The sequence below is a fragment of the Lepidochelys olivacea genome, assembly GCF_965140295.1.
Source record: "Lepidochelys olivacea isolate rLepOli2 genome assembly, chromosome: 1".
Lineage (NCBI taxonomy): Eukaryota > Metazoa > Chordata > Testudines > Cheloniidae > Lepidochelys > Lepidochelys olivacea.
In genome coordinates, this window is record NC_140411.1 from 338,366,465 (window position 1) to 338,510,643 (window position 144,179).

General features: G+C 43.2%; 1 protein-coding gene across 3 annotated transcripts; it reads left to right on the top strand.

The window, feature by feature from the left end:
- Window positions 1-16,367: 16,367 nt before the first annotated feature.
- Window positions 16,368-101,634, top strand: FAM107B (family with sequence similarity 107 member B). 3 transcript variants are annotated; one of them, XM_084617270.1, is made up of 4 exons: window positions 16,368-16,568; window positions 90,219-90,402; window positions 98,079-98,232; window positions 101,129-101,634. In XM_084617270.1, the coding sequence occupies exons 2-4, from the start codon at window positions 90,275-90,277 to the stop codon at window positions 101,243-101,245; spliced, it is 399 nt and encodes a 132-aa protein (XP_084473396.1). In that variant the 5' UTR covers window positions 16,368-16,568; window positions 90,219-90,274; the 3' UTR covers window positions 101,246-101,634. The 3 variants fall into 3 exon arrangements, with proteins under 3 accessions (XP_084473396.1, XP_084473394.1, XP_084473395.1); XM_084617268.1 differs by lacking the exon at window positions 16,368-16,568 and adding an exon at window positions 73,954-74,065; XM_084617269.1 differs by lacking the exon at window positions 16,368-16,568 and adding an exon at window positions 88,415-88,558.
- Window positions 101,635-144,179: the final 42,545 nt, after the last annotated feature.

The window sequence follows — 144,179 nt, forward strand, 5'->3', positions numbered from 1 at the left end:
TTGTGGAGGGGAGCAAAGATGTGGAAATGCATTAAGAAGACTATTATTCTGCAAAACTGAGGAGCTAAATATTTCAACCATACCATTGTATTCGTGCTAGGATAATTTTTTGGTGTTTTATAACTATGTTGTATTTCCTTAGGACACTCCAGGAATGAATTATTTCACTGCTATTCCTCCAGGAAAAGCTAGCAGGAAGCTTTTGTTTCCTTTTTCTCTCTGTGATTACAGGGATTTATTTATTACAATTGAGAGGCAGAGCTCCCTGGTGAGAGTAGAAATGAGGGCCCCCGGGGCTCAATTTCTAGCTCTGCAACTGATTCAACATAATAAAAGAATACAAATGTAAAGATAACTGAATATATATGGTGGGCATGGTGGTGGTGTATGTAACCTAGGAAAAGACTTAGGGTTATATCCAAAAATAATACACATACAATACAATACCTTACTTTTCAGTCTACCTCTGTACTTGTTGTTAGCACAATAAAGAATAGCTGATTTAAAAGATGATATATATGTGAAGTAACTACAGTGAGACCGTCTGGCTTTACATCCAACATTGTAAAGGCCCAGAATTTAGCTAGATGGGAGGTGCACTCATGTCAATGAGGACAAAGCATTTTATTGAAGCTATTTGTTTCTGTAATTGCTCATAGCCAGGGCTGTCCTGATTCACTATTCATTAGCATTTGTCATTCCTTGAGATATCTGTATGAATAAGGTCCAGTTTCCAGGTGAAATGAATATCATGGTGCTTTCTTTTAGACTGAGAAAATATTACAAATCCAAAACAAAGGGGAGAGTAAACCTTGCTTTGAGTAGTCACATTAAGTTTTAGAGTCTCTCTATATATTCAGGATAATCTTATATGGCAGTGAAGAATATGGGCTTGATCCAAAGCCCATTGAAGTCAATGGAAAGGCTCCAGTTAACTTGGATGGGCTTTGTATTAAGCGTTATGGTTTAGCTCCTTCATCATTGAAGTCAACGAGGTTTTTCTTCCATGGCTGTAGGATCAAGATTTCCATGAGGAAATTTGTACTAAGTATTAGTATTTATTTATAAAAGCTCATTTCCTATCAGTAGTTGAAGATCATCTCCTCCTGTGGGAAAACCTGTAGAAGGAGATTATGAGGGAGGAAATCTCCAGGAGGATTTCCTTGTGATCCTGACCTCCCACTGTATCTCATTGGGAGGAAATGCGGGGCTGACAGGGGTATGCACAGGAATAAAAAATTGGCCGCTTTCTGTGGCCCTCACAGTCGGAGGAGCTGTCTTCCCCACTGGCCTGTGGCTGGAGGAGCTACCTTTCCCCGCCGTGGCCCTGGGGCCAGTGTAGCTGGCTCTCCCTCCATCCCCCAGTGGCCCCAGCAGCTGGAGGAGCTGGATCTCCCCTCACCACCCCAGGGCCGGAGTTGTCATCTCCCGCCCGGGCTGGGTCAGAGGAGCTCACTCTCACAGCCCTGGCCGCAGAGGAGCTCTGTGCCCCTGCTGATTTGGAGGCGGGGGGGGGGGGCGGGAGAGCTGTGGTCCTGCTTGTCCCCCATTGCGCATGCCCCTGGGGGCAGGTTTACTTCTTTGCAGTATAGGTGGCGGGGCTGAAGATGAAGTATCCATGGAGACCACAGCCATTGGGCACAGCGGGTCCTACACTATTTCTTTGTCCCCAGTACACTGCTCCACTCCCTAGTGGGGTGGGTCCATTACAACCATGCTATCAGGGTGTCTCTGGCCACAGCTTCCCCTAAGTGATCTGTGGGAAAGAAAATACTGCCTTAGGCTGTGTTTATTTTTTTCTCAGAATCTATGCAGGGTAGGTGGAATTTGGAAGGATGTCCCCTCCAAATCTCAGTCCTCTGATTTCTGACCCCAGCCTGTCCCGTCTCTGTCCCCTTCCTCAGTGCCAATCCGGACCTACTGAATACCCTGCACAAGGGATGGTGTCATGGAAGCAACTGTGTCTCTACTTCCCTGGGAGATGAAAGAGACCACTCCATATGTGCATCTGGGGGTAGGGGGGTATAATTCGATAGAAGAAGTTCTATGAAAATACATATGTATTTAGGATTGTAATTTATGGGTGGAGTAACTTATATCAATCACACATTGCATTAAACTCCTGTGGAACCCTGATTTGGAAGAGTTCAGTCATGATCTTCATTAATTTGATTGCCAGAAACAACTATCTCTAGTGTAGGATGCAAAAACAAAAAACACACCACCCACCCACCCACACAACCAGGCAAACCCAAAAGCCCTCCTTATAATCTACAATTCTAACTGTACAGATAAAAAAGTTTAATCATGCATAAAAAATACACCATGTACTAGTGCCAAAATATCCATGATTGGTTTGCAATAAAAGACAGCATAAAACTCCACACAGTCATAATTTTAAGGCTGTCTGAAAAAAGAGGTGAGTCTTAATAAAAGCTACAATACAAATGAAGAATCAGGGTTTTACAGTGCTGCTAATGAGTGTGGAAGGCAACGGAAATGAAAATGTTCCATCATATTGTTAGATTTTTTTCAGGGAGTTATAAACTGGACCAATGGATTCTCCTCAGTATTGATACAGTTTGATCTCTTCTTGGATCGGAATGTTCCCTATACATTGCAACGCCTGGGGTGCTATAATGTCAAAGACGCACTTTCTCTTTCCAGTTCCCTTCTGACATTCATTTGTCTCATAAATTAAATGCATTACTTGTAATTTGGACTGAACGTCAGGCTTCTCCCAAGGCTTTATCCTGCCTGTAGTAAAGCAAAGAAGAAACAGACTGACCTTTGGAAGAGAGCAGCCTATCTAGTATTTTTCCCTTGGGTTGCCACTAGGATATTGATTTGTCATACACATAATTCCTAGAAGTGGAAGTATTTGTTTGTGGGCAGCCCTATTGCTAGGCAGAAAGGCATCAAGTTTTTCACTCGCTTTTGTGGTGACGTAGCAGTCAACATGAATGGGACTGGTGATGTGTTATTTAACTGAAAGCTGCACATGACTGTTTGTGACGGAAGCTGGGTTGGAAGTGTTAAGCCATACTCCTGAGCATTTGTGTTTACCATACTTAGTAATTTATCTCACTTGTGCTCATTGGGAATGCCACTTCTGAAATTGCACAAAACATGCAGGATTTGATTAGGTTTTATTATGAGGGGAGAACAGCCATGGGGCAGATGCTTGTAGGCAGAGGATATATAATTTACCAGCAACCTCAGCTGTGATATGGTCAGTCAACAGTAAAGCCTCAAAGGACCTAAGAATGGCCACAATGTTGCTCAGCCTGCTGATTTCTTTATAGGGAATGTCAGCTGGTTACTAAAATGGTTGGGGGAGAGATAGAAACATGGCAAACTGGGTATAATGATGATTAATTCCAAGGGAAACCAGGAATACATATTTAAAAACTGTTTAAAAATTTAGAATTTCTCATAGCTTCTACTATTATGGTGGTGCAGAGATCAACTGAGATCAGGGCCCCGTTTTGCTAGGTACTGTGCAAACATAGGGTATGTCTACACTACGAAATTAGGTCGAATTTATAGAAGTCGGTTTTGTAGAAAGCGTTTTTATACAGTTGATTGTGTGTGTCCCCACACAAGTGCTCTAAGTGCATGTATCGGCGGAGTGTGTCCACAGTACCGAGGCAACCGTCGACTTCCGGAGCTTTTCACTGTGGGTGGTTATCCCACAGTTCCCGCAGTTTTCTCCACCGCCCATTTGAATTCTGGGTAGAAATCCCACTACCTGATGGGGCTAAAACATTGTCATGGGTGGTTCTGGGTACATATCGTCAGGCCCCCGTTCCCTCCCTCCCTCCGTGAAAGCAAGGGCAGACAATCGTTTTGCGCCTTTTTTCTTGAGTTAACTATGCAGACGCCATACCACGGCAAGCATGGAGCCCGCTCAGCTAACCGTCATCGTATGTCTCCTGGGTGCTGGCAGACGTGGTACTGCATTGCTACACAGCAGCAGTTAATTGCCTTTTGGCAGCAGACAGTGCAGTATGACTGGTAGCCAACATCGACGTAGTCCTGGGTGCTCTTTTAATCGGGTGCCTGGGCAAACATGGGAGTGACTCAGCCAGGTCATTTCCCTTGTTTTGTCTCGTGGCGATTCACTCCTACCGGCAGTGTGCTGTCTTTTAAGCTCCAGCCAGCAGAAGATGATGGCTAGTCGTCATGCTGCACCGTCTTCTGCCGAGCACCCAGAAGATGATGACGGCTAGCGGTCGTACTGCACAGTCTGCTGCCAGCAAGATGTATAAAGATAGATGAAGTGGCTCAAAACAAGAAATAGACCAGATTTGTTTTGTATTCATTTTCTCCTCCCTCCCTCCTTCCCTCTGTGAAATCAACGGCCTGCTAAACTCAGTTTTGAGTTCTATCCTTGAGGTTTCGAGTTCTATCCTTGAGGGAGCCATTCAGTTTCTCGCAAAGCCACCCCCTTTGTTGATTTTAATTCCCTGTAAGCCAACCCTGTAAGCCATGTCTTCAGTCGCCCCTCCCTCCGTCAGGGCAACAGCAGATAATCGTTCCGCGCCTTTTTTCTGTGCAGACGCCATACCATGGCAAGCATGGAGCCCGCTCAGATCACTTTGGCAATTAGGAGCACATTAAACACCACATGCATTATCCAGCAGTATATGCAGCACCAGAACCTGGCAAAGTGATACCGGGCGAGTAGGCGACGTCAGCGCGGTGACGTGAGTGATGAGGACATGGACACAGACTTCTCTCAAAGCAGAGGCCCTGGCAATGTGGGCATCATGGGCCTAATGGGGCAGGTTCATGTGGTGGAAGGCCGATTCTGGGCTTGGGAAACAAGCACAGACTGGTGGGACCGCATAGTGTGGCAGGTCTGGGACGATTCGCAGTGGTTGCGAAACTTTCGCGTGCGTAAGGGCACTTTCATGGAACTTTGTGATTTGCTTTCCCCTGCCATGAGGCGCAAGAATACCAAGATGAGAGCAGCCCTCACAGTTGAGAAGCGAGTGGCAATAGCCCTGTGGAAGCTTTCAATGCCAGACAGCTACTGGTGAGTCAGGAATCAATTTGGAGTGGGCAAATCTACTGTGGGGGCTGCTGTGATGCAAGTAGCTCACGCAATCAAAGATCTGCTGATATCAAGGGTAGTGACCCTAGGAAATGTGCAGGTCATAGTGGATGGCTTTGCTGCAATGGGATTCCCTAACTGTGGTGGGGCCATAGACGGAACCCATATTCCTATCTTGGCACCGGGCACCAAGCCGGCAAGTACATAAACCACAAGGGGTACTTTTCAATAGTGCTGCAAGCTCTGGTGGATCACAAGGGACATTTCACCAACATCAACGTGGGATGGCCGGGAAAGGTACATGACGCTCGCATCTTAAGGAACTCTGGTCTGTTTCAAAAGCTGCAGGAAGGGACTTTATTCCCACACCAGAAAATAACCATTGGGGACGTTGAAATGCCTATATGTATCCTTGGGGACCCAGCCTACCCCTTAATGCCATGGCTCATGAAGCCGTACACAGGCAGCCTGGACAGTAGTCAGGAGCTGTTCAACTACAGGCTGAGCAAGTGCAGAATGGTGGTAGAATGTGCATTTGGACATTTAAAAGCGCGCTGGCGCAGTTTACTGACTCGCTTAGACCTCAGCGAAACCAATATTCCCACTGTTATTACTGCTTGCTGTGCGCTCCACAATATCTGTGAGAGCAAGGGGGAGACGTTTATAGCAGGGTGGGAGGTTGAGGCAAATCGCCTGGCTGCTGGTTTCACACAGCCAGACACCAGGGCGGTTAGAAGAGCACAGGAGGGCGCGGTGGGCATCAGAGAAGCTTTGAAAACCAGTTTTATGACTGGACAGGCTACGGTGTGAAAGTTCTGTTTGTTTCTCCATGATGAAACCCACCGCCCCTTGGTTCACTCTACTTCCCTGTAAGCTAACCACCTCCTCCCTTCGATCACTGCCTGCAGAGGCAATAAAGTCATTGTTGCTTCACATTCATGCATTCTTTATTCATTCATCACACAAATAGGGGGATAACTACCAAGATAGCCCAGGAGGGGTAGTGGAGGAGAGAAGCACCAGGAGGGCTGGTGGAGGAGGGAAGGACAAGGCTACACAGCACTTTAAAAGTTTAAAACTTTAAAACTTATTGAATGCCAGCCTTCTGTTGCTTGGGCAATCCTCTGGGGTGGAGTGGCCGGGTGGCCGAAGGCCCCACCACCGCATTCTTGGGCGTCTGGGTGAGGAGGCTATGGAACTTGGGGAGGAGGGCGGTTGGTTACACAGGGGCTGTAGCAGCGGTCTGTGCTCCTGCAGCCTTTCCTGCAGCTCAACCATACGCTGGAGCATATTGGTTTGATCCTCCAGCAGCCTCAGCATTGAATCCTACCTCTTCTCATCACGCTGCCGCCACATTTGAGCTTCAGCCCTCTCTTCAGCCTGCCACTTACTCTCTTCAGCCCGCCACTTACTCTCTTCAGCCCGCCACCTCTCCTCCCGATCATATTGTGCTTTCCTGCTCTCTGACATTGTCTGCCTCCACGCATTCATCTGTGCTATGTCAGTGTGGGAGGACAGCATGAGCTCAGAGAACATTTCATCACGAGTGCATTTTTTTTGCCTTCTAATCTTCACTAGCCTCTGGGAAGGAGAAGATCCTGTGATTTTGAAACACATGCAGCTGGTGGGAAAAAAAAGGGACAGTGGTATTTAAAAAGACACATTTTCTAGAACAATGGCTACACTCTTTCACAGTAAACCTTGCTGTTAACATTACATAGACAGCACATGTGCTTTCGTTCCAAGGTTGCATTTTGCCTCCCCCCACCACGTGGCTAGCTCCTCCCCTCTTTCCCCCACCCCATGGCTAACAGCGGGGAACATTTCTGTTCAGCCACAGGCAAACAGCCCAGCAGGAACGGGCACCTCTGCATGTCCCCTTAAGAAAAGCACCCTATTTCAACCAGGTGACCATGAATGGCATCACTCTCCTGAGGATAACACAGAGAGATAAAGAACAGATGTTGTTTGAATGCCAGCAAACATACACTGCAATGAACTTTGTTCTACAGTGATTCCCAAGTACATGCTACTGGCCTGGTGTGGTAAAGTGTCCTACCATGGTGGGTGGAATAAGGCTGCCCTCCCCAGAAACCTTTTGCAAAGGCTTTGGGAGTACATCCAGGAGAGCAGCAAATGCCAGGGCAAATTAATCATTAAACATGCTTGCTTTTAAACCATGTATAGTATTTTAAAAGGTATACTCACCAGAGGTCCCTTCTCCGTCTGGCAGGTCCGGGAGGCAGCCTTGGGTGGGTTCGGGGGGACTGCCTCCAGGTCCTGGGTGAGAAACAGTTCCTGGCTGTCGGGAAAACCGGTTTCTCTGCTTGCTTCCTGTGAGCTATCTACAACTTCATCATCATCATCTTCCTCGTCCCCAAAACCTGCTTCTGTGTTGCCTCCATCTCCATTGAAGGAGTCAAACAACATGGCTGGGGTAGTGGTGGCTGAACCCCCTAAAATGGCATGCAGCTCATCATAGAAGCGGCATGTTTGGTGCTCTGACCCGGAGTGGCCGTTCGCCTCTCTGGTTTTCTGGTAGGCTTGTCTCAGCTCCTTAAGTTTCACACGGCACTGCTTCGGGTCCCTGTTATGGCCTCTGTCCTTCATGCCCTGGGAGATTTTTACAAATGTTTTGGCATTTCGAAAACTGGAACGGAGTTCTGATAGCACGGATTCCTCTCCCCATACAGCGATCAGATCCCGTACCTCCCATTCGGTCCATGCTGGAGCTCTTTTGCGATTCTGGGATTCCATCATGGTCACCTCTGCTGATGAGCTCTGGCCAGCGTGGCAAGCTGCAGGTGACCATGCAAACAGGAAATTGAAATTCAAAAGTTTGCGGGCCTTTCCTGTCTACCTGGCCAGTGCATCTGAGTTGAGAGTGCTGTCCAGAGCTGTTACAATAGAGCACTCTGGGATAGCTCCCGGAGGCCAATACCGTCTAATTGCGTCCACAGTACCCCAAATTCAACCCGGCAAGGCCGATTTAAGCGCTAATCCACTTGACAGAGGTGGATTAAGGAAATCAATTTTAAGAGCCCTTTAAGTTGAAAAAAAGGGCTTCATCGTGTGGACGGGAGCAGGTTTACATCGATTTAACGCTGCTAAATTCGACCTAAACTCCTAGTGTAGACCAGGGCATAGAGTATGAGACAGTCCATGCCAGAAGTATAGTTCATGGATGAAATTCCCACAGAGTTCAGTGGGGCCAGGATTTCATCCCACATGTTCAAGTATATTTCACTGAGAACTATGAGGAAAGAAAAATGAAAACACACTGTGAAATATTTGTACATATTATATGTGAGCATAAAGTGAGCGGGGTGTGTGTCTTGTAGTTAGACTATGGAAGGGGTTCTCGAACTGTGGGTCCGGACCCCAAAGTGGGTCGCGACCCCATTTTAATGGGGTTGCCAGGGCTGGTGTTAGACTTGCTGGGGTCTGGGGCTGAAACCTGAGCCCCACTGCCCAGGGCAGAAGCCGAAGCCTGAGCCCCACCATCGAAGGCCGAAGCTGAAGCCAGAGGGCTAAAGCCCTGGGCAGTGGGGGCTCAGGCTTTGGCTTTAACCCTGGGTATCGGGGCTCAGGTTACAGGCCCCCTGTCTAGGGCTGAAGCCCTTGGGCTTCCCCCCCAGAGCGGTGGGGCTTGGGCGGGTTCAGGCTTCAGTCCCCCATCCTGGGGTCATGTAATAGTTTTAGTTGTCAGAAGGGGGTCATAGTGCAATGAAGTCTGAGAACTGCTGGACTGTGGGACTGGGAGTCAGGAGTTCTGCGTTTTATTCTGAGCACTGTCACCAATTTACTGTAGGTAAACCACTTAGGGCCTAATTTCCACATGGACTGAGCTATACAGCTCCCACTGATTTCAAGTGGAGTTGAGTGTTCAGCCCTTCAAAAATCAGGCCCTTAACCTCAGTTTCCCCATCTGTTAAACTGTTGTTCAGATGCTGTGATGATGGGCACACTGGAAAGAAGTTAGATAGAAGTTATATATCTGCTTTGTATGAGTGCTGAGGTTTAACCAAGGTTTGTAAAGTATTTTGAGAGTGTTAGATGAAAGATGCTAAAGAGCCCTAATCCACCAAAGCACTGAAGTGAATGTTTAACTTTAAGCATGTGAATAATCCCATTGAAGTCATGGTAGTGTAATGGTTACACTGAGGAAAGGTGGGGGAAGAGGACTCAAACTGTTTGACAGATGTTGTTACATTTTTTAAAACCGTGTTTTTAGGAGCGTTGTGGAGGGGGATGTTTATTTTCCCCTCCCTGATGGACTGAGCTGTTGATTGTTTTAGTGGGAAATTATGTGAAATTGTCAATTTTAATTGCTGTAAAGGCACCCACAGCACAGACAGTTAATGAAGTAACATTTTTAATAAATAAAATAACCAAGAAAACTAACAAAACCCACACCCACCCACCCACCCACTCCGGCCTGCATTACAGCCCAGATGTGTAATGACTAGATGTACAGATTGGAACTTCTCAGAGGCTGTAGTGGAATATTAACATTTATTATTTAACATTTTATATTTTGATAGTACATAAAGGCCAATCAAATGAAAGCCCTATTGTGCTAGGCATTGTACAAACATTTAGTAAATTACAGCCTCAAATTGCAATGCATTGCAATTTACATATTACAGTTCTGGTTATAATGGGCACTCCCTTACCACATATTACAGTTGTTCTGTTGAAGAACTTGATTTCATGATTTTATGAGTGTTCCACAGGACCATATGCTGTACATTTATGGGATGTGCATTGTGTCTAGAGAGAGATCACTCATACATTCAGTACCAAACCCATATATAGTCTCAGAAATATAGACTTTCTTTATAGGAGTGTATCTCCCTCTGTTTGTCATGCACAGTGTTACAATTTATGGTGCTATAACAATTTTGAATAATGACAACAAGAGAAGGCAAACATTAAAATGATTGTGTTAACGGGCAGTAACTAGATATGTACAAGTAACAAATACAAGATAAGAAGGAAGGTGCAGAAAAAAATTCACAGCATAGATGGCATACAGGACCTAATCCTATGAATAATAATACCCATCTCTTATATTGCACTCTTCAGTATTAGATCTCAAACTGCTTTGCTCAAGAGGTCAGTATCATTATCCCCATTTTATCCCCCATCTAGTGGGGTCCTGCAGGTGTCTGTCCTGGGTCTATTATTAGTCAATATTTTCATTAATTACTTGGATAGTGGAGTGGAGAGTAAGCTTATAAAATTTACAAACGACACCAAGCTGGGAGGAGTGGCTAGCACTTTGGAGGACAGGATTATGGTTCAAAATGGCCTTGACAAATAGAGGAATTCGTCCAAAATCAACAAGATGAAATTCAATAAAGACAAGTGCAAAGTACTACATTTAGGAAGGAAAAATCAAATGCACAGATACAAAATGGGGAATAACTGTCTAGGCAGTGGTACTGCTGAAAAGGATCCGAGGGTTATAGTAGATCACAAACTGAATAAGTCAACAATGTGATGCAGTTGCCAAAAAGGCTAATCTTATTCTGGGGTGTATTAAGAGGAGTGTTACTTTTAAGATACAAGAGGTAATTATCTCACTCTACTTGGCACTTGTGAGGCCTCATATGAAGTGCTGTGTCCAGCTTTGAGGGCCACATTTTAAGAAAGATGTGAACAAATTGTAGAGAGTCCAAAATAGGGCAACAAAAATGATAATTTTTTTTAGAAAACTTGACTATGAGGAAAGGCAAAAGGTCTGGGCGTGTTTAAATCTTGAGAAAGGAAGACTGATAACAGTCTTCAAGTATGCTAAGGGCTGTTATAAAGATGATGGTGATCAAGTGTTCTCCACGTCCACTGAAGGTAGGACAAGAAGTAATTTGCTTAATCTGCAGCAAGAGAGCTTGAGGTTAGATATGAGGAAAAACTTTCTAACTATAAGGATAGTTATGAACTGGACTAGGCTTGCAAGGAAGGTTGTGGAATCCCCATTATTAGAGGTTTTTAATAACAGGTTAGACAAACAGGGATGATCTAGGTATAGTTGGTCCTGCCTCTGCATGGGGGATGACTAAATGACCTCTCGAGGTCCCTTCCAGTCCTACATTTCTATGATTCTGTGATTTTACAGATGGGGAAACTGAAGCACAGAAAGTGACTTGCCCAACATCACCCACCAGGCTAATAGCAGTGACAGGAACAGACCCCACGTCTTCTAAGTCCCAGTTGAAGGAGTACCGACCGAGTATCTGTTAAGGTTCTCAGCATAATAGAGCCCAACATGTAGGTAGTGGTCAGAATGATTTCTAAAGCAGTTATCAAATAAAATTCTGCTGTAAATAGAATCCCCCTTTGTCCTGCAGCCTGTGGAACAAACATATTTTGTATCCAGCTGTGTAGCATTAATCACAATATGGATTATTTGAGCTGTAGGTCAACCACAGGGTCCAACTATTAACATCTGGGATGTATCTATTATCCCTCCTACATAAAGATACAGTATAATAGATAATTAAGCTTCTGAATGACTGTATGTGTAGTATTCTGGTTTTTCCAGTTCTCTTTGTGATTTGATCCAGAATCATTTCCTTTCACTGAATGTTTAGAAAAAGAGGAAACCAAGGTGGCATCCCGATCTTAATTTCAAATACACAGGAAAACTCTGAGGAAATCCCTTTTATGCCCCAGGCTTTATGTAAAGAAAAAAGAGAAAACTAAAATTTCATGTTGTTCATATCCTGTATATATGTGTATAGCAGATGTTTGTTCAGATACAAAACTGATGTCTCTGCTAAGTTGTAGCACAGAAAAATGACCATAGAAACCTACAGTCATATTGTTTTAGTTTATGAAAAGTCTAGACAACCATTTTAAAAATAAACAAATTCGAACACAGAGGACTAGATCCTCATCTGATGTAAATCAGTGTTGCTCCTTTGAACTCAATGGAATGACACTGGTTGACACAAGCAGCGTCTGTTGCAAAAACATGGGGAAGATAAAATACATTATGATTATTTAATATCTTATTGCAGTAGCATGTAGACACCCCAACTGAAACCAGGACCCCATTTTTCTGGGCACTATGCAGACATCCATTAAGAAACAGTTCCCGCCCCAAAGAGCTTACAGTCTAAATAATGTAATATTGTTTTTTATTGTTTCTTTTTAACAAAATATAAACACAAACAGATAAGAAAAATCAAGATATGTAATAGAAACCATTTGATTTATATGGTAACAAGCATGCCAAGTGATCATGTCACATCATGTTTATAAAATGAAATGACCGTGTACTTTTGGCCATAAATGTTAATAAAAAAGAAGGCATATCTTGTTAAATATTTCCAGTGTATCTTTCAGTCTGAGAGATGCTCTGAAGTGCAGCCAGCTCATTCATGGCTGGGATTCCAATAAACTATTTTTGGTAAAAAATGATATCTTACGTTTGTATAGTGCCTTTTACCCAGAAGGGTCCCTAAGAATTTTGCCAGTGCTGTGTAGAGTTCACTACACCCATTACTTCAAGAGGAAGTGTAATTTACTGGAAAAGGCACCAGATGAGGAGTTAGGACAGTAGGGTTTCATTCCTGACTGCTGCTGATGTGCAACCTTGGGAAGTCATTTCACGCCCCGCGCCTCTCTCACCCTTTGTCTGTCTTGTCTATAGAGACAGTGAGAGCTTCATGGAAGGAACTGGCTCTCACTATGTGTTTGTGCAGGGCGTAGCACAATGCAGACTCAATCTTGGGCCTCTAAGTGCTACTGAATTACTAATAATTATATACGAAAATTATGTGAAAAGGATATTAAGGTTGCAAGTCAAGCACTCAAACGTTAGGAAATGCCACAGTTAGGGTTGCTTGTGCAGCCTTAATTTATTACCCTTGTGCATATGCATTACAAGAGTCTTTAATTACATGATCACATACTATTTTTCCACAGACATCTGCTTCATTCAGTGTGTGGTCCTACGCCAAGTTTACTGCATACTATCTAAACCCTGCACTCAATACAGAATTGTTCATTTCCTCCTAGACATTTCTATGGTGCTCTCTCTGTAGTGTATGAGTGCTCCAGAAACATTAATAAATTTATCTTCACAATGCATTGGTATTATCAGCCCCCTTTTACAGATGGGGGGCTGAGGCATTGAATGACTGAGGCTGAAATTGTCAGAATTGTCCATTAATTTTGGGTACCCAACCTGAGATGCCTGTGGGCAGATTTTTCAGAGGACATAGTATTTTATAGTACTTTGTTCACAGCACAGCTCCAGTGGACTTCAGTTGTAGTTGTGAGCATTCAGCACATCTGCAAATCTGATCTTTGGTGTCCTAAGTTCAGGGCACCCAGAAAATAAGGAACACACAATTTCATGGCCACCCACAAAAACTGTTGTTTTTGGTGGCTTGCCCAGCATCACAGCCTTTTCTCTGAGTGAAGACATGGCCTCACAGAAAGTGCCAAGCAATCCTTAATAACCACAAGTGGTCATGGCTTCAGCTTTACATCTTACCCTTGAAAAAACAGTACTGAGGTGGCATGGCTGAGTGCCATAAAGATATCCATAAGAACATAAGAACGGCCACACTGGGTCAGACCAAAGGTCCATCCAGCCCAGTATCCTGTCTACTGACAGTGGCCTATGCCAGGTGCCCCAGAGGGAGTGAACCTAACAGGTAACGATCAATCATCATTTGTATGATTCAAAATTCCGCTGTCATTGCAATCATCCTTCACTGCAATCCAAGTCATTTGCTAAAGAAAAGTTTCCTTGTAATAAATATATAGAGTGACTGGGTGAATCCAAATATGTAAAACATGCATTCCAATTAACACTTCATCCAAGAAGGCTCATTTATGATTTGTGCATTCTCAAAGTATCCATACCATTGTTCCAAATTGTCTTTCACTTCTCCTGCATGTCTTACTTGTACTGAAACAGATTTCCATCCGATCTTTTGCAGTTTCAGATACACTATAATGATCAGTTACACCCTCATGCTTCAGTTGGATCCACATGGACGTATAGGTCTGTCCGCAGGGATCCAATGGCAGGACTGGGGCCTCAACTCGCATGTAGTGATTGTCAGAAATATAAATGGGGGATGGGATGGAGTTGTTATGTTTTTGGATAAAGAAAAGAGAAGAAATAAATGGGTGGGGGAAGGGAAATTAAACCAAAAATACAGTTTGAGATTACCCTCTGACAAAGAAAGGAATGAGTCACTTTCTTGGATGAATGAGGTCACCCAAAGGATTTAATGCCTTGATAACTTTAGAAAATATCTACAATTAAAGCAAGCCATGTTTTCCCCCTGCTCTAAGGTTCAATCCACTACAGTTTGATCTGTTTCCTCTTTTAAGAGAGAAACAACCACAAAATTAAGGAGCCCTAAATCACAGCTCTTAACCGGTGAGTAAAACTGGAAAGCCTGGGAATTATACAATTGACATGAAACCCTTTCTTCCATAGCCGCCTCTTTTCCCACTCTCCTTCCTTACCCTTTTTGTTATGCATTATTTGTATTATGGTACTGCCTAAAGCAGTGGTCCCCAAAATTTTTACCTCATGCCCCCCCTTATCCCTGTCCATGCCCGCTCCCTGAGCTGAGGCCAGGAGTGGGGCTGCGGCTCCTGGAGGGCTGGGGTGGGGTGGGTGGGGGGGGGAGAAGACATGGGCAGGGGTAAGGGATCTGGGAGCCATGGCCAGCAGCCGTAGCCAGGAGCAGAGTTGGGTGATGCTCCCTCTCCGCCCCCCGAGGGGCTGGCCTGGGCCCAGCTGCGCCTCCCCAAACATTCATCCACGCCCCCCGTAGAAGGGCACGCCTCACAGTTTGGGGACCTAGAGACTTGGGCTCTATTGTGCTAGGGGATCATAAAAATACATATTAAGAAACAGCCCCTGCCCTGTCTAAATAGACAAGATAGACAAAGGATGGGAGGGAAAAAAATTAATCCCCATGTTACAGATAGAGAAACTGAAGCACAAAGAGATGAAGGGCATGTCTACACTGCCATGGCAGAGCTACAGCTTCAGCAGCATTGCTGTAGCATTGTAGTGGAGATGCTTCTTACGTTGATGGAAGGAGTTTTTCTGTCGCAGTAGTATGCTACGCCTGGCTCATGAGACAGCTCATGGAACACATCACAGGACATTGACAGTACCACGTCGAGTAACCGAGAACGCTGACCAGGGAAATAACCCATTTCCTTCCCTGACGAACCGAGGGACGCACCCCACCCATGTACTTATTCTCTACACCAATACTGACTCAGATTCTTAATACATTCCATGGGTGGCATACCCGAGCCCATTTATCCACTGATGCATTAAAAACTCCCACACCTCAATCTGGATCTATGCTGGTTATGTGATATGTATGTACCTCGTGAACCTTGTAACCGATACTTGCAATCCCCCATAACCCAAGCCAAACCCCAGATGTACAGTACCTTCCCTCTTAACTTGTGTAAATTTGATTTTAAACATTAACTTTAATAACATTTTTAAATCTGCCTCTCTTAGGGTGGGAGGTAGGTCGGCAGAAGAATTCTTCCGTCAAGCTAGCTAGCTGAGCCTGCAGGGGGGATAGGTCGACCTAACCATGTTGCACAAGGGTGTGACATTTTTCTAGGTCGATCTAATGCTGAGGCATGGCCCAGGCCTAAGTGATTTCCCCAAGGTCACCAGAGGGTCTGTGGCAGAACCATGCCACGATCCCATATCACCTGAGTCCCAGTCCAAAACTTTAACCATGCACAACAAAGCCCTGTCACCAACACAACACCTCTCCGACCCAGAGGGGCACTGTGGTGTGGGACAGAGGGGCACATAGGGTTTTTCTCTTAGAATCATAGAATATCAGGGTTGGAAGGGACCTCAGGAGGTCATCTAGTCCAACCCCCTGCTCAAAGTAGGACCAATCCCCAATTTGTGTCCCAAATGGCCCCCTCCAGGATTGAACTCACAACCCTGGGTTTAGCAAGCCCATGCTCAAACCACTGAGCTCTCCCTGTGGGGCTCGGGCTCTTCGTCACAACTCCCTCTCATTCGCCCTTCCTCCCAAACACAACCCTCTCTCACCCCCCACTAGCCCCCTTCTTCGGAAACTCACAGCAGCCAGTGAGCCGCCCCCCGACCCACCCCTCTCCCCCTCCTCCCGGGGACCGTGACAACAAAGGAGGCGCTGGCTGGCTGGCTAGGTGCAGAGCCGCGGCACAGCCAGCGGGGCGGGGAGCCGAGGAGGAGGAGGAGGAGGAGGAGCTGCTGTGACTCAGCAGCCAGCCCCGTGCAGCTCCCCCCCGCCCCCGTGCAGGCAGCAGCCGGGGCTTGCCTGTGTGTGCGGGCAGCGCAGCAGCGGCAGCGCGAGCCGGCGGGGCTGCGCGAGCGCGTGGGGCAGGAGCCGCGGCCAGCGCCGCGCGTGGAAGCCCCTCTCCCGGAGCGGCGGGGCGCAGCGCGGGAGGAAGGTGCCTTTTGTGGCAGCTCAGGGGCAGAGCCGCCCAGAGGGGCGAGGTAGGTGTCTGTGTCTGGGGCTCGCGCTCTCCTTTGCATTGCACACAAAGACGCGCTGCTGGGGGCTGGTTGGGGGGTGTGTGTGTGTGCATTGGCTGGGGGGGGGGGATTGGGGGGAAATAAAACCCAGGGGTTTTGTTTTCTAAAGGGAGGCTCAGGGCCGGGGGGGAGGGAAGCCCCCTCCCTTCTCCCAAATTGTCCTAACTTAATGAATAGCAAAGACAGATATTTACACCGCCCCCCCCCTCCGCCGCCGCCGCCTTGTGCTGGAAATCTGCTCGTGTGAGTCAGGGAAGCGGCAGCTCCAGGGCTTTCATTGAGGAAAAGTTCCCTCTGGCAGCCCCATGGGGGGTGCAAATGCCGTAGGGTGCGATCAAGGGAGCTGAGCTGGGGGTGGGGGGCAGAGTGAGTGCCCCTTCTCTGCTCCCAGAGAGAGAAAACGAAGAGGGTCTCTGTGCCTCGGTTGTAGGGTTTTTCGTAAGTGCGATAAAAAGGGAATTAAAAAACAAAAACCTCATGGAGAGTTAATTGTTCCTTTAAAAGGAAGGATGCATCGTGCTCAGTGAATCATGTGGTTCCCTGGACAGATACTGAGCTAAGTCTGGGTCTGAAATCAGGGTTCTTGGCCATGAGGCATTTTTAATCTGGAGCAGAACAGTTATGTGTGTTTCCAGATAATGGTAGGTTTCCCCTGCATTTGGCTACCACGCTTTTTTTGAGCTTGTGGGGTATCTTTGTTCGCCAGCATGTGTCTCCGAAGTAACTTCTTCTCGTGACTATTTCCTGAGTCTCTTTCCAGCGTCTCTTTTCTGTGTTAACAGTTCATTGCTGTGCCATACAGCTTCTGTCTGCTAAAGGAAGGTGTGTGCTGCTTGCATCCTCTTTCCATTATTCACAGACGTCTAACATGTCTAGGAATGTTTGTATGTGTCCTTGGATAGACAATCAGAGATACTGTAGGGTGGCAAGACCTATTAGATCATCCTAGCATTGCAGAATTATTCCCTATATTGTCTACCTTTTAAAATGTGAAAATAGTGTTCAGCCTTGAAATTCTGATGGGTAGGAGGATGGGCTGCGAATGTCCTGGGCCAGTCATACCAAACCTATGGTAAAAAATTGTGTAGCAAACCACAGAGATTTGTTCTTTCTTTTTCTCTCTCCTTGGTTCCAACTCTTACAGTTTATGATTTTGTCAAAATTTCCCCTAGTTGCCTTGAGGCTGTAATCTACTAGATTTTCATAGTGCTTTGGGTTAAAACCCTGTACAAAAAGTTAACAGCCCAGATATATTTTTGCTAATAAAATCTCTGTGTTCATTTGATTGAGAGTGTAGGGGGAAGGATGTTATATATATATATATATAACTTTACATATAAAGTTTTTACTTCTGTTACATCATTTGATATTGGGTCATCAGATATATGTAGTCTGACTAGTATACAGTACATGTGTGCTTGACTGGATTGTTAGGGTTTGTGGGACAAGGCACAGGATCTCAGTTCTGTGTAATGAATCTCATGCCTGAAAGTTTTAGTATACGTGCATGTATGTTTGTAGCAAACTCTCAGGAATGGGACAGGAACACATGAACATTTGGTTTCACTGAGACTTTGTATAGTAAAATTAAAACACAGTAAAGAGAGGGGTATTTCTGAATGACATAGCTAGGGCCCTACCAAATTTGTGGCCATGAAAAACACGTCACGGACCATGAAACCTAGTCTTTTGTGTGCTTTTACCCTATACTATACAGATTTCACGGGGGAGACCAGCGTTTCTCAAATTGGGAGTCCTGACCAAAAGGGAGTTGCAGGAGGGTTGCAAGGTTATTTTGGGGAAGGGGGGGGTGGGTGTTTCATGGTATTGCCACCCTTACTTCTGCACTGCCTTCAGAGCTGAGCAGTCGGAGAGCGGCAGATACTGGGTGGGCACCCAGCTCTGAAGGCAGTGTCCTGCCTGCAGCAGCGCAGAAGCAAGGGTGGCAATACCGTACCATGCCGCCCTTACTTCTGCACTGCTGCCTTCAGAACTGGGTGGCCGGAGAGTGGCGGCTGCTGACTGAAGGCCCAGCTCTGCAGGCAGCAGCGCAGAAGTAAGAATGAGAATACCATATTATCCTTACTTCTGTGCTGCTGCTGGCAGTGGCTCTGCCTTCAGATCTGGGCTCCTGGCCAGCAGCCACCGCTCTCCAGCCTCCCAGCTCTAAAGGCAGCACTGCCGCCAGCAGAAGTAAGGGTAGCAGTACCGCAACCCCCCTTACAATAACCTTGTGTTCTGCCCCCCCCCAACTCAGGTCATTTGGGGGGGGGTCATTTTTGGGTCATGACTCCTACAATTACAACACCATGAAATTTCAGATTTAAATAGTTGAAATCGCGAAATTTGCTATTTTAAAAACCCCGTAACTGTGAAATTGACCAAAATGGACTGTGATTTTGGTAGGGCACTAGATATAGCTGCTGTATATAGTCAAGGATTGTTCTTTGAGTCACTTTTGGCAGTAGTGCTATTATACTTTTGGGAGGGGGCGGGTATTTTTACAAGCTGATACATGTGATAGCAAAGTCTGTGTACATTTGCTAAGGTGGCAGATTTTTAAAATAAAATTGCCTAATGTAACAGCCAGGCTTAGAACAGTTTGGGTGAGTAAGTCAAAGGTGCAATTCAATGTATTTTTGTATAGCATGATGCATATAAGGTATCTGCTTCTCAGCGAGGTCAAGGAGCAGTATTGGTTTACAGAGTTGGGTACAGTGTTCTTCAGAAGAACAGAGGCAGAAAAGCGATATACAAAGATGGAGCAGAGGAAGAAACAGTCAACAGATATTTTTGTATGTTAGCTACAAGAAGGGGAAGATGGAAGGATGTAACAGTGTGGCTGAGAATCAGTCCTAAGCTAAATGAAAAAGGGCGGTGTAAAACTGAGTTCAAGCAAGCGTCTCTTCTTTAAGGAAGGCCATTCTAGATAGATGGGACGATTTAAGGGAAAGGGGGACTCTATCTTAGGTACTTTTTTGGCCTCCCCTTAGTGAAGTATGTGAGCAGCTCACAATCTTTTAATTTATTGATCCTCACAACATCCCCGTGGAATAGGAAAGTGCTATTTTTTCCCATGGGGAACTGAAAGGCAAAGAAACTAAATGACTTACCCAATGTCACAGAGGAAATTGGTGGCGGAGCAGGTCTCCCAATTCTTAGGCTGATGTCCTAACCACTGGGCCATCCTTTTCTCTCTCTGCAAACCATGAGGAGTGAAGCAAAGAGACATGGACAAGACTGACTGAGCAGAGGGGCATGAAAACCCCTTTTTCATTGGGATTTGGTGCCAGTTAATTGTGGTGTATGTAGTTGTTATCTAAGGTACAAATTTATGTGGGCCTTTGGTAGAGAGGCCATAAAACCAGGAGAGACCTGTAGAGTATGAAATGGGTGTCTAGATGGGACTCTTACCCTAATCTCAACACAGAAACCCAATTCTGTTCAAAATCTTAGGAAAAGAGCCGCTCCACTGCCTGGCACTGTGTGTAGTCACTACATGGGTATAAAACAGGACCATTCTCATTGGGTTTTGCACCTGCTTTGTGTCAGTGTTAACGAGCACGCATAGTGCGTGGTAGTGAAGAGCTGAGTCAGTGACTTCCTACATGAGGGAAATAGCATGAACTCATTAACTCAGCTTGACAGCAGAAAGTCCTGACATCTGTGAGAGGGGAAGGACGTGGGTTAACCAGACCAAAACTTCCTCTCTAACTGTAATCTTAAAACCCCTCAGAATCTCCCATCTGGGCTCTTTGCTTGCTTAATGACTAGACATTTTATTAAAGCTAATGTTAAAAAATTATATAATACACAGGTTAAGAAAAGAGTATCTGTACATCTGGGTATAGTGCTTAGATTATCCACAAATTACTAACGTCCAAAACAACATTTTCTTACGACATCGAGATTGGTAGTTGGCAGTTCTGTGGGCAAAATTAATGTAATCCTGGATGTATTGTTTTGCACAACCCTACAATAACAAATCTGTGTGTAAATGCAATGCAGAAAAGACTTTTTGATGAGGGAACAGATTTTTAGTTTAAGGCTTCCAGCTGGTGATTATAAATGAATAATCCAAAAGGGTTTGGGCTGCTGTGTGTGTAGAACCCCCATTGGGCCATATAATATATATATATATATAAAAGAACATCTCAAATAGGCTATCAAAAATCCAGAGTAGGGTAAAGAAAGTAGTAAGCATGCCAGTGTTTCTAATGGCCTAGAGGAGTTTACATTCTAATACAGAGCCGAATCTGGCTTGCTTTACATTCAGAATGAGGCCTGTAGTCCATCATAAACCTAGGCAGATGTGTCCAGAATTGTAGTTTCACAACCAGAGCAAGGACTATAAACAGTTTCCTGTATGTCTCGTTTCTTGGTTTTTCATATATTATTTTCTAACACTTCTGGTTTCATGTTGTTAGAGAATGCATAGGTGTATGCTCTCAATGAAAGGGAGAAACAAGGCAGTCAGGAATTGAGGGTGAAATTCGTTTTACCCACATAGTCCAAGAAACCAGGGTTCGTGCCGTTGAGGAAGAGAAATCCCCCCCCCCCGTCATGTCTTTATTCCAACCTATAGGAAGCACCTTTGCTTCCATGATGTATTGCAGATTCTGTATTTCCCTTCCCTGGGATATCCTAGCTAGCTACCATTGTTGGCCTTTGGTACAATCCACGTGGGAAACCTCTCTGTGGCTTGAAAGGGTGTGGAAGGGTTCTAACTGTTGGGAGGGTTCAATGGTTTCACCAGTGACTTCTCCCCTATCCCACACTCAGCCTCAAAGTGGGGAGATGGGAATTGTTTTTGTCCTCTGTGCCTGAGTGAATTTTACCCGCAGGCAATACAACAAGTTAAGAATCTGAAATCTACAGGACAATTCTGCGGGAGTATCCTCAATGGGTGAGTGTGAAGTGATTGGTCCCTCAGCTTCACGGTCAAAGTATATTTGTTTCAGTGATGTATATTTGATCCTTGAAACAGCTTAATATAATCGTGGGTTTCCCTTTGTGCCCATAACTTTGTTTGTTTGAATATTAAGGGGTTTCCCCCTCTGGTGAAGGACACTGACTTCACCACCCCTGTGCCAGCTGGGGCTAGCTAATACATGGAGTCCAGTTTCATCTGCTCCAGAAGGAGGCTGTGCCAGTCAGAGGTAGCTTATAATGATAACATCCACTAAAGTCTTTTTTGATGAGAGGGAGGGTTCTGGGGAGAGTGTGCTTCTATGAGGGGGAGATAATGGAATGATTCTTTCAGTGCCTTGTGTGTACAATGAATAGGCATTCATGTGACCTCATGTTTATACACTGTCCTTTGTTCTACTGAAAATAATAAATACCCAGGGATGTTAATTCTATTTTAAGAGGACGTGACAAGAAGTGGGTCAAGAATGTTCTGCTGTACATAAATACAACCTAGATCTAGGCTGGCATGTATGTATGATATTTCTATACAAACTTAAATGATTTCTAAGGCGTTAATTTACACTTTTTGATGTGCTGTTGGACCCCTGCTGAGCAAAGCACTTACGTATGGGGATCAAAATTGTTTAGTTACCTTTTGAATTCAGATTCAAAGTAAAGTGGAAATCTTATTGTCAGGTAGCTTAGGAAGGAAGGCAAGGAACCTGTTTTGGACCAAGTGAAATTTTATTACTTACTGGCAGGCCAAGGGGCATGGATCAGCGTTCATGTTGCTCTCCCCATCAGTACCCGGCCTGGGTTGGGGAAGTTAATGATCCAACCAGCAGACCAAATTCGGTGATGAATCCTGGTCATGTGCCATCTTAGGCACGTTCCGCATATGCTAAGAAGATGACTGGTAGGTTAGGTTATGAGCAGCACTTAAAAATAAATCCTGTATACGTTGACTTGCTATTTAATTTGAAAATGGGCGACAGGGGATGGATGACTTGATGATGACCTGTTCTGTTCATTCCCTCTGGGGCACCTGGCATTGGCCACTGTCGGAAGACAGGATACTGGGCTACATGGACCTGTGGTCTGACCCAGTATGGCCGTTCTTATGTAAAAATGTCTTTGCTACCTCAGTTTCCTTGTAAGTGTAAGCACCAGGGAAATGGACGGTTTACTGAACAGTCCTGTTAACTTGCTAAAGTCCTCTTCTAGGTTTTCTCCCTTAGTTGTGCCCCATAAGGTACTTCAAGAAAGAGTGTATGTGGTTAATCATGTCTGTGCTTTCCCTGAGATGCAGGATGGGATACAGTTGTCTCTTGGAGGTCAGTTCATGAGGTAACTGAGGCAGGAGGCCAATGTTCACTTGCAGCATCAGGATTTTATTTTTTTATTTTGGGTCAGTTTGGATTATGATAATTTTGCATTATATGGTGCCTTTCATTTAGAAGGTTTCCAATGCAACTTGTCCTTGAAGGAGAGCTGTATTGAATAAAGTACTGAAAACAACTTATATTTTAAAAAAACCCTGCTTGCTACCCTCCCACCCCAACACACACAATTGCCTAGAAAGAACTGCCAGAAATTTGGAATTCAGGTTTTCTTCTGACAGTTTCAAATACAGGAATACAGAAGATGGGGAAAATTGGTTTTGTTTGCACCTTTTGATTTGCTTCTTTATAATGTATAACAGGGATTGGCAACCATTGGCACACAGCCCGCCACGGTAACTTGTTTACCTGCCGCTTCCGCAGGTTCGGCCAATCGCAGCTCCCACTGGCCACGGTTTGCCGCTCCAGGCCAATGGGGGCTGTGGGAAGCTGGGGCCAGCACATCCCTCGGCTCGCGCCACTTCCCGCAGCCCCCATTGGCCTGGAACGGCGAACCGTGGCCAGTGGGAGCTTCGATCAGCCGAACCGGCGGACGCAGCAGGTAAACAAACCGGCCCGGCCTGCCAGGGGGCTTATCCTGGCGGGCTGAGTGCCAAAGCTTGCTGATCCCTGATGTATAAGAAGGCCTGAAAGGTATTTTCAAGGGTGTTTTAAAAATGTTCACTTTTAGAAATATCAGTAACATCAAATCTGGTCATCTCCCATCATGCTGGAAGTGTCTGGAGAATCCAGAGATACCCCTTGCAAGCAATTCTTAGGGTCCGATCCTGCATGGTCGTGCATGAGGATCTTTACTAAAATGAGTACTATATCCAGTGGGACTACATGCATATGAAAAGTTACTTGTTTTTGTGTTTACAAGATTGGGCCCTATGGCCTTAACTGAAGGGGTGAGAGTGACCTTTAACAAAAGTGTTTTTCTTCTAACGGTTTCTTGGGCTGTTGAGTCAAATGGACGTTAACAGGAATGCAAAATCTCAATAAAAATTACTTCCCTTCTCAATTAACCAGGTTTCACCTTCCTTTGGTGCCTGTGATGTCATAGCCTTACTAGTTCTCCAGTTGTCCCTATATTCTTTCAAGAAAAACAGGCTAGACAAGAGCTAGATTTCTAATGTAAAAGATGACCAATTCTCTCCCCTTCCCCCCCCCCCCCAACCCCCAAAATTTCAGGCTGCCTTAATAGTAGCAAAAAAACTACAAATCCATTGTTCCCATTTGAATGTCACTTTTGTAAAGGTTGATTGTTTTAAAAAAAACAAAAAACAAACCAATAGCTTACCTAAAATAGTAGAGTGGTAGTAGTCACTTCACAGATAAAGCTGCAAGTGAAGTTGTCCCGCTGAACACACATGCTTCTTTAAGACCGTTCAGAGAATACTACTCTGTTGCAACTGAGTTGGGGTTGTGGTTTACTTGGGTGTGACTGGCTTTTTGTGGAAGTGCAACCTTAACTCTGAATTTCCTAGGATTCTGTTTTTCTTTCTTAAACTAATATCCTTTAAAAAGTGTAACACACCTCAAAAACGGAGGTGCCTGGAGCTGTAGCACCAGATTTTGTGAAGTAAATTATAGTCATTTAATCATTTCTCTGTTGCATGTTACTTATTTATGGCTGTAAACGTATATGGTGCTTTACAAACACAAAGCAAGACATCGTGCCTGATCTACCAAGGAGCCTGCAATCTACTGTTAGAGAAGACTAGTAATAATAAGATGATTGTGGCCCTACAAAAGCACTTATTTTCTTACAGTTTAGTTGTGTGTTATTCATGTATAATTTGCCTTTGTTTTGTTCAGTTGAAAATACAGTTAACTCATCTCTAGTAGCTTTGAATTCCTTGATATATGTAGAGCTCAGGGGTCAGATAATCTCAGATTGATATTTGCTCATTTGTAGCTCTGAATGAATGGCGTCCAAGGATAAGAAGAATAGGAACATACGAACTACCATAACAGATCCGACTATCTAGTTCAGTATCCTGTATAATGTTGGTGCAGTACAGTGTCATAAAATGTATGCTGGCTGCATAGAATTCCCTAATTCCTATTTAACTGACAGAATAATTTTAATTCTCAGTATTTTTTTCCAGTCTGTTCTTGAGCAATTATACAAGTTGAAACTATACGGTGGGACATACAGTTAGCTTCCCACTATTGTTATAGAGATGAAAATGAAGAAGCCTAGCATACGTTTATTTTGGTTCACCCATTCCATACATGCTTTCCTCTCATTTCCTTGTGGGGATCATTGCCGGTGCACCCTTTCTTTCATTGTAATTATATTTTTCAGCAAATACCTTTTTTAAAAAAAAGTGATTGCTGAAACTAAAGAATCCCCGCTCTCTGAAAAGCAGCAACTTGGTGCTCTATAGATAGGGGAATATTTCCTTACGCATAGTTGAATTGGAAGGATGTGCAAAGATACTTCTGTAAATTTCCAGCAACTAAAAGCAACACTGTTATTGCTTGTAAAATGAAAGAACTAGCTAGATACCACTAAGCTTCGATTCTGGAGGGAATGTCACTTAAGATTTCATACCAACTTCGTGTGTGTGAGGTTTTTTGAAAAACAGCATAGTTTCCTATCATTCATAATACTCCTGCAGATCTTCATAACAAGGTTTTAGGGATGCCACTAGCTGCATTGTGTTATGAGGAACATCCAGCTGAGAAGTGTTCTGGTAAGGTGTGTGTTTCCTCTCTCTGCAATGCACTTGGTGTGTGTGATCAGTCCCTCCTTGTGAGTGATTGAATGAATGAATGAATGAATGTACAGAATGCCAGTAATCCCCCAATTAAATGTGGGGATTGGTGAGCTGCTGGAACCCTGTAATGATTCTGAAAATGTAATGTTGTAGCTTAGTAACATGCCAAGTATAGAGTACACTTGTATTACACATAATACTTTGGTAAGCTATTTTAATATATTGTCTCGTCTATCTTAAATCTTGCAGTCTATTTTGAAAAACTTGGTAAATGTCCCTGTAAATCATTTTGTGTGGAAGGTTTTGTGAAAGGGCTATTATGCAACAAATCACACATTTGAGATGAGCCTGATCCAAACCCCCCTTCAATTTTGGGAAAGTTAGACCCAAGTCTGCACTCTTCAGCTTGAGTGCATTTCTACTGTCTTACTACATGTGTGGAATTGTGGTTTATCAACAAAAGAGACTTTTGCTGAAAGAAAAGGCAGTCTGTAAGTTCAGGCTGGATGTGTTTTATACTTTCTGTGATACCTTTTTCACTATGGCTGCATAATCCAAAGATTCATACCTCATAAATCCAGGAATTTACTGAGCATTCACTAGACTGTGCTTACATACTAGAATTGTCAGTATGTCAGAATACGTAATAAAACAGATCTCTCTTGCTTTGAGGAAGCAACCAATGCCTTTAACAAAAAAATTTACACGCCAACTGTTAATAATTATTTGCCTTACAGTAGCGCCTAGAGACTTTACCAGCCATCAGGGCCCGATAGTGTTAGACGCTGTTCAAACACCGATAAGAAACAGTCCCTGTCCCAAAGACTTTACAGTGTAACTACACAAGAGGGACAATGTGTGGAGGGGAATCAGAGGCCCTGAGAGGTGAAGTGACATGCCCATGGTAAAAAAGCAGATAAGTGGCAGAATCAGACATTGAACTCATGTCTCTTGTATCCTAGGCCAGGTCTATACAGTCTTTGTACTGATTTAACTGTTTTGGCGAGGGCTGTGATCCACCCCACACCCCACCAAAATAGTTAAAGTAGTGCAGCCTCTAGTGGGGATGTAGTTACATTGGAATAAAGGTGCCTTGTATCGGTTTAGCTCATTCACTATTCCTTACAGGAATAAGCTATACTTATAGTAAAGCACCTTTATACCAGTGTTACTATGTTCACACTAGGGAGTTGCATTGTTTGAACTATGCTGGTACCATTTTTTGTGTGCAGACAAGCCCATATTCTAGCACCCGCTCCTCTGAACCATGCTTATCACCTCCTCCCCGTCACATGCAACAGTCTCGTTATCAACTTTGAAAATCTGGTATGAGATTTTTAATAGAGCTCAGCACCCAGCAACTGCTGTTCCTTTCTTTGGGCACTTCTGGGAGCTGAACTTCTGTGAAAATCTAGCCCCTGTTGTGGATTCTATCCACTTGTGCCAAAGCTTAATGAGTAACGCTGTACAGTCCTCATCAGAACTTTGAGAGTAGTTCAGAGATGCTGGGTCTTCTAGATGAAGTATAATGAAGTTCACTGGTTGTCTTTAAAGAGACAATTGCACTGTATGCAATACTACAGGTATTGGAATCCATATCCTGTGATAGAAGAAGGGTTATGTTCAGTGGTTAGGGCATTGTCCTGGGACTCAGGAGACCTGGGTTCAATTTTACTGCTTCACCACAGACTCCTTGCATGACCTGGGACATGGCACTTAATCTCTCCGTGTCACAGTTCTTCATCTGTGAAATGGAACTAGCAGTATTTCCCTACTCCCAAGGGAAGTTGTGAGGATAACATAGGCCTGGTCTACACTGGGGGGAGGGGGCGGATTGATCTAAGATACGCAACTTCAGCTACGAGAATAGCGTAGCTGAAGTCGACGTATCTTAGATCAACTTAGAATCACTTTCTGCACGTCCTCGCGGTGCGGGATCGACAGTGGCCCCTCCCCCGTCAACTCCGCTTCCGCCTCTCGCCGTGGTGGAGTTACGGAGTCGGCAGCAGAGCGATTGGGGATCGATTTATCGCGTCTACACTAGACACGATAAATCGATCCCCGATAGATCACTACCCACCGATCCGGCGGGTAGTGTAGACGTTGGCCATACATTAAAGGATGGTGAGATACCCAGATACTATGGTGAGGGGCCATATAAGTATGTCACAGAGAGAGTCAGAGGGATCCTGGCCAAATTGTAATTCAGGTATTTACATTGTGCCTCTCCAAAATCTGCTGCTTATGATTTCCTATTGCTAAGTTGTTATTCCCTTCCTGAAAGCTGTCCTGGGTGTTGCTGGCATGGAATTGCTTCTGCATTCTACTGCAGAGGTTTTTCATTTTCTGTGGTGTACACATAAAGACCACTTCAGACATTATGCTTCTGGATGGAAAGTGCTAAATAAGTAAGAAAATGCCAAGCTAATAAAGTGCTTCATGTCAGTAATCTGAGAATCCCAATCAAATACGTATTTTACTATTCAGTTGTGGTGGGTGAGGTTTTCTAAGCCGTTTCTCTTGTTGTGCGGAAAACTCTACAATTAAAACTCTTTTGCTGCTGAAGAACAGTTTAACTTATCATGTGTGAATGTCATTTTTCAGTTCATCCTCCAGGAATGGAAAGCTTTGTTATGACTTTCCAACAAATTAAGTGTCAAAACTGAATAACACCCGCTTGAATGAAGTAGATGCAGATTTAAAGTACTATTCTGTGCATTGAAACAGATTATTGTTAAATCCTTTAAAGAAATATATACTTAAAATAAGTTTATTTTTCCAAATGCTTAGAGAAATTGAACTGATAAGAGTGCTATCAAACAGAACACATAATCTGTGTAACAAACCATGTTTTGTGAAATGATAGTTTTTAAAGGGATGATCCAACTCTCACTGAAATGTAAGTACAGGTCCATCTGTATGCTGGTGCCCCTTTAGATGTACTATTCATGTTTGAAAACACTATAGATTTCAGAGTTCTTCTTGTTTTATTTACAGAATCAGTCATTGATATAGGATTTTTTCTTTTTTAAAGAAAACTGGCTAGCTTTCTGTCAAAATGGCAACAAATATGCAACATTTACTTTCTAAACCCAGACACTGAAAAACAACGTTGTTATATCAGGCAAAGATTGCATTTGGGAAGTACCACACTACCAATACTCGTCAAATTCTGTCATGTATGGATAATTAGGCATCACTATAAGAGGAATGAAATAAAGAATTCCCATTCCTATTGCCACAAAAGGGGGACAAAAGTTACATGCTGTCAGGTACAATGGTTCAGAATATTTTTAAGATTAAACTTCTTTGTAATCAGTGCACAGATTTTCTAATGCACCCTCTTTAAGATGTGCAAACCCAATTTAGAACAACATGGTTATTTCAAATGAGACTCAGAAATGTTGTGTTGGAAACCACATATACAGAAAGAAAACAAAAAATATTCAAGGTTTACAAACACCAAATAAATTAATTGACAGAAAAGAATGTAGATCAGAGTATTCATTACTTCGTACTTACATAGAGCTTTCCATATGTTGAAAGCTGCACAAATACAAATTAATCCTCTCAACATCCCTCTGAAGTAGAGAAGTATTTGTTTTTATTTTTCAGATGCGGAAAAGAAGGCAGAGAGCTTGTCCAAGGCCATATATAATTGGAGGCAGAGCTAGCTAGAATTTGAACCCTGGACTTCGTGAATTCAGTAGGATTTTTAAAAGGATTAGACTTTTATATGGGAACAGAATGAGATAATATACAAGTAAGATACAGTCCTATGTTTCAGGGCATAAACTAACTGCTAACTGGCAAAAGTGAGGTAGAAACTTACCTAATGGGTAGTTTAGGCAGTTATGTGTTTAGAGATCTATCAGTTAGTGAGTTTTTAATGCATTTAATGTATGCTATTTTGATTTTATGTAGTACTAATTTTTAAAATCAGAATGTCAGGTTAGTAGAACATAACAACCATACTGGGTCAGACCAGTGATCTATCTTGCACCTTATTTTGAAACATCTGATACCGACCAGAGGGTGCTGGACTAGATGGATAACTGGTCTGACACAATTTAGTGATTTCTCTGTCAACTCTCTGCATGTTACTCTAGATCATGTCACCTCTACACTGCTTATTGCTGAGTTGAATGCCCAGAAGGGGAAGTTAGTTTGTGCCATTCCTAAATTGCCTCATTTGCTCCAATCTCAAGATTATGCAGACACAGAAAAACAACCTGGGGGTAATTCCACTTTGTTTTGAAAAATTGTAACAATTGCCTGGTGGCAGCAACATAAATAAAGTAAAGGAAACCATCCCGAGTTTCCCCTAGACAGATCCAGTATTTGCGAAAGTTGTCCACGGTGGCTTTACTGAACACTGAAATGCAGCCAACTCAGGGGTGTGATGTGGCATTTTTTCATTAGATGTCACACACGAGTTTTAGGACAGAAAGTGAAGTGAATTCATTAAGTTAAAATTTTGCCTGTTCATTCAAGTACACAGAGTGTAACTACCTATATTAGAATTTGGAGTGGGTGTAGAGGATAAACATGCCTTACTCTTGTGAAAAGTGCCTTGGGGTCAGTAAAGAACACAAGTACTCAGGATGTTGGTTTTTATGACTCATCCCCATAAGTAACACACTTAACACATAAGTAACACATAATGTCCCTACACTATGCTGGGGGCTCAGAGAAAATTTGAACTGGAGTCTGCCACCTGCAGAATTACCAACACCACTTTTTATTTGACCCTGTTTAAGCTTGAGAGATCAGATGTGATCACAGCACCAGAGGCCAGTCCTGAGATGTTACTAAGATTGAGGATTGGTGGTTTTAATCACAGAATGTTTTAGTTACATTTTTAACTCTTCTTTGTTCTTGAGCTCCAAAACCTTTTATACGAGCAGTTCTCAAAGTTGAGAACGTGGATTTGTGCAGGAAATGGCCCACCTTGATTATCATACACATTGTGAAGAGAGTTGTCACTTTGGATGGGCTATTACCAGCAGGAGAGTGAGTTTGTGTGTGTGTGTGTGTGGGGGGGGGGGGCGGAGGGTGAGAAAACCTGGATTTGTGCTGGAAATGGCCCAACTTGATGATCACTTTAGATAAGCTATTACCAGCAGGACAGTGGGGTGGGAGGAGGTATTGTTTCATGATCTCTGTGTGTGTATAAAAAGATCTTCTACACTTTCCACAGCATGCATCCGATGAAGTGAGCTATAGCTCACGAAAGCTCATGCTCAAATAAATTGGTTAGTCTCTAAGGTGCCACAAGTACTCCTTTTCTTTTTGCGAATACAGACTAACACGGCTGTTGCTCTGAAACCTCTCAAACTTCAGCAACCCTGAGGACCCACGTTTTGATTTAAAAATATTCATGGACCTCCAAACCCCCTGCTCAGCCCCAAGACCCACCACTGTCCCTCCTCTTCCCGCGCCTGCTCCACCCTGCCCCTCCTCTTCCCCACCTCTTTCCGTCCCCTCCCTCCAGCACGCCCCGTCCCTGCTTCGCCTCCTGATTGCCAGGGAACAGCTTTTCACCGGCGTGCAGGAGGCACAAGGGAGGGGGAGGAGTTGATCAGTGGGGCCCACGGATCCCCTGGAGGAGGTCCATGGACTCCAGTTTGAGAAATAGTGCCTTATACAAACGAAGGGTACTTTCTCTTGCTCTAAATCTGAGTGCAAGTTGAGATCTGGCTCTTAGAAATATGCAAACTTCAAAGTGTAACTTACTTGTTACATGTCAAATAATATAAATAGGAGGGTGAAATCCCAGCCCCTTTGAAGTCAATGGGAACTGCTTGTATTGATTTAAATAGGGTCTGGATTTCACAGTAAGTCACCAGTGCAACTATTCCATTCAAATAATTTGGAGTTCCAAAGTGGTGTGATTGTAACAATCCATTCTGTATTAATTTTGATTAAATCATGAGTCTTGTGGCTTTTGGTACTTAAGAATTTAGCTATAATGTTGTAGTCCTATAATAGGGTTTAGGTTTTTTTCTTTTTTGAAGAAGAAGTTGAAAGGCTTATTTCAGTGGTCTTTTCAGACAGCTTGCTTGAGTAAGATACTAAAATGAATGGAAAGGGAGTTCCATTTCAACATAATTTTTAGAAATTTCAGCACTGCATAATAAAAGCTGCAGATAACGGTAGGGTTCATTGATACTTTTGCATGAATGGTATGGGAAAGTGTTGGGTGACCCTTGAAAGAAAATGACTGTTGGTGCTTATACCTAGATTTATTGATCTGGTGGAAATTCCTCCTCTTATTTTTCTCAATTAATATATTTCTTTTACACTATACACTGCTTAAATAATATTCATAACAAAATAATTTAGATTCCTTTGGCCTGACTCTGCTGGACTCTCTGTTGCTTGGGCTTCAGCTTAGTAGATGCTAGTCAACACTTCACTAATGGAAAATCTAAGGTAAAAAGTGGATATATGTTGCATCATGAACTGTAGAGCAGTGGTTTTCAAACCGGCACCGCTGACCAGGCCATTAAAAATCCTGTTGGTGGTGCTGCAGAGCCAAGGTAGGCTGGTCCCTACCTGTTCCGACACCGCGCTGCACCCTGGAAGTGGCCAACAGGTCTGGCTCCTAAACGGACGGGGGGGAGTGGGGGGGCGGCATGCTGCCCCCACCCTGAGCACTGGCTCCGAACTCCCATTGGCCAGTTTGTGGCCAATGGTAGCTGTGGGGGGCGGCGCCTGAGGGTGAGAGCTGTGCAGAGCTGCTTGCATGTCTCCGCCTAGGAGCCAGACCTGCTGCTGGTCGCTTCTGGGGCGCAGCGCAGTCCATGGTACCAGGACAGGCAGGAAGCCTGCCTCTGCACCCCGGCTGTGCCGCTGACTGGGAGCCATTGGAGATAACCCCACGCCACCATCCCCTGCCCCAGCCATGAGCCCATTCTGCACCCCTCACCCTAACCCTCTGCCCTAGCCCTGAACCCCCTGCCATACTCCAGACCCCTCATCCGCAGCTTTGTTGGTTTGCGAGCATCAATAATTTTCTTCAACTGGGTTGCCAGAAAAAGTTTGAAAATCACTGCTGTAGAGGACTAAAAGATCCTGCAGTGAAAGTGCGAAACTTTTAAAACATTGCATGAAATGCTTTGAAGAAATTGTTTTTGTTAGTAGAAAATTGGATAGTTGGAATTTCTTGGCAATAGCACCCAAAAGTTGGAATCATTAAAACTTTGGACATTTATAATTCAACTAGTTTTGAATGTAAGGACTTTGAAGCTTATAATGGAGGGGGCAAAGAGTGGAAGGCAAGTATTTTTGTAAAGTGTATTATTGATCTCAATTTAGTTTTTTATGATGGATTGGTTGATCATGCTTATGAAGGGTTAGAGGATGATCTTGGCATCTAGAGCATTAATACATAGGCCAAGTGTAGTGCAGACAGCTTAACTGATAGGATTTTTGTGCTGTCTACCTTTTGTGCTGGGGTTCGGGTGTTTTTTTTGTGTGTGTGTGTGTGTGACACCCATGTGTTTTCAAGTTCTGCTGTATGGAGGTTTTCGCTTAACTGGGTACTCCGCCTCCCCCCCCCCCGGAGTAACTTTTTGAAAGCATATCTTTCTTTTTATACTGGGGCAACACTTTCGAAGTTTAAACACAAGTTTAGAAAGTTAAAGGCTCTGGGCCAAAATCTTGGTAGACGTATATATGTTGACACCCACCATAAAAACAAACAAAAATTTGTCTTGCAGCTGTTGCCCCACCCCATTCTGGACTCCATATGTTGATTTGATAGGCAAAGCATAAAGCAAAGTAGCCAAGGGCTGCATGTTATGATGCAAACATGTATGCATCTTCCAGGACCAAGCAATGGTTCATACAAACAGACTCTTCTGCATTCTGATCCTACTGTCTGCATCAATAGACTAAACAAGGGGGCTAGGAGTAGTGGAAATTGTAAGGTCTTTTGCAATATAGATATGCAGGCTTTTGGGGATTAGGCTTGATTTAAATAGTTCTCTTTTCAGCAATCAGAATTTGATCTCGTACGGTCCAGTGGAAAGTGATTTTTTTAGATTTATTCACGCACAAATAAAATGTAGAATATATTTCACAGTAATGGTATTGTGTAGCTATGGGTCAAGGTTCAGGAATGTAGAATGATCAAAACCATTCTGGCAAAATCTGAATTAAGTTAATTGATGTAGCATTTAATCAAGGCAGGTAAATATTAACAGATTTTAAACCAAAGTCTCCATAATGGCAATATCTCTCTTCTTTTAAACCGGACTTTTATATTTGAAGCTGGGACACTGAAAATGCTCCAAGAAGCCATAAAAATCACATATAGGAAAAATGTTTTAGGTAGATACAGGAAAGGATATATTACTACTACTTAGTAAAGAAATGTCAGTTGCTTAAGACTCCCTCTTGTGAGTTCGGAAGGAGCGGGGCATGGTTATAACAGTATGACTGAAATGTGCAAACTTAAAAAAAAGCTATCTTTGTGGTGTGTCTGTATAGAGTGCATTTCCTTTTCCAGCTGATACTTGTACAGGCACGATCTGATAGCCCTGTGAGATGGGTGTGCATGCACGCCCTTCCCACATCAGTTTAATCCCTTTTAAAAGTACACAACTAAAAACGTAGATCCTGTTTACACACTCGCCCATGTGCCACTGGGTGAAATGCTTCTCCAGTCCTGCTCCCCCAAAATAGCAATGAGCTCCTAGGAGTTTTGGCTAACATTTAGCCTCCAAATTGACCGTAGTGCAGGGGATGATTTACCTACTTCTGAAGAATCTTGCCCCTGCTTTCTTGTTACACTAGATCATTCCCTCTCAGAGATCATTTATTGCTGGGTGAAGCTCATAAAAATCTCTAGGTAGAGCAAACCTTTTGCATTTGGAATGCACCAAATCACCAAGTGTCAAATTTCTCAGGCGAGTTTATATTTGGAATCCCCTATGAAGTGTGCACAGGCCCTCCAGCCCATACTCAACCCTAGCTACTCAAGCTGAATGTGGAGCTATCCTATTAATGTGGTCAGTATATTTCACCAGAAAAAAGTAAAAACAGTTCCAAGGAAGCACACTTAATATATGGTAAATTTGTCTGCCAAGTGGTGTTGCCTTCTCCCATTGGTGCCTACTCCTGCAAGGTGATGAATGCCCTCAGCTCCCATTGGTGTCAGGAGGGTTTTAGAATGCTCAGCACCTTGTAGAGTGGGTAGAATAGGAGAATGTGTCTTGTTTAACTAGAAAAATGAATTCATACATTCTCAGTACCTCATCTTTCTCTTCTGCAAGCAAATACACTCCCCATATGTGGGGTTTATCCCAGACTAAGGGGAGCAATGTAGGAATCCTTGATTAAAATATTAGCAGCCCATTGTTTAGAAAATGTCCCTTTGTTTAAATGCATGATTATATCAAACCTTGCTTCTTGGTTATGAAATCCTTCTTGTTTGCTCCTTCTCAGTGTTTGCGTGATGCTATATGTTTTATATAGCCTATATTCAGCCACCCAAAGGACAGTCTAATGTGGTTCCGCAATGAACCCTTTAAAGCCCAGTCTGTACTACAACTAGGCAGGTTTAACTAAAATGTGTGCAACTGAACAGTACTCCAGATTCCTTCTCCTCAGTCCCTAAACGCTTTTCAACATGGTTGCTAACTTTAAAAAAAAAAAAAAAATGATTGTGAAAGAAAACCACAATAATTTCCTTAACACAGTTTAACTGCCACATGGTGGGTATCTGAGATGGGGAAATAACAGCTACACTTTCATTTTAGTTAACTTTCTAACCTGTAAACCACACATAGAGTTCATGAGGCTCAAAGGAAAAAAATGTGTGTACCTCCACTCTCCTCTCACTCATTACTTACCAAGGTACATTGCTCGTTTAACATTGTCCTTTATAAACTTTGTGTTTATCTGCATGTCTTATTCCTGTACTTCATTGACCTCAGATATCAAAGTCCTGAAACTTAGATGTTAGAAAACTTAGAGGGAATGCACATCGTTACACTCTCACACACAGCAGTTTGAAAGTGCACCTCATTTTGGTTCTTTGGCTTTTAAAAACTAACTACTAAACTAATTAGATAGCCAGATGTTAGCATGATGAAAGTACAGCAGTTTTAGCATAGTGTCTGTCATGGTGTATGGAATTAGAGTCCTTTTTTAAACTGGAGATATTGATTAAAGAAAACTGCTACAACTTCAGACACAAACAAAACGGTTTTCCCCATAGCTTGAGTTCCAGCTTGGGCATTTCTGCTTACCAGGAACAATACCAGAAAGATACCTGGTAGCTGAATAATATATTGCAAGTAAAGATATCATCACAGGATCTGGGTACACTTGGCCGAGATGGAGACAATTGGCATATTCCTATAAAATAGAGGAATCTAACTTTCCCACCCTCCTCATTCCTTTGAGTCTTATATTTTAAGTTGATCCATTTCTTCCCCGCCCCACCCCCCAGTCACCAACTTTAGTCTTTTAGTGACCAGCTCTGAGGTTCTAAGCACCCTCGACTTGTGTTGTTTTCAGTATAAGCATAAGATGCTTCCCAATTTTCAGGCATAGTCTACACAGGTTTTCTCCTGGTATAACTATGTCGGTTAGCTGTATGACATTTTTATCAGTACAGTACAACTCCTAGTGTGGATGAGGTTATACTTGTAAAAAGATGCGTTATACTGGCATAAGGGAATAAGCTGTAAAAATATTACCATAGTTATACCAGTGTAACGGTGCCCACACTAGGGGTTGTACTGCTTTAACTCTATCAGTCTAGTTAAATGGCACAATTCTTGTGGGTAGATGAGGTCTCGGAAGGTCCTCATATGCCTGGGCCTTAATCTGACTGATGCTCACATGTATCTTGCAGGGGTGAAAGTTACATGGATTTATTTATTTATTAATAGTACATCTATAGAGGTCTTAGGGCAATGTTCTCCCAGGAAGAATGGAGCAGTCACGCCACTTAAGACTGTTTCTGATATTGCTTTCAATAAAACTTGATTTAACTAAATGCACTGTCTGGCTCCCTGCCCGTGTGGTAAATAAAAATAGATGTATTTTATTAAGCTGTTATGGCCCATTTTTTTTAAAATAGTGGAATGATAGCTGCTTTCTGAGAGTTAAACACTGGGGTGGGGGACATTATACAACAAGGCAAAGATTGTTAGCGAATATTCTCCATTCAGACAAATCGTGGCAATTCATGTCACATTGGTCCTTATTTTGTTGCTTTTTAAAAAGGGTTCCTCTCTTTCCAAACCCGATGAACGTTAAACTTCCCTGTGCCTACAAATGAGAAAACCTGCTAGGGTACTTGCATGGAATTCGTTTCAGAGGACTTCGGCACTATGTATTGTATGTGATGCCATCGTCAGAGTCTGAAAGTAACTTTTTTCTCTCCTGGTTTTGGCCTTTTTTACATTTGGCAAACCTTCCTCCTCCTAGTCCTCTGCAGTTAACGTGGCTATTGTTGATGCAAAGTCCTCCTCAACGTTACTGGGGCCCTACTGGATTTAAAATATCTGAGCTGGTATTGGACAGCTGGAATCCCTCTAGCCAGAACAGGCAGACCTCTGTTTACTCCAGACAGAAACATCTCCTTATTCAACATTTCCTGAAGCTCTTCTGTGGGTGTGAGCCGCCTGTTATACACTGAAGTGGTCCGAGGAAACTGCTTCCGCAGGTCAGGCTCAGCCTTCTGTTGCTTGGAGAATCAACTCTAATGCCGTCTGTCAGGTTATTTTTTCTAGAGTACAGAGTGAACATGATGAATTAACAAAAGGGGAAAGTAATAACTCTCACTTCCTTCCCTGATCCCCTTCCACTGCATCTTGGTTCTATCTTATCTTCAAGCTTATCTTCAGGATAATGGTGTAGTCACAGATCCAAGTACTGAACATCTTCCTCGTGACTGTTGCAGAGATCTTGGAGAAATGAAATGGATAGAAGTCCTCAAAGGAAGCGGGTGAGGCTTGTGCCTGGTCTCCGCTTGAAATGGAGCAGCATTTGTTTCGCCCCCGAGTGGTTTCTTTTTTTAGGGAGATTTAAGAATTTTATTAAGATGATAAAATAAAAAGAAAATGGTACAGAATTTAAGCATAGAAGTTTCTGGTTATCAGGGAATAATGTACAGATTATCAAGGGGTACAAAGTTTGGTTTAGGATTGGATGGCATAAGGAGTACATAATCTTCAATATCCCCAATTGGGGGTTAAAAGATTAACAGATCAAAGTATAGATATTGAGATATGAGGGTTTGTTGTTCATATAATGGCTATGTTCAGGTGTGGAATATAATGAGTGGATACGATGATGAGGATGGATTTACCTAATTTGGTGAGATTTAATGTTCAGTGAGTTTATTTAATACACTACAATGAAGTTGCTGCCTTAGGCCCCCCGACAGCAATTATGGGCCCCAGGGCCATGGCCATCCCTGGGGGGGTGGGGCTCAGATCAGAAGTGATGAATCCACCGCTTCTGGGACCAATTGCAATGCCCCGCGGGGACCCCCAAAGCGCGGGGCCCAGAGCGGTCACATGTGCCTAGGAGCCCTGTGGCTCGCCTGTGTGATTTAAAAGGGCCTGGGGCTGCCGCTGCCATGCCCTTTTAAATCGCCTGGGCCCCAGGGCAATTGCCCCCTTTGCCCCCCCCCCCAATCGGTGGGCCTGTGCTGCCTTGATTCAGAATGAACGTTACCAAATCACTCCAGGGGATACTTCAGAATGGCAAAGATGAAGAAAAGATGGCCAAGAATTAGAAGCACATGTATTTCCCATGTATGTATAAGGGGCCCCGTTGCCACACAGGTGCACAAGGCTATGGCACAGTGTCCCCCTCTTCTGCCCTAATCTAGATTCTCCCACACAACTCCCTCCATCGCCCCACCCCACCCTTCTGATATTGGATTGGGGCAGGCAGAGCTCCACTCCTGGCTGGGTGCCTGCAGTCACCTATGCCTGGGAACCTGGGGCTGTCTTCTTTTCCTACCATATTTCCCACCTGTAATCCATGAAGGACGGCAGAGTGAACCTAAACGGCTATGGACCATCGCCTGGGCTCTGCAGAAGTGGGTGTTAGTGAACAGAGTGTCTGTCTTGCAACTCCATCCCCATCCCCGGAACACACCTGCAAGTGCCGCTGATGATTGCTGGCCTGCAATTGGAGCCACGGGTTCCTGCTGTGCAAAGTCCAGAGTTCTAGGAACTGCTCAGGTAGTACATGAAGGATGCTACGCTCCCACGAGCATCTAGCTCCCTTCTCTCTGTAGTAACTCACTCCCATCAGCGTGCAGTCATCCTCAGCCTTCGAAGAGGAGCATAATAGGATACAGAATCCCTGCTGGCTTGTCTTCAAAGGAAAAGTCGTGCCTCTAATTCACTAGACTTGTTTGAGCGTGTCAGCAAAGCCATGCATAAAGGAGAACTAGATTATAATTTAATTGGACTTTCAGAGAACCTTTGTCAGAGACCACGTGGCATTTGTGACCTGCAAAATGGCTGTTGTGCAGTGAAATCTATGATGGTTAGACTTAAGAGGCAGGGACAGAAGAAAGGAAACATCACATGGAAGTCCCACTGTACAGTATAGCAATCCTCCACCCAGACCCTGGCAACTGAAATTTAATTGGGACTCTACTTTTAACTTTATCACACTATAGAAAGTGGGAACTTCAGCTGAGCGGTCAGCCCAGGGACAGAGGAAATATCCCTTTTTTTGCTCAAGCTCACTTTTTAATTTCCTGGCTTGCCTCTGAGTTAATTTTTATTTAAATATTGTTTTGATTTGTAGCCTTTAAAATGAGGAAATGTTTTTTTCAAGAGAGGCTGTTTTGAAAAAAAAAAAAAAAAAAAAGTCTGAGATTATTTAAGGAGTGGCCACTATGTCTCCTTTAGTTTTCTCATCCCCTTGACCCATCCTGGTATGAGTAAATTATTGTCTAGTTGCAAATTGCCATTCCTTTGCTGCAGTCATTTGCTAATTGTGGCATGGCAAGCAGTGAGCTCATACAGAGTTACTGTGCTCAAATTACTGTTGAACCAGTTTAGACCTCTTTAGTGAAAACCTTCCTCCTTCAATCCCTTTTGCAGTTGTCCTACACAAGCAATAAACTTCTTGCATCTGAGACTTTTTAAAATAAAATCTTCAATGTTAATTTCATTGCAAAATGCTTTTGATCCCTTACCTATTTTATTTAATATTGTTACCTTAGTTCCAGAGGGATAGTTTCTGAGGAGGAAAAAACTTCTACTTTATGAAAAATTAAAATGGTTTAGCTAAGGGAGACTTTATTTATAACTTAACTCATTTTACAATGAGTTAAATGTCCATTTCAGCTTAAGATTTAATGTGGAAGCGTGGATCATTCCAAAAGCCAGCAAAGTTTTCTGGATGTAATAGCATATGGATGGGATAATATTTTGTAGTGGCTGTGCAATAAAGGGACACATCAGACTGGTTATGGCAAAACTTGCATAATTTATCTAGGGGTGCATAGACTTGATCTCATGACACAGAGCAAACTCCCACAACCACATATAGCAATGAGTGGTGTGTGAGAACTTTGAGATAAAATGTCAACCAGTTCTCACAAAATCACATGATCAGTGTCACTTCACCACCATCTTTTCAAATGTGACTTTTTTTCTCCTGAGATTGAGATGTCAGGATCTACTGTAGACTTTGCTAAAGTAAATTGAATCTTTGTTTGGCTTTGCATGATATTGAAAGGTCTATAAACTGTATTTTATTTAGGGAGTGCCTTTGTTGCGTAAGTACTCATATGGGCATTTTTCTGAGCCTCTGTTCATATTGGTTGCCCATTTCTTGGTGACCTTACATTTCTGCTATCTTTTGAGTTGGGGTGACGTCATTCTAGGGCATTGCTGTCAAAAAGAGAGATTTTTTTCCCCCTCCTCCCCCCCACCCTAGGATGACAACACCCAAAACAGTACATTTTGGTGTCATCTGATGTCTCTTCTCTTCAGAACTTCAGTGCAAATCCCAGTGTCATGATAGAAGTAAACATTCTTTCTGGCCGTTTTGTTTGACTTTTCTCATAAGCAACCTTACTGCCTTTATAATAATTTCAGTTCTAAAAAAATCCATTACTCTCTGCACTGCTTAGTAAATTACACTTTAAAAAAAAAAATCAAATACCTGCTTGTTGTCTTGTTGCTTTTTCCACTCTCCCTTTTCAGGTGACTTTATATTCTTGCATTTCCTTGCATTCCTTAGGACAGGTCTGGGAGATGTAGCTATTTAATAAGGGACAGGGCCCAAAGAAACCAGTTTAAGTTTCTCTTAATGTAATAAAGCTGGCAGACTTGTTTAGGCTTTTGTTTGTTGTGCTTATGTAAACTGCTCACTTATGAATTTGCACCTCAAGACGCAGCCAGGCTCCTGTACCTGGCTTATTTGTTTGTTTGTTATGTAAGTGCTCTCTTTGATTACTTCTGCCTTAATTTATTCTAATACACACACATCATCTGTGTGTATGTGGAGAGCCTAGGAAATTGGAATCTTTGAAAAATCCATCCCATAGTTTTGATGACATTGTTGTACTGACAGTTTTGGGGTGAATCTTCCCTGGGAGGCAGCCACAAGAGGGTGTACTTCATATCCCTGTGTCTGTGACAACTTTGATTTTGTCCTTCTAGGTGTGAAATACCCATCCTTAGGTTGGATTGCTCAGTAAGTCAGTCAGTCTCTTCACACTGCCCTACCTACCTCCTGCTTCTAAAGCCCTTCGTAAGGCATTTTATTGAATGTACTCAATGGGTTCGTCTCTAGAATGTAAATTTAATGCCAGCTACAACTCCTGCGGTGTATCAACTTGCTTCCTTTTTAATTGAGATTGAATAATGAGGGTGGGAGGGAATTAAATACCGCCAAATCATTTGCTTGTGATGTAAAACATTGAAACTCACAGAGCTTGGGGAACCTCGATTTACAGAAGTTCCTTCTAGGTCTGTATCTGGATATATGTACACCCAAACGCTAAACTGCTTCTCCCTTCTCCCAAGGAAGAATCACTCAGCCTAAAGTACAATATGAAAGCTCATTGTGACTCCTTCAGAGGAGCTGAGTGCTTTTGGTCTAATAGATGCTTAGATAAAGGACATCAATTAAGGTTTAAGGTTTAAAACTGTGCTCTGGGTCAAATTTCAGAGGTGACTAAAGAATATTTTAATGCTTTAAAACCTTAGCTCTACTGATGGAGACAAATCCAGCAAGTTATACTGTAATTTATGATTCTGATAGATTTCCTTTCGTTCATGACTTGATTTACAAGTTACAGCATCTGTATTGTTGAAGTATTTTAGGTGCATATGTGGAAGCTTTTTAATAGGTGTACCAATGGCAGGTGAAGGAATAACAGAAGTCAGAGATAGAAATGACCTGACAGGTCATTTCTATCTAGTCTGTCCCTAGTACCAATGCAGGATTGTTTTTGTACCACGCTATATCCTTCAGTTCATTTTTAAGTGACTGTCCAAGATCTATATATGCAATGGTTCTAATGCCTCCTGATCTTGGCCTGTTAGCCTTCTTTCTCCAGTCCCTCTGCGACACAGCTTGGTTACTGTCAGATTGCCATTAACTGAACTCCAAGCCCTCTCGCCTGTATCTTTAGTTTGAAAGAGTCCCTCTGCGCTCTCCTACCACTTTATAAGTCTGTCAGCCACAGATTCCCTGGCTGCTTCTGGGCATTGCAGACCTTTAATCCTCTTTGTCATTTGTTAGCTCAAGACAGCAATGCAAAAATTATCATAAACTATGGCTGCCCTGAGAGGAGAGCATGCGGTGTAGAACAGCTGTTTCCTTGACTCCACTGTAGTCCTTGCCACTGCAGCCATGGATGGACGAGAGGTGGATAAATGGGGGAGGAAGCTCTTCTGCTCACATTAGCACAGTGGAGATGAATTTACGCCCTTTGGTGTTTGTTTATTCTCCAGTATAGAACTGTTGGAAATATGTTTCTAGTAGATTTCCCCCCCCCTTTGAAATAGTTGAAGGATTTCTCTCCCGCCCCCCGCCCCCCTTTATATCTATCTAAATATCAGTTTTGAAGTAAAAGTGCGGGGGTTAGGGAAGGGGTTGACAGTGGTTGTATTTAGTGCATTGTACTATTCTTTGTAAATTTGCTTCTCTAGTCACTGCTGGGAAGAGTTCTGAATCCGAGGCGTTTCTACTTCAATAGAAAATCTAACCAGTGAGAGAGAGTGAATGTTGATGAGATAATGGAAAATATTAACAAATGGAAAGGTCTGGCATTGAACGGGGAGGAAGAGGCAGATATGCAAAAACAACAAAAGAAAGGCCTTAGTTTGCATGTTAATTATGGATTAAAAATTTACAATTTAAATTATGAGATTTAATCTGGTAGCTAAATAACATTTTTATAACCAAAGTGTGGGAAATAGATTTTGGGTGATAATCTATTAAAAACGGAGCCAAGATGATGCAAGGGGGCCTGATTCTAAAAGGCCTCAAGCCTCCAACTCCCATTGCAGAATCAGGCCCATGTTGTTGGATTTCTAGGATAATTCCCCCCCCCCCAAAGTATGTAGTCAGAAAGATGATCAGAGAAGGCTGTAATGCAGGTATTGAAAAGTGCTTGATTCAAAAATTGAGGCCTAGATTCCATGGAAATGCCAGTGGAGTGTAAAAATCAGAGGAGGTTGAGGAGAAATGTCCTATTTGTCCATAAGACCTGTTGAATCTGTGTACAGGTAATGAATATGGATTATTGCTTAAAGTTATTAGTAAGAATGTACATTTACTGTCCATTCCAAAAAAAAAATGTACAGCACCAGAAAGAAATAGAGGGCCAGAACCTCAGCTGTTTAGAATTGACATAAACCTATGGAAATTAATGGGAATTAAACATGTACTTAAAGAAAAGTGATATCTTTTGATTATCTTCCTGTTTTTCATGCCTTCTTTATACTGAAAAGCTAAGAGAAATATGAATTAAAACGAGAGGGGGAGTTATGACACAAAGTACTATATATATTGAATTAATTGTCTGGGACAAACCAAGAGGAAAATTGTAAATACTGTATTATGAATCTGCATTTACACTTCAGAAGCACTCGGCTTGTGATAAATGCAGTGAAGGCCTGTGGTCTTGTCTACATGTTATCTGATGAAACTAAGGTGTATGTACTATATTAAATCTACAAGCCAAAATAAATATTGCTATTAGGAAGTCTAAAAGTAACGTACATGGAAATGTACTTTCTTTATTATTCAAATAATAATAAAAATACATATATTTTTGGATACAGAAATAAAAAATGAATATACAAAAGATAAACCTCACATTTTCAGATGCATGTTCTAGAGATAGCAAGTCTCTGGAAATACGTGAGCAGATCAAATATGCTGGTGGCTCTTTTGTAACAAGAGTGGTAAAGTCAGAATGAGAACCTTGGGTTCATGTGGACATCTAAAACAAAAACAAGCTTGGACCAAAGGTAGTAGTGGGGAATGTATCAGCCATAGACCTACATTTAATGGAGCCCTCTCAGGCCACGGCACTGAGAATGCTCTCTGGAAACATCGCTTGCGTGATTTGAGAGTCGGCTATCTAAACTAGTGGTTTTTCAACCTGAGGTCCGCAGACTGTCTAAGGGTCTGCAAAAGGCAGCTATTAAAATAAAGTTTCAGATCCCAGCAAAGGCATTACGTTTTTCTGATCAATCATAAGTATGTGAATACCCCCACTTCCATGTCAAAGCCTGAAAGTGTAGTCATTACTATAAAAGCCCAGTTTAGCACTCTTTCTCATGATGCGTCAGATGTCGTGCTGAACATGTGCAACGTTAATAGTTGAATTCTGTTCAGTCAGTTTTCAGTCTGACTTCTATGGTAGGGGTCGACGGACCACAGGTTGAATTTTCAAAGGGGTCCGCAGATGAAAAACCACTGGCCTAAACTAAGCCACATATAATGCACTCTAATAGAATAATGATATGCTCTATATGGACACAATATAATAAACAAACCTTGACAACCGCAGACATAACTCATAAGGGAACGGTGCAAACTTGTTACTACTAGTTTTTATTAGATAGACCACCTAATGTAGTTCCTAAGCACCAGAAGTGTGAGGAGGGGATCTTTAATAGATTCATAGAAGGTTAGGGTTGGAAGGGACCTCAGAAGGTCATCTAGTCCAACCCCCTGCTGCCAATGTTGAATGTGAAATGGCTTAACCAATAAGTCTTCTAGATGGGTATTGAATCAACAGACATGCAAGATGCATGGCTTTCTAATCTCCATAGCCTAGAACCTCCATCAATATCTAGATTTGCACTAGCTTTTCTGCACCTGGTATCCAGAGACCTTCCCTTTAGACTGGCTGTCTCCTCAAGGATCTGTATGACAGCCAGGGGGGTCATTAGAGCAGCCCTACAGAACAACTGTTCATGGTTATGCTGGATGTTGGAGTTTCTGTTCGTTTCTTCAGTCAGTATAAAGGATTAAATTTGGTTGCCAAGTCTGATTTTTAGACCTGGAATCTTGCAAAAATACATGATCTTTTTAACTTGGAAATATGAATTTATTTCTAGCATGGGATTGCTTCAATACAGCCAGCATTTGGTGTTTGTCTTTACAGTGAGTTAATACAGAAGATAAAGGGTCTGATCCAAAGCCCAAAGAAGTCGGTGGAAAGATGCCTGTTGATTTCAGTGGACTGTAGATTGGACCCATAGGTACACTTGGTGAACAACTCATCCAGGAAATGCTTTTGTTGTCTTTAGAAGTTCCTGGAAGGATGATTAATAATGGGCATGCTTACTCCTTTGAATTATAGGCTCATTGATGCAAAAATAACAATGCTTATCAACTGAGAAACTGCTCTAATCTTGTTTGCAATTAAATTAGCATACTACTCCAGCATCTGTAGTACCCAGCTCCCATTAATGGTCTTTGAAAATAAAAGGACTTTCTGTGGATTAGCTCCTTTTGTTACATGTGATCATAGTTTTTCTGTAGTTTTGGATCTTGTATTCTACATTTAGCTGTAGCCTGTGATGAGTCTCTATCACAAAGGACCTATGCATGCTTCTGTTGTTTCTTGTCCGTATATTTATAATCATGCTAGTGTCTCTGTGACTCCAAGTAGTTTTAAGAATCTCTCTTCCTGCCAGGGTTCGGGTGTGAGAAGAGGTGTTTTGGTTTTTTCCATTCTTAAGAGGCTCCTAAGCAGCCAATAGCCTTGGAAATGTTTTTTGCATTTATACACAATTCTCATTTCTTCCATGTATTTCTGATAACCAATCTTGAATAGATTATTTTCTTCTTTTGGAACGCTATATGGATGAGATATGCAGGTGCTCCTCCTGTCACATATGAAGAAGCTCATTCAGTAAAAAATATTCTTTCCATCTATAGGCAGGTAAAAATTTGAACAGTGAAATAAAATTCTATTAACAATACCAGCTTGACTGTTCACTTGCACCATAAGCACCTTATTGTTTTTTTCCGTCACCTCTTTTACATGGAGTGGAGGGCAAAACTCCCAGTCAAAATCTATAAAGTTGCCATATTATAGTCCTTCTAAGTTCATCTATAAAACTCATCTCTTCTGTAATGACTATAGTAAATGTCATCTGATGAAGGCCACATGAGTTGTGAATTGTGGTTATAGCTACTAACTGTGCAAGAACTGTGCACCCAGCTAGCCTGTGCTAAAACATCCTTTTTTTGTTACCCCATCCTCTCTTCCAATCCACCCATCCCACCTGCTTGTTTGTTTTATCCTCTTGCAGTCTTTGAGGCAGGGACTGTCATGTACTGTATGTTTGCATAATGTAGCCCTGACTTGTTGAAGCCTTCTGCTACTACAGTATAAACATTAAATATCTATGTAATAGATTAAGCTTTACATGCAGTCTTTAAAGTACAGTTTTAATAATAAATTCCATCTTGCATGAACGAAGTAATTTGGAAACCTGGAGACGTATCTCTGTAATAGCATACCTAGTAACAGGACAAATCTTGCTCGTGCAAGTAGCCTCATTAACTGTAAGCCTATGTCTACACTACAGACCTTACAGCGGCACAGCTGTACCGATGCAGCTATGCTGCTCTAAGGTCTCCTGTGTAGCGCTCTGTGCCAATGGGAGAGAGCTCTCCCATCGGCATAACTAAACCACCCCCAACGAGCAGCAGTAGCTATGTCCGCGGGAGAGCATCTCCCGCTGACATAGCACTGTCCACACCAGCGGTTCTGTCGGTGAAACTTATGTTAGTCGAGGGTGTGTTTTTTTTCACACCCCTGACTGACAAAAGTTTTCCCGACCAAAGTACTAGTGCAGACATAGCCTAAGGTTTACTAAGGTGAACAAGATTTCGTCTGTCTACAATAATTCCTTGATTTTTGCATGGAATATATAAATCATATTTTTACACTGCTTTTAAACCTGTGTGTACAGATATGGTTACAGTTGGATTTTTTTAAGCTGAAAAGCAACTCTTGCAAACTTACCATACTCTATGTTCATTCAAAAACAACTACATCGTTTGCAAAAAGCTGCTGCTGGTGTTCATTAAATGCTGTGGGGCCTGCTTCGGAGCCCACTGAAGTCAAGGCAAAGCCTTTCATTGACTGCAATCTCTAAATCTAGAACAGGATCCATATATTGTCTGTAAAATGTTTCTATGGCCCAGTCCAAACCAACAGAAAACTACGGTGCTCAGCAGCTTGCATACTGAACCGTTAGTTACTACAATATGATGGAGTACTTGTGGCACCTTAGAGACTAACCAATTTATTTGAGCATAAGCTTTTGTGAGCATAAGCTTTTTCATCGATGAAGTGAGCTGTAGCTCACAAAAGCTTATGCTCAAATAAATTGGTTAGTCTCTAAGGTGCCACAAGTACTCCTGTTCTTTTTGCGAATACAGACTAACACGGCTGTTACTCTGAAACCTACAATATGATGGTCTTTCCACAACATGTGTGGCTAGAATTTTCAGGAAATGGCCATGAAGAAAGAATCACTGATAGCATGACAAAGACAAAAGGGGGTAGGGGATGAGAAAGCGCTGGTTGTCAGAGGAAGGGTAGGTTGCAAAAGTAAGCAATGGGTAACTGTGTGTGAAATAGACGGAGGCAGGAAACACTCAACTCCGTCTGAACTGGTAGCACAAGTAACATTAAAGAATGTTTCTATTGCTATGGATTCTGCTGTCCTAATATGTTCAATGGGAAAAATCAAGGCTAATTTAGAGCAGATTCTTTTATTTTCCCACCATGCCAGCTCACATCTCACTTTGTTATTATCTTGGTGACGGACACAGCTGCAGATGATAATGGGACCACATACTGTACTGGTGTCTTTTGAGACTGTAGTTCACTGACACCATAAAAAGTCACACTTAAGGAAGATCTTCCTAAGAGTACATACGTAGTGCATGTTTTTATTATTATTATTTTGTAAAGACTAATCAGTCTGAAACCCATTTCTCTTCCATTAGAATGACAGCAAAGTGTTTTGTTGAAACTGTATGCTGTAGTTAAGGTTACATCAACATTTCCATTATAAACCCCTCATTTCCTATAACTCTGCTATATAATACTGATACATTACAAAGTTCTTAGTGTAAAATGGTTTTATCGAGACTAAAGATGTCTGCTTTTTTTTTCTTTTTTTCCAAACCACCCCCTGTCCCTCTGCATCTGATTAACACGGGCTTAAATGTAGCTTAAGGCCCCTTTATGCTGCCAGAGCAGTGTAAAGGGGACATGGTGTAAATGAGAAGCAGGTGCCTTGTGTTACAGTTGGAATGTAGGGATGGCTGAATGTAAACAGAACAATGTTTTCCAGTAATTGGGAGCTGTTGAAGGTTAAGAGTATTAACCTACAGTAGTAGATATTAACATTCACAAGGTTTGCACACTGAGGAGGGAAGCTTCTGGGAGTGAGTGCAGAAGAAACACAGGGGGCTGTTTTCTTGGAGGGTGTAAATTGGCACAGTGCCATGTCTTCGCCGGCACTGCGCCAGTTTATACTAGTGGAGAATTCTGACCCACATCATGGAAGAATCAACGGATAGGATTTGCATGATGAAAATAATAGAACCCAAGTGATATATGACTTGAAATAGACTAGCTGTTCTGCTTTCCAAACCCACAGTGGTAGGTATTGTACATTTAGGGGAGCTGGGAGGATGGATGGAAAACCATTTACTTCCTTTAGGGCAGAGAAGCAAATAGCTGCTGCTTATTATCCTTAAGTTTGATGGTTTGGAATGTAGACCGTGAGGAAATGTGCAAGCTGCCATTTTTAAACCGGTGCTGACGCAGATGCATGTTGTTCTGGGTTTTGTTTTATTAACTGCTCCATGGGTCAGTCATCTCTAGCATCCTCTTGTTCGGCAGTTGAACTCTGAGTTTGTACCACCTGCATGTGATCTGTGATAGATTTTCTGTGACCTTGGACCACCTAATTCAGACAGCATCAGAGGAAATTAACAGAATCGATGAACCTGTTCTTTAAAGGTCAAACTTGTATTTTTAAACATAAAGTTTTCAGGACCTCCGAGTATTAATCCCAGTGGCCGTGACTCTTGCATGAAAGTGAAATGTTAACTTTTTTTCCAATTTTAAAATATTTGCTTTCCCTGATACACATGTAATTCATTGATGCTGTGGAGTATAGTCTGTGATTCCTCATTTATTAAGATTTGCATTTATAAAAGTTGTGAACAGCTTTCTATGTGGAGTTTATTGGTTGAGGAAGCCTTTAGGAATTGGGTATGTTATCTTTAGTAAACAGAAACTTAACAGTGTTACATAAAATCTTCTAGGGCTGGGCATATGGACTGTGCCATTGAGAACTGCTGAACCGCTAAAAGACCACGCATAGCTGAAAGTGTAGTTAAAAGTTAATTGCTGTCGCGTAAGTTCAGTTCTATGTGTTTTATTACTTTCCAGCTTCATACTTTTTTAACACGAGTGAAATGAATAATTGGGTGAGGACTTGTACAAAAATGGAATATTAGACTTCACAGCACATGAGGGAGGAAAAGGTGATCTCATGATGTAAATGTTGAGTTAGGAGTCTCATGGTATTGTAGCAGGTCAACTAATTTTATTCTTAAGTTCTGATCTGAAAAGAATAAATTCACATCTGATATTATTAGGAGGGGTATAATTCTTTTTACAGTAGAGTACTGAAAATCCTAATGAAAGGCAATCATTGCAAACTGAAGAGAAATGAACTCTTTCAGTTAATAGTCTTAAAAAGTAGTCTTCTGTTCTTCAGGATTTAAGTAGATGCACAATTTACTCACACAGGTTGTCCCAATGACTAGTTGTCATGAGTACAACTGTACTGAATGTGGAAGGAGAGGAAAAATACAGTGATCTAAAATAGTTTTATTGTACATGAAACTGAAAACATAATTAGGGCCTACCAAATTCATGGCCATGAAAAACGTGTCATGGACCGTGAAATCTGATGTTCCCCGGAAATCATAGAATCATAGAATATCAGGGTTGGAAGGGACCCCTGAAGGTCATCTAGTCCAACCCCCTGCTCGAAGCAGGACCAATTCCCAGTTAAATCATCCCAGCCAGGGCTTTGTCAAGCCTGACCTTAAAAACCTCTAAGGAAGGAGATTCTACCACCTCCCTAGGTAACACATTCCAGTGTTTCACCACCCTCTTAGTGAAAAAGTTTTTCCTAATATCCAATCTAAACCTCCCCCACTGCAACTTGAGACCATTACTCCTCGTTCTGTCATCTGCTACCATTGAGAACAGTCTAGAGCCATCCTCTTTGGAACCCCCTTTCAGGTAGTTGAAAGCAGCTATCAAATCCCCCCTCATTCTTCTCTTCTGCAGGCTAAACAATCCCAGCTCCCTCAGCCTCTCCTCATAAGTCATGTTTTCTAGACCCCTAATCATTTTTGTTGCCCTTCGCTGGACTCTCTCCAATTTATCCACATCCTTCTTGTAGCGTGGGGCCCAAAACTGGACACAGTACTCCAGATGAGGCCTCACCAATGTTGAATAGAGGGGAACGATCACGTCCCTCAATCTGCTCGCTATGCCCCTACTTATACATCCCAAAATGCCATTGGCCTTCTTGGCAACAAGGGCACACTGCTGACTCATATCCAGCTTCTCGTCCACTGTCACCCCTAGGTCCTTTTCCGCAGAACTGCTGCCTAGCCATTCGGTCCCTAGTCTGTAGCTGTGCATTGGGTTCTTCCGTCCTAAGTGCAGGACCCTGCACTTATCCTTATTGAACCTCATCAGATTTCTTTTGGCCCAATCCTCCAATTTGTCTAGGTCCTTCTGTATCCTATCCCTCCCCTCCAGCGTATCTACCACTCCTCCCAGTTTAGTATCATCCGCAAATTTGCTGAGAGTGCAATCCACACCATCCTCCAGATCATTTATGAAGATATTGAACAAAACCGGCCCCAGGACCGACCCTTGGGGCACTCCACTTGATACCGGCTGCCAACTAGACATGGAGCCATTGATCACTACCCGTTGAGCCCGACAATCTAGCCAACTTTCTACCCACCTTATAGTGCATTCATCCAGCCCATACTTCCTTAACTTGCTGACAAGAATACTGTGGGAGACTGTGTCAAAAGCTTTGCTAAAGTCAAGATACAATACATCCACTGCTTTTCCTTCATCCACAGAACCAGTAATCTCATCATAAAAGGCAATTAGATTAGTCAGGCATGACCTTCCCTTGGTGAATCCATGCTGGCTGTTCCTGATCACTTTCCTCTCATGCAAGTGCTTCAGGATTGATTCTTTGAGGACCTGCTCCATGATTTTTCCGGGGACTGAAGTGAGGCTGACTGGCCTGTAGTTCCCAGGATCCTCCTTCTTCCCTTTTTTAAAGATTGGCACTACATTAGCCTTTTTCCAGTCATCTGGGACTTCCCCCATTCGCCACGAGTTTTCAAAGATAATGGCCAATGGCTCTGCAATCACAGCCGCCAATTCCTTCAGCACTCTCGGATGCAACTCGTCCGGCCCCATGGACTTGTGCACGTCCAGCTTTTCTAAATAGTCCCTAACCACCTCTATCTCCACAGAGGGCTGGCCGGCCATCTCTTCCCCATTTTGTGATGCCCAGCGCAGCAGTCTGGGAGCTGACCTTGTTAGTGAAGACAGAGGCAAAAAAAGCATTGAGTACATTAGCTTTTTCCACATCCTCTGTCACTAGGTTGCCTCCCTCATTCAGTAAGGGGCCCACACTTTCCTTGGCTTTCTTCTTGTTGCTAACATACCTGAAGAAACCCTTCTTGTTACTCTTGACATCTCTTGCTAGCTGCAGCTCCAGGTGCGATTTGGCCCTCCTGATATCATTCCTACATGCCCGAGCAATATTTTTATACTCTTCTCTGGTCATATGTCCAACCTTCCACTTCTTGTAAGCTTCTTTTTTATGTTTAAGATCCGCTAGGATTTCACCATTAAGCCAAGCTGGTCGCCTGCCATATTCACTATTCTTTTGACTCATCGGGATGGTTTGTCCCTGTCACCTCAACAGGGATTCCTTGAAATACAGCCAGCTCTCCTGGACTCCTTTCCCCTTCAAGTTAGTCCGCCAGGGGATCCTGGCCATCCGTTCCCTGAGGGAGTTGAAGTCTGCTTTCCTGAAGTCCAGGGTCCGTATCCTGCTGCTTACCTTTCTTCCCTGCGTCAGGATCCTGAACTCGACCAACTCATGGTCACTGCCTCCCAGATTCCCATCCACTTTTGCTTCCCCCACTAATTCTACCCGGTTTGTGAGCAGCAGGTCAAGAAAAGCACCCCCCCTAGTTGGCTCCTCTAGCACTTGCGCCAGGAAATTGTCCCCTACGCTTTCCAAAAACTTCCTGGATTGTCTATGGACCGCTGTATTGCTCTCCCAGCAGATATCAGGAAAATTAAAGTCACCCATGAGAATCAGGGCATGTGATCTAGTAGCTTCCGTGAGCTGCCGGAAGAAAGCCTCATCTACCTCATCCCCCTGGTCCAGTGGTCTATAGTAGACTCCCACCACTACATCACTCTTGTTGCACACACTTCTAAACTTAATCCAGAGACATTCAGGTTTTTCTACAGTTTCGTACCGGAGCTCTGAGCAGTCATACTGCTCCCTTACATGCAGTGCTACTCCCCTACCTTTTCTGCCCTGCCTGTCCTTCCTGAACAGTTTATAACCATCCATGACAGTACTCCAGTCATGTGAGTTATCCCACCAAGTCTCTGTTATTCCAATCACGTCATAGTTCTTTGACATCACCAGGACCTCCAGTTCTCCCTGCTTGTTAACAAGGCTTTGTGCATTTGTATATAAGCACTTGAGAGAACCTGTTGATCGCCCCTCATTCCCAGTATGAGGCAGGAGCCGTCCCCTCACAGACATTCCTGCCTGTGCTTCCTCCCGGTATCCCACTTACCTCAGGGCTTTGGTCTCCTTCCCCCGGTGAACCTAGTTTAAAGCCCTCCTCACTAGGTTAGCCAGCCTGCTGGCAAAGATGCTCTTCCCTCTCTTCGTAAGATGGAGCCCGTCTCTGCCCAGCACTCCTCCTTCATGGAACACCATCCCATGGTCAAAGAATCCAAAGCCTTCTCTCCGACACCACCTGCGTAGCCATTCGTTGACTTCCACGATTCGACGGTCCCTACCCAGGCCTTTTCCTTCCACGGGGAGGATGGACGAGAACACCACTTGCGCCTCCAACTCCTTTATCCTTCTTCCCAGAGCCACGTAGTCTGCAGTGATCAGCTCAAGGTCATTCTTGGCAGTATCATTGGTGCCCACGTGGAGAAGCAGGAAGGGGTAGCGATCCGAGGGCTTGATGAGTCTCGGCAGTCTCTCCGTCACATCGCGAATTTTAGCCCCTGGCAAGCAGCAGACTTCTCGGTTTTCCCGGTCAGGGCGGCAGATAGATGACTCAGTCCCCCGGAGGAGAGAGTCCCCGACCACCACCACCCGCCTTCTCCTCTTGGGAGAGGACTCACCCGTGAAATCTGGCTAGTGTAGGGGAGGGACAGGGCTGGGGCCTCTTACTGCGCGTCAGTCTCCAGATGCTAGTCCCGGCTGGACTAGGGAGGGACGGGACTTCCTCTTCCCTACAGGGGCTGCTCCCAGGGCCGAGTCAGACCCATCTCTGGGAACCTCCCCCAGCTGCAGGTAGCTCTGTGGCTGCTGGTTGGGAGCCCAGCTCTGAAGGCAGCGCCGCTGCCAGCAGCAGCACAGAAATAAGGGGGACAATACTGCAATCCCCCTACAATAGCCTTGTGATCCCCTTACTGCTCCCTTTTGGGTCAGGATCTCCATGGTTACAACGCTGTGAAATTTCAGATTTAAATACCTGAAATTGTGAAATGTATGATTTAAAAAATCCTATGCTCGTGAAATTGACCAAAATGGACCATGAATTTGGTAGGGCCCTAAACACAATTGTCCAAAATATCTAGGCGCTTCAGGACTACAAGCAAATATTGTACATGCCAATTCAAAGCTAGTAATTTTCCTTTTTTCCCCAATAGCCTAAAATACTTGGAAAAAATGCAAGATATTGGACTTAAATCTGTGACAGGTCCAGGATTGGATGTTGCCCACCCTGGGCCTTAGGCCAGTATAATTATTGTAGGCCAGTATAAATTCCATGTTTGGTGGAAAAGAAGGAAATATTTCCCTGGAAGGTTGATTAAAAATTTAACCAAAAGATGGCATGTGTAGCTTTCTCTCAGGCTTGGAATGTTATAAGTCAACTCTGTGGAGATGTGTTGGTGGTCAGGGTGTAGGTGATGTGGTTAAATGCAAGAAGGACGACATTATGGTAGTGGACTCGGGCTTGGGAGATCTGGCTGCAGTTCCTGGCTATGCCACAAATTCTTATGTATCTTTGGGCAAGTAGCTTAATTTCTCTGGCTCTCTCAGTTTCCCAGTCTGTGAAATGGGGATCATACATCTCAACTTCACAGGAGTGCTATCAAGATAAACTGAGTGTTAATTAAACACTCAGATACTATGGCAATGGGAGTCACACAAGTAACTAGACAGGTGCTGCATTTTTCCTGTGTGATGGTAATATCTATGTGATCTGTCTAATGTAGAATATTTCTACTAAAGTTTTCTGTATTGATAGCAGGTATCATACACATTTTTATTTGAGGAATTTTCCTTTCTAATGTCTTGGCATTTAGATACTGTACTTTAACATTTAAAATTAAATTTGTCATTGTTCCAGTCTTTTGGAAGTGACACATGTCTAAGTCTAGGCAGAACCGTCTAAAGAAGTAAGGGCAATCAAGTTTTATCTGTACTGCAACCTTCAGGTAGGATGTTGTGGGACACTTTATCCTGTAATATGCGGAAGAATGTTGAGCAGCAACTTGGTACTACCAGGAAAAGGTCAAATGCTGACCAGTTGGACAGGTTTTTTTCCTTTCTTTATGGCTACGTGATGGAGTGTGTGTACCATACGCAGGCCGTGAATCGATTAATGTAGGCCTGAGAGTCCAGGTATGTTATCTGGCTGCACCTGGAGGGAGTGCCAGGCTTAACTGATCTTGTAGGCCAGTGGGGCAGGAGCAGGCTGGCTAGCATAAAGAGAGGAAGTTTGTCACAAAAGTAGGTTGCAGAGTGTAAGTCTGAATGAAAAATAGCGTACACAATAACTCCTGCCAGAGCAGTGTATAAGAGAGATGTCATCCTTCTAGTGTGCAAGACAAGAAAGGTAACTGAGCTTCAACAAAACAGTGAAATTGACTCTGTTCTCAGTTATCAGTGCACAAAGTAAACAGAAACAATCTATATGTAAATATATAGTCTCTCTAATCTTTCAAAAAGAAAAGGAGTACTTGTGGCACCTTAGAGACTAACAAATTTATTTGAGCATAAGCTTTCGTGAGCTACAGCTCACTTCATTGGATGCCACAAGTCCTCCTTTTCTTTTTGCGAATACAGACTAACACGGCTGCTACTCTGAAATCTAATCTTTCAGTCAGTCATCTGGGGGGTTACTTGGAGTAATAGTAGATACAAAATTTTCAGTTGGAATTGTGATTTTCTTTTTTTTCTTCAGGCTAATTGTGCCATTTTATCTCCTTTAATTGCACTGTTGGGGCACAGCAGTGATCCAGGTTGACCACAGCTTTTCTGATTGTATCTACTTGGCCTCTCTATAGAGGCCATATATTTTTTTAGGTATCTTATCACTTGATTCATGCTAATTTAAAGTGTTCAGTTTTCTGAAGCCGCATGGTGATAGAACATTTTTCATGTTAACACTAGATTCTCTACAATAGTTTCATGACAAAGTATTATGTATGGAAACTATAGAATTTCTTGCACCATCCTCTAAAGCACCTGGTGTTTGAGATAAGATACGGAACAAGATAGAACTCGGGTCTTCTACAGTATGGTAATTTCTGTCTGTCTTCCTATTTTCCTTATTGGATGTTTTGTTCCTATGATGGATTCTGCAAGGAAAAGCTGAGCTTGTCTTTTGTTCTACATAGCATTGATTTCATTTGTGCATTACCTGTAAAAGCACAGATCTGACAAATCATTGTTTTTGAAATAATTTGTAGTTCGTATGTGGTTTTTTTCCCCTTCAAATACATTGAATTTATCAATTTTTTTGCTCAACTATTTCAGTTGAAATGGGGCATTGTATTGGGACTTTTTCTTTTACATTTCATGGACCAAATGAAATGGTTTAACATAATGTTGAAATATGAGGGGAAATGTCACTATTTGGGGATTAGAGATCTGCTGTTCAATAGTATCCAGCAAGACAACTGGCAGACGTGTGTGCAGCAAACCTGGTATCAGTATAATGCAGGTCATTTGAATTATTAGATATTGTAGTCTGACAGCATGGGCAAGCTTTGCAGAGCGTATCTCCACTATAACATTAACTTGCTGCTATTCTGAAGGCACAGCCTTCTTCATTTGATTGACAGCTGTATTTTGTGCTTCTTTCTAACGAAAATGAAACGTTAGTGGTTAGTCATAAAACATCCTTAAAGTAACATTGCTTTGCTAAATGTAACCTTCATTAAGTCTTGTGCCATTTTGTGCACTCATTTTATATTCCTACAAAACGATAGTTTAAAAATGCGCCTCCACTGAAAATTAGAACAGTAGCTCTTCCTAGTTAAACTACCGACACTGTGGTGCTAGTAATAATACCAAGCAATTACTTTAGAGCCAGCTTTCCTGCTAATTCCCAGTATATTGCGTATGGCAGCTGTTATTGCATTAGAATTTCCTCCTACCTTGCTTTGGATAGCATAATTGTTTTGAATAGTGTTGGTCACTAGTAGACTCTGATGCCTTACTGCTCTATTTTTAAGCCAATGGCACACTATGACCATGTGTTTTTAAGTGTATTCTGTCATTTTTCATTATGCACCTTAGCCTCATTTCTGGAGAAGAACTTAATTATCAAACAGATATTTCATAAACATATGCTGACTTTTTCCTGATGATTTTCATCAGATATTTGGCGACATAAATGCATAACACCAGTGAAAGCAGCTACGCTGACTTAATGCCAGCTGAAGATCTGGCCCACAATTTTCATCTCTCTCTGGATTTTGATTTACTCAGAACGTGGACAATAAGTATCTAAACCAATATGGAAAATTATTTTCACCATGTTAAAAATTTGTATTCACTTCCCTTCATTTTTAACCTTAAGGGGTATAGCTAGTTAAATGATTTTTTAACTTTTTCTTTGCAGGGAGGCAATCTGTGCATGATCATTCATTTATTGGGTGGAGGAATTAGAGAAGTGTGGAAAAATAATCACACCCAAGGTGAAACTGGGGGAATTTAAGTAACTTTTGTGGTTGAATACTTTGCTTTCTGGCCTGGAATACCTTGAGGGCCTCAGTCCTGAAGCAAATAACCCAAAGAAAGGCAAGCCCTTTCTTGTTGTTTTGCTCACTAGGAAATCTAGGAACTAATAAGATGTCCACAGGCACTTTTTTTCAGCCTGTGGTTCCAACACCAATAGCTGACGAGACTTGGATTTTACAACTCTGTCGGTAAAAGCTTCTGGCTGGAAGGACGTGATGTCCGGGTCTGTGATGCTGAGCAATGTGAATGAAGGATGTGTACAATAATTGTACCTGGGTGTACACAGTACAATGTCCCAAATCCCTAGTTTTCCCCCCCCCAATTACTGTTAGATGTTTTTGTAAATAACTGGTAAAGAAATATTGTTAAAACTAGAAAAGTTGTATACGTGGAACATATCTCAGTCTCTGTTTAGTGATGTACATCCATGGCTGTCCAGGCTACTCCCACTTGAAGAACTTGGCCATATCCATCAGGAATGTGTGTCTGTGGAAATCCATTCTGAAGTAAACACTAACATGATCTGCTGGCTGAGAGGTGAACTCCAGCAACTGAATTTTCTTACGACTCTGGCCCTATTAGGTTGAATTTATGCTGCCCGTCTTCTCTTGTGATTATAACGCTGAAGCTCTCGGTGGGCTGTTGGCACCAAGGATTGAATCTGGGATCTCCTATCTCTAAAAGTGTGGCCTTCTGCCTAAGTTAAAGGGCCCACCCCTCTGAGCTAGGGCTGTGGCAGGCTTATCCTCTGCCCAGCCACCACTTGAGGGGGACGTGTATCACACTGCGTGAGTGTGGGTTACATGCAAGGGTGCCACAACAGGTGGGGTGGAGAGGGTCGAAGCCCCCTACCCCCACCCCCAATTTATTTGGTAAAATTTTGTCCCCTGGCTGGTAGTTCTGCTGCTGTGGCCTCAGAAGCAACGCGATACTGAGCTGGCGGATCTCCTTCCCCTGCCCATGGGGAACGGCAGTGACGGAGGAACTCGGGCTGCTGCTGGCTGGCAGGGTCGGCGCCGCCTATGGGAAGGGAGGATGCCGAGGAGCTGGAGGTGCTGATTCTGGGGAGGGGGCGCTGGTTGCCTGGTGAATGGCGGTGCTGCTGTGAGGTCTCTTATTGTGCAGCCTGTTGTGGCTCCACCCAGCAGCTTGAACTTCCCTGCTGTCTCCTAGTAATGCTTGGGTCAGGGCTGGACTGGCTCAGTCCCAGGCATCGGCCAGAGTGAAGGGCCCAGCCCAACTTCTGGGGGGGGAAGCTAGCACAGAAAAGCACCAACCCTACTCAGCAATTCAGCTCCATGGTGAAGGATCACATCTGCTAAGGTCTATCCTCCCTCACCCACCCAATTCTACCCCAATATCCTCCCTCTGCCGCTGTTACTATGGGGTAAATTTTTGTGAAATGTTCAGTAAATTGTTTTTTTTAGGTTTCACCCTCCTCCTGCTTGAGACCTCAGTAAACTAGTAGTTACTCCAGCTCTAAGCCTCAGCTTTCCCATCAGGTCTCACAAAGACAGAGGAACAAGGCGGGCACACCTACCTAGCTAACCAGTGACGCATGGAAGAGCTCACCAGTGAAATAACAGCCATGACCCCTTTTTAAGACTTCTCTGACTAACATAAGGACATGCCACCATCACACTCTTTCATCAGTTGGGGAAGAACTGGTTGTCATAGCAGCACTCTTGGGTGCTCTCATTCTGAAAGTGGAAAACTCCCAGTTCACCTCGATTTCATGATCTCAGCTGCCCTGTTAGGCTGGTTGGAGTCAGTGATTCCTTTCTAAAGAGGGGAGGTGATGGCACAGAATGCTCAGCATGCTGTACTAAGGTCAGTGATAAGTGGCGGTGCTCCTCTATCTTGCACAGAATGCCAATGGAGACCAAAAAGCTCATTGACTCATAGGCTAGCAGACGTGAGAACAAATTCTCAGTGAACTTTAACCCTAAACTATCAAGCTGGAAAACTGCCAGTCTATAAACTCTCTCATCATAATCATTTCTGCATCTCTAATATGGTTCACAGAAAGGAACCCCCGTTTATCATGGGAAATATTTTACGTGTCTGTGGTTCATAAAGGAATAGAGTAATTAGGCTACACCACACATTAAGGAGTATTTCTCTCTTACTGGTTACTGGGACATGGTTACTGAGGATTTTTAATACGGAGAACGAAGAGGTTCCCAGAAAACTTGACTTTTTTTTTTTTCAAAACAGATATTTTGCATCTCAGAAGTAAACTGTTTTAACTTCCTTAATTAAAAGTAATGATCAACGCATGCAGACTAATAATAGAAATTAATTCTATTACACTTAATGTGAGAGTTACAATAATGGATTTATATCTTATTAAAATGGTTATTTCTTAGTGTGGTCATTTGCTGTAGCTCAAAATTTTCTTAACAAATGAAATTAATTTTCATACAGTGTTTGGAAAAAGGGCGAGAAACCAGATATGTATTTATAATTGCTACCAGTCAGGAATAAGGCATGTCTGTAATCCAGGATAGATTTATTATGAGATGAAATGGAAATGTCAAAGCACAAAAATAAGCAATAAAGTTGTTGGGGGGAAGAGAAGTTTTTCCATAACTGAAAAAGGGAAAATCCCCCAAAATAACTTTGCCTCAAAAACAGTAAAATCCGATGAAAGCTTCAGTTATCAGAATAAACTGGGACCAATACATGTTGATTTGTATGATTTGTTTGCATAATTGCATGCAAAGACATATATGGAAAAGTACAAGAAATATGTTATATACCATTTAGAATCTAGAGGATAAGCGTGAGTATGTGTTTCACACACTTAATGTGGCCCAGATTGTCTGTTCCACTTATGCAGAGGTGACGAAAACCTATAGGACTGTGAGCTGGTTGATCCACTGGCCTGGGGCTGTGGGAGAGTGCTGCCTTTGCAGCATCATGCCGTGCATCACTAGACCCCATGAGTGCTCCCCCTTCTGGATCTGTGCTTCCTGGAATTTTGGAGGTAGAGCTGGAGGCAGGAAATGATGGAGCAGGGGAACTAGCCACTGTCTGTGGTGTCTTCGTCTTCCGTACCCATGGATTTCTGGTGTGAAATCTGAGTGGGAGTTACTGCGTCTTGAAGTCACATTAATTCCTGCCTGTCTCATCAGTGACTGTGACCGTGCAGTTGCAAGAGGACTCTGGTAAGATCATTTAAAGGCCAGGAAAGAGCCCTACTCTCTGCTGGGAGTCGATTTGACTGGAGCAACAGTGTGGAGGGAATAACCCTGCATGGGAACTGGGTGTCCCCCGATCTCTGCATTCTGGGATGTGGTGGATTTGGAAGAATGCAAATCCTGCTTCCTCTATCAGCTCCCTAACACCTTCCCTTAAAGAGGACGATTTGAGAGGAACTCTGTGAAGAGAAACTTGCAAAGTTTCCTGTGGCCTCTGTATTCTCATCTGGGTATACCATAAAAATTTTAAACTTTAAACAGTGTCCACTGAAAATACATATGTCAGGGTTTTTTGGTATCCTGTTTAATTCTAGTTCTCTAAAGAAGAAAGTCCCTTCCCCTCATCTCCTGCAAATTTAGCAATGGCACAGTTCTGGGTTAAGCACTGTTCATGTGCAAGTGTAACCCACACACACTTCTTGGGTGTGGTGCTCTGTCTCATCTAGTGGCATTGAGACTACTCAGAGATTAATGAGTCTGCTCTTTAGCTCATGCAGTAGAGGCTCATGAACTAAGCTCCAGGGGTCTTAGGTTCGATCCTGCCCACTGACGACCATGGTCTGTTGGTGTTACACAAGGATTCAACATTCAGTAGCTTTTAGTTGTCGTCATTAAAAGCACAATACCTGGCAGTTAGGACAAGGTGGGGTTTTACCACACAGTCTCCTAACCCTGAAAAGGCTGAATAACAATTTTGGGGTTTTCATGTTCATTTTTTTTTTTTTCCTTTTGGATTGAGACCAAGCATGAAACATTTCTACCCAAAACCTTCTGGGGATTGCAGTAGACATTAGTGGTGCAAATTTATCTATAGCAGTCACCATAGGCAATTGCTACAACAGAAATGTTTTTATGACTTTTAAAAAATTCAATAGATGGGTTCATACGGGCAAAGGGGTGGGGGGCTGTGGGTGCATTTCTTTTTTTTTTTAAATAAAGATACACCTGTGCGACATTGTGCTACTCCAGCACATGCTAACTAGAGTCCCCAGTCCTCCAAGCACTTATGGATGTGCTTATCTTTACATATGTGAGTCCATGGGGAATTACAGTATTAAAAAGTAGAGGTCAGATCTTCAGCTGGTGTAAATTGAGGAAGAGCCATTAATTTTAATGGTCCTGTGCCAATTTACACTAGCTGAGGATCCCATCCTGTAGTATTTTAAAGTGTGTGCCAGAAATCTTGATCATGTAATCAGTCTGAATTTCACGCTTCTTGAACTTAAGAATATATGTCCAAAAGATCAATGCAACTAGTGATTTTTTATTTTTGAGTGCCTTGCCCAATTGAGCCACATTAAAGGGGCCTGATTTTAAGAAGGCAGTTGCTTGGCACATTCTAAAAGTCAGACTTTTAAAGGGTTTCAGGCTAGGCAACCAGAAATTGAGGTGTCCAAAATCATTAGTTTCTCTTGAAAATCTTTACTATAATGTGATTAAGTGGAATGTTCAAATTTCGTGTCAACAGCTACAATTGGACCTCTGGAAGTATCAGTGAAGACACTGCTATCATTTTTCAGACAGCCACATCTGTGTCAAATTTAGCGTGGTAGAAACTAAACATATAGAGAACATTTTTGAGCCAGATTTATCCCTAATGTAACTCCACTGAAGTCAATGGAATTACATCAGTGATGAATTTGGCTCATTGTATTTTATTTATTATCCAGGATGTGTACGTAGCTACAGCACATCCTCGCCCCGGGTCTGGTACACGAGAGGAAAATATGCATGATTCCATCAGTACTTTGTTAATTTAATTATAACAACAGATGCAGCATTTAATCTATTTGACTTCTGTTATTGGGTTACTAAATCGTACTCCGAGAACACTTTCATTTAATTATCCCCATCTATCGCACGGAGTAATAATAAGCCTTACAGCTTTTCAAAATGTTAAGCAGCTTTGTATCTTCCTCTATACTCTACTACATCAATAAGCTAATATTTTTGCTGATAGTACTTTGTTTTGAAATAGGAGATGTAAATCTTTCTTCCGCTTAGCAATACCTATTTCCTGTTACAGTCGTTTAAAAAATAGATGTATTTTTCTCTGTGACATTTTCCCCCCCAGGGCCAATGAGCTCAAAGTTTTTAATGAAAAAGTAAGCCCCCTTCAGGACAGCACTTAAGCACTTGCTTAAAGTTAACGTGCTATTTGAGGCAGTGGCCTGAAAATAACAGCAGGGTTTCCACTTGTATTTCCAGTGGTGCAATTTTTATAGCCTTTTTAAAAAGAAATGTGTGCATTCCACTGATCATGATGTGATTAAGTGGGGGTTTCCTACTGAATGGTTAAGCCCAACTGCTAATGGGGACAGTAATTCCACTCTAGGAATGTCTGCAGTTGATTTAGCGGTTCTTAGGTCTCTATGTGTCTCAGTTCCATGTGGGTTTTGTCTCCTTTTCTTCTTAGAGCTGTGATATGTGCAATGAGCGTCTTGCCTTCTTGTGATTGCTGACTTGCTCTTTCCATTCCAGCGATACACTTTTGACCACTGTGTCAGATACCTCACAGCTGCACTGGTTACTGGTGCCTCCTAAGTCCATGGACCTGACTGGTAACTGTGTGGGCAGTCAGCTGCAAAGCAGTGTTACTACGGAAAGAGGAATTCTGCATTATTGGAATGAAAAGCACCCCAATTAAGTGGATTTCACTGTATAACATTTACAGCTTACTAATTTAACATAAATAATGCTTTGTCTCTTCATTTGGTTTCAGGTGAACAGTCTTTGCTTTTAAACTTCATGTCCTTTTGCTCTGTTCCTGTTAATTTTGAATACTTCTTCCCTCCAAATATGTAGGCATATTTCTCCCTTCTCCCCGTCCTACACATTGGAACTTCTTCTAATTGTGTGAGTGCTTATTTCACCTGTTTACATAATGTTTCTGCAATATGTTTCTGCAATATCAGGAAAGGGGCTTTGCAACATATGCCATATTTGGTAGGAAATTCTGGTGCAAGAAAATTGAACTGAGGCAGAACCCCATCTATTTTGACAGTGTTCATAACAGATAACAAGAACATGTAGCTTCTGATTCTTTAGCTGATTACTACAGACCGATGATAATAATGCTACTTGCATTCATTTTATTATCATGTGATTAGTGTAAAACAGGGGCTCTCAATCTTTTCAGACTGCTGTACCCCTTTCGGGAGTCTAATATGTCTTGCGTAGTCCCAGGTTTCATCTCACTTAAAAACTACTTGCTTACAAAATCAGACCTAAAAATACAAAAGTGTCACAGCACACAGTTATTGAACAATTTCTGACTCTAATTATATGCTAAAAATGATAAAATAAATCAATTGGAATATAAATATTGTACTTACATTTCAGTGTATCGTTTATAAAGCAGGATAAACAAGTCATTGTCTGTATGAAATTTTAGTTCGTACTGACTTCGCTAGTGCTTTTTATGTAACCTGTTGTAAAACTAGGCAATATCTAGATGAGTTGATGTACTCCCTGGAAGACCTCTGCATACCCCCAGAGGTATGTGTACCCTTGGTTAAGCGTCACTGATGTAAAAAGTATGGTAGACAGTGTGACGAGTAATACAGGAAATGATTCAAAGGATACTTTCCATGATTTCCTGTTCCCTGGTGTATGACACTGGAAGCAACTGGCACACTGGAAATATTGTTGAAAACATGGGCAGGTTAGACTTATCAGGTGCAAGTAATTTAAGAAACTTGGGGTGAAATCCTGACCCTGCTGAAGTGTAGACCCTATTGAAATCCCACAAGGTGCCTATTTCCATCTTTAGGCACCTAAATACCTTTAAACATTTGGCCCCCTAAGTGCCTACCTCACTTTTGAACTGGGGACCTAGGAACTTCTGAAAATTTTAACCCAAGTCCATGAGTTATTTTCAGTTAGTCAAATGGCAGGTAAATGTATCAAAAAATATACACCCTTATCTAAATTCTGATGATTCTTGAAGGTTTTAACAAGATAATGTAAAGTTATGTGGTGCCTGATACGATTCTTAGCCCTACCTTCTGTAAGTTCATTTTACCTTTTCTCTGCCATCATGAGAACACGTTCCACATTAAAAGGGCACCCACTGTGTTGCTACAGATGCTCGCAGTCACATAGAGTTCTGAATGGCTGTCAGACAGTGGCTGATTGACTACAGCAGCGGTCTCCATTGAGCCAGTGATCTAGCAGCCCAAAGCTCCGTATCCCATGAGTTCCTTTTTTCTTTTTTTTTTAAGCAATAATTTAATGTTTAAGACCTAATAATCAAGAGGTGGGATATATCATGAAGAATAACAAAGTGTTCGGAGGAGCCGATTGTCATTAGCTTGGCTTCAGGCTGTTGGTCCCAGCTGCTCTTCGGTGCCCAAAGAATCCCTGCCATGCTGTCGTCATTGCTAATATCATGGAAACTTTTTTTTAAAGGTTCTGTGAGAGCTGTTGCATTGTGCACAGTCTAGGATATTACTATTCAGCCCCCCAACCAGTCAAGTCTTTGGGATAATTTTCAATCTTTCAGTGGAAATTATACTGACTAGATAGTGGATTTTTTTTTTTAATGAATCAAGAAATCTGGCAAGCGGGGGGAAGATATTGAGCATTTCTATTATCTCAACAATTCTCTTTGGCAGAGAGGGGATGGTGGTCAGGAATCTCTTTCTCTCACACACACATACGCACATGTATGGGTGTTATACATTTGTATTTTTCAGTATCCTCAGAAAAATGCTAGTTTTAGTAGTAGAAGTTGTTTCTCCATTAAAACTAATAGGCATGATCCCTCTATTTTCCTATATGCAAAACACTTGTTGGAGTCGCTGGAAATACTGTGTCCACCTTTACTTCCTTATATAGCACCCAAAGTGCACTAAGCAGGATTGCAGAAATAGTAGGTTGTGGTGGTCTACAGCAGTAACTTAGTTCCTTGAAAGGAAACTTCAGATTCAGCAAGTCCAGGTTCACTTCCTAGCTTTGCTACAGACTTGTGTAATGTAGGGCATCACTTAATCTCTGTGTGTTTTGTGTATTTAGATTTAGTTTTTGGGGCAGGGACACTATGCTGACTGTGTGTGTATGCATAGCACCTAACACAATAGAATCACTATCTCAGCTGGGACACTAGGCACTTTTGTAATACGAAATAATATATCTTACATGGCTTTCATTTGAGTTTTTTGTCTTGTGTATTTCAATCAGCCTGCTATAATTCTTTACTCGCAAGTTGTCATAAAAGACAAGCAAAGCAGCAGTTTCCTTCCTAAAGTTTCTTTAGAAGAAATCTTCTCGATTTTTTCCTTCTGGCACACACCAATTTTATCCTGAAGTGTTGCCATACATAATTTACTGCAATCTTGTCTGCACTAAAAAGTTGTACCACCTTACACCAGTATGGTTAAAGCGGTACAATCCACACAGTGTGGACACAGTTATACTGGTATAAAGGTACTCTATGCTAGTAAAGCTATTCCCATACAGGAAGGGGAATAAGCTATAATAGTATATGGCACCTTTATACTGGCATAACAATGTCCACATGAGGATTTTTACTGGTCTATCTGTAAAAAATCACAACTCTAACTGACATAGTTTTACTGGTACAAGTTTCAAGTGTAGAACAGGACTTAGTCCAATACCACTAATGCCACCAATGGCACTACCATTGGTGCGGCTGTAATGCTGTAGGTGAAGAGAAGACACAAGGAGTAATAAACACTGAAGGGCTGTCAATGCTGGGAAAATTTTCTGTGTTGCTTCTGGTGGCCTGATCCCTTTTTACTGAATGGTTTTCAAAACCTCAGGTCAGGCTGCCTTAAACCACGTAACACCACATCTTTGCTGTGGTTATATCCAGTTTTTAAATTGCTTTAGCTGGACCACTTTTTAAGAGGGTTAGTAAATGTCCCTTGTGTAGATAGGGTCTTAGATGTAAGAATGGTGCCTGGTGGAATGGCAGGGAGGGCTTAGTCAAGTTGGTATTTGAAATGGTCTCCAGAAAATATACAGTACAAAAAAAACACGAAGGAGAAACTTGTTAATATTTCATATCAAAATTATAGGATTACTGCACATTTTCTTGATGGAATGGTAAATTAGCTGTTCCTAGTAATCGATGCAGTCTGAAAAATCTAATGTGTAAAAACCAAAAGTCACACTGAAACACTGTCTGAAACTGGCGTATTTTCTCCCTTTTGTGCTTTGAGACATTTGAAGAGCCCATGCTGTTTTAGGGGAGGACCGTTTTTGATAAATGATTGTTATTGCTAAGACACTCTTGAGGACAGTGCTATATGCACTAGGAAGGGCTTAAACCCTCAGGCTTTTGGCCTTTTATTGATGGTTTTTTCAATGTGGACCTTAAGCTCTAAGAAGCTGAGTTTTCTTTAAATTTATATATTTATTAGTGCAGCTTGATGGATATCTTTTTTTTATTATGTGTTTGTATTTCTGCGTGAAAAATTGTGGACAAAAAATAAAAATCAGAAAAGAATAAGAGTGCTATAATGACTGAAATAAAGAAAATGCATAAAAGTACATGAAAAGCAAAATATCGGCATCCCCAGGCTTTCAAGCCGTAAAACTAAGGTATTTTATTCCTCCAACACTGAAAAGAGGTTTCACAGCCATTATGATGATTCCAATCCATTTTCTTAAATTTCCACTGTTATTTTATTAACCCCTATTTTTTAGCTTGCTTTTCAGTACTACCAATACGATTTCTCTCCAACGTAATATACAAGTGAAAATTATTTACTGGTTTAGTAGAATTTGGGTTTTGCCTTTTGAACAGAACATTTGTTTTTAGAAGCAATAATATTCCTTGTTTAAAAAAACAGATATTCATAATGAAATTGTTCTGTATCTCTTCCAGAAGTTTAGTCAAGGTGCTGCTTATCCTAAAATAAAGTGTAAGATCGTTCTAATGAATTTGTATGCCTTCTGTAGAGGCTTTCATCCTAAGATCTCAAAGCACTTTAATAAAGTAGGCTTCACTGCTCCTATAAGGAAGGGAGTGGTGGTCCCATTTTATAAATAGGGCAATTGAGCTCAAAGAGTTTGAGGCCTGTATTTTCAAAAGTGACCACTATTTTTTGCTATCTCAATTTTAAGGTGCCCAACTTAGTGTCTCATGTTGGGCACCCAAAAATTGAAGCACGCAAAATTAATGGACGCTTTTAGAAAACAGAGCTCAGTGACTTGCCCAGAGTCACAAAGCAAGTCTGTGGTATCGTAGAGTAGAATCTCTCTCTCTCGACTCTTGGCCCTACACTCTAATTACTAGGCCACACGCTAGCCACATGATAGAATTTGTGTGGTTGTATCTACTGGAATGTACAGATCCAATTTTATAAAAGTTACTTAATTCATGGAACGTGTGCCCTTTCCTTGGCGCTGCAGGCCGTTTACTTTGCAAGTAAATTTTAAAACCTGGTCAAATGAAGTGTCTGAGTCTGACCTAAAAGGGAAGTGTTAAGTTTCTGTTTGGCAATTCATTGTTGCTTGGTGCTGTTACAATACCTTTAAGTAAATGGGTTGGGAAACTGTTGATACTGCAAGTAGAAAGATGATTGGAACTTGAGCAATTTTAGTGGAAATGTTTGCAGGGACTGGGGAGAACTAGTTCCTCTTATTTGGATTAATAGGATTGGTACTAGGCCAGGAATTTGACAAAGAGTAAAGAACTACCCCCGCATACACTCTTTAAAATTACTCTGCTTGCATTTCAGGATCATGGAGCAACTTCAATAGCTGAAGAATGTTTTAGGCCAGGGATTTCACAGGGTGAGCTACATCTGCAGAGAGAAAGGTGTGACTCAGTTTCCTCTTCCATTCACAATTTCATAGACCACATCCACTCTGTCTTGATTGCAAGGACCAGTTCCCTCTCTTTCAAAATTGTGTAATATCCCTGTGGCATCTACAGCAATTGCTTATGTGAAAAATTAGTAGCCAGGAAGTATTTAGAGTGGGATTTCTAAATCTCTGAGCAATGGCCGATCTCTGATCCTAGTGAAGTCGATGAAAGTTTTACCATTGATTTCAAGGGAAGCAGAGTTGGGCCATCTCTGAAAATCCCTGCCTTAATGTATATGGTTAGTTCTTTTCCAGATGCTAAACTGCATTAAGGGAGGGGCCGGTATCTTGTGACTATCCACCTAAACAGGGGCTGTCAGCTTAGGCTCTGCAGATCACCAGTGGTCCATGAACAATAGTATGAATACAGTTGTTTTAGGCTCTGAGAGGAAGTCCATAGTGCCTCTGTTTGGTAAAGAAAGAGAGGGCTCCATAAGAAGAGCTTCAGAGGATGAGGAATTTAGATGAGGATTCATTTCAGATGAGATTCATTTCAGGGGGTGAAATGAATTTGTTACAGGATCTTAATTAAATGTGTCAACCCTTTCTTTCTGCATTATCATCCCCTTGCTTTTTTAAAAAACAAATGGGCTGTTTTTACCATTAAAAGAGTGCAGGCATCAGGTTACAGGTTCTTCCTCTCCCTTTCTTCCTACCTCCTACAAGTAACTGGAAGGTAACACTGCGGTCTCATTCCAGGTGGCCTCAATATGGTAACTCTCCCCATACCTCCTTAGCAGCTGCTTGCTGCCAGGCTGGGGAGCAGGGATATCTGTTGGCTTGCAGGTTTCTCCTTGAGGGTAGCAGAAGCTGGGCCTAACAGACAGCCCACTGAGTTGCCTATTCATCTGGTGAGTAAAGATCAGAGATGACTTCAGAAATGAAGTGGTACAGCTGGCAACTGGCCGTTACTGTTACAAATGAATAGGTATTTATCCTATTAATTAGGCAGCTATTGTCAAAATCTGAGATAGGGACATCTTTTCAGCCTGTCTGCCTTAAAGATAATCTGGGGCACAGAGACAGTGTTTGTAAGGGGACTCTAATGTAAGGTGAATGGAAGTGAAGAAGGGTTTCTTCAGATTCCCCTTCTCTTTTCCTCTGTCCTGAGTGTAGGCTGTAGAAGAGCCGGCTGTAACCTCTTTCAGAGCCATTTGTTGTGTTGGCTGGCCATATTTGAGTGCTTTAGGGCAGTGGTTCTCAACCAGGAGTACACAGAAGTTTTCCAGGGGGTACATCAACTCATCTAGATATTTGCCTAGTTTTACAACAGGTTACATAAAAAAATCACTTGTGAAGTCAGTCCAAACTGAAATTTCCTCCAGACAATGACTTGTTTATACTGCTTTATCTATGGTACACTGAAATGTAAGTACAATATTTATATTCCGATTGATTTATTTTATAGTGTTCAGTAATAGTGGGCTGTGACCCTTTTTTGTGTGTATTTTTATGTCTGATTTTGTAAGCAAGAAGTTTTTAAGTGAGGTGAAACTTGGGGTACGCAAGACAAATCAGACTCCTAAAAGGGGTATGGTAGTCTGGAAAGGTTGAGAATCACTGCTTTAGGGTACCTCCGCACAGCAGCTGGGAGGTGTCATTCCCAGTTTGAGTAGACGTACACATGCTAGCTGCGTTCGAGCTAGCTCCTAAAACAGCAAAGTGTGGCTAGCCACCCCTGTATGTGCCCAGGGGGTCAGGCAGAATGCTCTTTGGCAGCTAGCCTGAGCTGCTGCCTGTGCCCCTCCAGTCACACTGCTATTTTTAGGTGCTAGCTCAAGCAGAGCTAGCATGTGTATGTCTACCCCCACTGGGAATTATACCTCCCAGTCTGACGAGCAAAGAACCAGACACTGACCTGGGTGCTGATTTCCTTGCTGCTGCTGCAGTCTGGCTAGTCGGCAGGAGGCTAGGAGCCCAAGACCTCCCACATCCCATTCCTGTCTTTGCCCAGGGCTCGGTGTGTGGCCTTGAAGTCGCCTAACCTCTCCGTGCCTCAGTATCTTTTTCTATAAGATTGAGAGGACTGTGATGCTTTTTTCCTTGGAGGAAGAGCGTGAAGATTGATTAGGTCATGTGTGTAATGTGCTGAAAGCCCCCCAAGTGCACTGGGGGGGAACTTAAAATCCCAGAATTGGCTGGCCCAGTTGGAGCAGAGGTAGACAAAGAGTAGCTTTTAAGTTCACCTCTTCAGAGCAGAGCTCAAGTGAGCCATCGCTTGAGGGCTCCAGGAAAGGAGGATGTGGGGGGCGGGGGGACGGTTCTGCCACTTCCAAGGGGGCTGCTGGACACCCCCTGAATGTTTGAGGGTGGACAGTCTCTGGATTACTGCCCTGATCCCTTGGTCTCCAGGGGCTTGACAGCAGAAAAACTGTGTGGGGGAATGATAACTCTAATATTCCCTTACATGCCTTCTCACCCCCAAGCTATCTCAGCTGTCCTCTGGTACACAGATTGTAACTAGTCTATAGCAGTGGCCCCTTTTTTCTCCCTCCAACTATCTCTAATGAAAAGCAGCTTCCAGTTTTGCACACTACATCCTGAAAGGAGACCAACATTCATGTAGCTTCTAATCTGTGCTCCTGGAGGATACATTTTATCTGTGTGTGCAAAGCTTTCTGCATATGTTTGGTTTTTATTTTAAAATCATGCCATTCTGACTCCTCTGTGAAAGGGAGATTAAAGGTCCAAAGGATGCTCAACTTTGTGAGGAAAAGATCTACAGGTTGTTTGGTCAGAGATGCATTTCTTTAGAAAACGATGCCCCTCTGTCTGGGGGGAGGTGCAGTCTCCGTTGCCTGTATCTCCTGTAGGCTGGCTGCTGCTTAGTCTTGCTCTGGTGTCTTTGCTTCCTGATTTGTGAGGCTGTGATGGGATCTGCTCATTGTAAGTATACATAGAGCAGAAAAAGGGCCATATCTGTCAAGGCTGGTAGCTTGGAAACTGATCTATCTTGAGGATACTGTTCTCTGTTAATTTCTGGTTTTGGAGCCATTCCTGCTGCTAGACAAAATTTTAAAAATGCATCTTTTGACTCTCAGGGCTGGTCTACACTACAGGGGGGATCAATCTAAGTTACGCAACTTCAGCTACGTGAATAACGTAGCTGAAGTCGACGTACTTAAATCTACTTACCATGGTGTCTTCACTGCGGTGTGTCGACGGGGCATGCTCTCCCATCGATTCCCCTTGCACTTCTCGTTGAGGTGGAGTACCAGAGTCTACGCTAGAGCGATGGGCAGTTGATTTATCGTGTATATACTAGACACATTAAATCGACCCCTGCTGGATTGATCGCTGCCCGTCGATCTGGCCGGTAGTGTAGACAAGCCCTCAGTAAATGCACTAGTGCACGCAGGCATCTCTACTGTATCTTGCCACCTCATATAACTACTGTTTACAAGCTTTGCAGACTTATTCATCCTGACTGTCCTTATTCCCCTAATGGCATAGGCCCTAGCTTTATTAAGATATTTCCCTGAGCCTTGCTGTGACTAGTATCTGTGCTCACCCCACCTGTCAGGGATCCCACTGTTGCAGTTTAAATCTACAGGGCACTGTGCCTTTGCTGTGGTGAGCCCTAGGATCTGCTTGACCCCCTTCTTTCTGTCTCTCGCTCCACTTATAAGACGATGCTGTCACATGATGTCTTATTAGTATAACTATTATTGGTCCCTTATATACTGCCATCTCCCGCAAACCCTCCTCCTCCTCTTTGTATTCGATTCTCTTTTGCTTTATGTACTTAATTTTTTAAAAAGAAAAGGAGTATTTGTGGCACCTTAGAGACTCACAAATTTATTTGAGCATAAGCTTTCGTGAGCTACAGCTCACTTCATCGGATGCATTGAATTCCACTGAATGCATCCGATGAAGTGAGCTGTAGCTCACGAAAGCTTATGCTCAAATAAATTTGTTAGTCTCTAAGGTGCCACAAGTACTCCTGTTCTTTTTGCGAATACAGACTAACACTGCTGCTACTCTGAAACCTTAATTTTTTAAGAGTGCCATGCCTAACAATATCTCAGAAAACAAAGACTTAATAAAACAGGTTGGGGCAGGAGAGCGAGTCTCTCTGTCTTTGAACACAGCATGGGGATGGATCTTTGATAATGAGGCCAGAGCCAAGACTTGCAGTTTGGGAATGTAAAATTTTAGTTTCTTTTCTGTCTCTAAGGACGAGTGTGTGTCTGGCTGATGGCAGGACTAAACCTTGGTATGTTAAGCCACCATTTCTTTTATTCCATTCCCCCTCCCCCCCTCCAGTTTTGAATAAATCTAGTTTTATGGAATTCTTCTAGTGCAGTGGTGGACAAACTTTTTGGCCTGAGGGCCACATCTGGGTATGGAAATCGTATGGTGGGCCGTGAATGCTCACAAAATTGGGGTTGTGGTGTGTGAGGGGGTGAGGGCTCCAGCTGGAGGTGTGGGCTCTGAGGTGGTGCTGAGGATGAGGGGTTTGGGGTGCAGGAGGGTGCTCTGGGCTGGGACTGAGGGGTTCGGAAGGCAGGAGGGGGATCAGGGCTGGGGCAGGGGGTTGGGGCGCCGGAGGAGAGGACTCTGGGGTGGTGCTGAGGATGAGGGGTTTGGGGTGCAGGAGGAGGATCAGGGCTGGGGTCGAGGGGTTTGGAAGGTGGGAGCAGGATCAGGGCAGGGGCAGGGGGTCAGGGCCCGGGAGGGGGTCAGGGGTGCAGGCTCCAGGCGGTGCTTACCTCAAGCAGCTCCTGGAAGCAGCAGCATGTCCCCGCTCCGGCTCCTATGCGGAGGTGCAGCCAGGCAGCTCTGCATGCTTCCCTGTCCGCAGGTGCTGCCGCTGCAGCTCCCATTACCTGCAGTTCCCGGCCAATGGGAGCTGCAGAAGCGGTGCTTATGGTGGGGCAGCGTGCAGAGCTCCCTGGCTGCTCCTACACCTAGGAGCTGGAGAAGGGACATGCCGCTGCTTCCAGGAGCCGGGCGGAGCCACAGCACACGCGGAAGCAGGGCAAGCCCCCAACCCCGCTTCTGTTTAGGCACCTAAATGAAGTGGTCACGTTTTTAAAAGCTCTCAGTACTTCCCAACTCCATTTGTTCTTAATAAGAACTGCCGAGTGCTAAGCACTCTTACAAAATCTGGTCCTAGTTGTGCATGCTTTTAGCAATGTTGAAAATCTTGCCCTGTATTATAAAATAAAATAATATGGGCCCTATTTAAATAAAGTAGACATTATGAAGTATGTTAAACTGAAGAACCGCTGGGACATGGGTTTTTTTAGTAAAAAAAAAAACAACCAAACCCCAAACAAACCAGATTTGGGATCATGAGTAAGATTTCCAATGCCATAATTTTTTTAGTTGTAACTATTTTGCATAAAATCCTCTTTGTCAAGGTTTTTTTTCTTCTGCTCCTTTCCAAGGTAATTTCTGCTACTGTCTGTAGGAAGTCCTTTACCACTGGGTGACACTGTTTGACAGTATTCTTGATGTTCACTACAGTAAAGCCTGAAGAAGCTGTCCTTGAACTTCTGATTTTCATACTGAAACGCCTAGAATTTATATTAGGTATGCTGTCTTCATATGTAGTCCCAAAATGTGATTTATCTGGCTCTGCCATAATCTGTCCAGTGTTTGAATTCATTCCTGATGAAACACTGTTGATGTCAATGGAATTACATGAGGGACAAATCAGGTCTGATTCTGACCTTTCTTCCCCCCCGGCCTGCCCCGTAATCATATTTTAAAGTAATTTAAGGTTTGAAGAAAATTTACAGTTGCTCTGGGTTGTGTATGGATTAATGATGAACTGCATATTAATGAATTGCTAATTCCTTTTTGGGGGAACAATATTAATGCAAATTATGCTGTCACGTTTATTTCCCAGGAGGCAATAATTTGAATGATCTGATTCTACTAAAAGTCAAATTTGATGCAGTAGGCACAGATTAACATTATAACTCTTCAGTGAGAACCAGATTTCATATACTTGGTTACATATTTTTAGTAAATCTTGCTTAATCCCTGTAAAATGAATTGTGTGTGTATACCCCTAAACAATATTTCTTTTATTACTGCAGAAGCAAATGTGGTTCATCCGTATGCATGCGTTCTTTGGAACAAGCCCAGGGTAGGATCAGATTGTTCCCTTGTCCCCAGCATGTTCTCTTCCCTCCCCCCCGCCCCCACAAGGCTGTCCCATATATAGGTTTGAACACCGACAAGACCATGGTGTTACCCTTAATATAAAGGACGTAGAGAAATTGATAAACGTATTTCTAAAGAGGCAGAAAATCGAAGCCAAAAGGTGTACCTGAGCCTTTATAGCCTGATTTGATTCTCGTCAGTCTCTATTGAGAGTCAGCATTGGTTAGTGGATTGGGCACTGGACAGGGAATTAGGAGAGCTGGGTTCTGTTCCCAGCTGTGCCATTGTTGTATGCGGGGAGACCTTGGGCAAGTCACATACCTTCCCTGTGCCTCAGTTTTCCCATATGTAAAATGGAGCTAATGATACTTATCTTTTCTCAAGTGTTTTGAGGGCTACTGATGAAAAGCTCTATATAATAGCTAGGTGGTATTATCATTGACCGGCTGAGAGGTCATGGGCAAGTCTCTCCACTTTTCTGCGCCTTCCCGCCGCTCCCCGCCCCCCCACCTTTTTATCTATTTTGTCAATTTGGACTATTTGCTCTGTGGAGCAGGGCCTGTCTCTTACTATGTGTATGTACCGTGCCTGGCATGCACAATATGACCCCCAGGAGTCTCCAAGTGCTGCTGTAATATGTATTAATTAATGGTGCTAGTCTCTCTTCTGCACCTTTGATTCCACCTCAGTCTACCCTACGGTTTGAACAACTCCTCTAGTATGGAAATCTGGCTCATTACATCCTGGAAGGGATATTCTTCCCTTCCCTGCCCCCAATTCAACAATGGTATTTGTGACTGCAGCTTTTCACCATTTTAATCTAGCAGCTTCCTTTAACTATAATTCTAAGCAGGAATGGAACTATGTATATCTTATAATTCACCTCTTCATCCTCTGAAGCAGCAATTCTGAGTTTTCCATAGGATCTTGCAGCCACAGTGTGAAACCTTTGGGAGAACTAAATACAGCGTCTGTCCACCAACCCTTCCCAGTGTCTTTGGAAAGTGTAAAAATTCTCAAAGCCATGTGTCTGTTGCTGCCCATTGTTATTCCATGCAGATTACAGAACTGTGGTTCACTCCTCAGTGTAACTGCTCTGTTGGGAATTGTTCAGACCCAAGGAGGTTCATTTATCCAGCATATCCCTCAATATATCTGATTGTTTTTCTCTTGGAAGCACTGGGATGTAGAATGAGTCTGGTGGTGTTCGAAAAAGAGATGCTAGCTTATAAATATGAAGCGAGAAGCACTAATGTGGTGGCAATTGAAGAAGCAAACACTGCCACGTTTAGTCTGTTCTTCTTCCTTTGGGTGTCCGTAAACCTTCCAATGCAAACATCTTTAAGCAGATATTGCCTATTCTGGCTGCTCCATCTGTGTTCGGTTGATGTTACAGTCACTGTAGTATTTTGAGCGGGTTGGGGAAACAAACTTTAAATATTTAATTGGATTTCCTGGAGGTTTTGAGTGGTTTAACTAGTTTAATACCCACTCAAGTCACAACAGAAGTAGTTGTAGCTAGCAATGCCTGCTGCTTTCTGGATTCCAAATCCCCAACATTATTGCAGTATCTTAGGCTATGTCTACACTACAGCAGGGATTGACCCTCTGAGATCGATCCACTGGTGGTCAATTTATAGGGTCTAGTGAATCTAGTAGATCTAGCAGATCGCTCTCTAGTTAACCCCTGTACTCTACCCCCAACGAGAAGAGTAAGGTAAGTCGATGGGACCCCCTGTGGTGTAGACCCCGCAGTAACTTGACCTAAGGTACATCAACTCCAGCTACGTTATTCACATAGCTGGAGTTGCGTAGTGTATCTCGACTTACCGCGGTAGTGTAGACATAGCCTTAGGACTGGATCCTGCACCACTTAAATCACTGGTAGCCTTGCTGTTGTCACCAATGGGAATAGGATCAGGTTTGTAGTCTCTTGGCAGGTAGGTGATTAATGAATCCATTAAATGCTGTTAGTAGTATCTTATTTCTTAGGTTTAACACTGGTCTCCAGCTAACCCCATTCAATACCATTCTAATCAACAAAACATTCCAAGATAATGTTATGGAGTTTGTCTCAGGCATGGCTGGCCTAATTTCACATCACTTACCAGGCTCACAACTTTCAAGTTCATACTTCCTATCTCCCATTATCACATAGCTTGCGATTCCAGGGGGAAAGACTGCAGCTGTTTTAGAGACGAGATTAACAATAATTAACCATAACTATTTGCATTTAAACACAATGTTAAAACAATGGGCTCTTTATTACTGCCTTCTCTCAACACAGTAACCAGGGCTTTCAAATCTATATGCCATGGATGAGGAGTTAGGTGGTTACTCGTCTAAGGGAAGTTTTATGTCGGGCTGTTCTGGGTATGGTAGAGATCCAGATATTCCAGATTTGCTACCTTTGCTGTCCCCTGGCATTGAAAACCACTTACTTTCTAACACTAAATAGTCTTTGGTCTTAATATAGGGGAATCTGGGTGAAAATTAATGGTTTGTGATACACAGGAAGTCAGACTAGACGATGTAACGGTCTCCTTCTGACTTTAAACTCTATATACCACCCTGCTGGGCTCACCTTGTACCAGTTTCCCTCCTTTCCCTGATGTTAGATTCACCATAAACTATCTCTTATTCTAGATCAGAGGTTCTCAAACTGTGGCCCGTGAGCTCCATTCAGGTGCTTCACACACAGTTCCCTCTAAGGTGCGTGCCTGGGTGGCCACACACGAGAGAATGAAGGGCCACCCACCTAATTAGTGAAGCCGTGAACTAATTAGGTGCCTGGACCCTGGAGAAAACGTTCATGTAAGGTGAGGTGGTGACCTTGGGGAAATAGGGGGTACGTGGGAGGGGGCAGTGGGGGGATTTTGGGATGTGCAGGGCCGCGGCGGCCAGAAAAAGAGGCAACTTGCTCCAGCTCCAGGGCTGCAGCTGCCAGGGGGAGACCCCCCTTTCCCCCCCAGCCCCAGCTCGGGGGCTGCTGTGGCAGGAGAGACCCCCCTTCCCCCCAAGCCCCAGCTCGGGGGCTGCCATGGAGGGGGAGAGAGGACACATCCATTGCATTAGAAAGGAAAGACTATTGATATTAAAATATGAGTTGTGTGCTTTTATTTGTAGAACAAAAAAAGTTTTGTATTATGTTTTTCTTTATATAGTGCTTTTATCCAAAGTGCTTTACAATAGTTAGCTAATGGTGCAAACAACATTTGGAAATATCATTAAGTGGTCTGCCGAGACCCTCAGCAATTTTCAAGTGGTCTGTGAAAAAAAAAGTTTGAGAACCACTGCCCTAGATTATAAACTGGCCACAAATAGAATCATGAATACGCTGAAAGCTGATTATCTTGCCAACTTACGTTTGGTGTGTAAGCGCAAATCTTGGGTGGAATGACTGGGAAGGTAGAACTCCTCCTACCAAGGGCTGTCCACTGCTTGCCAACTGTTAAATAACCAATGAAGGAGGAGTGTCTAACTCCAACCAAGACTGGGTAAAAAGTTTTCCACAAATTGCTCTGGAGTACAAGCATATAGGGTGATACTGCATTCTGGAAGGAGGACGTTAACAGTCTTAATGACTCAGTGGACTATATAGGTACTGCTTGTTCTTTCCCACTCGCTACAAGCGGATTTAGCTTTCCAGAAAAAAATATCCATCCATATGAAAACTGTTTTTCATTCATGTGTTATAGCATCTTTGACCAGTCTAGTGCTTTACACTGAAACACTCACACACAACCTTGTATAATACATTATACTTGGATTGCTCCTTCCATCAGAGTGTTTTGAAATGCTTTGCAAACAATAGTGAAGTTGAGCTTCCAATGCTCCTGGGAGATAGCTAAATTATCCCCATTTTGCAGATGGAAAAATGGAGACACGCAGAGGTTCTGTGATTTGCTCAAGGTCACCTAGGAAGTCTGTGCTGGAGCCAGGAACAGAAGCCAGGTCTCCAGATTCCTAGACCTGTGCCAAAAGTGTGCCCTTTATCTGGTGTAAATAGCATATGTGGTAGTGTATTACTATGAGAATATTAAAACAATCACTACAATATGTTTATCATTTATGTACTGCCATAGGTGTATCCCTATGGTATGCCTTATGTATTCCTTGTGTCTGCCATAGGGACAGGTAATGGCCACAAGGTCCCTGACCCTTGCCTTTTATAATCTAGAGCCAAAATTCTTGCCATCTTTAAATGGCACATGCCTAGAACAAGAGCACGATCGGGCACTGACACATCATTTACCTCTCTCTACCACAGCTCCCAGCCAGCAGCACCAGAACCCGCCTCTTGCCAGCACCACCCACCCTCCCCTCCCCCAAAACAAATGTCTGATTCTTGCCTTGACCTAAATCCCATAATCCCATGGGACCCCCAAAGGATTCTTGGATTAAGAGTCAGGCTAATAAATCACGGCTGGTTTTGGGATCCCAGGTGGGTAAAGTATGAGAACTCTTTCCCTAGATTAGAAAGAGAACGAACAGTAACTGGAGAGTTAGTTCTTAAAGGGGAGTTAATATGAACATTCCTTATCTGGGATCTCTTGCATTCCTCATGAACAGATATTTTAAAAAAAAAATTATAGTGGTGCTTAGTTGATACACGCGAACAATGTGCACAGTTCGGAAGGGAAGTGGGAAAACTTGTGCAGCATGGATTTAAGCAGCCTTTTCCACCCAAGCGTGGCTGTGCAAGGCTGCGCTAGTTATGTAACTTCTGATCAGAGGCATGCTGAAGTATTTTCATTCTAATGCCCCTGGAAAGCAGAAAGTGAGAGTGGAATCATATTTCTCCTAAAAGACTGCTTTAGGGTTACTTGTTACAAACCACAAGTCTATGCAGTAGTTTTAAAGATCTAAAAATGTAAGCCTTTCAAAAATAGTGTTTGATGGGTTATAGTATGCTCAGAACAGATGTTCAAGCTCTTTAAAGAATAAAATTTCATGTCCGGAGACATTAAGCGATTGAGTGAACGCTTCTGGGCAAGATTAATTTCAAAGTTTATCTAGGCAAAAACTAAAAATTAAGTGAATAGTCCTAGTTGCTTGCTTCAGTGTAACCCTCTGAGGCCTGGATAAGTTTATTATTTATTGATATATATATGTATAGGCCTTGATTTTTTTTTTTTTAAAGGGGCCTCAACTCTGCCTCTGCTTTCACAGCTGAAGATAATTGTGTGCACAATTTGAAATGTGTAAATGCTCCATATGCATACATTTATGGTGTTTTTGTTCTCAAGAAAATTTTGAAATTCAAATTCTATATTAGTTCTGTTAGGAAAACACCACATTTAAGGTGTTTTCCACTGTAAAGCAATTAAAGCAAAATATTGAGACTTCCCAAGGGGCTTGTGACCACTAGGGTGTTTTGGCATACATTTCCCATTGTTGCAAGAACCAGTAGGAACACTAGTGTAGTGAAGACTCCTGCAGCTGCCATGTTATAAAGACCTGCCTTGGAGAAGGGTCAGATGACGCTGTTAAAAATGCTAGTGGCGACCTGTAGCCCTTTTTATGCTAATGCTCGCACTGTTGCTAACATCGGTAGACCTAGCCAAAAAATCCTAGTGTAAACACAATAAAATGTGTAATATGAAGAACATTTAAAACCAAAAATGTACACTGGAGTGTATTTATGGATAGTCTCTCCACAATTCAGTTTGTAAGTTCTCAGACCATAGTGTTCTATCTGCATGTATAAAATAATAAAGATCAATGGATCGCTTCTGATTCTGCTCAATTTATTGGCAAAACTCCCATTGAGTTCAATGGAAACAGGCAGGATCTGGTCCTGACTTCTGATTTACTGAAGTGCTGATAGGATAGCTTTGAATGACTCTGAAAGTAGCTTTCATACCTCTGAAAATATAAAATTTGTAGCTGATTGGATCATTTTAGCATATGGCTTTAGTATGAGGTAGACATTTTCCTTGGCTATTTGGATACCCAAATATCCACGCTGCTATGTTTGAAAAGTCAAAACTTTTTTGTTTCTGTTTAGTATGGCATATTAAATTGATCTAGAATACACCCATGGTAAATAAGAGGTACATACAAAATTCATGTGAATCTACTTGTATACATAGACTTGGAAGAATTAGATTTTTATCAGTAAATATCAATAAACATCAATTTCACTGCACACACATACACACACACCAATGAAAAAATATTTCCATTGATGATGATAGAAATTTAGAGATAGGAAAAGTAAGAAAAATGCTGTTTGAGAATTTATTAGAGTGTGATTTAAGGATATTTACTTTGTATATTTTGACATGTCATTGACAATTTGTGCTTTAATGGTTATAAAACTTTAACTTTTTGAATCTCAACATCTGCTGTTATTAAATAACCATTGTCTAATTCCCCCATTGTCTGATGCCCCCATAATTTCCCACTATTTTGAAAACGTCAATAAACATCTAAAAAAAACCCTTAAAAATAAACATTGATATATTTATCTGTCGGAATTATAAAAAAAAAATAAAATTGAATTCTGCCAAACCCCCGTCTGCAGTACTAGACGCAGCAGATAAGTGCTTTTATGTTGCTACTGGGGCAACTTGTTACAAAATACACTGAGAAAACTAATATGCTACTGCTTTGGCCCAGAGTTTCAAACTCAGCCAAACATGTCCAACATCTGTATAAAAGGTTTCTTAGCCTTGAATTAAGGTACCAATAGTATAGTGAAGTGAACTATGCACCCGCAGTAGATTTAAATACTGCTAACAGAAATTTAGTGGAGCCTCTCAAATGCTTGCAAAACAAAATATTTGTGTTTTAATTCTTTGTACCAAAACCCACACAGTACTGCTACAGAACTGAAGCCATGACACCTATCTGGGATATCCAAATACTAGCTTTGTACAAGGACTCTCTTTGCTTCAGAGACTTTTGTATAAAAGACAAAAGGTCTTTAGGACCTAAGCTGCTTTTCTATATCCCTCAAGAACAGGGCTTGGGAAATTTTTAATGTTAGGCCCTAGCTTCTCTATATCCAAACCATCCCTCAAGAAAATACCAACCCAAAATGTTTAACATGATTCTTCGTAAGTTTCACTGCTGCCCATTAGGGTTCTGAATAGCAGCAGTGAAAACTGACAGGGCGCTATTCGGTTTTCATTTTGCTGCAGCTTGACAAAGCTATTTGTAGCAGCAGAGGCACCTGTGTGTAGACTCAGGAAGATAATGCTGCATCCTTTTACATTCACTTCACTTATGGAAGGTATTTTCGCAATCCTGAGGACTAGAAACTGCAATTTATTTTCTTCTTAAATAGGGAATTTTACATATTTTAAAGAAACTGTTGGCACTCACCTGGGAAATAATTGCAACAATATGAAAACTGATCAGTGTCTTGGCAGTTTTTATTGCTGCTGTTCAGAATTCCATGGACAGCTGGGAAACTAACAAGAACAGAGCACTTTCCTCCCTTCACCACATACTGGTGGTAGGCTATGCTTTGTTACCAGGGTATTAATTTTTGGCTAATAAGTTTAGTCCTCTGGCTGTTGTCTGGTAAAATACTCAAGCCCTCTATGTCTAGGAATTTGCCTTTAGTAATCTGCATATTAGCAAGATTCCATATTCAGTTCTGCTTTTCCACTACTGGTAAATGGCATGTGCAGTCAGTGAGAATTGTATGGCCCCAGACAATGGCTCAGTCTTTTACAAGCTAATGCAGACAAAGACAGTTATGTGTACTTAAACTTTTTAAGGACAAAAAACCTAGTGAGAGGAAAAAAACGAAACAAAAAAACCCCTTTCATTGCTTCCAGTGAGATCTAAAGTGTTATATATTGGTGTCATCGAGAAGACCCGCCTGCCCTACAACTAAGAATATTCAAGTAAAACGAACAATATGGGAAAAGTAACTGAAATCTGTTTTTGCTACTTGTTCAGGGGAGAGAGAGTGTATTAGGTTGAAAAGCAGTAGGAAAAGGAAATGATTACTGTATGTAGTACTGGTACATTTCTAAACTGAGCAAGTGTATTTACTGACTAGTTTACATGCTGTAGATAAGTGTTTGGTGAACATTTAATCTAATGTTGTGCAATGGAGGCATTTTTGTTGGGACATTAATTGTGTGCATGTTGTGACTTGAGAAAGGATTTTATCAATGTGGGAGTAGTCTGAATTCATCTGAGCCAGAGTTTGGTTCTACTCCCAGTTCTGCCACTGTGTAGCTGTGTGACATTGGGCAAATTGCTTCTGTGCCTCAGTTTTTCCATGTGTGAAATGGGGATAATACATTGTGAATGTATGAATGGAAATCATGTTAGTTCTGCTCAAATATTGTCACTGATTATTTATTTACTTAGATTGTAACCTCTTTGGCGTAGGGACTGACTTTTTGTTCCATGTTCATACAGCACCTCGCACAATGGGTTCCTAGTCCATGGCTGTGGCTCCTAGGCGCTATGATAGTACAAATAATTAATATTAATAATCATTGTGTAGGGAAATGCAGGATTGGGCCCACAGTTTGTGATTAAGGCTGGGATTTTGCAAAGGCACCAAAGGGAATGACTTGAATGGGAGTTGGGTGTCTCGCTTCCTTATGTCCAGTTGGAAATCCCAGCTGGAGCTAAGGTCCTTTGTTTTTGGTATTTACTAGTTCTTCTCCAAAAAATGTGTGTGTTTTGAAAAAGTCAGTATTTGGGCTTTACTAGTGTCAGGGTTCCTTCCCCACTCTGAACTCTAGGGTACAGATGTGGGGACGAGGCTTTCTTCCGGCAACTAACGGAAGTTACTAGATCGCAGGCCCTGGTTCTCATGGGAGACTTCAATCACTCTAATATCTGCTGGGAGAGTAATACAGCGGTGCACAGACAATCCAGGAACTCTTTGGAAAGGGTAGGGACAATTTCCTGGTGCAAGTGCTGGAGGAACCAACTAGGGGCAGAGCTCTTCTTGATCTGCTGCTCACAAACTGGGAAGAATTAGTAGGGGAAGCTAAAGTGGATGGGAACCGGGGAGGCAGTGACCATGAGATGGTCAAGTTCAGGATCCTGACACAGGGAAGAAAGGAGAGCAGCAGAATACGGACCCTGGACTTCAGAAAAGCAGACTTTGACTCCCTCCGGGAACTGATGGGCAGGATCCCCTGGGAGAATAACATGAGGGGGAAAGGAGTCCAGGAGAGCTGGCTGTATTTTAAAGAATCCTCATTGAGGTTACAGGGACAAACCATCCCAATGTGTAGAAAGAATAGCAAATATGGCAGGCGACTAGCTTGGCTTAACAGTGAAACCCTTGCTGATCTTGAACACAAAAAAGCTTACAAGAAGTGGAAGATTGGACAAATGACGAGGGAAGAGTACAAAAATATTGCTCGGGGATGCAGGAGTGAAATCAGGAAGGCCAAATCACACCTGGAGTTGCAGCTAGCAAGAGATGTTAAGAGTAACAAGAAGGGTTTCTTCAGGTATGTTAGCAACAAGAAGAAAGTCAAGGAAAGTGTGGGCCCCTTACTGAATGAGGGAGGCAACCTAGTGACAAAGGATGTGGAAAAAGCTAATGTACTCAATACTTTTTTTGCCTCTCTCTTCACGAACAAGTTCAGCTCGCAGACTACTGCACTGGGCAGCACAGCATGGGGAGGAGGTGACCAGCCCTCTGTGGAGAAAGAAGTGGTTCGGGACTATTTAGAAAAGCTGGACATGCACAAGTCCATGGGGCCGGACGAGTTGCATCCGAGAGTGCTGAAGGAATTGGCGGCTGTGATTGCAGAGCCATTGGCCATTATCTTTGAAAACTCATGGCGATCCGGGGAAGTCCCGGACGACTGGAAAAAGGCTAATCTAGTGCCCATCTTTAAAAAAGGGAAGAAGGAGGATCCTGGGAACTACAGGCCAGTCAGCCTCACCTCAGTCCCTGGAAAAATCATGGAGCAGGTCCTCCAGGAATCAATTCTGAAGCACTTAGAGGAGAGGAAAGTGATCAGGAACAGTCAGCATGCATTCACCAAGGGCAAGTCATGCCTGACTAATCTAATTGCCTTCTTTGACGAGATAACTGGCTCTGTGGATGAGGGGAAAGCGGTGGATGTGTTGTTCCTTGACTTTAGCAAAGCTTTTGACACGGTCTCCCACAGTATTCTTGCCAGCAAGTTGAAGTATGGGCTGGATGAATGAACTATAATGTGGATAGAAAGCTGGCTAGATTTCGGGCTCAACGGGTAGTGATCAATGGCTCCATGTCTAGTTGGCAGCTGATATCAAGTGGAGTGCCCCAGGGGTCGGTCCTGGGGCCGGTTTGTTCAATATCTTCATAAATGATCCGGAGGATGGTGTGGATTGCACCCTCAGCAAGTTTGCAGGTGACACTAAACTGGGAGGAGAGGTAGATACACTGGAGGGTAGGGATAGGATACAGAGGGACCTAAACAAATTGGAGGATTGGGCCAAAAGAAATCTGATGAGGTTCAACAAGGATAAGTGCAGAGTCCTGCACTTAGGACGGAAGAATCCCATGCACCGCTACAGACTAGGGACCGAATGGCTCGGCAGCAGTTCTGCAGAAAAGGACCTAGGGGTAACAGTGGACGAGAAGCTGGATATGAGTCAACAGTGTGCCCTTGTTGCCAAGAAGGCCAATGGCATTTTGGGATGTATAGGTAGGGGCATTGCCAGCAGATCGAGGGACGTGATCGTTCCCCTCTATTCGACATTGGTGAGGCCTCATCTGGAGTACTGTGTCCAGTTCTGGGTCCCACACTACAAGAAGGATGTGGGAAAATTGGAAAGAGTCCAGCGGAGGGCAACAAAAATGATTTGGGGACTGGAACACATGACTTACGAGGAGAGGCTGAAGGAACTGGGATTGTTTAGCCTGCGGAACAGAAGAATGAGGGGGGATTTGATAGCTGCTTTCAACTACCTGAAAGGGGGTTCCAAAGAGGAGGGATCTAGACTGTTCTCAGTGGTAGCTGATGACAGAAGGAGTAATGGTGTCAAGTTGCAGTGGGGGAGGTTTAGGTTGGATATTAGGAAAAACTTTTTCACTAGGAGGGTGGTGAAACACTGGAATCTGTTACCTAGGGAGGTGGTGGAATCTCCTTCCTTAGATATTTTTAAGGTCAGGCTTGACAAAGCCCTGGCTGGGATGATTTAGTTGGGGATTGATCCTGCTTTGAGCAGGGGGTTGGACTAGATGACCTCCTGAGGTCCCTTCCAACCCTGATATTCTATGATTCTGTGAAAGATCCCCCTAAGCTTATTTTTATTAGCTTAAGTTAAAAACTTTCCCAAGGCACAAACTTCGCCTTGTCTTTGAACAGTATGCTGCCACCACCTAGTGATTTAGACAAAGAACAGGGAAAGGACCACTTGGAGTTCCAGTTTCCCCAAAATATCTCCCCAAGCCCTTACACCCCCTTTCCTGGGGAGGCTTGAGAATAAACAAGATGAGCACAGACCAGCCTTGGATTTTTAACACCCAAAAACCCCAATCAGATTCTTAAAAAACAGAACTTTATTAGAAGAACAAAAAAAGATAAGAGAACAACTCTGTAAGATCAGAATGGAAGATAATCTTACAGGCAGTCAGATTCAAAACACAGAGAATCCCTCTAGGCAAAACCTTAAGTTACAAAAAGACACAAAAACAGGAATACACATTTCCTCCAGCACAGCAAATTTCACAAGCCAAAACAAAGAAAACCTAATGCATTTTCTAGCTAGATTACTTACTAACTTTACAGGAGTTGGAGGCCTTGCATCCTTGATCTGTTCCCGGCAAAGGTATCACACAGACAGACAAAAGCCTTTCCCCCCCCACTCCAGATTTGAAAGTATCTTGTCCCCTCACTGGTCATTTTGGGTCAGGTGCCAGCCAGGTTATCTGAGGTTCTTAACCCTTTACAGGTAAAAGGATTTTGCCTCTGGCCAGGAGGGATTTTATAGCACTGTATACAGAAAAGTGGTTACCCTTCCCTTTATATTTATGACAACTGATTTTGTTGTTTTTCTTCTACATGAATATTGGTGAGCTAGGACCTCTATTCCTTCCCCGCCCCCCACCCGCAACAGCAGGGAGCGAAACAGGCAGGGAGCCAGGTCTGGCAGCTGAGACCACCCGACCACCGACAGGGAGCAGGTGGTTTCCTAAGGGCTATGTCGTGTGTACCGGGCACCTCCCCCCTTCTGCTGCCCTTTGTTTGTGATTTTTGTTACGTTTTCACTCCTTTTAAAAAATTTGGAATAAACACTGGTAAGTTCCTGGCAAATTTTAGACAAAACTAAAAACCAAAAGGGCCTTGTGGCCAGATTTTCAGCTCCTGAGCAAGCTGTTATCAACTCAAGTCTGTCACCAGTCGTTCTTTTTACAAAGGGAGACCTCAATTCCTGACACAAAAGATCAAGATTACAATGGTGGATAAATCTTTTTTATATTTTTTTAATAAAGAAATGGAGAACAGTATTTGAGCAATATTTAAAATAAACCGTATGAAATTTCAGACGGATCCTTTCTGATGCCTTCCAAAGTAGACTTACGTTCTGCAAAATGCTTTATCGAACATTCCCAGACAAAGAGACTGATTCATATTCTATTTCCCGGGGCTCTTGTGTTAGAAAAATGATCCCACAGTTGTGGTGTACCTGCTGTAGGTAATTCTGCATTGGCTATCTCTGTGTGAAAGTGGCAATAAGTGTGTTGCTGGTTTATTTTTGTGATCATAAATGCTTTTAAAAATACAATATGTTTACCCTCCACCTATAATAAGCCTGCATTGTACATATTTGATTCTGTTTGAGCTGACAGACCTTGTGTTAACGCTGAGAGAATCTGAATTGTCCTGTCCCTTAAAAACAAACAGGTATAAAGCTGTGTAGCAGAGCCTGTTCAAAGGCTGCAATAAAGAGAATGGACCCTGGCATAAACCAATGGTGGGGTGCACAGTATGGTCCTTCCAGTCAGAAATGTACCTTTTTATTTTGTATGTGGCAACTTGATAATATACTGAGAGACATGCGATAAATTGTTAGTCGCAGCATATGAGAAAATGTTGATAACCCTGTGATGATAAAGATGCATTAAAAAATGGGGAGAAGTGGTGGGTTTTGTTTTTTTTTTTTTTTTAAACATCTCTGTATTTTTGATGTCGATAAAAGATTTTCATGACATGTCTTGAACCCTATAATAGCCAAGTCTTGAGCCAAGTCTGATATTTACATTAGCACCCAAAGGTCCTAACCAGGATTGGGGGGCTATTGAGTTCGTCACAGGGCACGTGCCTACAAAAACAAAGTCCTTGCCTTGAAGGGTTAACAGGCTAAGGCCTAGAGTGAACCTCTTACTGTGGAGAACAGGTACTCCCAGGAGTAGTTCCAGTGAAGTCCACAGCTGATGTGTGATGGGTAAGGGAAGAAATTGTATGATTCAGATAAATTATTAAAATGGAGAAGCCAAAGGGCCTGATTTATTTCAGAGGTAGAAATGCAGAGTAATTCCATTGACTCCATTGAAAAAAATATGGCAGTACTCTGGATCTGTGGTCTCCCTCTATACCACACTCACCTCTATGCTTTGGGAATGTTACTGGCATAACAAAAAAACCTGACCTAAAGGTCATTAAAGCCAATGGATTTGGGATTCTTTCCATTGACTCCAGAAGGCTTTGGATTGGGCCCGTAGAACAGATGTGGGACCCAAGCTCTGAGCTCTTTTATATGGGAATAAGTAAACAGTCCCTGTCTAATGATTAACTGGAGTGAAACTGCTGGTTTTGTACTCCACTGAGTAACAAAGTAAGGGAGATCACAGTTCAGATTTGGTTAAAGCGTGGATTCAGTTTTCGCTCTGGAAAAAAACGAAGAGGTCTTTGAGTTTCTCTCAGTAGCTCTATATTAAAAGGTCTGCAATGTTCAGCTGTTCCATCAACCATGAGGATCGAGGTCTGTATTTTTTATGCAACGTCATATCAGTTTATCTCTGAAACACAGCATGCTGTGAGGCATTTTTTGTCTTTGAAATGAGTTGTTGGTTGTCTCCTGTGAGTGTTTAGTTCCAGTGTGCCACCTTCTACTGGTGGGGCTCCGTGATAGTAAATGAAGGCAGAATTTGGCTCAAAATGTTTAATTTCAGGTGCAGGAGTTCTGTGTGGTATGACTGCTAATAAACGTAATTAATAGATGTAACTAGATATTAAATGCTGCAAACAGATAATTTCAAAACTTATTTGTGGATTAGCTGCTAATAGAAATCTCTCTTTTATTGTGATTTATGTATGATAAGAATACGCTTTTTACAGCTTGACGTAAATGTGAATCCAATGTAGTTTCATTGACTCAAATCACTGGAGCTGTCCCGATTTACACAAGCTAAAAATATGGCCCTTAATTGTTAAAGTTCCCAGGTCAAAGTTTGGATGTTTTATTCAAAATCTAACTGTGATCAAGATGTGAATTCTCATTGTGCATTTTGGGAAATATTTTCCAAATTAAATTATTCTTTTTTCTAAGTAACAACAAACAAAAAAAGAGGGTAAAATGATTTGTTAAAACACATGATTCCGTTGGTTAGTAGTGCTGCATTACAATACTGGACGTACTTAAGAGAGATGGTATTTTCCACTGTCATTATTAAATGGGGTTACTGGTAGTGGGAAATGAAATCCTAATGGACTCAATGTATTTTTCTTTTTTTTCAGAACTACAAGATACTGAGGTTATGCTCTTAGGTCCCAATGAAGCAAAACAGACTTAAGCATATGAGAAGTCTCATTAAAGACAATGGGACAATTCACATGCTTGAGTTTAGGCATGTGCTTAGTTATTTTGCTGAACTTAGTCCTTAGTGTTAAGATTTGCAAAAAGAAAAGGAGTACTTGTGGCACCTTAGAGACTAACCAATTTATTTGAGCATGAGCTTTCGTGAGCTACAGCTCACTTCATCGGATGCATGCCGTGGAAACTGCAGCAGACTTTATTTATGCACAGAGAATATGAAAAAATACCTCCTCCCACCCCACTGTCCTGCTGGTAATAGCTTATCTAAAGTGATCACTATTATTAGATAAGCTATTACCAGCAGGACAGTGGGGTGGGAGGAGGTATTTTTTCATATTCTCTGTGCATAAATAAAGTCTGCTGCAGTTTCCACGGCATGCATCCGATGAAGTGAGCTGTAGCTCACGAAAGCTCATGCTCAAATAAATTGGTTAGTCTCTAAGGTGCCACAAGTACTCCTTTTCTTTTTGCGAATACAGACTAACACGGCTGTTACTCTGAAACCTGTTAAGATTTGATAACTAAGAAGGTCTAGTTTATTGAAGTCCATAGCCTGAAGAATTTTGAGGAGGAAATTGTTCCTCAGTCTCCCATCCACCCAAGAATACTGTGATTTTTAGTAAAAATTAAGAAGCTAAAGTAAACTGCTCTAGAGCCTTATCTGTACTTACTGTCAAATGTATCTATATCTATCTATATATAAAAAGGTAAATGTTACCAACATAACATATTTTAGCTGTGTGGACACAGCCACCAATTCTGTATTCCTTTATGAAAAAAGGTCTTTAAATGTTGTTTTAACGTGATTGTTCCTTGTGTTTTACAGAGAACTTGAGTGAGGACACTGAACTCAAAGATCCATATCTTATTCCAAGAAATATCATGGCTGAACCAGACTACATAGATGAAGAGAACCCTGAACTAATTAGACCTCAGAAACTAATCAATCCTGTGAAATCATCCCGGAATCATCAGGACCTTCACAGAGAGCTCCTTATGAACCAGAAAAGGTGAATTCGACTGAACTTTTACTCCGTAATCAAAGGGCTCGTCTTCATGTACAGCGATACAGCAGCACGGCTGCACCGATGTCGCTGTGCTGCTGTCGTGCTTTGGTGAAGACGCTATTACGCAGATGGGAGAGCTTACCGAGAGGCGGTAGCTTCTCCCATCAACAGCGCTGTCTACAGCAGGGGTGAGCTTGGTATAACTACGTCGTTTGAGGGGGTGGATTTTTCACACCCCATACCAATGTAGTTGTACGGATTTAGGTCTGTAGTGTAGACCTGGCCAAAGTGTCTCACTACCCAAAACCTGACTAATATTTTATGTAGCTTTAAAGATTCAGTGTTGGGAAGACTTAGGGCTTGTCTTCACAAACATTAAATTTGCAGAAAGCTGGGGTGTGAATTGACTCCACACTCGCTTGCTTCCTTGTGTGGACCCTGCTGCTGCACATTAACAGGTCATTAGTTCAGTTTGATGTAGTCACCTTTGAAATGAGACTAGATCAAAGTGAACTAATGACCTGTTAATGCACAGCGGCAGGGTCCACAGGGAACAATGAGTCTGCAGCGGGCTAGTGCAGGGTTCATTCACACCCCAGTTTGCTTCAAACTAAAAGTTTGTGTAGACAAACCCTAAATTACAATTGCTACCCATAGCATTTAATTCTATTTCAGGAGTGTGCTGGATTGAGTTGACTAGTCCTTTTTCCTCGGTAGCTGTATCTTGTGTTCCAGAACCTAATCTTGTGTTTCTTTTTTAAAATATTTATTATTATTATTATTTATTATTATTATTAATTTATTTAATTAAATAAATAAATAAATATTTATATTGCAGTAGCACCTAAAAACCTCAACCAGGTTGCGTCTTGTTGTGCTAGGTGGTGTGCAAATATGTAGGACAGACTCTGTCCAAAAATATTTCTTAGTCTATGTCTATGCTAGATACCTTTTTAGTTTGTGCTTACTGCATTCACACTGGGGAGTTACAATGCAGCACACTGGTGTGCGTTGCAATTCACACCCCTGTAGTCTGAACTGTGGGGCCATGTATACAAGCCCTTAGATAATCTTCAGAATCTGAACTGTATATACATAGGGCGGGTCTAGTATAGACCCGCCAAATCGACTGCAGATCGCTCTCCAGTTGACCCCTTTACTCTACCCCCAACAGGAAGAGTAAGGTAAGTTGACAGGAGATTTTCTCCCATCGACCCCCTGCGGTAACTTGACCTAAGGTACCTCAACTCCAGCTATATTATTCACGTAGCTGGAGTTGTGTAGCGTAGGTCGACTTACCACGGTAGACATAGCCATAAATTGATTCACTCTACAAACAGCCTAGAACAATATATTTCTGAGAAAAGTGCAAGCTTGCCCCATTTATCTCAATGGGATGATGACTTGGAACCTAGTGATGGTAATTCATTAGCTGTCTCACGGCTGATCAGAGATCACAGTAAAGAAGAAGCTTGATCATATCATGAAGTGCTGCAAAATCTGCTGTAAATGGCATTTCATTTGGCCTCACAAGTAGGCAGAGTTTGAGTTGTGGGCACGGTTGGAAAAACGCTACTGCTGGTTTTTGCCACTTCCAGCCTGACTTTTTATTTATAAAGATACCTTTAGGTCACATTTATTATTGAAGATAAAATTTCTCATCAGTTCTATAGTCTTCTTTACAACTAAGTTAGGTGTATATTTGGCATCTGCTTTCCTGATACATATGTATTACTATACATTATGCAAGTGTTACTTCCTTCATGCTGGTAGATGATACAAAGCATGCTGCTTTGTTTATGTACTGCTTAAGAGCTAAGGGCTCAGATCCTGATTCTATTGACATCTGTAGGCCCAGGACTCAGCTCAAAGTTAGCTGGGATTCTGTTTTAAATTAGTCAGCAATGGAGGGGAATAATTTTGAAAAATTTAAAAATAATGCACACAACCAGACTGTAAAATGAGCCAGATTACTTGAAAGAATTGTCAATTTAAATGGTATTAAAGATTTGGCCAATTGGAGATGATATCCCTTTGCCAATACTTTGCTGAGAAACTTGGTATCCTCTTGTGCTGTTCAGTCCATGCTGTGTCAGATTAACTAATGTTTCCAACTTGACTCCCTTCTTTTTCATTGATGTATTAGTAAAATCCCTGGTCTGAGCTTTAACACAGAGACCTGGCAACTGGTATGTTCTTAACGAGGACACTTATTAGCTCTGCAGCCTTGGGTAAACCATTTAACCTCAGTTTTCACATCTGTTAATTGGAAATTATACGTACCGACCTTGCAGGAGTGTTTGTGAAAGTTTCAGTATATTACTCCTGGGGAATTCTTCACCAAAAAATTAAAAATTCTGTGCACAATATTTAAAATTCTACATATTTTATTTGTCAATAAATAAATGTGGATGTTCCAGCATGGCAGTGGGGAGCACAGGCCACTGGCTGCACGGAGGTGGGAGATCACCCTGCAATCTTGCCCCCTTTCCCCCCAACCTCCTCCACCCCGCAACATGGACTTGGCAGTGAGGCTGCATCCGACCCTGATTCAGGGCAAGGGCTGGGCCTGCCCCAGAAATACTCTGGGGCCCTGTCCCTCCATGCCAGACACGCTAAAATAGCAAGCAAGAGGGACAGAGTCTTGGACATATACCCAGCCCTGGCCCCTGATCCAGGTGTGGGGCAGTCAGGCTCAGCCCAGCAAGATCCAAGTGTCGGGTGAGAAGGTTCTGTGTGAGGCAATCTGGATGCGGGCAGCTCAGTGAAGGATCTGGGTATGGAGAGGATCTGTATGCACAGGGGCTCATTGGGGAGTTCCCAGTGCAGGGGGAATGGGACTTTGCAGGGGGGTTCAGTTGAAGGTGGTTGGGGCTTGAGAGGGGGTTTGGCGGAGAGGCGTTTGTGTGAGAGGTTCATCATGGGGGTCCAGTTGCTGGGGAAGTGGGGCTTGGTGGGGTCGGGGTCTGAGTGCAGCTGGTTGGGGCTCAGTAGTGTGGGGATCTGGGTGTGGGCGGCTTGTTGGAGTGGTCCAGGTGCAGTGGGGATAGGGGTAGCGAGCTCAACGGGGATGGGTGTCTGGATGCAGGGGTGGGGGCCCAGATGCAAGGGAGGGGTCCAGGTGCGGGGAGGATGTGGCTCGGCGGGAGTGTCTGGGTGCAGGGGGGCTTTGGTGTGGGGGTTCTCAGTGCAGGGTGAATGAGGCTTGGTTGGGAAGATCTGGGTATGGTGGGATCCGGATGCACAGGAGTTGGACAGTCTGGGACGCAGCTCCCCGTACAGTGACCCCTCCCCCCTGCAGCTGAGGAGCAATGGGGGCAGAAAGCGGTGGAGAGGGTGCGGAGCTTCCTGCAGCTGAGGAAGTTTCTGGGGATAGGTCTGACCCACCACCAGACCCCACCCCAGTCCCAACCACTCCTTCCAGAGAAAAGAAAGTTCTGTCACCCCCTGCTCCCAGTCCAGGCAGGGTATCCCCTGCTCTGCTTCCCCCGCCCCAGTGATGAATTACCTCTCCAGCAACTTCTCCAGGTGCCTGAAATGACGTGCCTGCATTGCTGGGGAGAAGTGCATGACGGCTTTTGCGGCTTCCCTATGCTTCCATGTCAGAAGTCATTTTTCTGTGGGGAAGCAAAGAAATCTGCAGGGGCCGTGAATTCTGTGCATGCGCAGTTGTGTAGAATTCCCCCAGGAGTAAGTATGTACAAGCAGGTGAAAGGTCATTGCTACTTGGGTCAATAAGAACTACTCGCATGAGTAAAGGTTTGTAGACTTGGACCCCAACTCCTTGAGAGATGAAAAAAGGATTGTTTTTAGTTGTTGTGTCAGAATATACCCCTGCTGTTTCCACAAGCTGTTGTAATAATCTTTGTACATGGTATGCCTTGTGTGGTATCATTTATCATAATTTGCTGATCAATAATGTCACGGCAAAATGCAGGTAGCAGCGTTAGATGTGAAGTTATAAACGTAAGCTGAAATCGTGACTAAAAGAATGTTTTCCAGATCAGTCTGGGGAGTGGCCAAACCACTTCCTTAGAGACCAAGGGTGAGCTGATGCCTCAGCAAGGTGTCGTCAAGGCTAGTGCATCATTACCTGCTAAGTGGCAGTTCACTGGCGGGAAAGGGGACAGGGGCAAAAAAAAAAAAAAAAAGAAGGCTACATCTTAGCAAGAAACAGCATGGAGTTTTTTCTCCACATCTTGCTCCCAGCTGGAAATGTTTTTTCAAGAGGGGAACTGAAACTATAAAAACAGGGGCAAATGCACCAAGACACACACACGCCCCGGCCCATTCTCCCTCATTCTCTGCACCTGAAAAGACACAGGAAGCAGCTGTTGGATTCTAGGGGGAGAGGTCCTGAATGCTGAAAGCATGTGGTGAGAAAACTTTGCTTTGAACCTAATATAGTTTGTTAAATTAGGCATCAGTAAGCATTTTATCTTTATTTTTCTTGCAACCATTTTTGACTTTGATGCCTCATTACTTGTGCTCACTCAAAAGCTATCTCTTTGTAGTTAATAAACTTGGTTTACTGTTTTATATAATCCAGTGTGTTTAAATTGGATTTCTGGGTACTCTATTTAAAATAATAAACAGGTACATTCTTCCCTTTTGGAATAACAGACTTATTATATTTGTACTGTCCAGGAAAGGGCTGGGGAGTACAGGATATTAATTACGGGGAGAAGATCTGGGATGGGGATGGGGTTGGGGTGCGGGGAATCACCCTGCAGCATAACCAAGGCTGGTAAGAGCCACTATGTGGCTGGTTGGCTGCAGTACACATAGACACAGCTGCGAGTGACTTGCATGCAGGAGGCTTTTTGTGAGCAGTCCAGGTTGGAGGCTTCAGGAAACCCCGGTTACAGGGCAGGGCTGACACAGCTACTCATTAGTCAGGATTGTGCCCCAGTATGTCACAGTTATAGATAATCTATGGTCAGGTAAATTGATATGGTTACAGACAGCTAGGATTTTTGTCTGATAATTTGTTCTTCATTCCTGTCTTTGTCAATGACATTCATGGATATGTCAACTCCAGAGGATCTGGAATGGGTTCAAGTAGATTGTTTTAGATTATAGGACTGCTGTGGGTACCATTGCTTGGGGTCTCTGGCCAGTGTTGGCATGACTCTCTGATTATAAAGCTCTTCTACGTTAGAGTATTGTCCAAGTCCCAGCCAAGTTTTGGATTCATATCCTTAGTTTGAGAGTTTTTGAATTCTTTTCTGGGACTGGGAGGAAAGGGGGTAAACACCAAAATCCTTTGGCAGGTTTTAAGCATTCCAATCCCTATATATTTTCCTTTTTGTTTGTAATGAGTAAATATCTCAGTTGGCTTTGCCTGGGAGCATGGATTTTTCTAAAATCAGAAATGTATTCTCACAATTGCAGAAGACTACATGCTTTGGAGTATGGTTTTAAAGTGTGTGTGTGTGTGTGTGTGTGTGTAAAATATGTATATATACACACACATATGCGTGTGTGTGTATATAAACACATATACACACACACTTTAAATAATTTTAATGTTAATTACAAAATGTTACATATATACCCACTATATCAATATAAAATTAGTATGACGAAATGACAGTTTTTTTAATGATCGTTTTTTAGAAGTAGTGGAAAAAACCTGAACATGAATGGGTATCCTCAGTCATTTTAGAACACAGTATATAAGTGTTTTTCAGTGGATCGGCCCTGTTCATTTAAATATTATCTTAATATTTTGCATTTGTCCAGTACATTCCATTTGATCAGCATCCTGAGGTTTAATGAGTGTGATATTTGGAATCCTGCTCCTTCCACAGCAAGATCACATTGATAGAGGGGAGGCTCTTCACTTCGCATCCATTGCTCAGGAACATTTAACTTTGTCCATTGCTTTAAGGGGGCAGGATGACAAAGTTTCAGAGCCCACTCTCTTTTATTGTCCTTGCTCCTTTCTGTCTATATCTGTTTATCAAACTTTCTACGTACAATGTTTATGGCACCCATGTCATATTGACTGAGCACATAATAGTATCTCCCTCACCCTGCAGTGTGTTTGCAAATACAAGGCACAGCTGTTGGATCAATGTCTCAGATGTAGCTATTCCTAAGGTAAGAGATGGGCGGGTGACACAGGAAATTGAAGGGGAACAGGATAGCTCAGAATTAACTTGTGGTTTCAAATACCATGAACAGCCAAACAGTCTTTATTAGACTGACTGAAACATTTCTCCATGTAGGAGAGACAGGAGTGTCATCGCTTTATGACATCCAAACTGCCTAGATTTCCACGTATTAATCTTCCTGCCTAGTTCTGATTGTTCCTCCTTTTGTATTTAGTGTGATAAGATATTGAGGGGGGACATGAAGAGGGAAGGGTCCTTTTGCGTATCTAATGCTGAAATTCTCCCAAATGCCAGGGGTCAGCTATCTAAAGCTAAATGAATCCTGTACACAGTATAATAGCTTTCCAATGAAATGGATACATTGCACAGAGGCCAAGCGGATTAGAGAAAGTTGGCAGTTTGGTGTGTGTGCGTCCTATTTTGTGTTAATGGGATTAAACATCAAAGACTAACTTCTAGCACCAAAACATTTAAAGGCATTGAGAGACACTTGGAGTTTCCTTTCTTACGCTTTTAATCTAAAGCATGTTTAGGCTGCCCTGAATTAAATCTGCTTTTTCCCTTTAAGGTTTATAAAAGCATAAAGCACCTTAATGTAGTCTGGAATTTTTCTTTCCTTGTGTAGAGGAATATCCTATTACACGAAGAGCTGTGCTGCCCGCAATATCCACACTGCTATAATTGTCATTTTGATTAGCAGCAGTATTTAATTTTAGAACCTCATTTGTTTCTAGTGAAGTGAAGTATGCCTGTGGTGCAGAGTTTTACTAAGAGAGAGAGAGGGGGGCTGCTACATTTTTAATTCTTTTCTGGGATTGGGAGGAAGGGAGTAAACACCAAAATCCTTTGGCAGGTTTTAAGCAATCAAATCCCTATATCTTTTCCAGGAAGTACTGAAGCTTCTTGTTGGGAATTGGCTACTCTGGTCTCTGGCGCGATCGCAATGTTGTTGCGGAGGTCTGCTCTCTTTTAGCTTCCCATGGAGCTCTGGGTTTCACGTGGGAGCTCTCAATGTTTTCAGTGAAAATGGTTCAACTGTTGACCGTCACAGCCACCCACATGTAAAACTCCCAAATGTTGAGAAAATGGCAGAAACCGCATTTCCCAAGAGTAATGTGACAAAAAGTCCAGATGGGGAAAAACGTTCAGCTCCACTGTCACAGACGCCTCTGGACAGACCGTTCTAGGCAGAGCTGACTGGATAAAATCTGTGTGGTCTGTTGGTTAAAACAGGGAGGCAGGAGTCCCAAGTTCCGTTCCTAGCTCTGTCCCTGACTTGACATGTGACCATTGTTACATGATTTCCTCTGGAATGGAGAGAGCTCCGTGAAGATTACCGCTGAGAGTGTGAATTAGTCAAGAGGAAAACTGATATGTGTATTAAAAGGAGATGTTTTTAGTGGTAATGCGGCGCTCCTCTCTAACTTTTGTTCATTTGTTAGGTTAATACTGTTGCATATTAATACAGAGATATTTATCTTAACCTGAGGGAGACGTGCATACGTTTCTGTGCGAATATACAATTTATTAAAAGCTCTATCTCTGTTTTTTTCCCCAAAGGGGTCTTGCACCTCAGAATAAACCAGAGTTGCAAAAGGTGATGGAGAAAAGGAAACGAGATCAAGTTATTAAACAACAAAAGGAAGAGGAAGCGCAAAAGAAGAAATCAGACCTGGAAATAGAGTTAATGAAACGACAGCAGAAGCTGGAGCAGGTGAGAAAGGCAATGGCGTTAAGAATAGGCGGAGAAGATCACTGGGCTAGAGATTAGAATGGACTGGGATTGATGGGGGAATTACAGGAGCCTTCTGTCTATGTAAGTATTTGTGTGTTCTCTGTGTGCAACTAAACAATCCTTAGTGGATTTTATCCTCGCAACATTCCTGTGAGGTAGGGAAGTATTATCCCCATCGTACAGATAGAGAACTGAGACTCAGGATAGGTTAAGGCCTGCCTACCGTAGGAGGATTCATAGCTGTAGTACAGTATATAGACGCAGAACAGAAGTGATTTTGCTGGTATAGTATATATCAGTAAAACAAGTAAAGTAGGCTATACCAGCATATACACTTTTATGCCAGTTTAACTTCATCTACGCTGCGGGTTTTGCTGGCATAGCTATGCTGCAAAAAAAAAATCCCATCCCAAGCCAATATAGCTATGCCAGCAAAACTTTTAAGTGTACACCAAGCCTAAGCAGCTCGCTTAGGGAAGTGCATGACTGAGCCTGGAACTGACCCCAGAGTCCTGACTCTCAACCCAGTGCTCTATCCACTAGACCATCCTTCCTACCCCTCCCTTAACAAACGTTTGTTTTAAAGGTATGCAATGTTATCGTGTATTCGCTTTTAACACAGCCAAATGCAAGGTCACACATCTAGGAACAAAGAATGTAGGTCACATTTATAAAATGGAGGAATGTCTCCTGGAAAGCCGTGACTCTGAAAAGGACTTAGGGGTCATGGTAGAAAACTAGTTGAACATGAGCTCCCAATGCAGTGATGTAACTAATGGGATTCTTGGATGTATAAACAAGAGTATCTCAAGTAGGAGTAGGAGAGTGGCATTGCTTGTGTATACATTGTAACATGACCATTACTGGAATCCTGTGTCCAGTTTTGGTGCCCACACTTCAAAATGGAATGTTGAAAAATTGGAAAGGTTTAGAAAATAGCTACAAGCGTGATTTGATATCTGGAAAATACGCCTTAAAGTGAGCTGCTCTCATTCTGTTTACAGGTTTCAGAGTAGCAGCCGTTTTAGTCTATATCCACAAAAAGAAAAGGAGGACTTGTGGCACTTTAGGGACTAACAAATTTATTTGAGCATAAGCTTTCGTGAGCTACAGCTCACTTCATCGGATGTAGCTCGTGAAAGCTTATGCTCAGATAAATTTGTTAGTCTCTAAGGTGCCACAAGTCATTCTATTTAGTTGATCCAAGAAAAGGTTAAGAGGTGATTTAATCATGGTTTACAAGTACCTGTATGAGGAAGAGATTTCTGATAGTAGACGGCTCTTTAACCCAGCAAAAAAAGTCATAATGGATGTCGAAGCTAGACAAATTCAGACTAGCAATAAGGTGCCAGTTTTTAACAATGAGTGTGATTAACCTTTGGAACAACATATCTAGGGATGTAGTGGATTCATCATCCATTGCAGTTTTTAAATCAGGTTTGACTCTCTCTTGGGGTGAAATTTCACTCTGATGCAAAGGGCCAGCCAAAGGTCTGTGTGTTCCTTAACGAGGTTTGTTGTTTGCATTAAGACAATCCAACACACACCAACGTGCCTTCAAACAACGAAATAACTTACTCAAAAGCATTATTTTTTTAATTTAAAAAATCCATTTAAATAAAAAAATCAGTTAAAATTATCATAATTAAAATACAATTAATCCTGCTAATTGTCTAGCTAAATATTAATTAATTATATTCCAAGCCCCATACAAAAAATTTAGAAATTAGAAATTTTGGGGGGTAAGAGATTCTGTTTTTTAAAATCCTCGCCCCCATGAAGAGCCCAGTCTCAAAACAATCACTACTTGGAAGCTCCCTAAAATGTCCTTGATTGGCTCAAGTTAAATCTGGAAAAATAAATCCTGTTGCAACAGGAAAAACCTGCCCATAGCAAATAGTGTTGCCACTCTGCATGTGTGGCAGGAGTGAAGTGACATCAATTGACAAAATAATTCATTGTGGAATGGAGCCATTCTTTATTATAATCAGATGAGTCCCTTGTCACAGAGCCAGAAAAAGGAGAGCTTGTTTGAGTGGTATGTGGTCCCCATTAATCATCAGGAAGACCCTAATATATTCAAATGAACAATTCCTCTCAGGACTGTATTTACTGTTCGCTTTCCGGAGAGTTGCTTCTTCCTGCCTACTGGCTCATAGGTTTGCACTCAGGACTTCCAGAGTAATTGTTGTTCAAAGCAATTCATAAACAGAGTTTCTTTACTAGCACTATATGACCACACCTCATGGTGCACAGTAAGCAACTACATGCCCTAATGTTTTTTGACGGCTGCCATGTATGGGCAGGAACGCCACGTGCTTTAAAAATGTTCGTAATTGGACACTCAAAATGTCTGCAACAGATGGGGTTGGGGGAACTGTTGTTTTACTCTTCTTCCGCTCAAGATAAGCAAAGCAATTGGAGATGTCTCCATTAGATACCTAAATCCATATTGAGATCCTACAACCATGCATGTTAATAATTCTGATCTCCTGTATTCTTTCTTTGGGCATGATTGTTCTCCTCCTGCACTGAAAGCCAGAGGAGAGGACTTTATTTATTTTTAAATTGCAAGGAAATTCTCATGGATATCTCCAAAGACTTAATCCCATTGTCCCATCATGTGAGTATGGTTTGCCCCACATGGCAAAGCTATTTCCAAGCTGGGTGGATCTTCCAGGAGAGACTGATTAGAGGATATTGTGTCTCGTCTGAATGCCACTTCACCTCTTTTTGTTAAAGTACGTTCTGGTACTTCTAAGTCTTTGAGGCTAAATTTCCTTTTGTATGAAATCATAGCTTTAATTTTGGCCTGTGACTTTTCATTCGCTAATGCAGGTATTTTATCTTTTTATAAACGTGACTCTCATTTCAGCTGGAACTTGAAAAACAGAAGGTCCAGGAGGAGCAGGAAAATGCACCTGAATTTGTTAAAGTCAAAGGCAACTTGAGGAGGACAGCCCAAGAATCGGCAGAAGCTCCAGACTCATAGAGGAAATACCTGCTAAGACTGTCAACATTCCAGCAGTGGCTGCAGAGAAGGGCTTCTGCAAATTGTCTGACCCCTTTGCCCTTGGGAGGGTAGATATATGGCATCCAGGTGGTGTTTACCGAAGATGGGTTTTGAATTCCTGGAACCTGTGTGGATTAAAAGTCTGCAACATAAACAGATCAAACTCGCCAAACACAGTACTGAGACCTGTTTTCAGGTCAGGATTATTGACATGTCTGAAGTGCTTAATGAGAGTCTTAAATCAGGGACAGTAGAGAAACCCTTTGAGTGCTGCACTGCTTGGTTTCTTCTGATCCCAGTTTAGTGGAGACATCAAGCTTATATTCTGCTTTTAAATAAAATAAAATCTGTGGTCATATTTTATGGAACTTTGCTGTGTAGGGAAGTTCTCACTTTCTGTCCCTTCAGTCTGTGTAAACTCCATTTTGAAAACGTGGATTCCTCAATTTAATTTTCATGGGGGTTAAATGAGTGGTGTGTCCTGGTCATTGCTGGGCATCTGCACTAGCTGTTACCACTGGGCAAATTGGTGCACAGATATAGGAATGTTTAAAATTCCAGGGCACTGAAAAAGCTAAAAAAGTTTTTAGGACCAAATTCTGTCTTTGGCAGTGCATGTAGAATTTGGCTCTTGGGAGCGCAAAAATTGGAATATTTCCTCTGCTGGGCAAAAATCAAAGGCTGGTTTCCCCTCTCTCCTCAAATGCTTCCCTTGCTCCTCCCCCGCCCCCCCAATAGGGCAATTACACCGTACAGGCCCATGTAGCTCCACTGGTGTACCTTTTTCCTGTCAGCTGTTAGTGGGAAATGATGCATCCTCTAGTTTTTATGTTCTGCTTGGTTTGCTGGCATGGTCTTTCTCCTCTGAGACCTACAGATCTAAACTAAGTGTTAACAGATCAGTAGCATTAAACTCACAGGACTGACTGTGAGCATTTGAACTAGGGGCCTTGCTCAGAGCACCGTGAAGACAATGGGAATGCTGTGCATGGATCAGCTACAGAATCAGGTTTAAATGAGACCAAACTAGTTCTCCAAGGCTACTGATATGAGAAACTTTCCCTAATGTTAGGTAAGCTCTGACTTCTCCCATCTTTTGTCGTCTCATAAGTTGATTCCCTTATTTCATCACTGAGTCTTAGGGCGATATTCTGTCCCCTACACGTAGCCCTGTTGACTTGCCACCGAGTAAGATGGAACTCGGTCTGAGTAAGGGTGACAGAATCTGACCCTTAGTGCTTGTGACTACTACTTTCCCCCTGTCAGGAAAGCCTGGAGTTGGAGAGGAGACTGCTCATGAAGGGTGAGAGCCCCCGCTCGGTTAGGTGTGCACGCTACTAATGCCTTCGTGGGAGGGATGTTTATCCACACCCGCTCATCGTTTTTGCCCTAGAGCGTTAAAGAGAAATAAATGCTCCTTTGTAATTACATCTGAGCTAACTGCTTGAGAATATTTTCTCTTAACATCAGGGGTGGGTGGGTGTGGGGGTGTGTGTGTAACATGCTGTTTTTCTCTCTTGCTTTTCCCAGGGTACTAGAAGTTTCAATACAATTTCAGTATTGGATTTAGGACATAGCGTTCACAATTAACAGGGTTTCTTAGGCATATCCTTCAAGTTGTCGAGATCAAGCTTTTTTTTTTTTTTTTTTTTAAATGAGGACCCAATTAGATTAGAAGTAAATTAAATATTGGGAAACTTATTACCATTAACTTAGATTGACAGTGCAGTTCATATTTAGAAGATTAAATGTTAGAAGTGGTTTACAGAGCCGTTCAGTCTGTGGTCATACAAAACGCAAAGGCAAAATGTAAGACACCACATTTTGTCAACTCTACCATATTGTATTTTTGGGAAACAGGACCGTAACTGCTGCAGTTTTTTTCCCCCTGTGCCTTTCTTGCTTTGGAAGAAGGTCTTCCTTTCTAGCAGCCAGTCATTCAAACACACTCTCTGACTGGATTTGCCTCCTGTCTTCTGTTCAGACAGCCCTATGCTCCAATTTTCTGTGCTGCATCCCCCAGAACAAGGGCAGTTGAAAATACTCCTTTAGAAATCGTACCTTGATGCTTAGCCACTGCTGTTTATCTTTCTCACCCACTCCCTGCCTTGTGAACTCCTTCAGGTCTGCTGGATTCCACTTCCACAGGCAGTCTTAAGTCTTCAGAAATTGAAGAGACAACCTCATTTTGCTTGACCCGTACATTGCTTCAGACAAAGCTCAGCCTCTGCCATTTCACCTCAACGTACGTGGCAACCCTACTAACTCAAACTCAAATATAAAAGAAATAGGGCCTAATCCAAAGCGTGCTGAAGTCAGTGGAGAAGGTTTCCCATTGACTTCAGTGGACTTTGGCTCAGGCCTTACTGGGAATACTGGATGGACATTTTCCACTTCCCATTCGTGTTGGTGTAACCAGTTGACTTGTGGTTAAAGGTAGAGTTTCTCTTTCTAAAAGATGGAAGGCCTGAATACTTCTTGCATGTACAGTGTGAAGTAGTTTTAAAAAAAAAAATCCCATTCTGCATTACTAGACTAAATATCAGTAGAATGACGATGTTTTTTGGTTTTTTTAAAATATCTTAGAATTCTGCTGCACTTTTGTCTAGGAACCCAAAAGTCAATTTCATGTGGATTTGGCAGGCAAAACTCTGTTTTATTTAAATCAGGTCCAACATTGGTTTAGATGATGCAGCCCTTAAATAGGTGACCAATTTGTCACACCAGAAATCCTATTAAGTCCAGAGGCTACTTGTGTGAATATCTGCTTACCAATGTGAGGAAAGGGATTTATGATCTGGCCCTTAGTTATGTGAAATTTTAAGCAATCCTCTGTTTTCATTGAGCTATCTTCTTGAATTAAAAGTGGCTTGCTTTTACCACTTTCTGTCTGTAATAGGGCAAGACTTTGTTTGTTTGTTTGTTTTAAAAAAAAAAACCCTTGCTTTTTGTTAGTAAATTTAGGATTTCTTTCTAGCTCTGAAAGCTGACTTTAACCTTCTGTTAATATCTGTACTTGTTTGAGTGTACATATATAAATATATATAAATATAAAATGGGAGCCTTAATAGGTGTGTTTTCATAATTTAATATTTTTTGTATTTGCTCTTGTATAATTGTTTTTAACTAAAGGTATTATAAAAATGATGGTGGAATACTTAGAACCAAAGTTATGCTTAATAAAATCTACTACATGCTTGGAATATGCAACTGTCTCTGTCCTGACCTACTGAAAACGGAGCTTTGGAGCTCTGCTGAAAGTTATCCAGGTCATTTTAAAATTATATTCTGTCTTTCTTTTTGCAAGCAACAATTTCAAGGCCACACTGACTTGATTCCTGTAACTTGCCTCCATATTTATATGCATGTAACATAATGGGCTAATTAGTTTGGCAGAGGCAGCTAAATCTTGCTGTTTTTTGCATCTTATTTTCACTGAGAATTTTTTAAAGACACTTAAAATCCAGGCAGCATGGAGAAGTGATTTAAGAAAGGAAAGGACTGCTGAGCTATTCAGCTAGTACAAGTGAACAAGGGGGTGTAAAGTATTAGGAAAGTTTTTGATGGGATTAAATAATTCCTGGAAGCTATTGTGCAGAAATCAGCTGATTAACAACCAGGCTACATTTGGCCCATTTAAAAAAAAAGTATCGAGGAAAAAGCACTGAGCCTGGCCCTGGGCTCAGTTCTGCAATGTGCTCCTGGTCCAGCAAAGCATTTAAGCATATTGATTCCTATGGGGACTACTTGGGTTTAAAGTAAAGCACATGCTTAAATAATCTGCTGGGTTGGGGGTCAGTGTGCTCAGCACCTTCAAGGATTGAGGCCTCTAAGAGCAAGATAACGATCTGTAAAGGCAGACTGGAAAAATACAGAGGGAAGAAGATAGGCCAGGGGAAAATGTGGGTGTACAATTCACTCCTCCCCGCCTAAGTCCTTAAAGAGAATGAAAATGTCAGCCTGGGTGCTAATGGCAGCGTAGTACAGATGGTGATAGGAGATTCAAAGGCCAATAATGGGGTGGAGGTAGGGGAGGAGAAGAGCCGTGAATTCAGACCAGATGTCAGGAAATGCTTTTTTCCTTCAGAAAATACTCAGCATGTGGAATGGATCCTGGCAATGCTGCTGAAGCAGAAACTGGAGCCACTCCAGGAGCCGTCAGATGTGGGGGAGGTAGGAGGGAATGGAGTTCTTTAAAAAGGGATAAGTTTCTATGGCCCGTTAGAAGCATTGCCACTTCCCATCCCCCCAACCCCAAACATATAGAAATGTGTTTCAAATTATCTTCTAGATATTTCATTCCATTTTCAGAAAGAAATAAAACAAAGAGCGTGGGATGTTTGATCTGCTTTTGTATCAAGTCCAGCAAAAACAAAAACAAAATTATCCTCCTTTGTATGTATGTAGATTGCACCATGTTAAATGGCTTTACACTTACATATCGGTTGTAAGCTCACTACAGGGTGAAAGCCCCATCAGCTTTGCTCCTGCTGTCGTGTGCAAACTGGTGATGGCATGACATACTGTGTGGGGAGACAGCGTGGTCACTGCAAAGGTTGAGCAGACCATAGATTTTCATCCCTGATTAAAAATTACTTCATTAGACTTGATGCCATAAATCCAACTGATGTAATGATTGCTGACCTGGAGTGGGGAGGAAGCAGACTAGGCAGTGCAACTTTCGATGGGTCAAAACCAGTATAATCAAGGTTGGTAATGGGAGGGCGTCAGATTAGGTGCGATTCCCAAGCAGTCTTACTACTGAGGATCCTCAAAGGCAAGATGTGTCCTATTAGTAGAAAGTCAGTATGCCCAGATAATGGACAAAATCTGGAAACCTGAAGATTGTTTGCTTTAAGTTCTTTTCACTTTAACAGCCTTTCATCTGAGGAGATCAAGACTTGTCAGCCCCCCGTGATGCAGGTAGGGGGAATGTGGGGGAACTGTGGCACAGAGAAGGGGAGAGAATTGTCTGAGGTCACGCAAAAGTATGTAGGAGCAATGCTAACAAAACAGGGAACTCATGATCTCCATTACCATGGTCCAGCCACTGGACCATGCTCCCTTCCCCAAATTTTTGCCATTGCTTTAGGCCAAGTTAAAAGCCAGGGGTGTCTTACAGGGATGGGAATGCAAAGAGTAGACAATAAACCACTGGTGGGGTTTGTGATGGGTTCCCCCAGGGGTGCCACTAAGCCCTCTGACCCACCAGCCTGAGCTCACACGGTGCTGCTGTGACAAGCTGCAAAGCCCTCCAGCGTGCACTTTCACCAGCGTTAACACAGGGACACACCCAGCTAAAGTTACACACAGGCTCTTTAACTAGCAGCTTCCCAGTCTAGGACCCCAGAGCAGTACCGTCCTGCCCTGGTCAAATCTGGCCAGTATATGGGTTTAATACCCAGTCTGCCTCTCCTTCGAAGTGAAGAGAACAATGCACACTTGTAACCAAGCAGAGATTTTCCCCAAGCACTCCAGTCAAAGCTCACTGGTTTAGATTAAAACAAAACAAGTTTATTAACTATAAAAAATAGATTAAGTGATAGCAAACAGATCAAAGCAGATTACCTAGCTAATAAACAACAAATGCAAACTAAGCTTAATAAACTAAATAGATTAGATCTGAATAGGCAGATTCTCACCCTGAGAAATGATACAAGCAGATTCTTAAGGGGAAAGCTACACTTGCTTTACAGCTTGGAATCTCCAGGTCTTCCATACACAGGCTAGAAATCCCTTTAGCCTGGGCTCAGCACTTCCCCCCCTTTCAGTCTTTGTTCCTCAGGTGTTTCCAGGAGTCTTTTTGTGTGGGGAGTGAAGAATCCCGTATGATGGCACTCCGTGCCCCATAGAGCTTTAGCATATGGTGGAAACCCTTTGTTTCAAAGCTTGGTTCTCAGACCAGTTTGTGGAGAAATACTGGCATCTCAAGGTGGAGTCCAGCGTCATGTGGCCTGGTCACATGTCCTTGTAGTGTCATAGCAGCCATTATTTACAGGCTGTCTGTAGCATTCTCAGGAAGGTTCACTTCTATGGCCTACTATTTTTCCTAATGGCCCATTACCCTGAATAGGCCCTTCCACACCCACTATCTAGACGGAAAGCATCTTGTCTAGTGGGCGTTACCCTGGTGCGACTACATTTAAAGTACAGATACAAAGTCAGCATTTATAACTTTAGATACAAAAATAATACACGCATACCAATAGGATAATCCTATTCAGCAAATCATAATCTTTCCAATGACCCCTTACACAACCCGTCTTGCATAAAATGCAACATAATTATTCCATAATCATATCATCATCATATCACTGCGAAGAATATGGTGTGCCATGCTTTAGAAACCGTCAGGGATTGAACTCGCATACATTAGCGATGGGTCATTCTAAGAACCTGGGCGTAGGTAGATAGGAAACTATGCTGCCTGTGACACTTGTATGTGAGTGACAGGGAGGAGGACTCCCCAAGCCTATAGATGGGCTTCATCTGCTCCATTAAAATCAATAGCAGCAAGATCAAGCCCTTAAAAGCCTTTCAGTATGACATTGCCTCACGGACTGACTAGTTTACAAGCAGCTTTCGGAGCCAGCCTGAGGGGCAGACTATATAGGCCATCTTGGGGGCTGATGTGGTAGGAGAAGCTCCAGCCAGACTAACCCACCACCAGGTGGGACAGCATTAGAGTGGGGAGCCTCTCCACTGCACCGGCTGGCAGCAGCAGTCTGGCACCTCAAACTGTCCAGCATCAGCCTTGCTTTGGCCGTATTAGAGTTGGTTCTGGGAGCGCCAGTCGGGAGCAGTTCTAACCAGAAGCCATGTCAAGTAGATGTGTCACCTTGACATGTGAGTTTAGGGACAGTGGCTTTGTCATAGGGCAGGCATGCCTGGAGCACACTTCTATGGCTGGCAGGGGCACAGCAAGTGGGCCTATCTCTGGTTCCCTCCTTCAGAGTCCTCAGGAATAGTCCGAACAGTCTGAGTACAAATATAGCCCTTGTGGGGTTCATTATAAACATCCCCTGCACATAAACCATAAGAAAACAAGTCCCAGTACCAAGCCCCACAGCCATAACCTATACAGTACATCAAATAAAGCCCTTGCAGGCCTGCCCTGTCTCTCCCAGCTCCCAAGAACCAGCAGGCAGCTCCCCCTGCTCCTCTCTCAGCCTTCAGCCCTCTCTAGCCTTCTCTGGCCATGGCTTTCTGTCTTAGGAAGGATAGCTAGCTGTCTCCTCCACTGGTTTCCTAGCCGTAAGCCCTTCTTAGCTTCCTGGTGTTGGCTTTGGCTCTTTCATAGATTCCTAGGCCAGAAGGGACCATTGTGATCAGCTGGTCTGACCTCCTGTATAGCACGGGCCATAGAACTGCCACAGAATAACTCCTAGGGCAGATCTTTCAGAAAAAACATCCGCTTTTGATTTAAAAATAGTCAGTGATAAAGAACCCACCATGACCCCTTGGTAAATTGTTCCAATGTTTAACTGCTCTCACTGTTAAAAATGTACACCCTCTGGAAGCTCAGCAGGCTAGCACCTCCGCTGGCTTCCTGCAAAGTCCCCCTCTTTCCTTTCCTTTGCAGATTGTTTTCTGCAGCTTGTCCAAGATACCTCCCTGTGACAGTCAGCCCTAACTCACTGGGCCTCTCTTCCTCTCAAATTCTCCCTGGACTTTTATAACCCTCCACACCAGGCTGCCCCATCCCCTTAATTAACCAAACTGGGAGTTCCTGTTCTGGCACCAGAGGCTGAACCTGCTTCTTTGACAGAGGCCAACCACCCAGTGAGAAGCTTCCTTTCAGCCATGAGTCTGCACTGGAGAGAGGTGCTCTGACTACAACCGTAGGAAAAGCAGGGACCCGAACAGAGGTGGCCTAGCATGCAGAAGCTTTGAGCAGGAGTATGTATAGTCCTTTGTTGACATGTTCATTAGTGCTGCTGTTTGGGGGCTGGTTCCTTAGTGTAGGTGAGTGATTGTGAATGTGTTGCCCAGTGTCTCCATGTCTCCTCACAGTTTGTTTGGTCAGAGGGGGTCACTATCTAGGGAGGTTGTGGAATCCCTGTCATTGAAGGTTTTTAAGAACAGGTTGGACAAACACTTGTCAGGGATGGTCTAGGTTTATTTTCTGTGACTCTAATAAAGTAAGTATTGGCAGAACTGGTGGGATTTTTAAATCCCCACTTTTTCATTTAATACAGTGTTCTGAGTGATCAACTTCTTTATTAATATTAATTTCCTTGCCTTCGAATGGTAAGCTCAAGCACTTTGATAAATACACACAGACACACACAATAATATTAAGTCTTTACCTAGTGCCGTACATCAATGCACATCAAAGCATGAATATTAATGATCACAGAACTGCTCTCAGACACTGTACCATGTATGTATTATGCACATTTCACAGATGGGAGTAGCTAGGCAGAGCAGCTTGCCCCAGGCCACAGAATAGTTTGGTGTCAGAGCCAGGATTAGACTTGCGGTCCTGGCCCCCAGTCCTATGCTTGGATCATTAGGTGTCTAGGTACCTATACAGTGATTGGCACTGTAATCTTTAGAGGAGCCTAAGGGAGTCAGGTGCCTAACTGACTGAAATTCAACTCCTTTGAAAATCCCAGCCTAAATATCTAAGGCAGAAAAGCCTTCATCTGCCCTCCAACCACCATGACTTGGAGTGCAGCGGAGAAGGCCTAGGAAGTGTGTAAACTTTGCTGCTGCAGGCTTCTCTGGTACCATTCCCTTTCAGGAATTCCCTAGAACACTCTGCTGTCTTTGGTGTCCCAGCTGGTACTGCTCGCTCTATCAACAAGGAGGCAGCATGCATGCAAGATTAATTAAAGATGCACCTGACTGGAGAACAAAGGCATGACCGCTACAAGATTCAGGTGTATAGGAAATCTGCAGTTTCCTATTTGCTTACAGGACAAGAGTGTCTACTTGTCATTGAAAAGTCACTCTAGCAGAGCTGTGTTCAGAGCATAGCAGAACATCTCCGTGCTCGGGGTCTGCACATGCACCATTTGAAGGCTTACACACTTTGACAACAAACGGAACATCTGGGTTTTATTTCCCGGCTCTGCTGCTTACTATATGTAATCTTGGGCAAGTCACGTAGGCCTAGATCTACAAAGATATTTAGGCTCCTAATATCCATTGATTTAAGTAAATTAGGAGCCTAAAAGCCTTTGACAATCTAGGCCTTAATCTCTCTCTGTGCTTCAGTTAAACAGGGTTAATAATGCTTCCTATGTCCCACCTTTGTCTGTCTTGGTCAGGGACTGTCTTGTAGTGGGTGCAGTACTTACTGCAGTGGTGACCTACTCTAAGCTGAGGTCTCTGGATGCTACAATAATACAAATAGTAGTAACTTTTCCTTCTGGGTGCTATTTACTATATAAGCAGAGTGTAATATCCCCAGCTGATGGTCCAAGCACCATAGCTCAAAGATTGAGTGTGGTGTGGAGGAACCCCCAGCATCTGACTCTACAACAAGAAGAAATGTATCTCCTGCCAGTTTTCTCTTCTTCACATGTAGAGAGGTGAACGCTTCCTACAACAACTGGAGTTCTGAGCACTTTTCATGGTGCTGGAATATCAAGGAGCGTCCAACAAACCCAAGCCCCTTATGTGGTACAACTGTGACAGCTTAGATCACCTTGTGTAAAGATAAAGATGTTCCAGGTGAATCACAAACCGTAAGTGGGGGTATGTTAGCAAATCAGCCTGCCTGCTCTTGCCCATTTGGAAAAAGGAGGAAGGGCTGGGCAGGGGTGGGTTTGATACGGTGTGTAACGGTGGCGTCTGTCACAGGGGCCTTGTGTTGAACGGGGCCACCCCCTTGGCTCAGTGCAGGGTTGGTACGCCCAGTCACACAGCTGCTGGGACTCCCTGTTGGATCAAGCAATTTCAATTAGGAGGACTCAGGGCTCCTGATAGGGCCCAGTAAACACTCCATCCATGCGTCCCAGCTGGGGCAAACAATCATAGCTGGGCTTTGACCCTCTGGGCAGGGTAAAACCAATAGTCTTCAGACCCTGGGCAGGGCAAAGCAAATACCCAGTCTCTAGTCTCCTGAGCCTCCTGGCTGGGACACACAATAGCAGTTGGGGGGACTCTGGCCCTCTGGGCAGGGCAGAGCAGTCTGTAGCTGGAGTCCTCAGTAGCCACCCCTAGTGGCAAGTGGGGGGGGGGTAGGGAACCTGGGCCCAACCCTACTCCACCAAGTTCCTACCCAGGGCCCTCTGAAGCCAAGAAATTCCCCTTTAAGGGTTCAAGAATTGGCTTCTAATACATTCCCTCGGTCACTTCCTACTGCAAAGCTCATCTCGAGTATCTCCTTGGCTGGCAGCGGCTCGGCATCCCGGTCAGTCTCCACAGCCAGCTGGTCATCTGCAGCATAGTCCGGGTCCACGGTTCGCATCACTTGGAGAGTTGTAGGCAGCTCTCTGCAGAAGCCTGCAACATACGTCCTTCCGCCTCCTCAGCCAGCCCAGACTGAGCTGATCTGCCTCCTTTTATCTCTCCCTTCCACCTGGAGCATGCACAGCAGGGACAAGGTAGAGTGGTCTCCTGGGCTCACAGTGTTTGGTCCGGGCCTGTTGGCCCCATGCAGAATTGGTACACCGTGTCACAGAGTCCACAGAGAGACGTCCTTTGGCGAATGGTGTCGGGACAAAAAGATCATTTACTGATGGAAAGTTGAACAGGAATTAGCTTTCTCATTAGTAACAGAGGAGGCAAGAGACTTTCTTTAAACTGCCAGACCCTGAAGTCCTTATTCAGGCTTTCATTGGGGAAAATTTTAATTAAAGTCCATCTCTGTTTTTCCTGATCAGTTACTTCAGGATTTGGTCTGTGATCAACAGGATTTCATTGTTTAAAATCTGTTAATAGATCAGTTTCCCTACATCTGCAGCAGTGGGATTTAGGGTCAAATTTTCAGGACCACCTCAGGCCTGGTCTACATTAAAAAAATATAGGTCAACCCAGCGACATCATTCAGTGACATGAAAAATCCACATCCCTGAGTGGCTTAGCTAAGTGGACCTAATTCCCAGTGTGGATAGTGCTAGGTCAACAGGAGAATTCTTCCTTTACATTGCTGATTTCTCAGGACCAGTTTGTAATGAAGGACACTTACTAGACATGAGCCCTATGGCTCAATTGTAAAATGAGTATTTTGGACTGCAAACTGCCTTGCTATTCATCCTAAAAAGAAACCCCATCTCACTACTTATAGGGAGAGAGGAAAAAGAAAGAAAGAGACTTATACACAGGGAAAAATGTCAATTATAACTGCAAAGAGCCCTACTAGGGACAGAATGGATAGGCAAAGCACCGCACTCAGGAATTCGGAATTCTTTTCCATGCTCTGCTGCAGATATTCTATGTGATCATGCACAAGTCACTCAATCTCTAAGAGCTAGACGAGTTCAGACTGGAAATAAGGTGTACGTTTTTGACATGGAGGATAATTAACCATTGGAACAAATTACCAAGGTCATGGTGAATTCTTCGTCACTGCAATTGTTAAAGCAAAATTGGATGTTTTTCTAAAAGATCTGCCCTAGGAATTATTTTGGGGAAGTTCTATGGCCTGTGTTATATACAGGAGATCAGACTAGATGATCCCTTTGAGCAGGGGGTTGGACTAGATGACCTCCTGAGGTCCCTTCCAACCCTGATATTCTATGATTCTATGATCCCAGTTTCTGGCCTTAGACTGTACAAATCTATGTGCAAGTCACTCCGTCTCTCTGTTCTGCTGATCCCAAGCTGTACAATGGGAGCAATAATACTTCCTGGCCTGACAGGTGGCATGAGAGTAAATGCATTAAAGACTGTGAGGTGGCCAGAGACTATGGGCACTAAAATACACAAAGAAAATTGATCATATGACAAATTCACGCCTTGCTATTATGTTTCCCTGTTTAAGCTATAAAAGGTGTATTTTCTCCTTTTTATTATCGACATAATATACTTGTAATAGAATCCAGAATAAATGTTTTTGATTAGTAGTATTTGAAATTTAAAAAAAAATAACACTAATACCTTCCCCTGAGGCTTTGAGTGTCTATGGAGGCTTCTAGCTGGCCTACCCTCAGCTATGCTTGTGGCTGGGTTTTTGTCTTTAAAAATGATAATTCATTTCAACTTGTACATAATGCTGCCATCTAGTGGTTGAAAGCGATACCAAAACAGGCATTTTCCAGCACGGGTACTTATTTTATTAATACAAGGCCAGGAGCAGAATTTTGGAACAAGGATTTTCATGGGCAGTATGTTTTTCCTTAGTATAGAATTTAGGGGCCGATCCTGCCAAGAGCTGGGTGCTCAGCTCCTATTAAATTTAATGGGAATTGAAGGTACTCAGCCCCTTTTTGGAAGTGCAGGATTGGGCCCTGGGTACAGTTCTTGTTTATTTAATGTTTACACCTAAAGACCACAACAAGGGTGGGCCCCATTGTGCAAGGCACTGTGCAAACCTATGGAGGCAAGACTAGGATTCAGGAGTTCTTGGCTCTGAGACTCTTGCTCAATCTACTAGACAAAGCTGCTCCTCTCACAATTTCACGTAGCAGTAAATAAAGTGGGGAGAAAATGTTGAAAAATGAGACTTTTGGAGATTTGTTGCTGCTGTGTAATGTAATGTGACTTTTCAGTGCTTGGGGATGTTTCAGTGATGGGCATTAAAGCAAAACCTGTGATAGGACCCCTGCATCCGCTGCTATTCTAACCCAGAGCTTTCCAGGACCAGAAGGTCAATCTCTTTCCTCCCAGCTCGACTGACCAGGGAAACTACCACTTCTGCTATAGATCCGTATCCATTTGTCAACAATTCAGCCTTGATGAATGTTAGGAAAATCACACCTAAGCATCAGAGATCAGCCACTTCCTTATAGGCTGTGGATATGCTTTCCTCTTTGACCCTTTGCAATACAAGATTGTGTTTTCCTTTCACACCCCCTTGCACCTAGGCTGCCTTTGTCTTCCTCTGCTAGAGTTAAAATAGTCAAATTGAGCCTGTCAAGTAGTTTAAACCACAAAATGTAGGGGACGTTGTTTTTTATTAATTACAAAAAATCTAATAATAGAATCATAGAATATCAGGGTTGGAAGAGCCCTCAGGAGGTCATCTAGTCCAATCCCCTGCTCAAAGCAGGACCAACCCCAACTAAATCATCCCAGCCAGGGCTTTGCCAAGCCTGACCGTAAAAACCTCTAAGGAAGGAACTTCCACCGCTTCCCTAGGTAATCCATTCCAGTGAACAGGAATATTTTCATGTAATAAAAATGAGGGAAAATCTCCGTAGAAAACATTTTCTACCTGCAGCATTGGGAACCCAAACTCAACAGCATGGTGCTAAGGCACTGACTGGTGTAGTTTTAGTGTCCAAGCTAACTGAAATTCAGGGAATTAAACAGCATAAAGAGTGGAAAAAGAGATTTAAACCTTGCACTGCAAGCATGGGTTGAGATTTTTAAAAGCCAGATGGGAGCTTTAGCCATGCAGCTCTGTATTAACATCGTTCAGTGTGCACTACCAGCATGGATATTCCTGTGTTTATACAGCGTGTTATACAATGGACCCCCCAATACTGATTGGGGCCTGTAGCCAGTGCTTTAAACAAATAATAAGGGATAATAAGAATTGCACTGTCATTACTCAGGATTCTTGCGTTCCAAGTTAGGAAGATGCAAGCTGCCCCGAATCCTGTCAGATGGGGAGGGAAGGCTTGGAATTGCTGCTTTAGGACCGGCTGCATGGAGGTAATCCTATTTCACCTCTTTAAAAAAAACAAAAAAACCCCTCCCTCTGGACTTTCAACTGAATACAGTAGTCCACGCTTCCTGTCCTAAGCTGCTGTGTGCTGCTGCTGTCCCAAAACAAGTGCTCCCTGAATTGCCTGTTTTTAGGTGGGGGAAGAAGTGATGACTGCAGACACTAGTGTAGTTGGTTTGTGGAACATTTTGAGATGACGGACACTGGGCCAGATTTTCAAAATGGCTCACTGCCCTCCATGCTGAGTTCTTTCAAAAGTCTGTCCCTATTTAGAGTGTATTTTTGGTACACACACACACAGTCTGACTGATTGTGGTTTGTGTAACGTTCGTAACTGCCGTATCAATGCTGATTTTCAGCCAGTCATAGGTGGATATTTTTATAAGTAATTAGAAACAAGATCTTTGTTATTCCAATGAAAGCTAATTTATTGGACTGACTAAAATTTCCTATTTTTGACCAGCTTACTGACATTGTTTATTTAAATTAAGACAATATTTCATTAGTGACGAAAAACTGTAAATTTAAAGCTAGAGTAGGTATTCCACTACTGAGTCTGAATATTCTAGGGGGATTTTGTTGGTGTATGTCAGATGTATTTTATTTAGGTTTCATGTTTTGTTGTTGTGATAGCCTGCCCCTTTAAATGGTTGGGCGTTCTGTACGCAGTGCAGAGCCTCACTTCCATTGGTTCCAGTTTGTTGCTGGAACAATAAAGTCACCACAGCAGACAGACACATAGGGGGCTGATTTAAACACAGCTGTGTCCAAATATAACCGCTATGCTCTCAGTTAGGCACATTGCTTCAGTGTATTTCAGTTCCATTGTTTAAAACAAAGCCCTGCACCGTCAGTACTAAAATCTATCTAACCTAGCTATCTGATCAATCTGGTGTATTGCAGTATCACTGAGAGGCCCCAGTTGGGGATTACAGCCGCCCCAAAGAGCTTACAATCTACGTATAAGGCAAAATACAGCAGGTGTGGGGGTTTGGGCTGGGGAAAAGGTACACAAAGGAATAGTGAGACAATTATGATAAGTTTTATGTGCTGTGACCACTGCTAACAAACTAACTATTGTTTTGTAGGCATCTATCTACTACCTATGTGATGGACAAATCTTTAAATACAGGCCACCAAACAGCCATCAGGCTGTAAAAGCTTTCATAACCTGAAGGAGAACATTTCAATAATGCTGAGGTGGAAATAATGAAGCCCCTATAGGCAATTTGTTTGCCCCAGCGGTCCTGCTGCAGAAAAAAATCCTGTTCAGTCAGGATTCTATGTGGACTACAGAAGATTGAATGTGATCACAGAAGACAATTCTTAGATGATGTATCAGACTTTCCGGTACAGACAAAAAGAATTAGGACCTTAATCTTGCAGCAACAGCTATCATTTTTCAATTAACAAATATTCTAAACCCACAGATTTAAAACAAACAAACAAAAAAACCCTCCTAAGATTGTTTTAGCAACTGCAGCCTCTGGGCTTTTTGTTCTCATACCAGCAACCTTCCAAAAGTTGCTAAACTCTTTGCCGACAAGCCAGAACTTCAAATACTCGTTGTTTCATGGACCATGTGCAGGGTGGGAACATGGAGGCCACTTGTGTTATTAAAACTAAACTGGCTTTTTAGTAAAAGAGGTGCTGCAACAACAGCTAATATTCTAGACATGTGCACATGGACTGACTTCCTAGTGCTACCTCCAAACTCTTCCTACCTGCAACCTATGGTCCTCCCTCCAAGTTCCATGCAGGTTGCTGCACTGGTGATATTTCATGGTAATTAAAATATTCCACTTTGAGCTCTATCTTGCTGACCATAAAGAGATTGTGCTGTTATATTTAGGGTGGAGTGGTCGTATTCTCATGCAACACTAGTATTAAAGACCCAACAGAATGGAGATAGAGTCAGATTTTTGCAGCAGATCGAGTGAAATAAACCATAAAGCCAGATCCTCCACTGGTGTAAATGAATCAGTGTAGTACCATCTAAGTCAGTGGAGCAAGGCTTATTTGCACCAGCAGAGAATCTGGCCCACAATGTCTTCCCTTAACTCAGCTTGGCTACTGACCACCATGCATTGAGTTTATTCTTCCTACAACTGTGGCACCTAGAACCCAGCGCTCACAAGCAAAGCTGGGTAAAACAGGGTTAGCCCTAGAATGGGAGCCCTCCATAGAACATCTGCTTAAGGCTAATGAGGCAAATTCAATCAGGGTGGCTGTGGCCCATTCCCAACAGTTGACAAGAAGGTGGGAGTATCAACAGAGGGAAAATTACTTTTTGTAGTGAGCCATCCACTCCCAGTCTTCATTCAGGCCTAATTTGATGGTGTCCAGTTTGCAAATTAATTCCAGTTCTGCAGTTTCTCATTGAAGTCTGTTTTGAAGATTTTTGTTGAAGAATTGCCACGTTTAAGTCTGTTATTGAGTTGTCTAGGGAGATTGAAGTGTTCTCCTACTGATTTTTGAATGTTACAATTCTTGATGACAGATTTGTGTCCATTTATTCTCTTGCATAGAGACTGTCCAGTTTGGCCAAAGTAATTTTTCCTCTGTTGATATTCACCCCTTCTTGTCAACTGTTAAGAATAGGCCACTTCCACCTTAATTGAATTGGCCTTGTTAGCACTGACCACCCACTTGGTAAGGCAACTCCCATCTTTTCATGTGCTGTAATATATATACACTACTTACTGTATTTTTCACTCCATGCATCTGATGAAGTGGGTTTTAGCCCACGAAAGCTTATGCCGTAAATAAATGTGTTAGTCTGTAAGGTGCCATAAGGACTCCTCGTTGTTTTTGCTGATACAGACTAACATGGCTACCACTCTGAAGCTTGGATATTTTTGTTATTTGTTATAGAGATGCCTCATCCACTTTCTCTTCCTGATTTAGTGATCTAAAGTAGACCCTGCCATGATGTTACCTCTATTTTTTACCCATCTTATCTTTGTCCACAGACTCTCAACTGGTCTGCTTCCCACCTTGTTCTGGACCTCAGAACAAAAATACATATTATGGATGTAAAATTCAACCCCTCCTCCCAAGCTATCCCACCTGTATTGATATTCCAGTCATGCAACCTAACTCATCAAGTCTCTGTGATTCCAGTTAATGGCATGCTGCCCCCCTCACCCTTCCAAACTGTATTGCAATTATATATTTTGCAATTTTTAGAGCTTAATTTTCGATCTGGGCTTCTGTTCATAAAGCACAAATTTTTGCTTGGAATGAATTGCATTCACAGTTTAGTGCCCAAGAGAAATATTTGCATGTACAGCTTGTAGGAGACAAAATTTATTGTGAGTGCAAAAATGTGCCTACAAAAATGGTAGCCTCGCTGAACCCCCACCCCATATTTCCCCCTAGTTTTATTTACTGCTCTTATGTGCAATCATGGGGTGAGGGAGAGAGAGACAGCCTGGCCTTGTGGACTGAATGAGTTTCTAGGAACCCAAAACTCCTGCGTTTTAATTGTGGCTCTAATTCTAACATATTGGCCTAGGCATTTAAGTTTAGTACTATACTCAATATTGGCTTGAATTCAGATCTGCCTGCAATGAAAAGCCTGAGATTTTCCTGTTCTTCTTCACCTTTTGCAACAGAAAATTGGTTCAAAGGGATTAATGCGGCTAAATCCAGTAAATACAATAACCCCCACTGCAAAAGAACTTGAACAATGTTGAGGTCAAGAATGATCATCTTTGTTGTCTGCAGAAACCGAGCCCATCACTCTATTTCTCCTCCTATTGTCAATGTCCCCCCCCCAAAAAGAGTAAGTGTCACTGGGTGATTATTGCCCTTTAAGAGGGAGCAGGGACAGCACCTGTGCCTCATGAGTTCAGTCCAATTTGAGATTAAAAGGGGGCACCTGAGTCCTGGAGAGGGCAGAGATGCAGTGAGCGAGGGTTGCTTTAGAGCAGTGGTTCCTGGGAGAAGGCTGAAGAGGAAGTTGACTGCTGTCTTTAAGCCAGAGAGCTGGAGCTAAGGGTTAGAGAGGGCTGAAGGCAGGGAAGTAGAGGAGGGGCTTACCTGCTGACATCTCCACACTGGGCCCAGGGGAACAGTGAGGAGCCAGGGAGAGTGGAGGATACTGCCATGGTAACGATGATCTCCCAGCAGAGGGGGAAGAATGGGATTGAATTCTAGATGTGCTGGCAGAGAGATGAAAGAGGACCAACAAAGAGCCCACGTGTGGTATGGAAGGGAGTATGGTATGGAAGGGCCCCTAGCAGAGAGGCTGGTAGGGATGCCTGCTGGGAAGAGCGGGGTTTTAAGGACTATGCACACTGGGTGTGGGAAATGGACAATGTTTGGGACTTTTGTAGGGGATTCAATGAACTGTGATTTGGGAATAACCAGTCCCAAGGAGGGGAATTGTTTAACCAAGAGAGCCTGATGTGGAGTGTCTGGGGACTCTGAAAGGGGAAACTGAGGCAGTGGGGCCTTTTATGTCATGGCCTGCTGCAGGAGGGCACTCCAGGGGTGGTCGCCTTCTTACAGTAAGTGTCAGGGCAAAAGCCTGATGTGAAGCATCACGCATCTCCCTAATGGGACATAGAATTTCCCGCTCTTTAGAATGGGTTTAAGAATTTACCTACCTTTCATGAGTGCTGTGGGGCTTATTTCATTATTTTTCACAGTGCTTTGAAAAGGTTGGATTCAGTTCAGCCCTGTGCAGAGGCTCAGGACAAGGCCTGGGCATGAGTTAAGCTGCCATCTTGTTTTGAAAACTTAGATGGTGCATGGTTTCGGAGTAGCAGCCGTGTTAGTCTCTATCCGCAAAAAGAACAGGAGTACTTGTGGCACCTTAGAGACTAACACATTTATTAGAGCATAAGCTTTCGTGGGCTACAGCTCACTTCATCGGATGCATAGAATGGAACATAGAGTAAGAAGATATATGTACACGTACAGATAAATTGGAAGTTGCCATACAAACTGTGAAAGGCTAATTAATTAAATGAGCTATTATCAGCAGGAGAAAAACACTTTTGTAGTGATAATCAAGATGGTCCATTTAGACAGTTGACAAGAAGGTGTGAGGATACTTAACTTAGGGAAATAGATTCAATGTGGCGCGTGACTCATGGGGACCTGCAGAGTTAAAAGCAGGAGCTGCTACAGCTTGAGTTAAAGACCGTGTAGCTGCGAGCTGTAACAACTCATGCTCTTTGGATTGGCACAGTGGGGAAACTTGTAACACATACTCACTGGTGGGTTACACACAGACCTTGTGCTGGCCCTGCGGGCACAGGTGAACATCCTTCATGAAGCACTGAGCATGACAGAGGAGACTGTGTGACCTCATGGACAGTGCACCAGATTAGGACCTGGAGATCTGGCTTCTATTCCCAGCTGCACCATCGGCCTGCTGGGAGGCCTTGCGCAAGTCACCACATGTCTCTGTGCCTTAGTTTCCCCATCTGTATAATAGGGATAACAATACTGACCTTCTTTTGTAAAGTGCTTTGAGATCTACTGATGAAAAGTGCTAATTAAGAACATTAGAACATAAAAATGGCCCTACTGGGTCAGACCAAAGGTCCATCTAGTCCAGTATCCTGTCTTCTGACAGTGGCCAGTGCCAGGTGCCCCAGAGGGAATGAACAGAACAGGTAATCATCAAGTGATCCATCCCATGTTGTTCATTCCCAGCTTCTGGCTAGGATAGGTATTATTATTAAGTCCTCTTATATCTTCAAAAGTCTATGATATTTCCTAAACACATGCAAAGAAAGTTGGTTCCCTAAGTAGAAAACTGCAGACTAGCTCCTTCTCTCATGGACCTACTCTCTCAGGGTTGTACCTTGCTTAGGATCTTGGATTTAGGCCTAGGCAGAAAACTGGGGCCTCTCAAGGCAACAATTCAAAGTTGTGCATAGGGATTTAGAGACAGAAATCCTATTAAAATTCAACAGGATTTGTGTGCATCTAAATTCTGAGTGCTACTTTGAAAATGTACCTCCTCATGATTACAGTTGACTAGATAAGCTGGTATAAAGCAAATGGTGCTCAATGTTTCTGAGCTCTTATATTTGGGAGGTTGCCTTGATATATTTCCAAGTTTCAGAGAATGCTTTCAGAGAAATATAATTCACACTTTAAAAGGAAGAAGACTGTATAGGTGATGTGGATTATTTATATGCCCTAACCAAGGAAAATCCAATAAATATTCATGTTCTTAATTTTCAGAGTGTAACTGCATTTTATCTATAAAAATGGCACTATAGGGTTCCATGTTCCAGATTCAGTTTGCTTGGTTGATGGATCATTTTTCTAACTTCAAGCCCAGCCAATTTACCCTGGAATCTGAAAGTTGAGCTCAGGTTTTTTTGGTTTATGCATTACCCCGAGTATTACAATCCAGATTCTGCCATTGGAACTTAGTTAATAATTCTGGCCAAGGTTTTCAAAAGTGACTAGCAACTTTGGGAACCTCAGTGTTTGAGTGCCCACCCTGAAATATCATAAAAGGGTCTAATTTTCAGAGTGGATCTACACTCAGAAAAAGAGGCTGTTGAAAGGTGTCCTGGCTCGAGCACCTAAAATCACTAGTCACTTTTTGATACTTTATTATAGAGCTGGCTGGGATAAAAAATTCCCATGGAAAATGTAGATGAAACAATATAGTTTTGTAGAAATTGAGTGGAAAATTTCAACTTTTCATTAAAAAAACTAAAAGCCTAAAGTGGAAATGTTTATGGCTGAAAACAGAAAAGTTTGGGTTTTCTTAGTTTTTTCTATGAAAAATTTAATTTTTTGAGGACAGCAATCACTTTCCGTGGAAATTTTCATTCAGCTGAAAACCCAATTTACTATTTTAAAAAAAAGGTGGTGGAACATTTTTGACCAGCCCTAGTTTATTACATGTGAGACTGAAGAGAGAGTAACTCTCACTTCCATGCTCTTTACTGTGCCTGCTGATGAGCACACAGCTTAGTGCCCTCAGTAGTTTAGAAGAGGATGTGCCAAAGACTCTGCCCAGTCCTCAAGTGGCATAAATTGGCATGGCTCCATTAATGGAGCTATGCCGATTGTTACCAGTGCAAGGTCTGGCCCACTGTATGGAACTGAAATTGTGAGGCATTTAACTAGACAGAATGTAATTTGACCAGGTCAGGAATAACTAACTTACTCTTACAAACAGTGCTAGGAATTTTATATGCCCACTATTTTCTACGACAGGGTATTGGATTTACAGATCATCTGAAAGGTGGCATCTCCAGCCACACCCTGTGGAATGATAAGATGAAGGCGGTGGTCTGTTTCCTATGTGCTTTAAATGAAGAAAGGATTTTGATAATACTAAAGATTCAGCTCCATAGAGACACCAACATATTAGTGCAATAGCGAGTTGACAGAACTGAGGATTCAGCAGGCTCAAACATTTTTATGCTTCTTAAGGCAGCAGCTGGGTAGGGAATCTTTCACCCTGTAGTGTGCAAATGAAAAGGTGTAACAGACACACTGATTGAATGGGTTGTATCAATAATCAAAGACACCATGCTGCACCTGGGTCTTCAAAGGGGCTCTAGTATATTGAAGATTTTCTAAATATGCTCATTAGAGTTTTCATTTTTAAGCTTCCAAAGTTCTGAAGCCCCAGAGGCACTAAAGAAAAGAAATATACAAACAGAATTTTAAATATAGTTCTCTCCAGAAAGAAAAGACTGAAAAATAATGACTTAATTCCAATATGAGAGCAAACTAGCTGAACACAAGAAGTCCTTTGTTCCATTAGAGTCCCTCTCCATATCTACAAGGTCCTACCATTTGCAGTGTCTTTGGCCTTATAACAAAGATATTCGACAACAAAACATCACAAAAAGCAACATGCATCTCTATTAGTCAACTTTATTTCTTGGCTGCATTTACACAATTGGGCTGTATAGATAAGCAGCAATAAGTTTTTCAGGCAATAAAAAGTCCAACAAGTTATTTAAATATTTCTTTTTATGTTTTCCTTAAGAAACATTGCAACTAGAGTTGCATGAAAGATCCATAACCAATAATTAATTGAATGGAATCACTTATGTACTTCTCAGTTTGTAAAGAGTCTACAAACACATCCTGGTTTTCTTGAACTATGTGAAATTATTTGCTAAGGAGCTTTTGGAAACAATTCTTTGCCAGCAGCCTGATTGCAAGCAGTTCCTATGCAAAATTTGCGCTGTTTTGCTTGATCGTATGGAAAGTCGATTCTTGATCGGACGCCTACAATTCTTAGCTTCCAGGCGCGAATACTAATACTTGTCATTACAAACCTGAAATTCACTGTTGGTGAATATTCTGCAATATTTGCTCAATTTTTTTTTTTTTTACTTCCGTGAACATTCTGGTCTGTAGACTCATTTGCTACAAAAGCTATAGAAAGCAAGACAAAAGAACTGTGAACCTAGGTGAAGTGAAAATTGTTTTAACTATTAAGATAGGGAGTCAACGTCTCTCAGTCTAGCTGGGCAGCACGTTTTTTTAAAAAGCTCTGATAACTTTTCCTCATTCCTCAGGTGCAATTTCTTGACCTGCAATGTGGTGTCTGTAGTGAAAACAGGGATACCTGAAACTAGTTTTTACTCTCCTTCTCTATGGCAGAGAGAACCAGCAGGAATCACTCCGAGTGGGATTTTTGTAAGTGCTCAGTATTGGTGTAACTCATGGTCCCACTGAAATCAAACTCCTGTTTGTACTCCTGACATGCTGAGTGCTTTCAAAAATCCCACCCTATATTTCTCTGCGGTAATGGAGTCAATGGAGTTGCCAGTGACCACCAATGAGTCTCTGTGAGTAGTTGGATAGAGTGAGGTGATGGCTGTCCCACGAGCAACTGATTGGCAGCCCTGTGCCAGATTAGTCAACTTTGACTTCTACTGTACTTTGACAATACTGGACTTAACTGGATAGAATGGTACTTAGGACCTGTCTTTAGTATCCAAGTCTCCTGCCCACACTCTTTGCTCATTGGCAACGTAAGATGGCAACGGCATTTTGTTTAGCTTGCTTCCTACAGACAGATCCTTGAAGGTCCAGTTTTAGGAGACCCAGTCAATGAAAACTTCCTCCAAAAATATACAGTGCGTGATCAATGCTGCTATGTGGACACAGAACTTTGAGAAATTTGGGGTTCACTCCTGCAAACCCCTATGCTCATGAGTAGTCTGCTCCGTTCATGTCAGTGGGATGGCTTACATAAGCAATTGCAGGATTGAGCTCCCAGTTGCTAGAGTGATTTGGGATCTTCAGTATAGGAGGATGCCGAATATACATGTACAAAAGGCTGATCTTTTCTAAAGTCACTTAAAACTTCTGACCTATTTTCTGGTTACTTCTGATGTAAATAAGAAGAGAAGGGAGGACAATACCAGATGAGCCAAGAAAGCCCAGAATGCTTAGCTCTGCTAAATCCTACAGCACTGTAAGCACTAAGACAGGATGTGTTTAGACTCAACATAAACTCCTTGTTGTCATCTTATTACATTTGAAAGAGCTATAGGAAGGCACATGCCCTTGACAGTTAGTGAGCTCCATGGAAAGATGTGTAGCAGATGTAGGTTGTGACCAGCTGTGATGTGTTCGCAGCTCAAGGATTCTAACTGAAGCCTGGTTTAAAACCAAACCAAAGCCCAGAGTCAAAATGGTGTCACAATAAATAAGGCATGTTGCTGTAGAGTCCAATTTAAAAAGGACAAGATTCAAACTGCTGTCTGTGGATAATGTTCTGCATCATTGTATGTACATGCAGAAGAAATGCATAGATATGATGGTTACTCCTGGGGCAATTCTATGCCAAAAAATTAAAAATTCTGTGACTATGAGCTGACAACATTGAACTCTCCCTGGGACTCCCCTAAGCTAGCAGGGGAGAAGGCAATGGAACAACTAATGTTATTCTCTTCTCTCCCCAGCAATTAATTGAGCAGCCAGCAGGGGAGCAGCTGATCAGGGAAAGGACAGCAGTAGTTCAGAGCACTCCGTTGGCTTAAGGCTCATTTGTGCCAGATGCTGTACAGAGAGAGAGAGAGATCGTCCCAAAGAGCATACAGTATTCTATTCTATTCTATTCTATTCCGTTCCCCACACTGCATCCATGCCAGGGGTATCTGAGCACCTTCCAAGGGGACCTTAAGCGACATGGCTAGCATCTGTCACATGTGGTTATTGCAATGTCACTTCCCTTTTACTGTATTTTGTCGATAGTTCCACTATGAACTTATCTTCAGAGCTTGCTGTGATTGAATAAAATGCTCTTGAAGACTATTTAAAAATCATTCTCCCCTTTAAATTCTGTTAGCTGCAGAAATAACACATTGCTTACAAGTAGAGCAGGCATCCCTTCTCTCTCAGCACTTGTATTCCCTCTTCTTTTTGATGGCTCACAAGCTACTGCAGAGCATCAACCAGAGGGACACCGGATCTTGGGGGAGGATAAATTTGGTGCCTAATCCAAAACTCATTGAAGTCAAAAGAAAGACTCCCATTAACTTCAGTGAGCTTTGGATCAGGCCCTTGAAGATCTAATTTACATCTCCAATAACTGTGATCCTTTTCTGTCTTTTTTTTTTTTTAAATTCCTCCTTGTGGCCCCCGATCTTCAGGAGAGTCCCAATCAGAAAAGATCTAAATGCCAAGCTAAACAGCGAATAATGGATTGCTCAGCACAGATACATGGCCCGAGCAGTAAATGTAACCGCTCAGACCCTTCTTTATTATAAATGATGGTTCATTGAGTGACTAACAGTGTAAGGCACTCTGTGCAAATGTGAAATGTTGTTATGAACTGCCTCGTTTGCTGTGTCGCTTGCCGTATCAACCCCAACAAGGCAAATCTTCCCATGTTGTGGTGAACCCTTTCCCAGCTCCTCCTCATTTATTTATGCAATCATTTAAAAAAAAAAAGCAAAACTAGGAATAACAAGAACCAGAAGGAGAAATAGAAGGAAAAATCCAAGGTAGCTAAACTTCAAAACTATTTCTTCCTGGCTGGCTGCTATTAAAAGCATTTCATAGTTATGAAATGCCAATGCTTTATTAACTTTATGCCCACTAGCAAAGCATGACCTTCAAGCAATTATTCTGGATGGTAAAAATGCACCTGTATCTCAAAGAAGGGATGATGGGAGATCAAGTCTTACACTGATATCACCACAGGGATCAAATACCAGAAGGGGGATTCTGAGTTAAATCTTGGATGTGTTTTGCATAGTGTTTGTATTCTCTATTTTCCCTGTTGTGCATCATGATACCTGTTAGCAGTGGTTTCATGACATAATCACTGTTTATATAACTGAGCAAGTCTGGTAAAATGCTCTCACTATGTGCACATTGCTGTGACTAATTTCATTACTTATTCTGAGCACTCATCCAGTTAGCATGATGCTGAGATTACTCGGCTCCTGTCAGGATCAGGTCTGTGGCTTATGTATTTATGGCGGAAGTGACAAAGTAGACATTGCATTGGTTTGATAATGGTTTTACTAAAGCCCATTGATCTTACTAAAATGGAAGTACTGAGTTACTTCAATGAACATTGCGATCAGTAGCTAAACCGTTTCTTATTGCAAGGTTATGATGGAACACTGATTCATGGAAGAGAATTCCTAAGAAAAACGTAGGGCCAAATTCTCTCTATAGACTTCAAGAGAGGATCCAGTGATTAGGTAGTAGCCAGGGACTTGGGAGCCTGTTAGTTTGGTTTTCAACAGTGGTTTTCAAACTGTGAGTCGTGACCCAGTATTGGGTCGCAGAATGTAAGACACTGGATTGCGGCGACTGCTCAGTACCACTGACAGGCTGTTACAAGTCCCATTGGCAATGCTGCCTGGCTCAGGCAGGCTTGTCCCTATCTATTCTGACACCGCACTGTGCTCTGGAAGTTGCCAGCAGCAGGTTTGGCTCCTAGGCGGGGGGACCACAGGGCTCTATGTGCTGCCCCTGCCCTGAGCACTGGCTCTACACTCTCATTGGCCAGTTCCTGGACAATGGGAGTTGGGGGGTAGGTGCCTGTGGGCGAGAGCCGCTGAGCTGTGGAGAGGACACACACTAGCCTTTATAAACTGAGCTGAGATTTCCTAAGCACTTCAACCAAAACTCACTGTTTTAGGTAAAATATAAAATAGATTTATTCACTAAAGAAAGATAGATTTTAAGTGATTGTAAGTTGCAAGCATAGAGGTCAAAGTTGGTTACCTAAGAAATAAAAGTAAAGTCGCAGTCTGAGTTCTGCAAACTAAATCGGATTTGAATCAAGCAGTCTCTCACCCTGACAGATGGTATAGTTCCTCAGTACACACGCTGGGACTCTTTTCCAGCCTTGGACTACCCTTCTCAGTTAAAAGTCTTTGTCCTCCCAATGCGTTTGTAGGTGTTGAGTTGTGGGGGTGTAACCCGGGGTTCTTTCAACCCAAAGCTCTTGGTAACTTTTACTCTGTGCAAGGTGGTGTCAGGAAATAAATCAGGGGAGACACGGCCATCTGACCGATAGATGGCTGGCACAAACAGGACAACACGAGTGTTTTCACTTAAAGCTAAACTTTACTTAGTCTCAAGCACTAACACATGTCCGCAAAAGGTTAGTAAAACACCCCTAACCCTTGATAATTACCAAAGCTGAGTGTGGCTCTTGAGTGGCACAGCGGCAGGCTTCCGGTGGCCAAATCTTCCGTCTGCCGGTGGGGACTGCAAGAGGTATCCAGAGGGAGAGTCCAAAAAGAGTCCAACTACCTCAAACTTTTCCCCCTTATTTATACATGAGTAATAGAATGGCATGTCCCTTAAAGAAAACTTAAGTAAGCAGTTTCAATAGTCAAGCAAGAGGTTCCTTCTGATTATCGATTAACCAGATGTGGGTTTTTCCAGAGTTTGCAGCCTTGAGGCCCCAATAGACATTCCTGGGGCACATTCTGCTCTTTGAAAATGTATGTATCAGCCACTTCAACACGATTCTAATCAGGAAGGATGGGGGTCAAGCTGCCCTTTCTGTGGCACCCAAAACTCCCCCCCCCCATGCCTTGGTCAAACTGAGAGTGCTGACTTGGCTAATTTACAGCCTGCTGACTTGGCTGCTTTTAGCAATAAGCCATAGTGGTTTCAGACACTTTACTGGTTTGCCAAAGTCTCCCCGTACAGGGGGAGTGAGACCACATCACTTTTTTATAGTTTCTTTCAGCTTGTTGGAAAGCTCTTTTGATATGGGGATCAGGCAGTCCCCATTGGTCAAGCAATCTCCATTGTCCACGTGTTCTCTCTGAGAAGACTTCTGGGATGGCTGTTGGGAGTGGACTCCCTTTAATGGGCCATCAGTGCATCTGGCTGGTCCTTTAAAGACTTTTAAAATGATGCCTCACAAGGCATATTTCATACAAAACATATAATAATTATATGACAATGGGGAATATAGGGGTTCCAGGGTGCTACTTTGAGGTACAGAGTGTCACAGAATTACACTAACAAAAAGTTTATTTTAGGTCGGTCCCTCTGGATACAGAAGGCTCATGGGATCTGACTTCAGGGAGCTCCTATTTACATTGTTTTGAAGTGAGATGTTTTCATAGGGGATGCAGGCATTAGGGTCAGTTCTGGGTTGGAGTGACTACTGTTGTAGCTTGCTATGTGGGGGTCCTTATTTGCAGTTGCATCCCTTTAGCATGGCCGCACATTCTCTGAGGTACTGGAGATGATGGAGGATCTTTGTAGTCTGGAGCCACATTCTTCCTGGCTAGTGAATTGTCATTGCCTCCCTGAAGGAAAAGACAAGTAACTAGCAAGTGACACTAACAAACTGGCCAACTATTATCCTGTGTCTGCTATCCCCGGTTTGTTGAGGAGAGACAACACTCACCATATTGAGATGTTTTGGAGTTCCTTGGTCTTTCTCAATCTGGATACCAATCTGTCTATGCAGGAGCTACTGCAGCAGTCATAGCAACTGATGATTTCTTAATAGTGGTGGAAGAAAACCAAGAGTGAAATTCTGGACTCACTGAAGTCAATGGCAAAACCCCCATTGACTTCAGTGGGGTCAGGATTTCACCTAAATATCTGTGCTGATAGGATTAAATCTGCTAGATGCCCTTTATGTTGGTGCGCATGAAGACAAAGAGGGGTTTGATGTGAATGGGGTGCTACTGAGCTTAGTTTTTATCCTGATCCCAGAGGATGGTGATCTCTATGCCAGGACGCTTATGTGGAGTTCTACAGAGTTCTGTCTAGTTCACCCCTTTGTTCAATCTGCATGTGAGACTGCTGGCTGGATTAGTATGGAAACCTGGATTATGTGTCTTCATTAGTAGAATGACCCCCAGAATTATGTCTTTGTCTCTCCTGATTCAGCTGGCAAAGGTGAGTGCCTTCCCCAGTGCTGGGTGGAGATTGGGGTATGGGTGAAAGCTGGTTGAATGAGCTGGCTGGTGAGCCTCAATTCAGGTGAGACAGATGTTAGTGACTAGGGACAGCAAGTGACTGAAAATTACAGCTGGGATTTTAGCACCCAACTCTCTTAGGCGGCTTTGAAAATCGCATCTGACGTGTTCCTTTAAATGTTCCTAAAGCAAGTACAGTTGCCATTTCCCTATAGTCTATCTGCATGTGGGAGTGAGGCTACCCTTAATAAATGTGGCTGCCACCTCCCACTGTCTTCAGCTCACAAGCAACATGGCTGCCACTCTATGGTTCAGGGGGCTGGACAGGACACTCGGACTGTGAGGAGCAGCAGACACATTATGAAAAGTGGAGGGGAAGGGGGAGCAAGGCACTGGTGGGAGCTGGAGGCTAGGGGGCTAAGGGGGACCTGAGGGCTGTAGGGGGATGTGGGGACAGGCGAGGTTGATGACGGGGCAGGAGATGGAAGGGATAAAATGGCAGCTCCTCAATCTTGAAGGTGGTGGTGGTGGGTCGGGGTGCCCCATTCTAGCAGCCAAGGGAAGGCAGTGTTGCAGTAATGTCAACTCTCTCAAATCATGGGATTTTGCACCTGCAGGAGGAGCTGTCATGATTCTGCAAGAAGCTCCTCCGATCCCATGATTTTCAGGGCTGGGCACAGCTCTGTGTGAGAGCCTTGGGGCTGAGGACACAGACCAGGGCCCTGAGCCCAGAGAAACAATTCCCTCCTCTTGATGCCTTGGGATCTCTCCAGTTGGGATCTGAGCAAAGGAGAAGCTGCAGGAGGAGTCAGGGAGTTGGTGCTGAAAGGTCCAAAGAAAGGGGGAGAATTGCAGGGGGTAGTAAGGCAGTGCACGGGCAGGAATGGCAACCCTCTCCTCTCCCCTAAAATAGGGGAAGTGGAATCTTCATCTGAGCAGCCAGGGAGAGGTATGCATTTTTGTGCACTGAAAGTTTATTTTTCAACCTGAAAGGATCACACTTGCATAGCCAGAGGAATAGAGGGGAGTTAAAAAGTCAAAAGTCAGTCTAAAAAAACATCGATTTTAAAATCTCATGATTTGTGGGGACAATCTCATGACTTCGGGGGATCTGAATCATGATTTTTGAGCTCTTGAGGTTGGCAATGCTGGATATAAGGCCAGATCCTTAGCTGGTCTATGCTGACATAACTTCATTGACGTCAGTGGAACAACATTGATTTACACTAGCTGAGGATCTGACCCACCATATCAAAGTCTAATCTCATTCTGATGGGTGCAAGGGCCTGTTCCTGGGAGACGATGAGAGCCTCCTGGGAGTTGAGGATTCAGAACCTCACAAGCAGTGCTCAGCATGCTGAAGTACAGTATTGGGTTTCTGATCTGGAGTAACTCCACTGAAGTCAATGGAGTTATACTGGGTTACATTCAGAATACCTAAGAGAGGAATTGGGCAAATATTCTTTATAATACAAAATCTGTGTGGATCTGTTATGCTATCTGCCATGACTAAATAAATACATATCAGAGCTTCTCCCGTTCCAATCCCCAAATCCTCAGAGTTTATTCTTCAAAACCCTTGATTAGAACAGTGGGGGATTCCACAAAGCACCTTTTTCATCACCTACAAATTATACCTTCTATTCACAATTCCCATGAAAGCAAACGATTAAGTGAGAATTGGCTTCCGGAAAATGTTTAATGAACTCCTGAAAAAATCAGCAAGAAGAGTCCCACAGTTTTCAGAAAAGCGCGTTCAGTATATCCTTGGAATATAATTATGTTGCTCTGCTGACTTATAACCCCTGCTGCTTGTGAAAATTAGAAGCTTTTGGAAAAAGTCATTTATGTAGACAGGAAGTGAACCATGCAGGTTCAGATTTCTTGTTTTCCATGTTAAGTCCTTATGATACTTGAAGATGAAACAAGAGTTTGCTTGGTGTCAAAGGTCTGTTAAATAATTTTTGGGTCCTGATCCCAGCTGAGTTTTACAGTTCAGTTGGTCTACAGCTATCTCTAGTGGGCTGTCAGATCTCTGGAATGCTGCTGGTTACTTAGGAAACCTATTTTCTGGTACAAATATCAGCAATGTGTAAAAGACAATATTACTAGCTCCGTTATTTAAGTGTTTTGCCTCATTAAGAACTGATACAGTATAAGTCTATGTGCCTATCTACCTCTCCTCACTCACACTTGTAGCTCATATGTGTTTCATAAAGGCATAGGTGGCAAACTTTGTTATATATTATGCAAAGCACATCTGGCTCCTGCTCCATTGTCAGTGAGAGCTTTTCCATTGACTTAGCAAGCAGGGCTGGGTTCAATATCTAGGGGTCCTTTTCAACAATACAACACAGAACTAGCTCAAGCCCCAACCCCGTAACCTGGGAAAATTACACACCAGTCCCTTGGTGCCTCTGAAGGGGAATACTTCCCCTCTAGCAAGCACAGAGTCTGAGTGTAGAAAAGAAACTTTTAATGAAAGTTAATCACCCAACATTCACTAGAGAAAATGCCACAAGTAGGATTCATAATCATAAAACTGTGAGCAGGACACCCACCCCAGAATGCATGGGGCAGGGTCTTCTGCCTCATGTTCTTGAGTTCTACAACCAAAACTTCATTTTCTGTATTCCTTTCTGCTCCCTCACCATACCCCACTCAAAGTGGTTGTCCTTGGTTAGTGAGGACCCAGGGTTCAGAGATGCAGCTATAGGCGTTCACCTCCCACCCGGGGAAGAAGGCACCTTGCTTGTGCCACCATCTGAGCACGTGTGCTGGCTGGCTGACCCACCATAGAATCATAGAAGATTAGGGTTGAAAGAGACCTCAGGAGGTCATCTAGTCCAACCCCCTGCTCAAAGCAGGAGCAATCCCCAATTAAATCATCCCAGTCAGGGCTTTGTCAAGCCGGGCCTTAAAAACCTCTAAAGATGGAGATTCTACCACCTCCCTAGGTAACCCAGTCCAGTACTTCACCACCCTCCTAATGAAATAGTGTTTCCTAATATCCAACCTAGACCTCCCCCACTGCAACTTGAGACCATTGCTCCTTGTTCAGTCATCTGTCACCACTGAGAACAGCCGAGCTCCATCCTCTTTGGGACCCCCTTTCAGGTAGTTGAAGGCTGCTATCAAATCCCCCCACACTCTTCTCTTCTGCAGACTAAACAAGCCCAGTTCCTTCAGCATCTCCTCATAAGTCATGTGCCCCAGCCCCCTAATCATTTTTGTTGCTCTCCGCTGGACTCTCTCCAATTTGTCTACATCCTTTCTGTAGTGAGGGGCCCAAAACTGGACGCAATACTCCAGATGTGGCCTCACCAGTGCCGAATAGAGGGGAATAATCACTTCCCTCGATCTGCTGGCAATGCTCCTACTAATGCAGTCCAATATGCCATTAGCCTTCTTGGCAACAAGGGCACACTGCTGACTCCTATCCAGCCTCTCATCCACTGTAATCCCCAGGTCCTTTTCTGCAGAACTGCTGCTTAGCCAGTCAGTCCCCAGCCTGTAGCGGTGCATGGGATTCTTCTGTCCTAAGCGCAGGACTCTGCATTTGTACTTGTTGAACCTCATCAGATTTCTTTTGGCCCAACCCTCCAATTTGTCTAGATCACTCTGGACCTTGTCCCTACCCTCCAGCATATCTATCTCTCCCCCCAGCTTAGTGTCATCTTCAAACTTGCTGAGGGTGCAATCCATCCCATCATCCTGATCATTAATAAAGATGTTGAACAAAACCAGCCCAGGACCGACCCCTGGGGCACTCCACTTGATACCTGCTGCCATCTAGACATGGAGCCATTGATCACTACCCTTTGAGCCCAACAATCTAGCCAGCTTTCTATCCACCTTATAGTCCATTCATCCAATCCATATTTTTTTAACTTGCTGGCAAGAATACTGTGGGAGACCGTATCAAAAGCTTTGCTAAAGTCAAGATATATCACGTCCACTGCTTTCCCTATATCTACAGAGCCAGTTATCTCATCATAGTAGGCAATCAGGTTGGTAAGGTTGTGGGGGGAGGGATAGCTCACTGGTTTGAGCATTGGCCTGCTAAACTCAGGGTTGTGAGTTCAATCCTTGAGGGGGCCATTTAGGGATCTGGGGCAAAAATTGGGGATTGGTCCTGCTTTGAGCAGGGGGTTGGACTAGATGACCTGCTGAGGTTCCTTCCAACCCTGATATTCTATTATTCTATGACTTGTCCTTGGTGAATCAATGTTGACTGTTCCTGATCACCTTGCTCTCCTTCAAGTGTTTCAAAATGATTTCCTTCAGGAGCTGCTCCATGATTTTTCCAGGGACTGAGGTGAGGCTGACCAGTCTGTAGTTCCCCGGGTTCTCCTTCTTTCCTTTTTTAAAGATGGGAACTATATTTGCCTTTTTCCAGTCATCCAGGAAGTCCCCTAATCACCATGAGTTTTCAGAAATAATGGCCAATGGCTCTGCAATCACATCAGCCAATTCCCTCAGCACCCTCAGATGCATTAGGTCTGGACCCATGGACTTGTGCATGTCCAGCTTTTCTAAATAGTCCTTAATCTGTTCTTTCACCACTGAGGGCTGCTCACCTCCTCCCCATACTGTGTTGCCCAGGACAGCAGTGTGGGAGCTGACCTTGTCTGTGAAGACTGAGGCAAAAAAAGCATTGAGTACTTCAGCTTTTTCCACATCATCTGTCACTAAGTTGCCTCCCAAATTCATTAAGGGTCTCACACTTTCCCTGACATTTTTCTTGATGCTAACATACCTGTAGAAACCGTTCTTGTTACCCTTTACATCCCTTGCTAGCTGTAACTCCAGTTGTGTTTTGGCCTTCCTGATTACACCCCTGCATGCTCAAACACTATTTTTATACTGCTCCCTAGTCATCTGTCCAAGTTTCCACTTCTTGTAAGCTTCCTTTTTGTGTTTAAATTCACCGAAGATTTCACTGTTAAGCCAAGCTGGTCGTCTGCCATATTTGCTATTCTTTCTGCACATCGGGATGGTTTGTTCCTGTGCCCACAATAAGGCTTCTTTAAAATACAGCCAGCTTTCCTGGTCTCCTTTTCCCCCTCATATTCACCTCCCAGGGGATCCTGCCCATCAGTTCCCTAAGGGAGTCTAAGTCTGCTTCTCTGAAGTCCAGGGTCCGTATTTTGCTACTCTCCTTTCTTCCTTTTGTGGGGATCCTAAACTCAACCATCTCGTGGTCACTGCTGCCCAGGCTGCCACCCACTTCTACTTCCCCTACCAATTCTTCCCTGTTTGTAAGCAGCAGACCAAGAGGAGAATGGCCCCTGTTGTAACCCAACATCAGCCAAAGTTGATCACTTTGAGCAACACAGCTCCATCTGCTGGATATTTTGGCAGAGTAGGAGTGTTCATGTAAATACAATTTGCTCCTGAAGTCTCTCCCCCTCCCAGCTAACTGTCAGGGGAGAACTCATTGAGACCCTTCTTATATTTGTAACTTCCATCTATTACTGGACATTGATGGAGTCAGGATACAGGAGTTGATAGACAAACTGGCAGCTCAGGTGTGACAAAATCTGTTCTCCTTTGAACATGAATGAGAGAGGCACGTGGGGCATAAATGCAGAATATGGAGACCTGCACTGCAGGCTGGAGAGGATAATTTTGCTTACAACATAACATCTGCTCTCTGGAGGACCGGCATCCCTTATGTTATGTTGAGGGCAGGCTTGGAATTGTACAAATAGAAAAGACATGGTCTCTGCTCCGGCGAGTTTACCATATAATTTAGACACGACCAGTTCAAATACAGAATGAAATGGGTGTATGCAATGCATCCCTTATGCTACAGCTCAGTGAATAATAGAACTGATAAAGCAACACAGTTCTTTGTGCAAAAAGAAAGAAAGAAAGAGAGAAATTAAACCCCTCCAAGCACTGGTTGTCCATTGTTTGTTTGTTTGTTTTTTTAAAAAAAATTGTTTTAGATTTTAAGTGAAAACAACAAAATTAGGTGACGACAGGAATTTTCTTGTTTCTTCTCTTTTTTGACAAAAAAATTTGCAAGTAACGTTTTATAAATAATTTTAAAATTATGTACAGATTTTCATTTAAAATGAAATTAGTTAAACAATTTAATTGATTTGACGAACTTTGGTGCTTTTTCCGTTTGCTATTTCTGCATGTCATTGAAGGGTTTGTTTTCAATTATTCTACAGAGTTGTTTATGAATTTACTCTACATTCTCCAGTTTGAAATGGATTGCTTGTTTGCCACTGGCCACATAAGTTGCATGGTATTATTCCTCTTCACTGAGTGCATTAGTTACTCTAGTCAGCTTTCTTAATTTAAAACAGCTCTTGTGGATATTTGACCTTTGAGAGTAAAGGTGAAAACTTGGGAGCATTTGGGTTATTAAAAACTCAGTTGTGTGAATGTTCATGAAATAGGGATACATGCAGGAACAGTTAATTTGTTTAAAAATTCTAGCATAAAGTAATATTTATAAAATGTGCCCAGATTATAGAGCAGCTATGAATACATTATGCTTCACTTTCATTAGCCTAGGAAGCAGAGACTAGAAGTAGCTCAGGGTACCCCAGCCACACCACCAACTGCCCCTAGCACCACAGGTTGGGAACAGAGCCAGGATAAAGGCCTAAGCCAAATTGACATGAATTGGGAAGGTCTCCTGCTCAGGGCCATTCTCATAGATTTATTTCCGCTCACTTTAAGGCCTCTTTACACTGCTGGAATGGCATAAAGGGGCCTTAGTGTAACTAAAAGACTCCGGCCCATTCAGTATTTTGCTAGGGCCAGCCTGTGAAACTGGAAGTGGAAATAGAGGAAGGCCTTGTACTATGTGCAGGGGTATTTTCAAAGCTACCTAACACTAAGAGGAATCTGATGCATTCCTAAGGCAAAAAATAAAAATACAAGCTCCTATTTTCATAAGCCCCAGGGAAAAGTCATCTCTGGTGGGAATGACCAAGCAGCATCTGGGAAAAGGCTGGACTCCTTTAGCATCTGGGACATCACCCCAATCCTCCTACCAAATTCACAGTGGAGTTTTAACAAAGGGCTCCTGTAATCCCCTACAACCCCTCAGCTGTACATTGTTGCACCTAAGCTACCTGGCAGCATCCCTTAAGATCCAGCCAAATTTGTCCATGCTGCACTCTCTGATAATAAAAATACTGAAGAGTGGTGGGGGCAGAAAAAAAAGCCCCAATTGATGGGAGTGAAAAAAGTCAATTACAGAGATAAAAGAGGTGTATGTTTCTGAGCTTGAGAGCTGGCAGGTCTGATGATCTAATTATTTTCTAGCAAGCCTCACTTTTCTCCTTTACAAGAGGCTCCAGCTGAATAAATCTCACGCCTGCCTCGCTCACCTGAGCCAGTGTTAGCAAAAACAGGCTAGATGCCGTGTAGTGGAAGGTAGCAACATGCATGTGGAATTTTCAGAGGGAAGAAAGATAGCCAAAGAGTGAGAGGCGGGGGAAGGAAGCTTAAAAAAAGAGGCCTAGGTGAATCAGGTAATCGAAACCTCCGCGTTAAGTAAAAGGCCCCACTAATAACTGAGGAAGTGAGACAACACAGAATGCCATGGAGGGAGATCTCATTTGTCTGAGGAATGAAAGGGGCAAGGGTGAGTGAAGCGGGTACAAAGGTTGCAGTTTTCTTCATTCAACATCCACAAGCTTCTTACTCTCGAGAAGTGTTGTCAGATCTGTCTCAGTGTCTGACTGCACACCACTTCTCAGCTTTAGCTAATTCCCCCATGATCCGTCGCTGGGCACTGAGTGGCAGATTTCCCCAAAGGGAGGAGGGTAGGACTCTGTGTGCTGCATCTTTTTAATCTATAACTGATTTATGTGTGTGGCTTGTGCTGAGAACACACACATACGTGATAGATGTATGGAGTGTGTGTATGTTTTATACAGCCATACACACAATACGTATGCATGCACCCAATACATCTTACATATAAAAAGCTAGATTAAAAGAACATTATTAAAGTTGCAAAGTCAAGTACTCAGCTGTTAGGAAATGCCAGAATTAAGGTTGCCTGTGAAACCTTAATCCATCCCCCTTGTGCATATACATTATGATACAGTCTTTAATTGCATGACCACATACTTATTTTTTCCATATCTCATTCAGTGCACAGAAGAGACGTGCTCTGGAAATGAATCTGGGCTCTGTAGTGAAAGAGGCTGACGGCTCTAGGTCTCCTGCCTCAAGTGCTGCAGAAGTTGGAATGTGTGCAGTGAATGAGGGAGGCTGGTGGCTGGAAGAGACCAGGATAACCTCAGGATTAAGGCAGTTGAGTGCTGCCCTAGGGAACTGGCTTCGATCCCTGCCCCTGCCACAGAGTTCTTACGTGATGCTGGGCAAATCACTTACGCCAAATGTGGTCCCCAATTATGGGTGCCTCATTTTCTGTGTGCCCAACCCGAAACCGTGGTCTGATTTGTGGAAGTGCTGAACACTCACAGCTGCAACTGAAGTCAACAGGAGCGGCACTTTGAACATACAAAGTGCTATATAATGTTAAGCACTCTGAAAAGTCAGACCAGAAGGGTTTCAAATTGGGCACCCAGAATTAGTAGACACTTTTGAGCCTAATCTCTCTGTGCTTCAGCTCCCCATCTGTAAAATGAGGATAATACCAGCCCCTTCTCTCATACATTTGTTGAGTATAAATTAAGGTTTGTAAAGCACTCAGATAACTCTAATGATGAGCATCATAAAAAAGCCCAGGGGGGAATTAATAATTATGTCTTCATAACAGGATTTGACTGGCATGCAGTCAATATAGTCTAGGGACACTTTAAACAGTGAGCATAAAACAAAATATTGAATAGCTGCTCAGTCACTGAACACCAGCCATCATGTACACTGAACGAGACAGGGGTTCTGTGGAAAAAGTGGTTTGTAATCATATAATTAAAGACTATATCATAATTCATGCACACCAGAGAGCCAAATTAAGGTTACACAGGCGATCTTAATTCTGGCATTTCCTAAATTTTGAGTGCTTGACTTTGCAACCTTAGCAGTGTTCTTTTAACATAGCTTTCTGCATGTAATACAAACACTGTCATAAGTATATTAGACCAGGGTGAACTCTGGAAAAGCTTTCTGTGACTATGCCCTCACCATTTACACCCAGGGATTGTCAGTGTCCATTTCACGATCGCTTTTTGTGAACAATCATTCAATTGCATGTAAGCTCAGTCCTTCTTGCCTCTGACTTGAGTTTCTTTAGCCAAATGAGCCAGGAAAAGTGAATTGAAATGTAGGGATATCTGTCATCCTCACCTTCTAGTTCTGTTGTACTTGATTTGGCACATGTCCAAATAGTGGCACCAGCAAGAAACAAGAAAATCCAAAGAGACATGAGTGAAATCTCAGAATGAAGATTAGATTTAGTGTCTGCCTTCAAAAAGAATAAATGTACGCTCATGGACGAGCAGCTTAGACCTTTCTCCCATGCTGTGGCCATACCACTGCTGGGTGCGGGTAGGGTTGGCAGAATAGTTCCCGTTCCCAAGTCCTCGGTTACATGTGTCTAATTAAACCCCAATCCTTTCTGGTGTGGCAGGGGACTAACCCCTAGGCACAGACTGCACGCAATCATAGGAGCAATACCGTTCGGTAAGTAGGGGCAAGCCTTTAGTCAGTACCAGGGGTGATCCCCGGCGGAGACTCCAAAGGGAGTTATATATATACTTTCACCAGCAAGAGGGCAGCCTGCCCAGTCCCCAGTGCCTGAATATACAGATTATTGCTCTCCGACCTGATCCAGTGTCCATACAGTCCAATAGCCAGCCTCTCAGTGCTGGAAAAAGGTATGGTTAGTTCCCTTTGTGGTGCTCTCTAGAGGGCACTGTGAGCTCAGAGGGATGAGACCTTGTTCCTGTGGCATAGGCTGACTCTGGCCTCCTTGCTGCTGGCTTGGTCTCTGCTTCTCAGCTACAGCCTGCTGCTCCCAGCTGTGATGTTCTCTGCTCTCCTGGCTCAACACCTCCACCACTGTATAAGCGGGGAAATGGTCCCACTATTGTGGGGAATTTTCCTGGCTTCTATACTACCCCGGTGGAATTGGCCAATTAAGGATTCAAGTCCCCGCCCCAATTCAATGTACCTGGATGCCTGCCTGACCTCGAGGGCTCCTATTCCACTTTCCTGTGCAGCAGAGTCCTCATAACCCCAATCAGGCTGGGCCCAGGATCCCCCGGGAGGCTTAATCCCCAGGCTCATCATGGTCACTCAGGACAGGGGCTAGGGTGTCTCCACTCCAGGGTGCTCTGTCCTCAGGGATTGCTACATTGAGTTTAAACCACATACAATTTATTAAACAGCCATTGTCAACAAATAAGGGAAAAATGGAAAAGATTAAAGGATCCGGGAACCCACACGATGGGCATGGGAACACCGTAACCAGTCGTCTCTGAGACTCAGGAAAATTCATAGTCTATTCCTCACACGTCCCAGGGCCTTGCTGCGCTGCGGTGATTTCCCAGGTGAGACACCTACTCTGGTGGCAGCAACACACCCGCAGGCTCTCGGTGGTGGGACCCTTCTTCCCAGTATCAGCCCTCCCGTCAGATTTGCATCCCAACCTCGCGCCCAGTCTGCAAGGCCATCGTCTGGCGATGCCTCCCAGCCCATCTCTGCCCAGGGCCCCACCTTGCTTTCCCCAGCCGCTTGCCACACTCAGCTCCAGTGTTATGTGTGGCATTGCCAGCATCCGCTACCCTGGCTCTGGCTCCCACTGCAGCTCGGCCCTGGCTTCTCGTTGGTAGGGCTCATTTCCACTATTCCAGCTCAGCTCTGCTGCTTGGCTGCTGCTCCGGCAGGTCTGGCTCTGGCTGCTGCTCTCTCCTTGGCTCTCCCTTACTCTGCCCAGGCAGCTCCAGCTCACATGGAGGATGGGCCCTGGGCTCTTGACTCCCTCATTGGCCTGCCTGCCCTGTCTAGCCAGCTGACTTGGAGCTCTGGTCTCTCCCCATTCACCCTGGGGACTGTCAGTTTCAGGATCCTGATTCCTCTACTGCCCTCCCCCTTTCTCCTGCTATTGGGAGAGGGAAAACCAAAACCCCACTAAGTTTCAATATGGGATCAACAGCCCCATTACAGCTGCACTTCTCTCTACTCTCCTTCTCTCTACTCTCCCAGCACAAAGTGAAAACGGAGGCAGCCACAGTAGCTTTTTTCCTGCCTCTGAGCCTCGGGCCAACTGAGTGGCCCAGCATCAAGGAGATGCCCCATAGCCAACCACTCTTTGCCCTGGTCTACACTAGGACTTTAGGTCGAATTTAGCAGCGTTAAATCGATGTAAACCTGCACCCGTCCACACGATGAAGCCCTTTATTTTGACTTAAAGGGCTCTTAAAATTGATTTCCTTAATCCACCTCCGACAAGTGGATTAGCGCTTAAATCAGCCTTGCCGGCTCGAATTTGGGGTACTGTGGACACAATTCGACGGTATTGGCCTCCAGGAGCTATCCCAGAGTGCTCCATTGTGACTGCTCTGGACAGCACTCTCAACTCAGATGCACTGGCCAGGTAGACAGGAAAAGAACCACGAACTTTTGAATCTCATTTCCTGTTTGGCAAGCGTGGCAAGCTGCAGGTGACCATGCAGAGCTCATCAGCACAGGTGACCATGATGGAGTCCCAGAATCACAAAAGAGCTCCAGCATGAACTGAACGGGAGGTACGGGATCTGATCGCTGTATGGGGAGAGGAATCCGTGCTATCATAACTCTGTTCCAGTTTTCGAAATGCCAAAACCTTTGTCAAAATCTCCCAGGGCATGAAGGACAGAGGCCATAACAGGGACCCGAAGCAGTGCCGCGTGAAACTTAAGGAGCTGAGACAAGCCTACCAGAAAACCAGAGAGGCGAACGGCCGCTCCGGGTCAGAGCCCCAAACATGCCACTTCTATGATGAGCTGCATGCCATTTTAGCGGGTGCAGCCACCACTACCCCAGCCGTGTTGTTTGACTCCTTCAATGGAGATGGAGGCAACACGGAAGCAGATTTTGGGAACAAAGAACATGATGATGAGGAGGAGGAGGTTGTAGATAGCTCACAGCAAGCAAGCAGAGAAACCAGTTTTCCCGACAGCCAGGAACTGTTTCTCACCCTGGACATGGAGCCAGTACCCCTCGAACCCACCCAAGACTGCCTTCTGGACCCGGCAGGTGGAGAAGGGACCTCTGGTGAGTGTACCTTTTAAAATACTATACATGGTTTAAAAGCAAGCATATGAAAGGATTAATTTGCCCTGGCATTCGCGGCTCTCCTGGATGTACTCCCAAAGTCTTTGCAAAAGGTTTTTGGGGAGGGCAGCCTTATGGCGTCCTTCATGGTAGGACACTTTACCACTCCAGGCCAGTAACACATACTCGGGAATCATTGTACAACAAAGCATTGCAGTGTATGTTTGCTGGCATTCAAACAACATCCGTTCTTCATCTTTCTGTGTTATCCTCAGGAGAGTGAGATATCATTCATGGTCACCTGGTTGAAATAGGGTGCTTTTCTTCAGGGGACACTCAGAGGAGCCCGTTCCTGCTGGGCTGTTTGCCTGTGGCTGAACAGAAATGTTCCCCGCTGTTAGCCACGGGGAGGGGGGAGGGTTGAGGGAGTAGCCACGCGGTGAGGGGAGGCAAAATGCGACCTTGTAACGAAAGCACATGTACTATGTATGTAATGTTAACAGCAAGGTTTACCCTGAAAGAGTGTAGCCGTTGTTTTATAAAATATGTTTTTTTTAAATACCGCTGTCCCTTTTTTTTCTCCATCAGCTGCATGCGTTTCAATGATCACAGGATCTTCTCCTTCCCAGAGGCTAGTGAAGATTAGAAAGAAAAAAAACCACACTCGTGATGAAATGTTCTCTGAGCTCATGCTGTCCTCCCACACTGACAGAGCACAGATGAATGCATGGAGGTAAATAATGTCAGAGTGCAGGAAAGCACAAAATGACCGGGAGGAGAGGTGGCGGGCTGAAGAGAGTAAGTGGCGGGCTGAAGACAGGGCTGAAGCTCAAATGTGGCAGCAGCGTGATGAGAGGAGGCAGGATTCAATGCTGAGGCTGCTGGAGGATCAAACCAGTATGCTCCAGTGTATGGTTGAGCTGCAGCAAAGGCAGCTGGAGCACAGACTGCCACTACAGTCCCGTGTAACCAACTGCCCTCCTCCCCAAGTTCCATAGCCTCCACACCCAGATGCCCAAGAACGCGGTGGGGGGGCCACTGGCCAACCAGCCACTCCGCCACAGAGGATTGCCCAAAAAAAAGAAGGCTGGCATTCAATAAATTTTAAAGTTGTAAACTTTTAAAGCGCTGTGTGGCATTTTCCTCCCTCCTCCACCACCCCTCCTGGGCTACCTTGGTAGTCATCCCCCTATTTGTGTGATGAATGAATAAAGAATGCATGAATGTGAAGCATCAATGACTTTATTGCCTCTGCAAGCAGTGATCAAAGAGAGGAGGGGAGGGTGGTTAGCTTACAGGGAAGTAGAGTGAACCAAGGGGCGGGGGGTTTCATCAAGGAGAAACAAAGAGAACTTTCACACCGTAGCCTGGCCAGTCATGAAACTGGTTTTCAAAGGTTCTCTGAAGCCTACCGCACCCTCCTGTGCTCTTCTAACCACCCTGGTGTCTGGCTGCGTGTAACCAGCAGCCAGGCTATTTGCCTCAACCTCCCACCCCGCCATAAATGTCTCCCCCTTACTCTCACAGATATTGTGGAGCACACAGCAAGCAGTAATAACAGTGGGAATATTGGTTTCGCTGAGGTCTAAGTGAGTCAGTAAACTGCGCCAGCGTGCCTTTAAACATCCAAATGCACATTCTACCACCATTCTGCACTTGCTCAGCCTGTAGTTGAACAGCTCCTGACTACTGTCCAGGCTGCCTGTGTACGGCTTCATGAGCCATGGCATTAAGGGGTAGGCTGGGTCCCCAAGGATAACTACAGGCATTTCAACATCCCCAACAGTTATTTTCTGGTCTGGGAATAAAGTCCCTTCCTGCAGCTTTTGAAACAGACCAGAGTTCCTGAAGATGCGAGCGTCATGTACCTTTCCCGGCCATCCCACGTTGATGTTGGTGAAACGTCCCTTGTGATCCACCAGAGCTTGCAGCACTATTGAAAAGTACCCCTTGTGGTTTATGTACTCGCAGGCTTGGTGCTCCGGTGCCAAGATAGGGATATGGGTTCCGTCTATGGCCCCACCACAGTTAGGGAATCCCATTGCAGCAAAGCCATCCACTATGACCTGCACATTTCCCAGGGTCACTACCCTTGATATCAGCAGATCTTTGATTGCATGGGCTACTTGCATCACAGCAGCCCCCACAGTAGATTTGCCCACTCCAAATTGATTCCCAACTGACCGGTAGCAGTCTGGCATTGCAAGCTTCCACAGGGCTATCGCCACTCGCTTCTCAACTGTGAGGGCTGCTCTCATCTTGGTATTCTTGCGCTTCAGGGCAGGGGAAAGCAAGTCACAAAGTTCCATGAAAGTGCCCTTACGCATGCGAAAGTTTCGCAGCCACTGGGAATCATCCCAAACCTGCAACACTATGCGGTCCCACCAGTCTGTGCTTGTTTCCCGAGCCCAGAATCGGCATTCCACAGCATGAACCTGCCCCATTAGCACCATGATGCATGCATTGGCAGGGCCCATGCTTTCAGAGAAATCTGTGTCCATGTCCTGATCACTCACGCAACCGCGCTGACGTCACCTACTCGCCCGGTATCACTCTGCCA

Excerpts from the sequence above, each read along its gene's own strand:
- FAM107B (XM_084617268.1), top strand. The coding sequence starts at position 73,987 with ATGTTCACTACAGTAAAGCCTGAAGAAGCTGTCCTTGAACTTCTGATT. Across the intron at positions 74,066-90,218 it reads ACGCCTAGAATTTATATTAG|AGAACTTGAGTGAGGACACT; the intron begins GTATGCTGTCTT and ends TGTGTTTTACAG. Across the intron at positions 90,403-98,078 it reads CTCCTTATGAACCAGAAAAG|GGGTCTTGCACCTCAGAATA; the intron begins GTGAATTCGACT and ends TTTTCCCCAAAG.